The 143,510-nt window shown below is 40.4% G+C and overlaps 8 protein-coding genes across 19 annotated transcripts; 2 read left to right on the forward strand and 6 right to left on the reverse strand.

Moving 5' to 3' along the window:
• Window positions 1-2,654: 2,654 nt before the first annotated feature.
• On the forward strand, window positions 2,655-26,767 carry afap1l1a (actin filament associated protein 1-like 1a). 5 transcript variants are annotated; one of them, XM_027136162.2, is made up of 20 exons: window positions 14,022-14,098; window positions 14,212-14,256; window positions 16,358-16,483; window positions 17,757-17,840; window positions 17,933-18,015; window positions 18,918-19,029; window positions 19,257-19,355; window positions 19,762-19,970; window positions 20,215-20,394; window positions 20,622-20,723; window positions 21,626-21,704; window positions 21,963-22,115; window positions 22,566-22,780; window positions 22,899-23,041; window positions 23,129-23,186; window positions 23,548-23,653; window positions 24,132-24,299; window positions 25,157-25,332; window positions 25,419-25,541; window positions 25,830-26,767. In XM_027136162.2, the coding sequence occupies exons 2-20, from the start codon at window positions 14,223-14,225 to the stop codon at window positions 25,857-25,859; spliced, it is 2,280 nt and encodes a 759-aa protein (XP_026991963.1). In that variant the 5' UTR covers window positions 14,022-14,098; window positions 14,212-14,222; the 3' UTR covers window positions 25,860-26,767. The 5 variants fall into 5 exon arrangements, with proteins under 5 accessions (XP_026991964.1, XP_026991965.1, XP_026991963.1 ...); XM_027136163.2 differs by lacking the exons at window positions 14,022-14,098; window positions 14,212-14,256 and adding an exon at window positions 2,655-2,810; XM_027136164.2 differs by lacking the exons at window positions 14,022-14,098; window positions 14,212-14,256 and adding an exon at window positions 3,170-3,341.
• Window positions 26,768-27,464: 697 nt separating this feature from the next.
• pttg1 (PTTG1 regulator of sister chromatid separation, securin) lies at window positions 27,465-29,571 on the reverse strand. 2 transcript variants are annotated; one of them, XM_027136167.2, is made up of 6 exons: window positions 29,416-29,571; window positions 28,651-28,751; window positions 28,414-28,559; window positions 28,250-28,325; window positions 27,700-27,852; window positions 27,465-27,617 (listed from the first exon to the last, which is right to left on the reverse strand). In XM_027136167.2, exons 2-6 carry the CDS (start codon window positions 28,736-28,738, stop codon window positions 27,535-27,537), a joined length of 546 nt encoding a protein of 181 aa, XP_026991968.1. In that variant the 5' UTR covers window positions 28,739-28,751; window positions 29,416-29,571; the 3' UTR covers window positions 27,465-27,534. The 2 variants fall into 2 exon arrangements, with proteins under 2 accessions (XP_026991968.1, XP_026991969.1); XM_027136168.2 differs by lacking the exon at window positions 29,416-29,571 and adding an exon at window positions 29,222-29,332.
• Window positions 29,572-36,112: 6,541 nt separating this feature from the next.
• On the reverse strand, window positions 36,113-38,106 carry foxi3b (forkhead box I3b). Its single transcript, XM_027136166.2, has 2 exons — window positions 37,309-38,106; window positions 36,113-37,168 (listed from the first exon to the last, which is right to left on the reverse strand). Exons 1-2 carry the CDS (start codon window positions 37,898-37,900, stop codon window positions 36,618-36,620), a joined length of 1,143 nt encoding a protein of 380 aa, XP_026991967.1. The 5' UTR covers window positions 37,901-38,106; the 3' UTR covers window positions 36,113-36,617.
• A 1,361-nt stretch (window positions 38,107-39,467) lies between these two features.
• syce3 (synaptonemal complex central element protein 3) lies at window positions 39,468-42,406 on the forward strand. 4 transcript variants are annotated; one of them, XM_027135310.2, is made up of 5 exons: window positions 39,468-39,627; window positions 39,995-40,094; window positions 40,187-40,358; window positions 40,735-40,846; window positions 41,938-42,406. In XM_027135310.2, the coding sequence occupies exons 2-4, from the start codon at window positions 39,995-39,997 to the stop codon at window positions 40,802-40,804; spliced, it is 342 nt and encodes a 113-aa protein (XP_026991111.1). In that variant the 5' UTR covers window positions 39,468-39,627; the 3' UTR covers window positions 40,805-40,846; window positions 41,938-42,406. The 4 variants fall into 4 exon arrangements, with proteins under 4 accessions (XP_026991111.1, XP_026991114.1, XP_026991112.1 ...); XM_027135313.2 differs by having other exon boundaries at window positions 39,469-39,627; window positions 40,187-40,367; XM_027135311.2 differs by lacking the exon at window positions 39,468-39,627 and adding an exon at window positions 39,662-39,918.
• Window positions 42,407-47,858: 5,452 nt separating this feature from the next.
• Window positions 47,859-49,866, reverse strand: LOC113635592 (protein Wnt-8a). Its single transcript, XM_027135105.2, has 6 exons — window positions 49,580-49,866; window positions 49,448-49,481; window positions 49,116-49,254; window positions 48,890-49,015; window positions 48,599-48,741; window positions 47,859-48,517 (listed from the first exon to the last, which is right to left on the reverse strand). The coding sequence occupies exons 1-6, from the start codon at window positions 49,645-49,647 to the stop codon at window positions 47,960-47,962; spliced, it is 1,068 nt and encodes a 355-aa protein (XP_026990906.1). The 5' UTR covers window positions 49,648-49,866; the 3' UTR covers window positions 47,859-47,959.
• Window positions 49,867-50,000: 134 nt separating this feature from the next.
• Window positions 50,001-54,411, reverse strand: wnt8a (wingless-type MMTV integration site family, member 8a). 4 transcript variants are annotated; one of them, XM_047802695.1, is made up of 6 exons: window positions 53,796-54,411; window positions 51,953-52,059; window positions 51,643-51,815; window positions 51,344-51,469; window positions 51,084-51,226; window positions 50,001-50,893 (listed from the first exon to the last, which is right to left on the reverse strand). In XM_047802695.1, the coding sequence occupies exons 1-6, from the start codon at window positions 53,853-53,855 to the stop codon at window positions 50,330-50,332; spliced, it is 1,173 nt and encodes a 390-aa protein (XP_047658651.1). In that variant the 5' UTR covers window positions 53,856-54,411; the 3' UTR covers window positions 50,001-50,329. The 4 variants fall into 4 exon arrangements, with proteins under 4 accessions (XP_047658651.1, XP_026990904.2, XP_026990902.2 ...); XM_027135103.2 differs by having other exon boundaries at window positions 53,646-54,411; XM_027135101.2 differs by having other exon boundaries at window positions 51,953-52,086; window positions 53,796-54,410.
• Window positions 54,412-56,736: 2,325 nt separating this feature from the next.
• On the reverse strand, window positions 56,737-59,116 carry tmsb2 (thymosin beta 2). Its single transcript, XM_027135106.2, has 3 exons — window positions 58,968-59,116; window positions 58,227-58,331; window positions 56,737-57,759 (listed from the first exon to the last, which is right to left on the reverse strand). The coding sequence occupies exons 2-3, from the start codon at window positions 58,324-58,326 to the stop codon at window positions 57,722-57,724; spliced, it is 138 nt and encodes a 45-aa protein (XP_026990907.1). The 5' UTR covers window positions 58,327-58,331; window positions 58,968-59,116; the 3' UTR covers window positions 56,737-57,721.
• An 8,377-nt stretch (window positions 59,117-67,493) lies between these two features.
• On the reverse strand, window positions 67,494-96,219 carry LOC125139119. The gene is made up of 3 exons (XM_047802067.1): window positions 93,261-96,219; window positions 68,974-69,820; window positions 67,494-68,205 (listed from the first exon to the last, which is right to left on the reverse strand). Exon 1 carries the CDS (start codon window positions 95,028-95,030, stop codon window positions 94,071-94,073), a length of 960 nt encoding a protein of 319 aa, XP_047658023.1. The 5' UTR covers window positions 95,031-96,219; the 3' UTR covers window positions 67,494-68,205; window positions 68,974-69,820; window positions 93,261-94,070.
• Window positions 96,220-143,510: the final 47,291 nt, after the last annotated feature.

Below are 143,510 nucleotides of genomic sequence, written 5' to 3' on the forward strand. Positions count from 1 at the left end.
GTGTTGAGTTGTTTTGTGGAGACAGCAAATTTACACTGTTATACAAGCTGTACACTCTCTACATTACATTGTAGCAAAGTGTCATGTTTTCAGTGTTGTCACATGAAAAGATATAATAAAATATTTACAAAAATGCGAGGGGTCTAGTCAATTCTGTCAGACATTGTATATCTTATTGTTATTACTGAAGTGAATTTCCTCACTGTTAGATCAATAAAGTTTATCTTGTCTTGTCTTGCCTTGTCTTGTCTAGTCTAGTCTAATCTAGTCTTGTCTTGTCTTGTCCTGTCTTGTTTTGTCTTGTCTTATCCCCACTTTCTTTCTCGCCCTAGCTGACAAAAAACCCTTCATCCGTGGCCAACACCTGGCAATGCTACTTCCCCATGGGTCCTGCCTTGCCCCAGCTCCATGGCGTCCCAAGGCCACTTCTTGCTTCTTGGTCCCAAGAAGTCACCATCTCCATTACTGATTCTGTACCCTGCAATGCTATGTTACATTGCTTCACTCTCCCCCCCCCCTCTTTTGTGCACCCAATTGAATAAATAAAGCTTGCATTGGTTTTCCCCATTCAACCTACTTGCAGCTGCAAAGCCCTACAATCCTAATCACATACTAAGCTTTGTATACTGAGCTTGTAACCTAGGCAAGCAATAGACTGGTAGTTAAGAGTAAACATATTTTAAGTTGTCCATTCAGTATAGCTACGAAGAACTACGAGGAAGACCCAAGTATAAAGAAAGAAGTATGCTGTGTCTCTACTCTCTAGTGGGAATACCCACAAGGAGCTGCAAACAAGCATGAATTCAGTTAAATTAACAGGACTGGCAACAAACAATGCATTATATGTTAATGGGGTACAATTAAAAAATGCTTCCCGTCACACTAGCCGTAAGCCCAATTTACATTATTGACGAAAGCACACTCGTTGAAGTAAAAATACAGCAAATAAGATAACACTCAGGTACTTAAAATTCCAGGTTATCAGCTGCTTCTGATATACTGAAACATCCAAAGTGGCTTTAACAACACTATTAGTTAAATTAGGTAAGAGGCTTCTATTGGGTATTTACTGCAGTTAATAATATGTTTCAACTAGCAACAACTTAGTTTTTCATTTCTTAATCAACCATGTCAGAAGATATATTCTGTGGTTGTGGAAATGATGTTAATCTGTTTTAGAAAGGTAAAATTATTGGCCTGCATAAAGCAAAGACAACTGTGGAGATTGCTAAAACTACTAAAATTGGTTTAAGAATTGTTTAATGCATTATAAAAACCTGGAAATATAGTTGTGAACTGAGATAGGAGATAACGTAAAAGTTGGGCACATGAAATTTCATTACAACTGTGTAGTCTTAGAAATTTTGGACTCTGGAGCAATGGGAAAATGTTTGTGTAGTCTAACGAGTCCAAATATATCCTTCAGTATACCCACAGGTTTATACCCACAAATATACCCACAGGTTTTTCCATCAGTGGATTTTTTTTTCTGATACCATGGGCATTGTAATGAGTCTGTCTGTGTTTTGCTTTGTTTCTGTCTGCTGTCATTCCCTGCTGTTAATTGTTGTCCCCGCCCACTCATTTGTTACCATGGACACTAATTGTACTCAATCTCTCCCCCAGGTGTTTTGTCTTTGTCTCTGATTGTCTCCGCTTTGTGATTGGTTCCTATTTACTATATCTACTCTGTTTGTTCACTTCCCGGGTGTTAGTTGTTGGTGGTATGTTGTGTGTTTATGGCTCTGTTCCTGGTCCCTGTTTTGTTCAGTGTTTTGTCTGTTTATCTGTGTGCTTGTTTCTTGTCTTGGATCAATAAAAGTTGGAACTGCATTTGGATCCTCACTCTCCTTTGTCTCATCAAGACAGGCATATTCCAAGATGACAATTCCAGGCTAGCACAAATAGTGAAAACGTGGTATTTGCTAGCAAAAAGTCCAGACCTTGACCCCATTGAGAATCTGTAGAATGTGCTGGAGATGGCTTCACATAACAGTCTGACTCTCACATCAACAATACAAGATCTTGATGTAAAATTAATGCAACTCTGGATGGAAATAAATTGTTGTGACAATTTTAATAAGCTTATTGAAATTATTCTACAGCGAATGCAAGCAGAAATCAAAGCACAATAATGTATTATCAAATAAATTACAACTTAGTAGACATGCTAATAAAAGCATGTTTAGCCAACACCACGAAAAATACAGGATACAAGCTAGGATTTATGCTTTTTGGGGAAAAAAAATAAAGAATTCATTAAGAACAAAAAGTGGAATATAAGAAAAACTATATATCAGCATAAAAATGAATTAATCAATCAATTAATTTTTTTTTATATTTTATTATGAGGTTGATTAAAAAAGTGTATAAAAATATATATTTATTTTATTTATTTATTCATCTCTTACTTATTGCTGCATTTATTTTGGTCTGCTTATATTAGGCATGTCACTAATTAATACCAAGTATCATTTGCAAAATAAATCCTATTGTACAATCCTCTAAATAATTAGATATAAATGTTGTCGCGAGATTTTAAGCCAATTGATGTATATGTAATATAAGTAAAGATGAATAAATACACGTATTAAGAAAACACAGGCGCCAGATGGTATTCAAAACGGCCAAAACTATGCACTAGGACCCAGGAGCCGCGGAGATGGGAAGCTCAAATATTCACAATGGGGATGTTTGGGTTGAAAGCTAGTAATGTTATAGTGACTGTGCGCGTGGAAGAAAATGCACATGTTAGAAAAGTTAAGGATATTTAGATGACGCTCCATACATGGAGGGAAACGATGAGAAAGGTGAGTAGACTGTAGCTATCATAGTTAACCTGCCACACAGAGGGTGATTTGTGGTTGCAATTGCAAAATCGTTTTAACAGGTGGCGTGAGGTCTCAGAAATCCAATTAGAAAGAATATAGCTCATGGATTTATTTAGATGTTGCTGGAGTGTCACCAAACGGTACTGGATTCCGTCTTGTCGAAAACTTTTATTCCGATAAGGAATTAACATTACAAAATACTTTGGAATAGGAAGGTGACCCAGTCTGTGTGATTAGCTTTTTCCCTTCATCTATCAGTTCAGCAGCCAGAGGTGCCAATGCGCATACAGCTGTTTGTGACCCTTAAATAGAGGGCGCGCTCAGGAGCAGTTTCATCCATAGGTACTGCTTCAAGCTCACCTGAGTCAAAACACCTAAAAAAATAAAATTGCCTGGGTGAGTGAGTGGTTAAGTGACTCTAAACTAGGCTGGGATATCCAATACCCTGTTTTATAAATAATGAAAAAAGCTTATCCTCATGAAGCAGGAACTTATAACAAGAAACCAAAGGTTTGTATAATTTTAAAAAATAACAAATTAAGTGCATTATGTTGGTAAATGCTTTCTTGGCACAGTGAATGGGAAATGTTGGTGTTTTGTTTCTGCACAGGAGCAGATAACAAATGTTTTCCTCCTAATCATTTCTGCATAAAGCAACTTGCTCACTTTCACTAAATATACAGTTAGCATAAACAGAGTTTGAGCAAAAAAAGAAAATTCACAGTGTAAACATTGTTTTTTTTTGTGTGCTATTTTTTGCTTTTGCTATTAGTTCCAAAAAGGATATCTGCCTCAGGCTCATTAAAACCAACATATTAAAACTTTGTGGGGGGGTTTTCCAGTGAAAATAAATCAATTTATAAATCAAATTTTTGAACCTGGGACAGAAACCTATACTTCCTTTCATACAATAAATCATATTTTTCTGTCCACTGGCAATTAGACACAATGGAAAACACCCCACACATTAAGACTGAAAAAACTGTCACATTTACTGTAGGTATGTCAAGCAGTCTTTCTCTGGAATTCAGCCTAGCCTAGCTAGTTCATTTTCTTTGATAGAGTGAGTCTGTTTATATGAAGACTAGAGAGAATGAGCAAAAAGTCCCCAAGGGAGCATGCATGTTGTTCCAGCCTTTACTTTTAAACAATCCTGTTGCCACATTGATTATTTTCATGGGAACTGGGGCCTATTTCCCTTTTTTCATTTTTCTTTTAAATAGTCTGAAGAGTTTTGTTAGAACTGCTTGTTTTTGGTTTCAGGTGAATTTGAGTTCAATTTTTTTGTACTATTACTAACAGCAGGGCCAGTGCATATATCTTATCTTGTTTGTTTTACTTTTCTAGTTAGAAACTAAATTAAATGTGAATCATTAAACAACTAGTAGCAAATAACCAAGCAGGATAGATAACAGCATGTGAGGTTCATAATGAGTGGCTTACATGAGTGTATCAGGTTGGCGTAAAGGGGAAAGGCTCTCCCTATGGAGCTATTTAATGTGTAGGATTGTCTTTTTATTTGTAAAAGCAGTTCTGAATCATATTTATTGTTTCCTTGGTCTTTTTTCAGCGTATGGAAGAGCTTATCTGGGTTAAGAAAAAAGATGTTTTCTCTTGTAAATTTCCTAATGACATGTGAATCAAATGTGAAGACTACTGCTTCAGTCTTAAATCTGCTATCTTTTATTTAGCCAGGGAGTGATTAAATGTCTGTTTTATTGAATGTAGCACTAAAAGAAAGTGTGTTTTCTGTATGGAACTAGCTGCAAGACTAGGCATGTCACAATTCTTGCAAGCATGTCAGGTCTGCAGCTCAGCACAAAGTATTCTGCAATAAGGCATTTGGTCTTAATACACTTCAATTAAGATTGATTTGAAAAAGTCAACTGAGGTACAACAAAAGTTGTTTGAACCCTATCATTGGTTGTTTATAAAACTGAGCAGCTTTGTGATATTTTGGGGTGCTATACTGTGATCTTCTATTTTGCTTTTGATAGTTTTGTCTTTTACACATGCCAACTGTGCCAATATGCAAATCCCATACCACATCATCAGTGAGTTCTGATTGTGCTAACATGCCCACACTTAGGTTCTGTCACAGTGATTCTCTGCCCTCTGATACTCTGCAAACCAAGAGCACAGTGGACTACAAGCATCAGCACCTTTTTTAATCAGGTTATACGTTTGCTTCAAGATCTTGTTCAGCCTAACTGGATAATAAAGTCCACAATAGGCCTGCAGCTGCAGGGCGGGTCAGCATATCTCATGTGATTTATCAATACTGTTTCAGACAGGCTGATATGTAAGGCTACACTGAGGAACAATGATTCACTTAAACATCATTTTTGGGTGTATTTGAAGGTGAGGCTAGAGGAAACATGCTGACTTTATAAGTGCCTGGTAACGTTGAGCCTTGTATGAACTACAGAAATGATTTATGAATTTTTCTGTGAAGTGTTTGGCTCATTGCATAGCTGCAGTGGCCTGAACACTTTCTAGACATTTCTTCTCAGCAGAAGCTTCCTCTCTTAGCTGATATATTAGTAGAGGTTAAGGGTCAAGACTGCACCCTAGTGAGGGGAATTCTGCTTTCTCTGACTTTGCTGCACACACACTCCCTTTGAGCTATTTTCTGTATATATTTCCAGACAGAACCTCTAGTCTTTGTGCAGCCACAATGTTAAATGACTCTGCACAGACTTAATACTGTCAGTGGAACACTGAAGTTTTTCACAGTGGAAGAAGCAATGGCCAATATAAGGCATAGTTGCAGAGTGAACTCATAGGGGTTTGGACAATATGAAATATTAATTAGGCTGACTGAATGAAAGCTCTTTTTGTCTAGGGATAGCTGACTCATAGCTGATAGATGGGTCTCTAAATTCTGGAACCTGAAGGCCCCAGTGCCACTAAACTCTGAAAACTTAAAAGCACTAATTCCAGGATCCCTAAATTCTACATTCCTTCATCACCAACTGATATCTCTTAAAATATGTACATACCTAGGCAGGAAAAAAGAAAAAATATGTATATACCAATTTTAATATTTATATTACACACACGCACTGAGTATATATGTACACTGTTCAGGCATAACATTATGAACACCTTTGTAATGTTGTGTTAATCCCCCACTTTTGCTGCGAAAACAGCCCTGACCCATTCAGGCATGGACTCCACTAGACCCCTGAAGGTGTGCTGTGATATCTGGCACCAAGGTGCTAGCAACAGATCCTTTAATTCCTGTAAGTTGTGAGGTGGGGCCTCCATGGATCGGACTTGTTTGTTCTTCATAACCCCACAGATATTCAATTGGATTAAGATCTGGGGAATTTGAAGGCCAATTAAATACCTCAAACTCGTTGTTGTGCTCCTCAAACTATTCCTGAACCATTTTTGTTTTGTGGCAAGGCACATTATCCTGCTGAATGAGGCCATAGCCATCAGGGAATACTGTTTCCATGAAGGAGTGTATGTGGTCTGCAACAACACTTGTGTAGGTGGTATGTGTAAAAGTAACATCCATATGGATGGCAGGACCCAAGGTTTACTAGCAGAACATTGCCCAAAGCATCACACTGCCTTCACTGGCTTGCCTTCTTCCCATAGTGCATCCTGGGTGAGTGATGCAGGTGCACCCAGTTATCCATCATCAGACCAGGCCACCTTTTTCCATTGCTCCGCAGTCTAGTTCTGATACTCACGTGCCCATTGTTGCTGCTTTTGGAGGTGGACAGGGTTCAGCATGGACACCCTGACTGGTCTGCAGCTACACGGCCCCATTCACAACAAACTGTGATGCACTGTGTATTCTGACACCTTTCCATCAGAACCAGCATTAACTTTGTCAGCATTAACTTTGAACTACGGTAACATCTGTTGGATCAGGCCACACGGCACCTTTGCTGCTCACATGCATCACTTTGCATCGCAGGTTTACTTTTTTTTTTACATTTGCTAGATACTGACCACAAAAGACCAGGAAACCCCCAAAAGAGCTGCAGTTTTGTAGATGCTCTGACCCAGCCAGCATAATTTGGCCCTTGGCAAATTTGCGCAAATCCTTACGCTTGCCAATTTTTCCTTCTTTAACTTTGAGGACAAAATGTTCACTTGCTGCCTAATATATTAACAGGTACTGTGATGATGAGATGATCATGTACAGTATACATATTTTAAGATACACTACATCTATAAAGCAATATTCTTTATTTCTGATTGCTGCAGCTCTCCAGATGCATATGACCCATATGTCTTCATCCTTTATTCCTCAGAAAGATTGATAAAACACTTGCTTTTACCAGCTTTTAGATTCTTTCCTGTTATCACTTTATAGCAGCTATGAAAAGCTGTTCCTTCCCCAGCCTCTCTTTAACTTGCTTTTGAAGTTTATTCGACACAAACAAAAAAAAAAAAATTTAAATCCAGAATACAGTGCAGCGGTATATTCACTGCGTAACACTTGATGGAAAGTGTGTGTGAGAATCGTACCACACTTCAATGAAATCATTCTGTGGTGTGGTTTTGATCATTGGCGGCTCTGGATAAAATTGCACATGAACTCTGACCAAGGCAAGGTTTGGGACTGCAAGCATTGTAAAAAATCAACCTCTCTGAAAAGGTGCCTTTTATGATTGTGTCTTACATGAAGTGTTCCTCACTACTGACTGAATAATGAATTGTTAATGCCTCCTATAAGGATTATTTTTCCATTTTCCTTTTTTTGCTTGTATCCTTGTACCCAACCCCCCCAACGATGAAGGAAGAGTAATGTACAATATATCTATACTGTGCAATATAATAACTATTTGTAATCATGGTGCCTCGGGCCATAATGAGAAAGAGGAAAACGATCAAAGCTTCTTGCACCCTGCTAAGCAAAGGATGACTTTTCAAAGCTGATTAATCCTTAAACAGGTAACATGAAGGATCGTGCTCATAATTCTGCCACAGTACATGTATAAATGGGATGAACTTGGTATCTCCAACCACAAGGAGGCCTTCTACTAGCAATAGTAGCCTCAGTAACCATGAAACTGGGCACAGGCTCACACAAAACAGACAGTTGAAAACTGGAAAAATCTCCAGAAAACCTTCAAAATCTTCCTGTTGAGACAGACGTATCAGCTCAGACACTGATACCAAAAGCATGAATTGCAAACAGCAATAAATGCATAATTTCACAAAGTCATCTCATACTGATTTCATGAATATGGCAATGTGTTCACTGTTCTTCAGTGGCCTTCCCAGTCACCAGATATAAATCTGATAGTACACTTTTGTGATGTAAACATTTGAAATGGGAGATTGGCAGCATGAAAGTGCACCTGAAAAATCTGAAAGAATTGTTTGATGCACTCATATCAGCATGGACCAGAATTTCAGTAGAATGTTTCCAGCATCTAGCAGAATCCATGCCATGATGAATTGAGGCTGTTTTGAGAGCAAAAAAAGTCTACCCCGATGGGTATAGAGTTGCTAATAAAGTATTGATGTAATTGTGCCATTTTAGAAAGATTTATGCAGCCATAAAGCAGCCTTGAACGTTAAACTAATTTCAGTCAGGACCACTTCGTAAATGAAGGATGAGTGCATACAGTTGGCGGGATGGTTCTGTTCTGGGAGAATTTTCCAGTGTACTTATCCGTGCGTGCATGGACGGGGCGGGAAGGCCGCAGCTGGGGAATGAAAAGACCCCCCCCCTTTCGCTCAGAATCAGAACCGAAATTGCCTTTTTTTTTTTTTTTTGCGAAGCGGTTAATCGGTGCCGGCGAGAGGTTCTGGCTGGAGGAGTTGGGGCCGGAGGAGGGTGTTGGATCGCAGCAGCGGCATGCATAGGAGCGCTCGCAGGCGAGGAAGAAAATTAAAGGAAGAAAATTACGGAAGTCGTGCCGGATTGGTGCGCCTGTGGACGGCTGATTAGCAGCTGATGCAGCTTACTGCGTGGCCTGCCTGAACTAACGCGATGCTTGATTTCAGTCAGGACCACTTCGTAAATGAAGGATGAGAGCATTTAGTGTTGGCGGGATGGTTAGTGTTGGCGGGAAGTTGGCGGGATGGTTCTGTTCTGGGAGAATTTTCCCGCGCGCCCGTCCGTGCGCATGCATGGACAGGGTGGGGAGGCAGCAGCTGTGGAATGAATAGACCCCCAAAATAAAACCATATGCCAGAGGGGGACCCCCCAACATGACTGATGCGTGGCGTCGGGACAGCAAAACGTGATTGGGCGTATTGGCCGAGCGGGTGGTATGCGGTGTGCGAGGCTGGGTCGGAGGTATGCGTGGGTCGTGGGAAGAGGGAGGACCGGGGGCCCTGCCTCGTGATGGACTAGAGTTGGGGTCCACTAGCTAGTGGAGATGTGGAGGATGCGTCGCGCTGGGCTGGCTTGCAGCGTAATCGCGACAGCTGTTGCTAAAACGCATATGCCCCCACCGCGCGATATGACAACGCATGTTGCATACCCACTAAGCTATAGCGGAGACGGTAGGGGAAGTGTCACCCAGGGCGAGCGTGGCGAGGTTCGTACGAGTTATTGCAACGGGAATACCTTTGAAATGTTTGTCGGATTTTGAGTGTTTTAGGAAAATTGAAAAATAATGTTCGTCTAGGGTGATGTCCGACACCGTGAGGTCGTGGAAGGTGTCGAATTTGTTGTTACGTGTCGTGAATTCACCCACCCTGAGGAAACCGTAGAAGGCGCATAGAAACACCACTTCCAGGAGAAGATCCTGGTAAGGACTGAAGCAACCCTGTCTCAGTCTAGTGACCAGTTTTTTGACGAGAGGGAGGGTGAGAGGGAGACGTTTGTCTGCGCCTTTCGGTGTCTGATGCCGTCGAGGAGCAGGCAGATGGACGGATGCCCCAGCAGACTGCATGCGGACGGGTCCAAGCACCTTAGGTGGAATTGGATGCCTGCGACTTGGCTTTTGATGGAGGAGGGTTGCATTTTTTGTGCTTGGATACATTGCACGGCGTAGGCGCTCAGGATGGCGAGGTTGACAGGCAGAACGGGGGCTGAGAAGGTGGCGTTAAAGCTGGCGAAGCGAAACCACGTGGAGTCGTAGGCTTTTAATGTGGATTCGGCTAAGCTTGATCTCATGTACAGTGAGGCTGCGGAGAGGTATGAATGCAGGGTAGAGCTTAGTTGAGGAAGGTCAGGGCAAATGCTGGGCAGGGCAGGCCTGAAGGAGAGGCATCTGGGCACAGCGCTTGGAACGCGAAGGGGGGGAGACATAGCAGCTGCAGGTGGAAAGAAGGGGGTGCTGGCGGTAGGAGTTGGAAGGGCCATCGCTAGCGTGATGCGGGGGAGGAGGCTTAGGTCTATGCCGGGCTGGTGAGGAGATTGTGGGAGCGCCGGGGGCTGGCGAAGCAGGTGTCATAGATGCGGTGGCCGTAGGGGGAACGGGCGGAGGCAGCTTTTCCAAGGCTTGGATCCTGGCGTCAAGATTGGAGAGGGAAAAATGGATGTTGTGGAGGGCTGTCAGCATGGGATCTTCAGAGATCGGTGGGGTGAAGTCGGGACGAACAGTCCTCTTTTTTGGAGCTGACGGGTATTTTGCGCGCAAGCAGTGCTTTCTTTTTGCGGTGGCCTTCTTGGGGCTGGAGGTAGGGTCGGAGGTACTTCTGGGATATTTTCCAGGAAATACTGGAACAGTTGGCCGTGGTCTAGACTGAGCGGCGCCTGGATATTATGGCTAAACAGGGTCGCAAGGATTCTTTCGACGGGCCATGCCGCGATCGGTGGAGGCGATATGCACGCCAGACGGGGGCTTCTGCGAACTGATGGGCCATGAAGATTTTCCGTAGGGCCCGGGTCTTCTTCGGAGCTTGGATCGGACATATTAAGAGGAGTGGCGCGCTGATAGTAGCTGAAATGTGTACAATAGCGAGCAGCATTGCTAGGTTGGATCGCAGCAGCGGCGATGCATAGGAGTGCTCGCAGGCGAGGATTTAAAGGAAGGAAATGACGGAAGTCGTTGCGCCCTTGGATTGGTGCGCCTGTGGACGGCTGATTAGCAGCTGATGCAGCTTACTGCGTGGCCTGCCTGAACTAACGCGATGCTTGATTGACCTGGAAATATGTACATTTCCTCATGTTTCCATGGACAGGAAGAAAAAGATATGCTGATCCCCTATAATTCAATTACATATAGATTCTTTATGTATTTTTCTGTCTTACATTGTTTTGGGGGAAATATTAGCCCACATTACAACATTGGATTAGTTCATTGATGTTTGAAGGGATTTGTTTATGCACAACTCACCAAGTTCACATCCTAGCATCTCAGCTGGGGTTGGGGTCTGGACAATTTGCTGGTGTGCTTTGGATCATTGTCCATTGTCATTGAGAAATAAATGAATACTTAATACCAGTATACTCTTGAGACAAATGTAAACTGGTATTAAGTATTCATTTATTTCTCAATGAAAGCAAGCCTTCCAATACCTGTGGCTGCAAAAAAGCCCAAAAAGATAATTCCTCCATCAAATAGTGGTGATGTGTTTTTTTGTTTTTTTTTTAATTCAAACTTGGTTCAATTTTGAAAACCTAAGCTCTGAAAGTCTTACTTGTTTAGTATTTAGGGCCAGAGCACCATGCTGGTGCGAAGCCCTATTGTTTTTGCTAGGGTTTATTTATTTATTTATCTATCTATTTATGTATTTATTGCACACATTGGCCAATTGGGGTCCCTTAACATGCTCGAAAGCTCTTGAAATTTGGCACACACGTCAGAGTCGGGCGACACTAGGCTTGGGCAAAGGCTGGAATACGGGCGTGGCAGGGGGGCTCTATAGCACCCCCTGTAATGCAAAAACAAACATTTGTGCACAGATCGGGCAATTATGTACGCACATGTACATAATTGTACCAATGGACCAAAAATGTACCAAAAATGTCTTATTGGGATGACACGTGGTGTGTATGTTCGGCCAAGGATTCCGATCGCATCGATGTGCCTATTGTGAATCTCGGACATAGCGCCACCAACAGGCGCCAGGAAGTGTGTCAGTCACAACAGTTGCATGTGGTGAACTTTTAAATACTCCTCCTAGGACATTCATGCGATTGACACCAAAAGTGGTCAACTTGATGCTGAGACGTTGCATTTGCTAAATTGCGAAGGGATTTTTGATATCTCGAACGGTGCTGCCATGGCGAGGTGACTAAGTTATGGCGAATTCAGAGAAACAGGAAGTGTCTTCTATCTAAGCCAAAAAATGTCTTATTGTGATGACACGCGGTGTGTATGTTCGGCATTCAACCTCAAAAAAAATTCTGAAAAAAATTCTGAAAAGCAAAACCTAAGAATAATATTAAACACAAATGTATCAAAACTCTATAGCCCTACAAATAACTTCTCGGTTCTTAGGGTTTTCTGTGAAAAGCTTATATCTAAATAATAAAGTTTTATTTTTATAATTTCTCTTTGGGAATTACAGCCTGACTATCAGTCTGATGGATGCTGTTGATATAAGCATGATATGAATTCAGTACGAGATATTTTGTGTTGTATAGTTAGTAGGATTATAAAGTTAGATTTACAGTTACAACTTTCACAGTTTCAATTAAATGCTATCAGTCTATCTAGCAAGTTTGGCCATAGTATCAGTCCCATCTAAAAACAGCATTGTAGCTTTATCTGTTACCTGAATGAGTCAGAGTGACATGTTCCTGATAGTTTTGTAAGTAAAATGTGACTAAACGTCCTAGCATCCAGGTTGATGTCACATGATATTGATGGTTATGACTTATTGATGGTGATGCTTTGTTATGTCCATCATATGGAGGCACACATCAGATTAGGGGGCAAAGCAAATATTCTGCAACAGCCAAAACATCTGTTATGCTGCAGCATTCTCGTATTTGATGGGGATCCAAAGTTTATTTTGGAGGGATTTTTCTCATTATTGACTTTGGAGCAATAAAGCAAGGTGTCATCTCAGAAATCTGATGCGCTATGAGGGAAAGCTATGGGGGATTACACAGAGAAACCCAACACTCAGCTTTGAGCCTTCATTTAGTGCTTTTTAATATGGATGGACTGCAGCTGTCGGGTTCATCTCCTGGGCTGGATTGTTTTTGTGATTTCATTACAGTAGGCCTTGTTCTTTTGATGTGACACGTGACATTGTGTGTTTAAGAAAACATCTCTGATGAGGTTATGATGAGGTTATTCAATGTAATGCTGATCAGTGTATATCAGTTGGGGTAAAGTGTAGTGTTCAGTCACCATGCAGCTCTAGTATGATAATAAATGCCAGTTTACATAATATCGAACAATATCTAAAGTGTGTTATATATAATGGACTAATTACAATTCAAAGATTTGTTCATGCTAATTTGTCTTTTTTTGGAAAAGGAATAATTCTCATCTCTAAGAAATTTGCCCTATTAAGTATATTACATTGTAAATAACTATTGTCTTTATAGTCACAAAATTGCTATGGGTGGTAGAATCTACTGTCTGACTGTTATTTGCATTATCTTACAGTGTCTCAAATGTACCTACAACAAGACAGATCTGAACATGCCATCAGGAATATTTAACTGTGTAAAGGGCTGGAAAAGTGTCTGATGTCATGCTTTTAAAGGTAAAGCGATGGAGTCACTGATAGAAAGAGATTATCTGAGAGTGTGCTTGCTAGTGTGTACACATTGTGAGCCACAAGCATGAGTGTGCCCTGAAATATTTGGCATGTCTAATCATGCTAGGTAGTCTTGAGTTTACTCTTTGTAGGCTGGTGGCTCATGCATTACATTCGACTGAGTGCATTGTGGCATGTGTAATCCAATAATAATAATCCCAGACACTAACAACCACCTTGCCCTCTACTCAAAACGTTCAGGGATATAGTGGCATTCTGAATAGGGTATGAAATAAAGACCATTTTAACACATAAATGAAAGTAATTTCTAGCTGATCAGGCATAGCTCAGAACTATTATTTAGTCTTGAGGGGGAGGTGTGCATGTTTACACAAGGTTTGTCTTTGGTTCCTGATCCATTAGGATTGCAAATGGGGGATTGTGTGCCTCCCCTGCCTAAACACACACACACACACACACACACACACACACACACACACACACACACACACACACACACACACACACACACACACACACACACACACACACACACCCTCCCCCTACTGATACATCAGAGCAAATAGGGAGGGTAAATTCCCCTGTTTGCTATCCTCAGACATCTTTGAATCAGAGGAAGAGAGGGAGTGGGAGAGTGGGAGGAACTGTAAGAAAGAAAGGTGATAGCAACACACCTACAATTACTGTCTGACCCTAGTGCAGTTTGCAGTTATTTTGTCTAGTAATATTTAATTTACAGTGTCATTCTGGATGATTGTGTGACTTTCTTCAGTTTGATAGAATATGGTGGGTCTGGCTGCCTCTACAGCAATTAATGGTATGTGTTTCATTATTCCAGTATTAGTATCAATCAATACTAGGACTGATGTACTACATGTTAGGGTCTTGCATGTAACTAAATGTCTTCTAATATAAAGTTGTTTCTACTACTTTTGTGGTTTGTGGCAACCCAGTTTGAGGTGACACTATTTACGCATGTATAAGCAATATAGAATGTTTCACCTAGTTGTTTATTGCATTCTTGGGTTGTTCTCCGTGGTTCTCACTAGCAAGTGAATTGCTATTTCAATTTTGCTGCCTCTGTTTTTTCAGGTGAAAGTTGTTGAACGCAGCTTTTAGAAAGATATGGAATGTGCTCAGGTTCTTCAGCTATTGTACAAGTCTGAGAGTGCCAGAGCACTTGGTCAGTTGTGGGGAAATCACATTTTCCTTCCTGAAACTCTATTCTAAAGTTAATTTTGTCAGTACAGCTTGTATAGGGCAGCTACCAATGTTCTTTGAATGCGAGTGAAAAACGAGTGAACTCAACGACACTGACTAGCAGAGAACATTCTGGATTGTATGAAAGAAAACAGCAAACTCCTGTCCAATCAACAAACTTTGTGAATTATCTGGACTTGATTTGAAGCTTTGGTGTCCATTTCTGTGTTCTCAGTACAGTTTTTGATGTGGTATATTATCAGAGAAGACCACATGTGTAGCTTTTGGGAGGAGAGGGTGCATGCAGTCTTGTGTTTTCTTTGGCCCAGAAAGTGACTCTCCACAGGTGCAGCTGAAGATAAAGTTAAAGCTGAGTTAAAAGAAGAGAAAAGCTCAGTATGTTTGATCTCTCCTACTGAGAAATATAGCTATGAGTATCATATGCATCCACTGCTTTGGTGTTGTTTAAGCTGGTGGTAACTAGCCCCGGAAGATCCTTTTTTATTGAAAATCATAGAATGTCTCTGTAACCAGGTCAACTTTTGCCCTCTGTGAGAATTAACCTGAATATAACCCATTTCAAAAGTCATATCTCCTGGTAGAGTTCATTTTCAGGGCAGTCAAAGTAGACTATTAATTTTGTGAATACAGAGGCCTTAGGCCAACAAGTGGGAATTTGAAGGTTTAAACATTGAAATGCACACTTTCGCATTACATACATCAAGTTGGAGTCTGCCCTGAAGGCAGCTAAAGGGGACGATGGCAGGCAGAGCAGTGTTTTGCAATAGGTGAGGCAACAACAAACAAAGGCTTTCTGTGAGCTATTGTAGTCTATGGACTGTGACAGTTTTAGTGATCATATTTCTAATAAATAAGTTCAGGCAAATGGGTGTGGATGCAGCATAATATGTTTGTGTGGTTTGTAAACTCTTCACCTTTCCCTTGGAGAAAACTGATGTTAGTTCACTGGACTTGAGAGGACTTGTGTTCTGAACTTTACAAATATCTTTTTTTTTTCTGCAAGGCTGGTGTCAGCAGCAAGTAATGTTAGACAGATCAAAAGTGACACTAGGGAAAATAAAAGAATGCTGCCTATCATCATGTTTGTTCTTTCAGTTTTTTAATCAGTTTAATCAGTTCAGTGTGCAGCTGCCTGATGGAAACAGATCAGGCGTCTCTTTCCAATATTCTTCCATTTCTTTATGTCATGCAAGCACTATGACCACCCTTTCAATTCTGAGCTCAGGAGTGGTTTTTTTTTTTTTTTTTTTTTTTTTTTGGGGGGGGGGGGGGGGGGGGGGTCAAAACTTTTGAGAATGACTAGCTTCTTGTGAAAAGTGTTGCCTTTTGCCTCCATGTGGGGAGAGGTTTTTGTTACAAGCAGGAAAAATGTCAATACCATTAAGATCTTGAACAGAGCTTTGGGTTCTAGGTTTGAAGCATGTTGAAAGTTAGGAGCCAAATAACCTTGTGTATACTTTCTAATGACCATATTGAAGTACTCTCTTGGAATATAGAGTTAAGAGTGAACTGTGCATCTTCACCTCACTCCAGCACAGAAAGCACTTAAAAATTAGACAGCCTTTAGTACTGTGAGAGTATATTAAATCTGTCACTGGTGTTCCACAGAGAGCTGTTTTACTTTGGTTTACTGTGGTTATTAAATGTTTGCAGACTAATTAACCCATGACTACTTACTCTGAACTTTGCCCCCTTAGTGATGGAACTCTTGGTGACTGAACTGAATGTGTTGCTCAAGCTGCTAGACCATGAGACCCTGAGCTCTGCTACGGAGGAGAAGAAACGAGCTGTGAAGAACCTCCTAAAACAGCTGAAACCCTCAGGTGGTTATTATTTGTGAATAGAGAACACAACAAAAAGGTTATATTTTTATAAGCAATGACATTAATCTTTCACATTAATAGCTTCTTATATAACAAATTTAAATAAGATTGTAGCCAGCTTATGGCCAGACATACAGTGGGTGAAAGGTCTACATATACCTGTCAAAATGGCAGTTTTTTATTTAAAAATATGAAACCGAGATAATAATGTCTCAACTTTTCCTACATTTATTGTGACATAGAAACTAATAGCTTAGACATAGATGTTTTATTGAGAAAAAGCTACCTACAATAACCTGGCATACACACTTCTTAACTTATACTTACTGTTGGTAAAGAACCTTTTGTTTGTAAAACAGCTTTCGGCCTTTTTGGGTAAGCGTCTACTAGTTTAGCACATCTTTATCTGGTAATTTAATTTCACGCTTACCTTCAAGAATGACCAAGATTTATCAAAACGTGATTTCCTGTGCCCAGGTTTTTGATAGGATTTAAATCTGGGCTCTGACTGGTCCATTCCAAAGATTGACAATCTTCTTCTGAAGACATATATATATTGACTTGGATGTGTGCCTTGAATCAGTCTAAAAGAGGCAGATAGGTGTTGTGTTACAATAGATTGGTGTTTGAGCCATGATTTAACCTATGTTGACTAGAATCGCAGACCCAGTTGAAGGGAAGCAAATCTAAGGAGTTCTTTGGATGATGAGCAGACTGTTTTTTTTTTTTTTGCACAAAACACATCTTTTAGAATTATGCTCAAAGAGAAGACCATAACACATTTCAGCACATTCTATATTGTAATTTAGATGATCTTTGTGTTTGTTTATTTATTTGTTTGTTTGCTTGTTTGTTTGTTTTTTATTTATTTTTTATGAAAAAGTGCTTCTGTGTAGCCACCTCATAGCTACCCAATCTATGTTGAGCTACCCCATATGTTATACTCCGGACATGTAAAGAACACAGAAGAAGTCACATGTATGGAGTGATCATGCAAGAGAGCACTTGCCAGATATTCCTGCAGATCTGTTAATGTTGCCATAGGCCATCTCCCTGGTAAGTTTATATAGATTAAATATGGGAAGGTCAAAAATAAGGGAAGCTCATTCTCTGTAAAATGATCTAAATTATTTTCCATTAAATCAGGATACTGCCCTATTTTAATTATTTAATGTAACTTTTATATAAAAAAAAGGTGCACCCAAAACCTTTAGTTTAGCCTTTGGTTAAGTTAATCATGCTTTTCTTTTGTCTCCTTTTACAATATTTTTAGTCACTGGACCAGAATACATGTACATGAACACCTCTGTCTGCAGAAATGGCACTAGCTTTGTGGAAGCCCTTTTTGAGAACTTTGGTAAATAAAATTTGCATTGATGTGCATTTGACTCAGTATTCACTGTTGATGACATTATTATGCAGTAAAATGTGTACATATTCCTTTAACAGACTGCAAACTTAGTGAGCTGAAAGTAGAAGTAGAAGAACAGAAGAAAGACCCAATCCATTCAAACCAGTCTACATCTAAACCTGTAAGGTGCCACCTTCTTTTTTAAAATTTGCTTCAGCATTTGGCACTCTTCTAGATACAATTTCAGTAATTCACTTCACTAAAAATTATTTTCTTTTTTGCTAAATCTAATTTAAAATAATAATTTAATATTATATATATATATATATATATATATATATATATATATATATATATATATATATATATATATATGTTATATTATTATATATGTTATATATATTATATGTTATGTTATGTTTATTATTATAATATATATATTATTATATATGTTATATATTATATATGTATAATGTTTGTAAAGCTTTATTGTTGATGAAACTCTTTCAATGTTGGAAAAAGGTTTTTAAGACAAACACATGTCTGCTGACCTGCACAATTCAGATTAAAATGAATAAAAATAAATAAAAATTAATTAAAGCATCTCATATCAGTATCATGTTCTGTGGATATTTTGCAGAAATAAAATGTAGCGTGAAAACAATGAAAAGCACCTATTAGGACTTTTGTCATTATGAATTCTGCTGGCCAGCAAAACCTGGTTACCTCAACCAAGAGACTGAGACTTTGCTGTAAATGAAGTTATTATTACATCATAACTTTTTTGTAATTGAAGCAGGTGGTTTACTGAGTATTGTGGGGCTTCTGTGGTATAAAGTGCTTCTGTGTATAAAGGGGATGTGGTAGCCTAGTGGTTAAGGTGTTGGGCTACCAATTGGAAGGTTGTGAGTTCAAATCCCATGTCTACTCGGCTGCCTCTACTGAGCAAGGCCCTTAACCCTCAATTGTTCAGTTGTATAAAAAATTTTGTTAAAATATAAGTTTCTCTGGACAAAGGTGTCTGCTAAATGCTGGAAATGTAAATGCTTTTGGTAGAATGATTGCCCCTTGCTTTTTGACTAGATTACACCCGATTCAGCACCTCCACTACCTACCACACCACCTCCAGAGGACTACTATGAGGAGGCTGTACCTCTTAGTCCTGGTACTGTGCCAGAATACATAACCAGCCGCAGTGAGTTTTGCTTACCCAGAAATATTGCATGAAATTAAATAAACATTATTAGTCATATGGTTTAGGTCATGTAGTTTCTTGAATGCATGAACTAATGGTAAATCTAGGTAGCCATTTGTAATTATATTTATAAAGCAGTGCATATACACCATATACTGGGTTAATACATATTTCATTACCTTTTAAGTGTAACTTTCTTTTTACCACATAACTTCTCTGAAATCTAGGTAGCTCCAGTCCTCCTAACTCTATTGAGGACGGATACTATGAAGACACAGACAACAACTGTCACAATGTCAGCATGAACCGGCAGCGCAAAAACTCATGTAATTGTGGATTACGTGTTGATTCTCAATAAAACACTATCTATAATTATTTAAAACCTATCCCAGTTTTAACATCTAGTGCAGTCTTTAAAGTTGTTTAGTTTTTTAAAAATGAAATTTGCTTTACTGTTTTGTAATGAGTCTATAGACATTAGTGTGTCTTGTACTTTTCTGGTAGCCAGAAAATGTTTACAAGCAATGTTTGAGACAAGCCTCACACAGACTCACTCCCCTACACAGGAATGGCTCAGAAATTAAAACTGAATTTTCTTATTAACTATATTCCCACCAACCTTGTGACTCACTCCAGACATTTTTTCTCACAAGACTACATTTACATTCATAGTTTGGCTCATGTATTTATCAATAATAGTTTGTTTTCTGATTATAAATATTTGATTCCCAGATAATGATTCAGATGCTCTGAGCAGCTCCTATGAGTCATATGATGAAGAGGAGGAGGAAAGAAGTCAGCGTTTAACTCACAAGTGGCCCTCAGAGGAGAACTCCATGGCCCCTGTAAGGGATTGCCGTATATGTGCCTTTTTGCTGAAGAAGAAGCGCTTCGGTCAGTGGGCCAAACAACTAACAGTTATTCGTGAGAACAGACTTCAGGTAGGAAATGCTGAACTTTGCTTTTGTAATACTTTACCTGAAATTCCATTTAGCACTAATGATTACTGATAGCTTATATTGACTATTTTAGGATATTGCAAAGTCAGTCGAGAAACCTAATCCTGTCATCTTTTTTTATGAGCTATTGTAGAATTTTGGCATGGTATTGTGTTTTGCCTTTTGTGCTGCTTTATGTACACTTATTGATTTATTGAACTGTGACATTGCTGGTTTCTCTTTCCAGTGTTACAAAAGCTCCAAAGACCAGTCTCCCTATATGGACCTGCCGCTTAATCTGTGCAATGTCATATATGTGCCTAAGGATGGAAAGAAGAAGAAGCACGAGCTTCGCTTTTCTCTGCCAGGTGGAGAGGCTCTGGTGTTGGCTGTACAAAGCAAAGAACAGGCTGAAAAATGGCTGCGGGTGAGCATGTTTTTCTTCATGTCATTAAAAAATTACTTTTCAGGTCATACAATCAGAACTGTGTTTAACTGTGTATTAATAATACACATACAGCATAATATGCTGAATGCAAGCCAGAAATAATATTGCACAAGAAAGGATTCCTTTGGTGGAGACTCCTCATCTGTAGCCAAATAAATCCATATCCTAAATCTGCTGATGTGCTGCTTCTCTGTTTGGGGATGTAGGTGGTGCATGAAGTAAGCAGTCTGGGGAATACTTTAGACATCTCAGCTTCTCCCATGATCCCAAGAAAAAGGGAAAAAGAGCCAGAAAAAGACTTCTACAAGGTAGGGTTGTAGTACGCTTCAAAAAGCTTTGATTAGGCTTTTGGTGTATACATTGTTTATTCAATTTTTTACCAGTCCTGGCTAGAAACCACACCCAAAGAACAACAATGAAGTCCTAAGAGTTAAAATAAGAGTTATATGTCTTAGTTATGCAATTTCTTCCGAATCATTTTATTGAAACCACCATAAACATTCAAATAACATTCATTCATTCATTCATTTTCTACCGCTTATCCGAACTTCTCGGGTCACGGGGAGCCTGTGCCTTTATCAGGCATCATTGGGCTTCAAGGCAGGATACACCCTGGACGGAGTGCCAGGGCACAATCGAATAACAACCTTTATCTATACGATCTACTCTTGTTTATAGTAGCCTAAACATTTTCTTTGCAAAATTACATCTAATATTCAACATTTTATTGTGTTGAAGAATATGAGAATGTGTGCAGTTAGATCTCTAATGTTAAATTCAATGTTGTGTGTTTGTGTGTAAGGTGACAGTGGCTGGAAGGTTAACTGCTAAGAAGAGTCCATACACTCCAACCATATGCTAGGATTAAGATGTGTCACATTAAGTGTAGTAAATTGTTTTATAGAGGTGAAAAAAACATTTTCCAAAATAGTTAATGCGGGTGGCAGACAGTGTTTATGTCCCTATGTACATGTTTGAGAGTATAGGAAGTCTAAAATGTCAAAGTATGGAAGATAGCGCTATTATTTTGCACCCCAGTTAACAATATCTTTAGCTTTGAGCCATGCATTTTTTTACTGTCTCTCTTTCTCAGTCAAAGACAATTTTTTCTAGACACACTGAGATGAGACATTTGAGTTTGCTTGTGCTTGTTCCTGATGAGTGTGGTTTAACTACTGTGCATTTAACATGACATGATTTTGTCTTTTAGAGATTGTCGGGTGAGAAACATGCTTCAGATTCAGATAGCATCCCTAACGTTGAAGGTCGCCGAGATAGCCGGGAGAATGGTAAGTTGCTCTTTCTTTAAAAACTCTGCAAGTAAATTTTACTTCTATTATTTTCAACTTTTAAATTATACATATACATAGTATGATTAAATAGCTTCTGGTAAAGCTTAGAATGGTATTCATTTACTTGCTTCAATTTGAGAGGTTGCTTCAGATGTATATATAAGAGCTCTGTATAAATGATAAAAATTTTTACAGCATCATTAAATTTACAGCATAAAAAATTCTCTTGCTAACATTATTTTATAATTTATTTAGGCAAGCCCAAGCGGGTTGCTCTGTCAGAATTAACAGGCACGATGAGCAGAGCAGCAGGGCGCAAGATTACTAGGATCATTAGCTTTTCCAAAAGGAAGCCACCTCTGCCTGGAGATTTGCAGTCACCATCACTGGATGACGACCCTCGTTGTGGTAAGAAGACTCAGTTGTTCCTATTACACTATTCCTTGCTGCTGTATTACTGAAATTCCTTCAGTTATAATTCAATTTGTATTTTCAATTATAATTCAGTCACTCCACACTGTGCTTGTCCTTTGATAACTAGGGATAATCTTGTGCATATCAGTGTTATTTTTTAGGACCTATGTGTATATGAGAACACTTTGATCCTGTAAAAATACAAAACCATTCAGCCAAAAGTAAAATAAAACTCCAAAAATACTATATAACAATTAAATGTAGAATGGCAGCAGGTTATTATGCTCATTAAAGTCCTTAGAGAGGACTGACAGTTTTTGAGGGAATAACTGTCATTTAATAAAATTAAATGTTTGGGTAAGCAGAGAATAGAAATGGAGTATAAAACCATTAAGTTGGGTTTGTATACACATCTTTGCTGTATGTATTATGTGTTTCTGGCAGGCTCTCTGAGTGTTTTGGTGAACAAGTGCTGGAAGGAACAGTGGTGCCGTGTAAGATGCGGCTCACTCCACCTTCACCAGGAGAAAGTTGATGCATGGCGGAGTCCACACACCTCTATTATCCTACGTGGCTGTGAAGTGGTGCCAGGCCTTGGGCCCAAGCACCCCTTTGCACTCAGAATACTAAGAGGTGGCACTGAGGTGGCAGTGTTGGAGGTACAGAGAGTTTCTGGAGGCAAATACTTTTATTTGAACCATCTCATATTATCACTTTCTGTCTAGGATTACATTACCAAAGGTTTGAGGTTCATTTGTCAGTTATTTATTGTGTCAGGCAAGCTGCTCAGAAGAACTGGGCCGTTGGCTAGGAGTTCTTCTAGCAGAAAGTGGTTCTGCTGATCCAGAGTGCTTGCATTATGACTATGTGGATGTGGAGACCATCGCCAATATTCGTACAGCTGCCCGTAACTCTTTTCTGTAAGTAACCAAAAAACATCAATGAATCATTGATGAATGGTTTGAAACTGTCATTCACTGAGTGCTTAATTTTTCATTTCTGTTCAGATGGGCTACCTCCACAGAGTCGAGCACTTATGATCAGGTGCCTTATGAAGACACACAGGTGTGTAAAATGTTATATTGAGCATGATTGTAGGCAGAGAATTCTCTTTGATGTGTATGAAACTTTATACCATCCCTCCCTGTCTGCAGCTGACTGAGGTCTCACAGCATAGCTCAGGCATATATATCAAAATATGAAACCAGTTACCTGTTTTTCCAAGAAAAATTTTTAAATTAGATGAATAAGAAAAGAAGAAAAAACACCCATCTTATATTCCCTCAATCTCTCCTGAACATGTGCATGCATGTGATGGCTCCTGAACTTTTCGACAGAAACAGCCACCGTCCTATTTTTCACTACACCAAAGACTGCTCTTAGAATCATAATCATTGACAATTTTCTTTTCTGATTTGTCATACAGCAGGAGAATGAGAGGCTGAAGAATGGATATTTATTAAAGCGCCGGTCTGCTAGTACCGACAGAAGTATGGCCAAGCCACAGATCACCGTTAAGCGTCACGGCTCTAGTGAGTCACACCAACTGTCTATGTGGTGCTCTATTATTTTTATGAAATTTGTGAGTTTACATTCTCAGTGATGGTTTTGTATAGCTGTTATATATTGTATATAATTGCAAATGTTTTTAAAGTACTGGTGTATGTTCCTGGGGGTTTTAGCTCTCTCATGGTCAATAAGGGGTAACAAACTAAAGAGATGGTAAAATGCCTGGACCTAGGGAATTTTAACAAGCATACTCAAAGCTTCTTGTTCTCACCATTTTTCAAAGCAGTCAGAGAGCGTTCCCACACTGTCACTTCAAAAGACCTCTCCAGCATGGCCCAGGCAAATGATGCAACCTGAGATTTATAAGGCACTTGAGTTTGATATATGGCTTTCCCCACCCTGTGTCTTTGCCATTAACACCCTCATCATTGCCACAGCATTGTCACTTTTCCATCCTCCCACACTTGTCTGCAACCTGACATCTGGCCTTTTACCTTTCAGACGCAAATCAGTATGGAAGGTATGGGAAGACACGGGCTGAGGAGGATGCACGCCGCTACCTGAGTGAGAAAGAAGAGTTGGAAAAAGAGAAAGATCACATCAGGAATGCACTCGTGTTGCTGCGAAAGGAAAAACGAGAAGCCAAAGAGAGAATGAAGGTGGCCACAGGTGAAGAAATAATTTAAGGCTTAAGGCTTTACCTCAACAAATCACAACAACAATACATGTGCAACTATTTTATTTGTGGTTTTGTGTAGTTTAATAAAGTGTATAGTTTAATAAAGCGTATAGTTTAATAAAGTAGAGTTTGGGGAATATTACAATTTCAATGGATAGAAACATTCTGAAATTACAGAACCTGTTTATATTTATAAATAAATATGTTTTCTCCTAGAAATGGAATGGAAATTGAATCTGTAGCTCCATCTTCTGGCTGTAGTAAACAGAGTTACGAAGTATACTTGGAAACCAAACAAATAAACTTTTTTAAAGCTTTTACTAGGGTGAAAGTTAACTAAAACTTAAAACTAATTTAACTAACGATCTGAGTATGAGAGTTAGTTAAGCAAGTCGTGGCCTAATGGTTAGAGTCTGACTCGTAATCCTAAAGTTGTGGGTTCGAGTCTCGGGCCGGCCATGACTGAGGTGCACTTGAGCAAGGCACCGAACCCCCCAACTGCTCCCCGGGTGCCACAGCATAAATGGCTGCCCACTGCTCCGGGTGTGTTCACGGTGTGTGTGTGTGTTCACTGCTGTGTGTGTGCACTTTGGATGGGTCAAATGCAGAGAACGAATTCTGAGTATGGGTCACTGTACTTAGCCGTATGTCACGTCACTCACTTAACTAACTAGTTTAACTAAGGCCATCTCATTCTGTTGATATGATTTATGCTGAATTTGAGACATTGTTTTATTACTACTTTTAGTTAATAAGAAAGATAGTGCCACTGTGTGCACATTTCCCATGACTGTTAATGTCTTTTTGCCCTGAAGAATATGTAATAATAATAGTGTATTTGGTATAGATAAACAACGGTTGGTACTTGAGGAATGTGTGGCCCAGCTGGAGGAGAGGTGCCAAATAAAGGAAAGTGAACGTGTTAACTTGGAACTTAAACTCACCCAGGTTAAAGAGAATCTGAGAAATTCTCTTGTTGGTGGAGCTTTAGGAGCACCTGTAATCACCAAACCATTAAGCAAGGTACAAAAACATGTTCGCTGTCTAAACTGCACTACCTTCAGAATTATGTCAAATCTAACTGTTCTAACTGATAATTTTATAAAAAGGCTCCAAGAACTGAGGTACAATACACCGAGTCATTAATTCCTGTCAACTGTGCCTCTGAAATGAGAAAGCGCCCCCTATCCATCTATGCATCTACAAAGGGAAACGTTATGCAGAAAGCCAAGGTAAACCTTTTTTCTGTACCATAATCTATATTACACAAACAATGCAACATGTGCAGCTTGTTGCATCTTTAAAGTGGGATTATATTTACACCCAGATTCAAACTGGATTTTAATACAAATAGTTAATCAGTAGAATCTTATTTTTTTAGAATTCCGAGAAGTGTCCAATATAAATTTGTGTCATCTCATAGATAAATTAAATTCTTGTTATATCTGCAATTTTATTAAAACAGATGCATGCCTCATTACCTTTCTTTATGAGACAAAATTATGTGGCTTTTGTTTCAGGAATGGGAATCTAAAAAAGGGAAGTGCTGAATATTTCCTGGACGTCTTTTTTGTGCACCTGAACACAAAAATCTGCAGCATCCTTTATGTGCATCACTGACAATACAAACATTATCATAGTAGAGAAACAGAAATATATTCCTTTTGAATAAGTTTGTTGCTTCACAGGCTATTTACATTAAATGTTGAATATGAAAGTGGGAGTTGATTGTTTTTAGAAAGTGGTAGTATGGGTGGTATGTTGATTAATGAGCATATTGAAGAAAGCTGTGTAAAATCACATTTTGCAGGATTTTGCATTTACTTAAATTCTCCTTTCAGATGACTGCTGTTTTCATTTATTTTTTGTATTGGTTTTGTAAAAAATAAATGGTGCTAATTATATTGTACCTTAATTTAGGCTGCAACACTAACAAGACGTTTACAGATATTTTCACAATTCTCACTTTGTTTCCAAGACTACAATTTCAACAGGAATAACAATGGCACTTTATGGACTGTGTTCCTTATTCTACTTCCATGTCATTCATAATAAATGCCTCTAAAATACAGGTTCTTTTGGGTGCGATTCCACTGTTTTAATCATGTATGTTTACCCCACAGAGGCAGGTATTAACTACTCATTAATAACAAAGCTGCATTTGTGCCATTATGTCAGTAATGTTATGAAGACTTGTAAATAATGATGAAATTCCTAGTGCTTTATATTCAGTTATAAGAGGATACTGCTGAAGGTCCATACTTTCAGACTGGAGATGAGACTGGAAATTCCTCCATGATTTGCTTATCATTTAAAGCCATATTGAAAGTCTGTGTTTAAGCTTTGTGTTCAACTTATGTACACCACAGTTATGTATATACAATGGATATACAACACCTGTTAAAAGGGCAAGGTTTTTTCGAGCCTCAATGTGAAATTAAAATCATACAAAAAGTTACAATAGCCGGGATGCATTCCTTTGAAAAGCTCATGTTCAAAAGTAGTCTGACACACTTATTCTGATTAACCCCAAATAAAGATAAGGATGTTTCTGCAGGATTGTCTTCACATCAGCTGGCTGCTGAAACCATAGCCTGCAAAAAGCTTACAAAAACATGAATGAGACTTACCTTGTTGAGAATATTAATATTGAACTAAATCAAGAGTATTGTAAATGTGCTGTGTTGTGGGATGTAGTAAGAGAGAGTTTGTGGATGAAGTGATGTGTAAGATGATTGCTGCAAACAGAACATATATTGTGATGCAAGAAAAATTTCAGACATGTTCTGACAAAGTATTCTCATATCATACAGTATAGAGTATAAAGGTTTCCAAAACATTACATTGTACACCTAGGAGGTTTAGGAAAGATGCACCATGCTTATAGACTCTTACCAAAAAGATTGAGTGGCGTAATACAACACTTAATTGTTATACATCATGATTTCACACTGACAATCGGCTTTCCTGTCCACATTTTTTTGCCTTTTTAGCAGTGGTACTGTACGTAGAATTTCAATATCAAATGCAGGTGCCCAAGTCAACTAGAATGTTCTTTACTCAGACCTTAAACTTAGGAAAGACACGATAAAGTGATGCATTTCAGGTATATAATCCAACAAAACTAGAAAAGACAGCAAAGAAACAAACGTCTATATATTTCAAAAAAAGAAAACTTTATTCTAAAAACAAGTTTAGTATAAAAAATGAATAATAATTTTAGCATCATGAGTCACATTCAGGTGGCAAACAAACAGTCAGTTCACTGATGGTTTTTAGAAACACTTCCAGGTCATCTCTGCAGTGAACTATATAAAGAAACATCACTTAGTTTACAAATCATCATAAACGTGTAGTTATTCAGACAAATCTGTTAGCAGGTTAGGATACCTGAAGGCATCTTGAGAGGAGATGGTGGTAAACATGGTTCAATCATACCAAAATCTTCTTCAAGCACATTTAGAGGCCACTGCTGTTTTCCCAATCCAGCCAAAGAAAACTGGCTGAGGCAGACTTCTTCTGGTACAAAGTAGTCTTCAAAATCTGTAGATGGTTCAAGATGGTCATTCATGAGCGTTTATAGGCAATACATTCGGAAATAGTGATTGCATGATGACCTTTAAATCACTTATGTCTTAGGTAACGAATTGCTGCTCATGTATATACACTAACTCGATACAAATCAGTTAACAGTTATTTTAAAGAGAACAGCTTTGCCTGTATTGCAACACTGGTCTGCACATCAATTACCACATTTTACTATGCAAAAATTTACATACTTTAAATAAAATTAGAAATGTTAAAATTGCAGAAATGGATGCACCATTTAGCATCCAATACAACAGGGCTGCTAGTGTATGTTGGTTAAAGGCACTTTGGAGTCATTCATGCTTGTGACTTTAATTAAACTTTTCAAATTTAAATTCTGGAAAAGACCTACCACTCGGGTCATATGGAAAGCACTTCTCAATCTCTGGATAGTCCTCACCAACCACCTGAGAAGCCACTTTACATTGCTATAAACAAAAAGAATAAATAATAAATGGAATTGGTAATCTCTCAGGAACCAATAAATATTAAGTAAATTATATTTTAATAACTAACCTGGGCTGCAAGGGGTTTATTCAGCGCATCACCTTTATGAGAGGTTGCTGGTGTGGATACAATTTTATTAACTGTTCCCAAAGCTTTGCGGCCTGAATGCACAGGCACTCCAAGCCATGTCTTCAGTGGAGTTTTTAGGAGACGCTCTATAAACAAAGATATATAGACTGTTGAATCAACCTTGCCCAAAAGCATGTTTCATCAAAGTCAAGTTAGTGTAAAATTGGTCCAGCTCACCAGGAGCAGACTGAAGCCTCTGGCGTGATTTTATGGATGGAGCGGCGAGCGTGCCGTTTTCTTGATCAAGGTAAACCTTAGTATCCATGGCCTCTGACTCTCTAGAACAGACAAACATTTCCACAGTCCAATACACAGGTTTTCCATCTGGATTGTGGAGTAACCTCCATCATGCATCTGCATGTTTTCCCTGCTTCAACACACATGAGTCACATTCAGCTCATTAAACTTCTTCCCCTGAGTTGAAATAGGTGTGTTGGAGCAGGAAAAAAAATACTTATGATGGATTCTGTGATGGAAGGCGGTACATGACTACATATAAAAGAGTTGTCAGCAAGCAACTAATACGCTAAATGTCTTGAGTCATAAGTCAGAGTCTTAATATCGTTTGTAAGCCGATACATTTCAGAGGATCCGATTAGGACAGATTGATGGTCGCAGTGACACGGGAAGTGACACCGGAAGAAACACAGGATGATGAAGATTCTCTTCGTAAAAAATGTACCCCTAAAACTATTAAAACACATTTTGCAGTTATATTCATTATAGTGACGAAAATTATTAAGCTTACCAAATCCCGAGAAACGGAATCACGAATGGAGAACGAGTTATTAGCGAACATTAGCAATTAGCATAAATGTAAACAAACTCTCTGACTGGCCACCTGACGGTTTATTGCTTACTACAAACTCAACAACCAATTAATTTAGATTTCCACCCAGTAAATTTTTGATTAGTGTGTGACAAATGGGACTGTCAACTTACCAACCAAATAGTTATGTATCGACAGCACTTTGTTTTTGTTCAGTTACTAACGTGTATGTTTTGACTTCAAGTTCCCCGGTTTTAAAAGGCAGCCTGCGATCTGATTGGTTCGAGAGCATTTCGACTTCTTCTGTGGCATGTTTAGTTGTGTTCGTTAGTATGATACTGACACTGTGTGGCCAGAGATGTTACGCCTACGGTAGGGTACATAAATAGTATTTGAAGGCTGACATTGCAGAATGCAGTGCGTTCTTCACACTAGGTATTAATTGCACGTTGTAGATTTCGGTGTCCCATTTTTTTTAAATCAATAAAGAATTGATACCGAATAAAGAATACTAAATAAAGCTATGCATATACAGTTATAGATGGAAGTTGGTCAAAGGTCCAATGTTCCTTATCCAGAATCATTGTAATAATTATTGATTCACAGTATTGATATTATGACAACATTTAGGTCTTGCAGCAATTTTCAGGCCAGAAATTAACTGTACGTTAGGACATTCAGTATTCCTTGGATAATTTTCTGAATTAAAAGTGACTAAATAGAGAATTACAAAAATTATGAAAGAGAGAGAGAGAGAGAGAGAGAGAGAGAGAGAGAGAGAGAGAGAGAGAGAGAGAGAGAGAGAGAGACAAACAGACAGACAGACAAACAGACAGACAGACAGACAGAGGTGTCCCAGAATTCTGGACTCGTGACTCTGAGGGACTATTACCCTCATGCCTATTCCCCTCATTTCTATTCCCCTCAGAGTGTATTTTGTTCAGCAGGCAGCTGGATACCTGCATATTAAATGGCATCAAAATCAAATGCTAGAGGAGAGATGAAGATTGCAAGACAAGAACGATGTGGGATAAAGCATATAAAAACCAAATATGACAACAAAGTCTGTTAGTCTGTTCCCTGGAGACATTGTTCCAGGTCTCAACATAATGACTAATGGGCTAATTTGATTGAATATATGTAAAGCATGCTACATGTTGCCAAGGAAATTCCCGACCGTGCATGCCTAAGTCACAGTCCAGTGAATCTTAACAGTCCTATTCCCCTGCCGTCTCCTCACAAAGTTTACTTTAGGCCCACTTACACTTCAACTTATGAACTACCGGTAGCTTTTGATCCTTCTCAAAATGTAAACACAGGTGAACTGTGTTTAATCTGTGCTTTGAACACAAAAGTAGTACATTTATTTTGTTTATGTATCCCTCACTGCCTAACTCTAATTGCTAATGTGATTTTAACAAAGACTGCAGATTCACTATGAATCTAAGTGCAATAAAAATATGTTTTTAAAATTCTTGTAAATAAGACATTACTGAATAGACTCTAGTCAGGTTCAAATAAAGGAAATAATTATTATTAGAAAAATATGATGCACACACCTAACTAAACTATACCTTATGATATGATTATGATTTTACATGAATATGAAAGCCTAAAAACTTTGAAAACCTTTTACTATTATATTCAAACCAAGAGCTCATTTTAAGACATATACATATATAGGCATATAAGACGTATACTAAGACAGAGTTTGTACCCCATCTGTGTATGTATTTAATCACATCACAGCACATTTTCAACCACAGGGAGGCACAGCAGGGACATTTTTAGTCAATTCTGGAGTTGAGATTTGAAAATAATTTTTATGTCAACACTTAAAAAGTAAATCCTCAGTATATTCACAGTAAGGGAACATAATAGTACATATGAGCACACTTTTGCTGAGCCCATCACAAGGAAATTTACACTGCTCACTCCAAGTGCAAATTTACTGTAACCAACTCCTAAAGTTGTTTTTTGATTATTAAAATAAAAAACTTACTTTGCCACATGCTTTTGTTTGTACCATGTTGACATATCAAATATTTTAGTGAAACAATAGAACAATTCATAGTCTGTTATTGACTCCCATCACTCTTTACCTACATATTCTACACACAGTCAGACTGCTGTGATATCCTGAGATATACAAACAAATTAAATGAGAACAAATTTCCTGCTTTCACATTGGCTTGTTATTTTTGGATAGAAACTTGAATAGGGGATTAAAGGGAAAGTGCATGTGCTAATTTTTATTTATACTTTTGTAAAATTACACTGTTCAGTTAAGCTTGAATTTTGTTCTATGCATCTAAAGATCTTGAGAAAACACCAGGAGTGATTCCAGAAGTTCTGAAGGTTCCCACTTCATATTTTACAAAAAAATTATTTCTCAATGAAATTAGCTGTAGATTTTGGAGATAAGAGCTATGGGGTTCCTGGAAAATATATATTGTTCTATTGTCAATATGATGTTTTCACAATCATCATAATTTGTGTAATATATTCTAGTATACGATTTATATTATTTATTTGTGCTTCTGTATTGTGTTAAACTATAGATTTATAATGATTGTCTTTGTGATTTGACTACAGTTAATTTGGGGCGATATAGTGTTGTATTAAAACCATATTGTCTCTTGTACTTTGGCATATCTTAGTTAGAATCATTTTACGAATATGAATAGTGCAATGAACACATGAGTGAGTGGAGGGGGCAGTGGCTCTGCAGAAACTGAGTGATGGTAAAGTTAAAGTTGTTCAACACTTCCTCACGTAATGTGTCTGAAGCGTGCGCAAGTATTTACAGACAACAGAACACTGGAACTAGAAGCCCTGCCTCTTCCATCATCTCTTCCTGGAGTTCTCAATCTGAGTTTAGTAAACACAACTAAAAGGCCAATACTGTTTTACTCATAACACTGCAGCGTGTGGCCCTGTTTGGTGTTGTTTTGGCAGCATGGCAATTTGGGTTATATTACGGTGATGCAATACAAAACAAAATTTTTATTGCGACTAAAAAATATTTTTTAAAGATTGTTGAAACAACATAAAATGTAGTTGTATTAAATGTAATTAATCAATATCAAGTCAATTTCACTCATGGGTCCCTCTGCTCTCCCAGTTCTCTATCTTGTATTTAACTTGGACCTGTCTGTTTGGAGTTTATAGTGTCAACATGTATGCCTGTGACATGAATGACACTATAACATAACCAAATAAACAGTTTAAAAAAAAAAAAAAAGTCCATGGATATATTGTAGTTAACTTTATGTATATTTGGAGATTTTTCAATCCAACAGAATAGAAGTAGGGGAGACCTCATGGTTGTTTCGTACACTCACTGAAAACAATAGGAACACATGTACACCTATGCATTCATGCAATTTTCTAATCACACAATCATATGCCAGCAGTGCACAGCATAAAATCATGCAGCTACGGGCCATCAGATAAAAAAAAGCAATCTCAGTCATTTTAAACTGCGTCATAACTGTTGGTGTCAAAGGGGATGCTTCAATGAAGAATGACCAAACACCTCAGTACCTCAGATAACCACTCTGTACAATTGAAGTAAACAGAAAAGCATCACAGGATGCACAAAATGTTGAATCATGAAGTGGATGGTTTAGCCGCTTTCAGCCAAGAACAGATGGCTGAGACAGCAGTGGGTAATGGCTCACTAAACCTGACAGTTAAAAATGTAGCCTGGTTTGATGAAGCTTGATCTCTGATGAGGCACATCGATGTTAGGGTGAGAATTTGGTGCCAACAGCATGAATCCATGGACTCAACCTGCCTTGTGTCAACAGTCCAGATGTTTGGGTGTTGTGTAATGATGTGCATAATGTTTTTGGTACAATTTGGACTGGTAAATACAAATCAACCTTAAGTTCTCTAAAATTACATAATTTTGTAGCCACACTGCACTACTAATCAGATCTATGACAGTAAATACTTTTTAGCTACAAAAAATATACTCATGTTACTTGTAAATCATTTATATTAATGTAATCTTCATTTTCTGAATGTACTAATATCTTAGTGCATTTAGTGTGTGTGTGTGTGTGTGTGTGTGTGTGTGTGTGTGTGTGTGTGTGTGTGTGTGTGTGTGTGTGTGAGTTTGTGTGCGTGCGTGTGTGCGTTTATGTGTGTGTGTGTGCATTATTTACAGGCAGCAGGTCTAGTTGGAGATTTATAGATTTAATCATTTTTAGCAATGATTCTCCACCCCTACGGCATCGGAAAGCTCAAAGAATCAAGGAATGAATGCTGGGGCCCTTAATGATATTTTCAAGCATATATAACTCACTTCATTATCATATAGTCTTACAGATTATTTTACAGAGTGAATCTTTGAGCTGTGTTAAAAAGATTGCTTAATAATTGAGACTTAATTGAGATTTAAGCATACATTTTTATGAAATGTCAGCAGGCATTTTTAAGAGTCTAAAGTTCTGAATTATGGCTTGATGGAAGAGCCCAAATTTGTAACAGACAACACAAAGAACAAGAAGCAGAATGATAATATATCCATGTTATAGATTTGTGTTAAACAGTTAAATTTGCATTGTGTGAAAACAGTTTGTGATGGGCTACAGGTTACAACAACATTTTGTAAATTCGTGTCTGACAGTGGTGGTACATTCATATCCATTATCACTTTGGCACCTTAAGTCAAAGAAAGTGCTAAACAACAATTAAGTATCATTGAAGTTGGCAAGTGAAGATAAATCATGTGCCAATGACAGTAGCTCTGCATGTTCAGACAAAAAAACTTCCATTTGAATTGGCACATATTCTTAAGAGGGAACTGTTCTCTTTCCATGTCCTCAAAGCATTTGTTTTTTCATCAAAACAGTGCTTGATGATAACCATCTAATTCTTGCCATTTGCAGCTCTGAGCTAAACAGGAGCCACAAATCAGTCATATTATCAGTCTCCTGCTGTTGTGCTGCTGAGTATCAGGTATGTTATGATCTGTTATGCAAAACAGTTGCTATATGATCTGATGTGATGAGTCTTAGCACAGATCAGTTTCTTGAAGAAACCCTTTTGCATTTGCTGACACCTAATGACTGACAGTCACAGACACCCAAATGATTAGACATTTTATCTGTTAGTAATCTCAACGACTCAGTGAAAGTGAATAATCTAAGCTCTTTGTCATGCATACAGGTTAGAATAATATCTGCTAATCAGTTCTCCCGTATGTGCTCCAGGCCTTTTTTAAAAATACATTCAGGTTCTCTGAGAAGAACGCTCGCTATGATCAACGTATTTACTTTTCCCTTCAGTTGCAAGAGTACTGCCTATGTTTACGGGTAAATAATGTCCTTAAGGCATTATGGAGAAGGATGCAGGTTGTAAACACACCAAACAGGTGAAATTTCTGTAATCTGCCAGATATTCTTATTATTGGTGACTTCACTGCGGTTTCATTTTGCTGACTCTATCAATTGATTTTCTTTTACGTTAAAACAGGGAACATGTAGAATCATGACCACTATTCTATGCCCAGGTATCAGCTTCACCAGAAGGAAGAGTGATATCAAACAGAAAACTGTACTTCATACTTGCAAGTCAGCCCAAAAAAAAAAAAAAAAAACTCTACACTTTATGTTACAGCTTTTACACATTAAATATTGTATGCATTAAAAATTACATTATAAAACATATATCAGGATCATTGTTTGCTTTCATCTTTTTTGCTACAATTGCATAGTAATGAGTCACACTTACCTGCTTTAAAAAGCCTGATTCTTGGTGCCCTGCAAAACCCTATACTATGTAATATATAAAAACTCCTGGTGACTAGTGCCTAGCTACACTGTTTAAGTATAAGATAACTTACTGAAATTATTATAAATTACTTTAAAAAATGCAACAGCACCTGTACCTTTTTATTTTTTTTTAAATAAAGTAAATACCCCAAATTTGTGAGAAACCTATAATTAATACAAAATATGGCCAAAAGTATATATGTGACACCTGAACAATCAAACTTATATTTGCTTGCTGAACATCCAATTGAAGACTGTGTGAAGTCAGGCACTCAGGAAAGGAGGCCTAGTACATATTACATACCTAGTAAATATTAGGAAATTGTGTGTTTTTTTATGTCATGAAATGTGTCACATTACAACAGAAATATAAAGTTGATACTTATTTATTACTATTAACTATTTATTACTGAATATTGACTATTGACAGAAACTTTGAGGTTTAATTAGTAATTTAAACAAATTGTCCATTTAATTAGTAATTTATTATGAATTACTAGATAAATTAGTTTGTGTTTAATTTTATTTTTAATCTGTTAAAGTATGTGATCTTTGGAAGAACATCTGCATTGTTCTTTATAAGAGGACATATACTCCCTTAAAGTATATGGCCTAAAAGATAGATAAATACTTTAAGGGAGTATATGTTTAACATGTAAATATGTAATTATATATGTAATTATAGGTTTCTCACAAATTTGGGGTATTTACTTTATTAAAAATAATAAAAAGGTACAGGTGCTGTTGAATTTTTTAAGTAATTTATAATAATTTCAGTAAGTTATCTAACTGGCAGATTTTTACCACTTGATAGATTGTAATTAAAGTATTTAGTTTTATAAAATTGTTTAGACAAAAGAACATGTCATGATAGCAAATTAACACATTACTGCATTTCACGCAAGTTAAATATGCTTTCCAGTAAGTATACATTTTATAACTAACAATTAAATCAAATAAATAAAATATTTAAAATTTAAAGTCTGGGAAATCAGTTATGTTTATTATTAATAAGCTTAACTAAGTATTAAGTATTGCATAGTTAATGCATTACATTTTTATTTAAAAAAGTAAGAGGAGGCACACATAAAACTCTGTACAGCATTTACTCACACCTTTAGAAGTAAAAAGACATCACAACTTTCCATTAAGCAAACATACATGGCAATGTGTAAAAAAACTGAAAGGATCAAATTACAGGTGTACAATAGAGAATGTTGCACCCCATGCACTTTCTCTAAGTTTACTCTGCTGGATAAGACTTTTTTTAAGCCATGTTCAATTTGAGTACAAATGCTCACAGTTAGTGATATGATCAGCAAAGATTGTTGGATGGAATGGCATAATGTCAGCAACAGACCTCAGACTGAAGCTGCTGGTGGCCTTTGTTAGTATCATGCAGATCATGATGCTGAGTAAGCTGTTCCTGTGGGAATCTGCTGTAATCTCACACTCACGAGGCCATTTCGCCATTCAACCAAAACCAGTCAACTGGTATTAAGTGTATGTGAAGCTTTTTTCTCTCACCAGTCTATTCCTGCAGTTCATTATGCAGATTTTTTTTATTTACTGTTAACTTTTGTCCAGTCCTATCACACCTCTGTGCCCTCTCGGGGATACAGAATGCCAGTTGAGTTCAAGCCAGGATAGAAATGGCCACTGAACTGATTTAGAGCAAGGTTGCTGTAGCCTAAATTGGCATGAGATCCTGAGGGGGAGATGGGAGGAGGTGGTGGGTGAGGAGACACCCACTCAGGGACTGTAGAACTAGGGGAATAGGAGCTGAAGCCTGATGTTTGGGCTGCTCTTTGTGTGCCATCCACTGGCATGCTGAGAGGAATGGAGCGATTAATGGGCTCTCCACCCACCTCCACTGATCCAGCTGATAACCCGGACATTTCTGTCAGAAAGTTGCTCAGGCAAGGGTGGGGACCAATAGCTGGAGCTCTCTCAGGTGAAGCTGAAATGTCAAGCGTTGCATTTTTGGGGCTCCCACTTCCATCTCCTGCCTCTGAGCTACTAGTTCCTCCAGCGTTGCCCTCTCCAACAAGACTGTCAGACTTTCTCTTCCTCTTGCGCCTGAAGTTGCCATTGTCAAACATCTTTTCACAGTTTGGATCAAGGGTCCAGTAATTACCTTTACCTTAAAAGTAAGAGAGAATGATTTGACATTAATTTGTCTGGAATGTGATACCAAGCAAATTACCTTCTAGAAATTCTTAACTGCTGATATTCAAAAGTGTTTAGGAAATTAAAATGAAAAACACACTCAAGAGTTCTTACCAGGATCATCTTCATCCCGAGGAACTTTCTTGAAACAATCATTCAGTGATAGGTTGTGACGAATTGAGTTCTGCCATCCAGCTTTGCTCTTATTGTAGAAAGGAAAATTTTCTGCTACATACTGGTAAATCTGACTCAGAGTAAGGCGCCGGTCTTGGGCCCCATGTATTGCCATTGCAATGAGTGCAGAGTATGAGTAGGGTGGTCTGACCAGCTTTATTAGGTCCTCCTGAGAAGGTATGGAGAACCAACCCAGTTCTCCACTAGCACCCCCAGGACCTCCCTGTCCAAGGTAGGGCCGCTGCATGCCATAGTGCTGTGGCACAAAGGATGGAACAGCAGGACCTGGTGCACCACCCAGATATGCAGAAGCGTTGATCCCAGTACCACTGAACCACAGGTATGGGTTAGAAGATGGAGTTGCATATTCCCCAAGATCATATGAGGAGGGGTTTGCCCTCTGTGGACTTGGCAATGATGGAGGAGGATAGTAATTATCGCTGTAAAGGCTTAGCTCTGGAGGCTCCTGTCCCAAGCTCGGAAACTGTGGACCACATCGAGTTGGAGACTGACCTTGCTCATATGATGTCATGATTATTGCTTCATAGGATTCTCCTATCTGGATTCAAATGGATCAGGTGGCTCCAGATGTTAAACACTGCTTCTTCTATGGTCCAGAAATATGTTCTTTTCTTTTAAAAACAGATTTGTAGTTGAGAGGTCTAATATCGTTCTTCACTCTGACATTGTTTGCCCTTGCACTCTTGTCAGTTCTGTCACCTGTCACACCTGTTTTATTCATGCATACCTGGCACCTCCCATCTTTCTTCTTATTGGTTACTTTCTCTTTCTAGTTATATGACTGTTTTCACTCTTTCGTCAGGCTTTTTGTCAGTTAAAGGACTCATTTAAAGATTTGCAGAATGCTTTTAAACATGCATACATTATTTGTTTTTTAGTGTTTAATAAATACAGTGCTTTATATGCTTTTGGATCCTTCTGATGATTCATGTGTGAGCACTGCTTTGGAAAAATGAAACAAGGAATAAAATAGTATATAACAAGAGAGACAAAGCATGAGAGGAGGAGAAGTAGATACAGACAGACAGACAGACAGACAGATAGATAGATAGATAGATAGATAGATAGATAGATAGATAGATAGATAGATAGATAGATAGATAGATAGATAGATAGATATTAAAAAATTTCTGTTGGAATAATAATTTTAGTATGATCCCACTTTCAATACAAATGAAAAGATTCTATTCATGCAAAAAATGTGAATGCAAACAAATAACACGCATAAATACTTACCTAGCATATTATAGTTTTATTAAAGAGCTGACTAGAATTAAAGAGCTTAGGTTAGCAAAAATATCTGTCTACAGTTTACATGCCAAAGTGTTAACAGATATAGCATTTTCTTTGTGCAATCAAGAAAAAGTACCCACAGTAAGACAAAACACAGCAGGTAAGAGAACGCTTTCAGCTTTTCATTATGTCAGCTTTCTTTTTTTCTTTTTTATAAAGTCTATATAGAATTTCTCTTTTAACATTTGTTTTGGAGGGCAGGCAATGTAGGCTTATCATATAAAAAAACTAGACATTTTGTTGATTTGTATGGGTGGAAAATCCAGCTTGGTGGTAGATCATAAAAAAATTCTATACATTGCATACACATTTAAACACATTAAAGCATATCCCAGCTTAGGAATTTGTGGTCAGAGCACAGGGTATCCCAGTTTGTGAATGCCCGTACTTGACCCTCCAATCAACAACCCAGAGCCTTAGCCATTTAAGTAACCACTGCCCTTATTATGTTTCAGCTATCCTAATCTTTGGCTGAATTAATAAATAAATGTTTGAGATTTTCTGATTGTCTTACTGTTATGTTATGGGCTCTGACTGTGTTTGAGAAAGCCAGTCAGACAGGCACACACCACACCACACACACACACACACACACACACACACACACACACACACACACACACACACACACACACACACACACACACACAGAGTGAAGGCTAATAGTTTATGATTTATGTATACAGTTAATGATTAAAGGAACAACCACTAACTTTTTTTTACCCATTTTCACAAAAAAATATTAATTGACTTACTCCCTTTTTTATTTATTTGTCAGCACATTTATTGTGAACGCAACAGAACATTTCTGCTGTCATCTATGCGCGTGCTTCATGGGGGCTTTGCGTTCCCTCAGTGTATTTAAAAAAAAAAAAAAAACCTTCAGACCTTAGGTTTTTAGAAATCTCGCGTTTCACTTAAACCACCGAAAGTAACTTTAGCAAGGTGATTAACTTATTACTGCGAATTGTATATACTTTTATCTGTACTTAAGCAATGTCGAGACAGATAGCTAACCGGTTAGCTAAATATCGAAAATATCGAATATTAGCAGGTATCGAAGCTAACAATCGAACTGTTTGCGATAACCTATAACGGTTGCTAGGTAGATTTTAGCTAGCAAATACGTAAGTAGTAATCGAGTCGTTCAATTTACCAGACAATTTTAGACTGTTTATTTATTAGGGATAACTCATAGCGACACACAAGCTTCAATTTGGTCCTTGTAAAAAAGATGTACGTATATATGGCTGGATATTGCGTATTCGGTTAGCTCTCCCTAACTTGGTTAGCATGCTATATCGGTTTCTAGATGGCTGACGATGCTAATGCTGGCGAAGATTTTGGTCGTGAAACATTTGAACTCGCTAAAGATTTAGACAGAATGACCGAGCAGATGGAGAACATTTCAGGTAAAACATATACAGCAAATGAGAAGCTGGTAGTGTTTTTTGACAGAAAGATCCTTTCAGCGTAGTAACGGATTTCACTTGTCCGCTCCCAGTGAATCTAACTTGGATGGCGTACGACATGGTGGTACTGAGGACTGACCCTCAGCTCTCAAAGTCCATCAAGAGGCTGGAGAACGAATTTGTCCAGTGTAAAGCTGTTATCTGCGGCTCTGGAGGCAAACTAGTTGACCAATCTACAGTTGCAAACCATAAAACACCCCTTGAGTAGACGATGTTTGTAATATTTTTAAATATTTCGATTTAATCTGCTATTACAATATTGTTAAACACACGCAGGTTTAATTGACAGCTGTCTGTTACTGATATCAATAAAAAAAAAAACAGAATGAAAGAAATAATTTCAGTGTGGTTTATAATTTTGTGGCATAGGTACGTTTTATTTATTTTTTTGCCAAAATAATTGGTTTATAATTATTTTATGGCTTATATACTATAGAACACATATCTATGACAGATATCTCTTGTCAGACTGGGCCAAGTGGAGTTTTATTGTGATAGCGGTGTGAGGGTTGTTTGTTTTTGTGACATTTAAAAACATTTACTAAATATTTGTTCATTTTTTTATTTTTAACTAATCCAGATGGAGAAAATGGAAGTGTCCACAGATATTGTGCTCACTTCAACCAATGCTGATCTGGATGACATACTGATGCAGCTGGATACTATTTCTGAGACTTTGGATCAGTTGGAAGGTATGAAATACAGAAATTCAGTAATTTGCATAATTTGATAACCTGACCCCGAAGAGGGAGCAGCCGAAAGCACAACATCAACAACATTCATAATTTGATAACACGTTAAACACAAATGCAGTTTTTAATGGTGACTAAGCCAAATAACCACCAGACTTATTTAATTGTGGAACTAAATGTGCTAACATTTGATGTTTGTCTAAAATTTATAACAAATGATTTTAATTGAACATTTAAATGTTTCTAGCCTATAGCCAATCTTTATAAACCAATTTTTGAACAAAACTATAATTTAGACCTCATTTATTTTAAACAGAACAGACAGAAAAGTAAACAATATGTTATTTGCATACCATGAAGTCCACAAAGCTCTGGTCTGTTTGTGGTATTTATGTTTAATTGATGCACTCAATATGTAGGAATATTTTTTTTTAACCTTTATCGATGGAACTGTACATAAGTGCCATCTTATAACTAAAATGTGCTAAAATATGTTTTAGTAATGAAACATGAATGTATGTGATGCAGTTTTACACTGACTTTGACAACTGTTGTTCAAACTATCATTGTGTTACAAAAAAAAGCATTGAGTGTGGTAACTTGCAAAAGAGGACACAGCTTCAGTTAAAAAAGCTTGTGGTAAGAAATTGACAGTGTTTACCCTAGGGTTAGTAAATTTTTAGGTGATCAGATACAGCACAGGTCACAGGTTGGCAAACTGCTTTGGGTGCAACTTCTGGAAAAAAGTGCTCAGTCCCTGATTAAAATCTGTTGATGACTATCGGTTGTGAAGTTTAGCTGTGAAAAAGAGGAAAGTTAAATAGGAGGAAAATGTATAAATATGGCACATGACTTAATGGATGAGACTGAAAGCTAAACAACATGCTGCTAAATCCAATGGTTTGCTATTACACAGCACTACAATGTAGATTTTTACACTGTGTACAACTTATTTTACAAATACAAACTTTTTGTTTGCTTTTACCCTACAGTTATTACAGTTAAGTTGAATCAGACACATTGTCGCATTATGAGTGACTAATGTTTTTTTTATTACCTAGTTTGAACTATTTTTCCTTCTTTTCTTACAGTGAAGACTCAGTTGCTGCAGTTTAATTTAACTGTTTGTGTTACACACCCTGATAAGATGGCATGTCTGCTTTCTGGTGTAGAAGACCCAGCAGGGTTAAAATCTCCAGAATTGGTGGAGTAAAGGGGTAATGGTATAAAAGGAAATTAAATGTGCATACAGACTTGTTATATACTATAGTTGGGATATTTTATATGTAAAAGTTGTAATACTATATTGTAATAGTTTTTTCGATATGTTCCATGTACCATGACAAGTTCTTTAAAAAGAATAGTATGTTTGGTTTGACTGTACATCATAATTTGGTAGTGGCTGAAAGCTTTTTGACTGACATTTCTGCTACAGCTGCTTTTATAATAACCATTTTCTTTACAAATAACTGATTTTTGTTAATGTCTCCCTTTATTTTGTTCCATGCATGATTTTGTTGTATTGTTCTGAAGTGTCAATAAATGTATTATTTTACATTATTTTTTTTTTGTCATTTTTTTGGTTGTTAGTAAACCGAAATGATTTTTTTCCAAGCTTGTGACTATTAAATTTGGACAATTAAAATAGGAAACAAACAGAAGTTTTTAAATTTTTAAATTTAATTCAATATTCTCTGTTGTTTTTTAGGGTAGTTGACCATGATAATTGATTTGTAGACAAGGTGAAATGCTTTATCTCTTCTATTAATTAAGCAAAAATACAAATACTAAACATCTCTGAATTTCTTTTAAATATTTTATAGTTGTATTAAATGAGAAAAGATTACAAAATATAAAACATTTTCACTTTGAGTTATGGACTTAAGTCTGCACAAATTCATGAGACCATACTGCCATCTTGTGGTTTTGTAGTTAAGTGTTACACTAATTCCACACCAGGACAATTATTCTTTTTTATGGTGTTATGCTATTTGTTGAACAGTAATATTGACTCGAATTTAAGCTAAGGAATGGTTATGTTGTGAAGTGGAAATTTTTGGATCCAACTGCAAATAGGGTTTTACTGACAAAATAAAACAATAAGGCAAGACAATAACCAGGCAAGGCAAAAATATTTCCTTTGATACGTGTGTTTAAACATAACATGCTCCAACTGGTTTATATTTTACTGGAGGTGCAGATTTTGCTAGTATTTGTTGACATTTACTAATGAAGTGTTCAATGAATGTTTTAGATCTAACAAGTGAATATGTCTGCATGTTGATGGCTCTAAAGCAAATGCTTAAAGTGCCACTTTGTTTATTCTGATGCTGTGCTCAGCCATTTTGATTCAATTTCACTCCTTAAAATTTGGAAGAAACTGGTAGTTGTGAAGTCTACCCCTAAATGGACAAATGAAGGTGGCATTTCAGTGCTTTGTGAGGGTCACTCCAGTACTTTCACAAGTTTTTAGACATTTTTTTACAACTTTTGATGTACGCTTAGGATCGTCATTCTGCTGGAAACCCGAGATGTGAAAGATTGAAAGATTGAAAGATTGATGTGAACTGTCTGGCTGTTGTCTTGACTTGATGCTTCAGTATATGTAAATAATCATTCTTTCTCATGATACCATGTATTTTCTAAAGTGCACTGGTCCCTTTTTTTAGCAAACACCCCCTGCTGCCTCCTCATTGCTATTCAGGTGGGATGGTGTTCTTCAGATCAAAATCCTCACACTTTGTTTTTCATACACTTCATCTCACCGCCAAAACACCATGGCCAAATAGCTAATGAATGGTTTGTCCAACCCATTAGTTATGATCAATGCCTTGGTTGACCAGTTGATATACTTGGTTGATATGCTGAAGTGAGAGTAAAAGAGGCTCTCAGTTTTTTCATGAACACTTTCCATAGGTGGTACATGAAATGGGGGGCCTATAGATGACACAATGTCTTTTGTGGATAGAGAAAATATAAATTAACAGTAATATCAGTTTTACAGTTTTGAAGGTTATGAGGAATGCTGGAAGCAGGTTCAGGCACAGAAACCTGTAGGTGTGGCTTATGGTTACAACAATAACCATATATATGTGTGTATATGTTTCTTGAGTGGGTGGATTTGTGGACCAGGTTTGATAATGAAATGTTTCCCAGCCATGAGGTTTCAAGAAACTTACTGAAGAAAAACGTCTTGGGCACATGTGGAGCATGACAAGTCATTTCTGCATGTCAGCTAACATGGTTTCCAACTAGTTCTTTATTGGCAGGAGCTGAGGGATGAACTTTTTTTAGACATTACATGAAATGTCATGCAACAATGAAGAACAACACATTTGCTATGCAAAAACTATGTGCTGCTCACTCTCAAACACTTTAGAATTCATTAAATTGTGAGATTTTTGCTGGACCGCAAATGCAACTGCTGTAAATAATGCAAAAGGCATTTTTTCTAGAATACAGTTATCAGGACTTATATTAATCAATAGATAAATACTTTTCTTGATGTAAACTTTTGTAAGTGATAATAAATGGAAGGAAGCAATTATCAATTGTCGGCCCGGCCCCGTATAAGCGGTAGAAAATGGATGGATGGATGGATCGCAACAGTATTCAAAAATGTTCAAATAAATAATTTTAAGTAATAATGAAGCAGTGGAAGATAACAGCTGGCAGCACCACTAGCCTGTTCAACTTTGTCTGTGTTATGGGATCTGGGATGGGGTGTTTAAGGGCAGGTCATTTCTTTTCCCAGTACTCAGCAATATTACAGTGGAACACTTAGGAGCCTATTAGAACTTATGGTGCATAGCAAAAAACTTAAATAAATAATTGCTAAAGACAATAAATTAATTCATAAGTTAAGTTTGTTTATGTCAGTCCGGAAGTGGTTCATCTAACTAATGTCAATCTCCAAAAAGTAATTACAATTATAATTAGTCATAAACAAGATGCATCAGTAACCATAACACACTTTTTAACTGGTTTACAGGTACTTTTCTTCTTTTTATGGTGTAACTATAACAAAATTATTTTTCAGTTAAAGCTGAAATGTAAGAATTAATCTTGAAATTTGTAAAAGATCCTGTCAGGAATGTCAGTGGTGGCGAGGATAAACACTAGAAAAGTATGTGAGGACAAATCAAAAACAAAGACACATAGCACAACAAGACAAACAAACCCCTGCTGCAACGCCCCCTGGTGCACCAGCAGGAAATAGTCCAAGCCATCCATGACACATTTGTACAAAACCCGAAAAAACACCTTTTAGCACTACTCTGGTTCAGCTCTTGTATAAGGGTGGATAAGGTTGTGGCACGTACTGAGACATGGCACGTAATGGAAAAAGTTACTGCCCTCTGGGGATGACAAGTCTTTAACACAATATTTATGTACATATATGTTGGACTGTCAAATATCATGTAAATTCATATTTTATAAATAAACTGGTAGCAATGTCTGCAAGTAAAAATTGTGGAAAACAAGAATGTATTACAATTCAATCACTTCAGAATATTTTTCAGTTTTTGTAAGTATTTTTTTTTCTTGGATTTAGTTATTGTATACAGTCAAACATTTGAACAAGCATCCTCCTTTTTTTATTATTGGTTACATCAATATTTTAAAATTACATCAATAATTTTCGATTTAAAATTCCCTTTTCAATTTTAATACTGTGTTTGTGTTAATATACTATGTGCAAGTAATGTATAAAGGAAATATACCATGAATATGGAGGTAAAGATTTAAAAATAAAGTACAGAGGGTTTCAACCTTGAAGAATAGTGTGTATTTGTATACTATAAGATAGTGACACTTCAGCCCTTAATCATTCTAATATTCATGGCCTATATCAAATGAAAATTGGTGAAAATTCCCGGTGGGAACGAAACTATGGGCCAGCTGCTAAGCCCATCCTGTCCTCTCACCAAGGTGAGAGATGTGAGAAGGCTCATCACTCACCTCAAGGCCAGCAGGACTCCCACTGAATAAAACTGCAACTGTAGGGGGTTTTGCACAAGGCTGCTGCATCACTCCTTAGCCACAAAGAGGCCATAAAGAAGGGAGGGAATGTCTTGTCTCATAGATCTGAGGAAAACAACGTGTCAATGATATTACATTATATTGTCATGTACTCAAGTAAATGAAATTATTTAATTTGTCATGTCCATTTAATTTTGTTTTTATTTTCCAAATATTGTGTTTAAGAATATATGTTCTTGTTTATTTTATTCATTTTATTATTATTTTTTTTTTTACATATATTTGATTTGGACTTCCTAAAACAAATACATAATTGCAAAATAATATAAATCTAAACCAACCAAATCCTGAAAAGCTACAGCTTATCTTAACATTGCTTGTATAAAATACAAACTCTCTTGCTTGTTAATCAGTTAATATGAATTTGACTCAGACCTTGCTGACTTGTGGTGAACAATAAATACTGTAGAATAAGGTGTCACTACTTCATTTGAGGGTATGCCTGCCACAGCAGTGGTTTCTGATGAAGCAATGAAGCACTGCGTATCTTTGTCATGCGCATGTGAAGGCCTTAAGCATAAAGGAAATGGGCCTTTTGTGGAATGGAACAAACTGGGCTTACCCTCCATGCTCGTGTTTTGGAGAGGGGGAAAACCAAAGGGCTTTACAGAGATCACAGTCTAATTCTACCCATATGAATGGCCATTGAGAGAAAGGGAGGGGTATTCTGGGTGGCTGTGGCTAACTTGAATAACAACTTGGCACTGTATTTAGAAAGATGGCCATTTTGTTCCTCATTCATTATAGCACAGCAGGACAGCCTGGGAAAACATGGTATCCCTAAAGGCAAAACAGGCAAACCATGAGGAAGAACTATTTGACAACCTGGTAAATTTGTGTGAAAAGAAAGAAGACATTGAATGGAAGAAATTAACTTTGAATTGATTGTTTTTGTCTTTGATTTTAAAACCCCTACAGTGATAAATGATAAGTCAGTGAGAATAAGAGTAGCATCATAAATATGTTTGATTACCTATCAATACTTACTTAATCAAAGGTCAAAAAACCCCAGTTTTATCAGTGTCTCATGAAACTCTGTAGAAGCCTCACTGAAAGTGATTATAAGTGCCTGTATGCTTTAACTTATAGTTAATACCAATAAATCAGTCATTAATGTGCAAAACAATGCCAGCATAAGACCATAATCATTGATGTTTTAGTGATTGCAAATCTTTAATATTAGATCACTGGGCTACCAGTGTTAAAAGGAAACCCAAAACATCCGATCAAATCCCCTTTCCACTGTCTCAGTCTACTCAGGATTCGGACCCCCAGTGATTCCAGCATAGCATCACTTATCTGGTCAGGCAGGTCAGCAGATTTATGGCACATCCCACTGAGCAAAAGAGATTAGTTATGTATTAGTTAGGGGTAAATCCCAAAGAGAAGTTTAATGGAAACCAATGTCATGATTAGTTTGGCTCTTTGTTTTTTTTTATTTCATAGCTCACTTTAAGGCAAAGAGTATTTTTTGTTTCTAAAATATTAACTACCAGTTATAGCACTTTTGCTTTTAGTCACATAAGCCTGTGAAATGTCCACAAACTGATCCATTGCGTTTTTTTAAGGGGGACTATAGACAACGCGCCTTATTGCCTATTCTACAGTGGAATGCATATTGTCCTGAGCTGTCCGCATATCAAAGTAGCCTTACACTAAGTCAACGTAAAAGAACGCCCAGGGCGAAGTGTAAAGTGTGACACGTTAATCTTCTCAAAGTGTGCCGTAGTGTATTACTCACTGAGCCCTCTTGTTGGATTTTTATCCAGAAATTCCTTCTTTACCTTCGTAAATTTGGAAATCTCTGCTTACAGGTATGCTGTTCCTCTTGGGGATGCATTTTCGTACCATGGTTAAAGTGAAGTGCACTTCGTTATAACTTAAATCCGAATATAAATATATTTGATATATAGTCATCCACCTTTAAGAGTAAAACAGAAAATACATTATTTGTTTCATTAATTTATTATAATATTTAAATAGCATTTTATGGTATGTACAAAAGGCAGAAAGAATATTACAGAGAAGTGCAGGGAAGTCTGTGGCAAATGAATTGAAACATTGTCGCATTCATTTTGGTCCTCGAAATCTGCGTCGGTTGTGACCCAGGCCACTTTGTCTCCGTGCACAAACGTACTTTACTATAACCTGCGTACAGTTCTCGCACTTCACCGTGCAACACCAGTGGAACTTGCAGTTGCAGCTGCTCACAGTCTCTGTGCGGATCTCCTCGACGCGCAGACCGCATTCGTGGCACAGTCTTCGACAGCTGTGCTTTTCCCACTGCGACAGATTCTTTCCACTCTGCAAACACTCCCTGCCTTCCGTGCCGTGAAGTCCGAGGCTCAAGTTTTTCGCGCAGTAATCAGGGGAATCCTCTAAATAGATAAGTTCAGAGCGTGCGATACTACTGAACGCGTCCGTAATAGCGCCTCCGCGGTTATCGGCGCTATTCCCTGCACGCATGCGCCGTTTGTCCAGCTCAAGTTTGTGTGCTTGATCGTGCTTTACTTTCAGGTAATTGCCCACCTCACGGAACTCGGCCAGCTGCATCCAGCACGTCTGCATCGCGCAGCTCTCCGACATGCCGTGGCAGCGGCAGATCCTTTTCATAGTCGATTTTACTGCCTGTAACACAGATCTCATTAGCTGTCGGCTGACTATAACAATTAAAATATTTCTAAATATAAATCAAGATTAAAAACGTACCAGACGACCTGCTGCATTGTTATGAAGATTGACAGCAGCACGGGCGTCCTGCCCAGTCTCGAACGCGTCCACATATTGCTTGGAGATCCTCTCTCCGAAATCCACGTTATCACTGCAACCTCCCCAAAGCCAGCCACGGCCCCCTAAGATTAGCCAATACGTGTTTCAGAACCACACACAATTGCCAGATCATTTAATTGATCAAAGTGATAAAAACTACATATATGTAAATGTTGGATTGAACTATTCGTGTAAAATAGTGAATTATGTTATATTTGTAATTATTCTTACCAATTTTACCATTTCTTGAGTTGTCACATCCGCAGTTGTCCAAGTCCCCCAGGCTGCAGTTTCTGGTTAAAGTATACATGACACCAGCTGCGCTTATCGCATGGACAAACGACGTCTCTCTCGTCGCTACAAGAATACACATGAAATCAAGTTAAAGTTATGCCTGGCCTAACGTTAAGTAACACCGATGTATAGGCACAGCCGTTCTCTACATTTTGCATCTTACCACTTCTGAGCCGTCTGTGAGTTGAGAGGTGAAACGTGCTCTCCGGGCAGTTCCACCTGTCCCACGCAAACTGATGCTTGCACTCCTGCATTCCGTTTTGGGCTCCGGCGAGAACACTGCTCGTGTAGCTTAAATAAGCCTGTCGATAAAAGAAAAACAAGACGTCTTTTAAAGGACATGTTATACCAAATATTGCTAATCAAGCGTTGTAGAGAATGTTTTTTTTTTTTTTTTTTGCATAATTGAAAGGACACTTCATCAGTAAAAGTTTGAAGTAAAGCACAACTCTTATTATAGTAAAGAATGACATTAGACATGAGATTTTTACTTACTTTTGGTCCAGTCATGAGCAAATTGTTTACAAGCCTATAAAGGAGAAGAAAGAAGTCAAACATGATGTTAGAAGCATTATTCGCTGTATTACTGCAATAAACTATAACTTAACTAAACCTCTCTGTTCTTACCATGTGTGTCCTAAGAGGGTTTTGTGACAAATAAGGATTATTGATGCCCAGAGAAAGGAGGAAGCCATTTTTTCCCCAAGATCACGTAGTTGCCTGAGTAAATGATGATCTGTTCTATCAGTTGAAACAGGATTTAGAAATTTATACAATCCACATCGTGTCTGATGGGGGTCACCTTTTGTTACAGAATTCCTGACATACTATTGGTCCACAGCTGCCGTCGGAGTGGAGGAAACGCCTCTAGTGAACTTCAAAGGATATCAATATCAACGTGTTTATTTCTCTCTGCGGGCAGCAGTGCATGATAATTGATAGTAATGCATTGATCCAGGGACCCTGAAGAAGGTTTACACCGCGCGCCAATACACTTTTCCTACAGTAAACTTTTTTGTAGGTCAGAGGGGGAAAAAACACACAAACATATGTCCGAAATATTTAATGCTTTCTGAGTTCAAATATGGTACAAACTTAAAGATAAAAGTAAACAAAAACATTTGACCCCAGGTGTAGTAATCACTCAGTCAACTTTGTGTTCGAAATAAGGAACACGTTTTTAAGGTTTAGCAAACAATCTGTGATCTGATATTAAGAATAAAAGTGCACATATAGAACATAAGTACTGAAAATTAATTAGCCAAGGAAAGTGAGTTTTTTTACGAGTTGGGAATATCATTTTCTTGATGTCAGCTTTAAAATAATGTCAATATGTACAAATATACACTTTGGATATTACAGATGGACCAGGGGAGGTTAACTACCTACACGCTGCCTCCTTCGTGAACCGTTACGTAACCGACTGCTCTTATTCCTTTTTGCACAAATGTATTTTTTTACAAATTGTGTGCATTTTTCACACTTCACCGTACAGCACCAGTGGAATTTGCAGTTACAGCTACTCACTATTTCTATCATTTTTTCCTCTACTTTGAGGCCACATTCGTGGCATAGCCTTCTGCAGCTTCGCTTTTCAAACTGCGACAAATTATTGCCACTCTGCAAACACTCCCTGCCTTCAGTTCCGTGCAGTCCGAGGCTCAGGTTTTTCATACAGTAATTTGGGGAGTCCTCCAGGTGTATGAGCTCGCTGCGCGCAATGCTGTTGAACGTGTCTGAGATCGCACCACGGTTCTCGGCGCTGTTCCCAGTGCGCATGCCTCGCTGGTCCAACTCAAGCTTCTGTGCTTGGTCGTATTTGATTTTCAGGTAGTTACCAACGTCCCTGAAGTCAGACAGTTGCATCCAGCACGTCTGAACGCTGCAACTTCCGGACACGCCGTGACACTTGCATGATCTCTTCATCGTCGATTTGATAGCCTGAATGGGCAATATAATATAATATAATATAATATAATATAATATAATATAATATAATATAATATAATATAATCAGGCTCGGTGTCATCGTACGCATTAGAATTGACTAATAAATGTATCATACCTTCTAGTAATGCATAAAAATAAATGGTTATCTTTATTCACAAAAGACAAATATATTTAGACTTACAAGTCTGCCAGCCTCGTTGTTGTGGCGGTTTACGGCAGCACGTGAATCGTGTCCATTTTCCAGCGCATCTACAAACTGCTTAGAAATGTTCTCACCAAAGTGAGCGTTATCACTGCATCCACCCCAAATCCAACCTCGACCTCCTGTAAACACACAAAGCACACGAGAAGCCTTATAAGAATCGTTTCGACTACAAGGCAGGTGTTGCTTTATTATTTTGTATGTTTCCTGCAGTAATATTTGGGCCGTATCAAGCTTACCCATTTTTCCAGTTTTTGAGTCATCACAACCGCAGTTATCAAAGTCTCCCATGCTGCAGTTCTTGGTCAATGTATACATAACTCCAGCAGCACTTATGGCATGTAGAAAAGCTGTTTCTTTGGTAGCTAAATGAAGAAAGAAAGAGAAAGAAAGAAAGAAAGAAAGAAAGAAAGAAAGAAGTTTATTAAAATACGGCACACACACACACACACACACATACATACATACATACATACATACACACACACATATATATATATATATATATATAAAAAATGCCGGTTATTATTGTCCATACCTCTTCGCAATCCTTTATGTGTTGACAGTTGTAATTCGCTCTCAGGACAGTTCCACCTGTCCCATGCAAACTGGTATTTACACTCCTCAATGCCGCGCTGTGCCCCTGCTTGCACACTACTTGCATACACAAGATATGCCTTGGGTCCTGTCATCAGGAAGTTATTCACTGACCTAAATACGCAAAATAGAACAACGATCATTAAACTCGTATTTTCCTGGTAAAGTATAAATACATTTTTTTATTTTTGTACATATTTGTAAATATAATATTAAAATAACATGAATAGGCAGAATTAATATGACTGTACCATGCTGTTGTGGAGAATAATTGGCAGCATACAGACAGGACCAAAGATGCGAGGAGCTGGCAAAAGTCCATTGTTACCAATGCGTCCTCCGATTCTCTTGGGATGCCCTGTTTCAGTGACCAAGGGCTCAAATACTGATGGAGTAATCCAGAAAGAGATAGAAACAATTGACGACGGGCTCGAATGGCCACGGTATTTATACCTTTCGACGAATTCGAATGACAGGCTTTTTCCCAACTTTGACGTTATACTGTGAAATCTAGTGATTCGATGGCGATTTGTTCAGACATAGCAAACAGTAGAGCAGCCGCACTTCAAAGTGACGCTTAATAGCCCCTGATTATATTCTACTTTTACCACGGGGGAATATTTATGCTATGCAGTGTAACTATTACTACTCCTGATACTAACGACAACGATGGTAATGATATTTATTTATTTATTTATTTATTTATTTATTTATTTATTTATTTATTTATTCATTCATTCATTCATTCAAACTTGATAATATCCAATTAAGATGTGTTAAGGTGTAAAATTATCTACACATGAACTGGCATAATGCCTGTTGTCTATTGGAGATGCGTAGTCCACTTAGACAATACACAGGCTTCGGATTTTCCTATTTAGCATTTTCCATTCAAATCATGGGCGAATTCCTTTGCCTTTAAATATTTCTCATCATTCAAACATTTCTGTAATTTTCACAGGTATTTTAGGATTGACTTGGGAATTAAATTCTAAAGATTACAATGAATTTCTGTTAGCTCACGCCTGTGAATAGCATTTAAATGGCTCGTCTATGTCATTTACGAAACGCCAAAAAAAATTCAAAACGGCACGCTAAGGACCACATAAATAACATCAACACTTTGTCACGTGGATGTCAGTAGAATAACTTGGGGACCAGTCTGGTGCGATTCTGAAACACTGATGTTTAGATTTACATTAAATTTATATTTGTATTGACGTTTGTAAGCCCGGAATTTAGTTTTGTATGTTGGACGTGTCTCCTTATTTGCATAGAGCAGATTTTCCACCAAGTACGACTTGTTTTGAAATTTACAAACTCTAAGAGGAGAACCAACGACGAAAATATTGCTACCTAAATAGGTGATAGAGGAATGTGTGCATAGATTAATGGCCAATGGATAACAGCGACAAAATTATTTAGCTTCTAACTACTTTCGATGACTTTTGTAATTATTTCTATATGGAAATGTGACTTCATATCGGCTCTCATGAAAAGATTAATTGCAGAAACCACAAATCATGAGCCAATCAAAATCACTTTAAGAACAGCATTGATTTAATGGTCAGACAATAGATAAGCTCCCGAGCCACTTGGCTCAGCCCGTTTCAAACAATAGTGGGACGCGCAAGTGAGGATAATCCGCACTAATTGGTTATCGGCGACATCAAGCTCTCATAGCGGCTGAAACCCAAACTCCCACACCTACTTGTCAAAAAAACATAAGGACCTGTTAAGCCGTGATCTTTGATGCCATTGCGCTGTAACAAGCAAACACTTTTGCCGACAAGCCATCGTTTTTGAATGGATTTATGGGGCAACAAACTACGATATAACAGTCTAACGCCCGAGGCGTTTTAGATTTATCGATTGACAACTACAGCGATAGCAATGGGAACTAGTCGTGTCTGCTCAACAAAAGTAACGGATGTCTGACCTTACCTTGAGGCAAAAGGTTTCCATTTTGTCTATGCACAGCGAGAACCTCAGGTGCGGTTAATTAAGTGAAAGTGACGGTATTTTGCAATGTGGTACTTCTTTGTAGCTCAACCAAAATGCAACTTGTATAAAATTATCTATATTTGAAACTACCTTCATGTGAGTACCACAGCGAAGCGTCCGTGGGTATTGCCATATTAGTACTTTTAGCATTATGGCATGGTGCAACTTTAATCTTTTCCATTAAGCGCGCTCTCAGGCCAATATTTATGGGAACTTTTAGTCTGATAAGTCGGGTAATAAAACACGATAAACGCAGAGAATTTGGCGCGGGTCTTGAGCCCAGACGACCGAGTGTGTGTTTGAAGGACTGACGCCATGCTCGCTGCGCGTTCATTAAACCATCACACACAGTGCAGGCATCAAAGGCACCCAAGGTGCGATTCCTTACAAGTAATTAGCAAACCTTAAGGTGTGGACTGAAATAAATAAGCAGACTTATGATTGTGTTAATCTATAAGGGGGTTTGTGAGCGAGGCTAAACTAGTAAACTTGTTGCCTTAGACAAATGCACTTTACTTGACTGTCTTTGTAATAACATGAAGCACATTAGAAGTGTTTTTATTTATTTCTTGCCTGCAATGTTCATGGTATAAACCATAACTTGCATTGTTCCACGTATGACTGAAGACTAAATTATCCTCCATCTCCCCACCTTCTGATATATAAAGAAATAACATATTGTTAAACTTCTGGTATGTATTAGAGGATTACAATTTTGTTCTTAAAATCTTAAAATTTCAGTGAGCGTTTCAGTACACAATAGTGGCTTTGATTTTATATATATATATATGAGCTTATTATTATGCATTTATACTTAATAATTTGGCAGGCATTTTTGCAAGATTATCTAAAAGCACAGGTTAATGCTCAAATTAGTTTAATGCACAGATTAATGCACACAAAGAAAAGCCTGTAATTGTTAAAATTCTGTGAGATATGTTTAACATTTAGGAGTTTTAAGTATAGTTTTCCAATAAGGAAATTAATTCCTGTTATTTCTTATGAATTATGAACAGTTAATCCCTCATCAGCCAATTTTATTTTCTTCCTGAAGTTAATGCAACAAAAAAAAGCTACCTGTAAAAAAGGAAAACAACTTTGCATCTTGTAAACATTGTATAATGTTAAAAAGTTAAATATCTTAACGTGACATTCATTAATACATTTAAAATTGGACTCAATGGCAACATGCTGTGGTAAAAGAATTACATTTCCATACAAACTGCAAACTCAGAGAGTATTGGAAATACTACATCTGAAAGAGAGTTTTTCCTTTATTGCTTTGGTATTATGTTAGGAGTTGCAATTATAGTTGGGAGTGAGTCCTTAGGAATGTAACTTTCAAGAATAATGGGACTGAAGATAAAAGATTACACTTCAATATAGCAGCAATTGATTTCTAAGCATTTAATACTTCTCAAAGCTTGATTTGGAATTACGGTTACAGTACCCTGTTCAAGGTTCCTGGTTCGATCCTGGGTTGTCTATATTTACATTTATAGCATTTGGCAGACGCCCTTATCCAGAGCGACGTACAGAAGTGCTTAAATCTCTGTCATTGGATACATTAATGCTGGTTCACTATATGGAGTTTTACATGTTTTCCCTGGCTACTCTAGTTTTTTCTCACCTATAAGAAACCTACCGGTTTGCGCATTGACTATACTAAACTGCTGGGTGCCCTCTGATGGAATGGAATCCCCCCCCCCCCCCCATTTTGCCACTGTGTCCTCATATAAAATCAAATTAAAGGGCAGTTTAATTAGAGGTCTGTTACAATCTAAAACCTTCTAAAGACTTGTACACTCTAAAATCTTCCACATTTATTGCTGACAAAGAAAACTCATTGGCAACAAAGTGGAAACCTCACCAATAAAAAAACTTTCCACTTTAGTCCTCTTTGTTGTGTTGGCAGTGATTTTCAATGCTAAATGATGAAGTTCCTCTCAGATAGATTGGATGCATTTCTCTGTAGATTGATAAACCAAAGGAACACATGCTGCTTCTACGTTTATATGTTACATCATTAATAAAGATTAGCAAGCCCATTCCAGAATCAGTCATGCAAGCCCAAAATATGACACTTTGTCTGTCATGCTTGACCAATGAGATTGTATGCTTTGTATCATGAGCAAATCCACAATTTAGTTATTGCCTATATTAGCTCTTAAATGTATATTAGTCTATAGCGGGCATCACCAAATGGCGGACAGTGGTCCGGATCCGGACCGAGTGACGGGTCTGCCCGGACCCGTTAAAATTCTAATATTATCATATTAAGCATCTCCTTATTATAATCTAATATTATAAGATTATATAAGCTCTTTGATATTAACAAAAAGATAAATCTTTCGTTCATGCACAGTTAATGTAGTTATTACGCCAGGAGTGTCATCAAAAGCCAAGCCAAAAACAGATTGTTTCTGTTCCATACTCCAGAGCAGAAGGTGGCAGTAATGCACCTAATTATGCTGGCAGGACAATTACGATTCAAACTGCTGGCAGGACAGTTACATGCCCAGTTCTCTTACTAGGAACGGAAGATGGAAAGGGAGTAAGGAGAGAGGAAAAAGGGAGCTGCTCAAAGCTCTGCACTTTTCTTTTATTCAGTAAATTCTGCCCTGTTCTATTTTACTTGAAATGTTCTTTTGCCTAACGTTCCTGTGTTATTAATGTAGTTAATGTTTAAAAAAGGGGCAGCTCAAAAGTCTTTTGTTAATTTTTTTTTTAAAGATTAAAATCACTTTTATTTTATTCAAAAGATTCTGAATGTTTTACATTACTTGAAATATAGGCCCTAAGTTCAGGCTGCTCAAAGCTGTGTTTTCACTTTTTATTTATTTTATTCAAAAGAAATTCAGTGTCTGTTGTCTGTTACTTGACATGTAGTAAAGACTACAGTATTGTTTTCCATTCAAGTGCCATACAAGTTCAGACTTTGAAAACACTTGAAATTTAACAATAAATTATATAGAAATGTATGTACGTTATTGATTTTATTAACATGAGGGTACACTATTTTAAGTGACAATATAAGATTCGGACCTTTGCTGGGAGGAAATTTTAGTAACTGGACCTCTTGGAATTTTAATTGAATACCCCTGGTCTATAATATAAAAACTATATTAGTCTATGTTAAAAGTAGATTGTGATACTTTCACCCCTGCTCTGTGGAGGTTGTTGGTGATTTTACTGTTGATTGTTGTTTTAGGGGTTTCCTTCATAACATTCTCACAATGTTTGCCATTAACTTTTTCTGTTTTCATTGACAGACCATATTCTTTATTTTTATTTTGTCATTTAAGTGGCTATGTCCAGTGCTTATGCAGTGGCTCAGAATTTCCGATTTTGTCTTCAAATTTTGTCCCATTGACAGCTCTATGGTCTTTATGTTAACTTGTGCTTTTTATCAACAAATGCAATATTCACAGGCAAAACGGCCCATTGTAATATCTACTGGAAACATGTATTGTACAGTTCATTGTAGATTGTTTGTGTGATGCTTTGGCAATTTATAACACAGCTGCAGCTTACTACTATAATAGCTGTTACACTCAGTATAACGGTTTGTTTTTACTTATTTCCTATCTAGGCAGGCTCTAAGACTAGATGACTAACAAACTCAACCAAAATAGCAAAAAAAGTCATAAAGTGTTGTCATATCACATTTCCAAGTCTATTAGTTCATAAAAAAATTTAAGAACATTACTGACACATTTTACTACTGTGGGTTTTAAGAATTTGTCACCACATATTGCGCTGTGTGAGTTCATATTTTGCCTTTATTTTGTGAACATTTTTTTTAAGAAAGTTGCTATTAATTAAATTTGTTTAAAGATCCATGTTCAAGCACTATCCTGTCACACTTGTTTTTTGAAGGTGACTTTACCATAGTAACCATGCATCACAAGGGGCAGTAATACCCTTAAAATTTAAAAAGAAAACATAAATAGTTAATATTTAATGTGCCATCAAAGGTGCATCTGTTGTGCTTGGCCTTCCTCTTCTCCATCAGGTTAGGGGCTTGTATCTCCTTTTCTCTCCTGTTCAATAGCTGAGAAACAAAGTGAGTTTTGTCTGAATTAGTAAGTACAGTGGCACAGTCCCCATTTTCCATTTTGGTAATGGAACATTATAACAAATAATTATATATTATATAAATATATTTAGGAAATGTGCCAGAGTCTGTGCTGCATTGCTGGGGAAATTTTTTTGGCAGAAGTTGAGCTGTTACCTCTCTACTGACATCTATCTGCTGACATGAGAGTATGTGGTTGAGTGGGCTAGGATGTGCATACAGAGTAGACTTACATTAGAGAAGGAGAGGTGCTTGTATGGAAAAAAAAAAAACATGATGAAAGGGGCAATATTAGAGGTATATTACAACTGAGGAAGCTAACGTGTGGGAAGAGACAGGATGGACAAAACATTGCAGCTGAAGGGAGAATGCTACAGCAGAGCTCCCTACCACACCCCAAAAAGAAAGGACATGCTGTATGGTGTTCTTTGGAATTTACTTACTCTCTTTAGTGGGCAGAGGGTTCTTCTCTTTTGTCTCTGTCTTCTTCAGCTTGGTTTTGTCAAACCTTGCAATCTCTGTGAGATCTGGCTTGTCGGACATGCTAGCTGTCAATAGATTGTCAATAGTAAATTTTACTGGAAATCAAAAAGCTTTTGAATTGTTAATATTTCTAAGTAGTATTTTCTTAATGTTGGTTGGAATTATTCAAGTAAATAATTAAATAATATAGTTTGTGGTTCTGGTCTGTGATAGGTTTCACAATAAACAAAGCTAAGTAAGCTGTGCTGGATTTTGGCTATTGTATGCTATACACATGCATGCCTTCTCACGTATCTAACTCTCTGCCTCTCTCTCTCTTTCTTTCTTTCTTTTTTTTATTTTTTTTTTATTTACATATAACCCATTGTTCTCCATATGTTCTGCTTTATTCATGCCACCAAAAATTCTTATGTAACACCCCTCACTCTTCCCTGCCGAAGTAGTCATTAGTTCTAGTGTGATACATAGCAGAGTCTGTCCTCAGTGCAGAAAGCATAAAACCTGCTCATTGCCTGTCTCTCCTACTCCTGCATCTGCATTCATTCCTCTTTCTCTGCCTCTCATGTCTGCCTTTCAGTCAAATGTAAAATAATTTGCATTTTCCTGGAAAAGCAATCTTGGGTCCCTGATTGTATGCTTTTTTCTTTCTTGCACATTTTCATTTAGATTTATAAGCATTATATAAATACATGGGGCCTTACCGTATGATACAAAAGGGCTGTTTCCAAGCAGGGAAGGAGAGAGAGAGAGCTTGTGTGTGTGTGGGTGTGTGTGAAGGAAGTCTTTGCTGGTGTCTGCATCTCAAACAGGGTGTGGATTTATCAGAGAGAGAGAGGGAGAGAGAAAGAGGGAAAGAAGTAGAATGACTATGACCAGCCCAACCCTTTCTGCTTTTCCTTCCTCTTCTACTTAATATTAAAGTACCATAGGAAATAAAGTTATGATTTTAGAGGTAATTTCAGTAGGACATATTTATTGCAAAGCCTATTACAAAATACGACAGTTTGATAGACATTTAGGCTTTATTTATTTTAATATTTTAAAGTTGAAGTCTTACTGTCTCTAAAAGTCTCTCTTTTTTACTTTGCAAGAATGTTTTATTGTACATTTAAGTTTTATTGTTATATTTTGTAAAGCACTTTGTGATTTTTATCTGTGAAAGGTGCTATATATATATAAACTTTACTTACTTACCAGCAGGAAAAGTATTATGTAATTTTGTGCACTGTGGTGTCTTATATTTACTTATATTTGTGTGCTGTACTGTATATGTGCATGCATTTTGGGGGTCGGCATGCTGGGTGAACGGAACTACGACTATATAAATTGTAAACAAACCCAGAATGTCATGGATGGCTCGGATTATTCCATGCCTGAATACCAGAGGGACTTTCTGGCAGGCATTTTTTTGTCTTGTGCCATGTTTCTTTGATTTTGTTTTATTATCACGTGTTTGTCAAACCCTATACTTCACCTGTGGATTTTATTATACTTTACGTAGACATCGTTTGGCCTGTCTGTGCACGCCGCCATGGATGTCGCTCAGTCCATCTTTCCATGCCACCGTGAACGTTGTTCGGCCCGCCTGACCATGCCGCCGTGTATGTTGCTCGCCCCGTCTGGCCGTGCCACTGTGAACGTAGCGATGTCCATGTGCCTTACCATGTTCCTTGCTCCCTCATGGGACCTCGTCTTTCTCCTTTGCTCTTCCCTGTGTCAGGATCCAGCCCGGACTTTGGCCATGTGCATTTGTTAATGTTCTGTGTTCACGTGTCTGCCCCACCCTTGTCACACCCTCCCCGCCTCTGCACACCTATTCCTTGTGTCTAATTGTCATGTGTATTTAGCTGTGCCTATGGCGGCGCGGAATCCTTGTCATCCCTTGTTGCGTCTTGTGTCGTGTCTTTGTCCCTGTTTTGCTATCACCCATGTGTTTGCCCCACCCTATACTTTACCTGTTCCCACCTCTGCACACCTGTTCCTCATGTCTCCCAATTACCTTCCCTCTTGGTCCTGCATCTTTTTTTTTTTGCTGTGTCCGTGTCATTGCATGCCTAAAGGTTTCTTGGATTTGTTTTTGTTTTATGTGCTTGTTTATTTTGTAGTTCTACAATTTTTTTTCCTTCTTCCCTCATGTTTCCCTGTGTTTGTCCAGTCAAGTTTCTTTCAATGAAACACTTGCTACCTGCCTTCTCTGCATTTGTGTCTGATTTTTCACTCCATGGAGGCACCCTTTTTCTGACACAGAAATTCTTGCATGCTTCTTACTGAGCAAAGACTGTATATTTCTTCTCTTAATAGGACTAGCTACAAAAAAATTCTAATGAATCAGCAGATAGAACCCTTAATTCTTGGTTCAACAAGCAAAGGGGGATAAGGTATGCTCATGTAATTAGTGTGATGGCATCATTTGGCAAATATTCAATTCAATTCAAGTTTATTTGTATAGCGCTTTTTACAATAGACATTGTCTCAAAGCAGCTTTACAGAACATAAACATAGAGCAGAAAGTAAACATAAGGAATGATAAAAGAAATAATGAATAATAAAAGAAAAGGAATAAACAGAATAAAAAAAATTCAAGATTATAATTAGATTTATATAGTTCACAATCTGTATGTATTTATGACCCTATGAGCAAGTCTGATGTGACTCAGGCAGCAGTGGCAAATGAAAAACTCCCTTAAATTGGTAAAGGAAGAAACCTTGAGAGGAACCGGACTCAAGGGGGACCCATCCTCATATGGGTGACACTGGGCATGTGATTGTAATATACAGTCAGATAAATGTTGTATTGGTGTAAGGACCATGGACTTCAGATCTCCTCATCTATCACAGAGTCTAACTGGAGATGTCTCAGGATTCTTAGAGTCGGCCTTGGCTCAGTGGACGTCCAAAGGCTACGTCCCACAGAGGACGTTGGGAGCTGGTACAATGTCTGGATGCCTCGGGATGGGTACAAAGAGGAGAGGGATTAACATATCTGCTATTCATAAAAATGTGCAGGTCTGATGTACTGGTGCATGATATTATAGGATGTATTATGTGTAAGCCTGACTAAGGAGATGAGTTTTTAATCTACATTTAAACTGGGAAAGTGTGTCTGAGCCCCGAACACTATCAGGAAGACTATTCCAAAGTTTGGGAGCTAAATAAGAAAAAAACGCTCTACCACCTTTAGTAGACTTTGATATTCTGGGAACTACCAGAAGTCCTGAGTTTTGTGATCTCAGAGAGCGTGAAGGATTGTAACGTGTTAGAAGACTAGTTAGATACATGGGAGCTAAACTATTAAGAGCCTTGCACGTAAGTAGCAGCAGTTTGTAATGAATTCTAAACTTAACAGGTAGCCAGTGTAGAGATGATAAAATTGGGGTTATATGGTCATACTTTCTTGTCCTAGTGAGAACTCTGGCAGATACATTTTGGACTAACTGTAGACTATTTATTAAAGATGCAGGACAACCACCTAGTAATGCATTACAATAGTCCAGTCTAGAGGTCATGAATGCATGAACTAGCTTCTCAGCATCATAGGCAGACAGGATGTTTCTCAGCTTGGCAATATTTCTAAGGTGGAAGAAGGCTGTTTTGGTAGTATGGGCTCCAGCTTTATGTAACACTTCTTTCAGTAGTTTCGTTGGGATGGGGTCTTTTGAACATGTTGTTGATTTAGCTGTAGTTTTTTTTAAAAGACAAGTTGCTGTCTAATATAACACAGAGGTCTTTCACTGTCGAGCTACTAGTGACAGTACATCCCTCTAAATGGAAGTTAAGTTGTGAGAGTTTCTGTGCACTGGTTTTTGGACCTATAAGTAGTATTTCTGTCTTATCAGAGTTTAACAACAGAAAATTGCAGTTCATCCAGTCTTTTATCTCTCTAAGGCATTGAGTTAATTTGGACACTGTGGCTATTTCATCTGGTTTTGATGAGATATATAACTGTGTGTCGTCAGCATAGCAATGGAAACTAATCCCATGTCTTCTAATAATGTTCCCTAATGGAAGCATGTATATCGAGAAAAGCAGAGGTCCTAGAACTGATACTTGAGGGACCCCATAATTAACTGGTAGTAAACTGGAGGATTCACCATTTAATTCTACAAAATGGTATTGGTCTGACAGGTAGGATCTAAACCAACTTAAAGCCTGTCCATGAATACCTGTGTAATTTTGTAATCAATCTAGAAGTATGTTGTGGTCTATAGTGTCGAATGCAGCACTAAGGTCAAATAGAACTAATAAGGACATACAGTCTTGGTCCGAAGCTAAGAACAAGTCATTTGTAACTTTAACAAGTGCTGTTTCTGTGCTGTGGTGGGGCCTGAAACCTGACTGAATATTGTTCTCCTGTAAGAAGGAGCTCAGTTGAACAGACACAACCTTTTCAAGTATTTTAGACATAAACGGAAGGTGTGAGATAGGTCTGTAATTTGATAGTTCATTTGGATCTAAGTTAGGTTTTTTGATGAGTGGCCTAATAACTGCCAACTTGAAAGACTTCGGGACGTAACCTAAAGATAACGAGGAGTTAATGATATTAAGAAGAGGCTCACCAGCTTTATGTAACACTTCTTTCAGTAGTTTCGTTGGGATGGGGTCTTTTGAACATGTTGTTGATTTAGCTGTAGTAATAAGTTTATATAACTCTTCCTGTCCTGTACTTATAAAGCTCTGTAAAGCCTTAGGTGAGATTGTGTCACTAGTTGCTCTCGTATGTTGAGCGTCACCTATTTTATTCCTGATACTTTCAATTTTATCAGTGAAGAATCTCATAAAATCCTCACTACTAAACTGTGATGGAATAGTGTGTTCAGATTTCTGTTTTTTTGTTAAACAAGCCACTGTGCTAAATAAAAACCTGGTATTGTTCTGGTTATTTTCTATGAGTTTGCTCAGGTGCTCAGCCCTAGCAGCTTTTAGAGCCTGTCTGTAGCTGGACATACCGTCCTTATATGCAATTCTAAAAACCTCTAATTTAGTTTTTCTCCATTTCCGTTCGAGGTTATGGGTTTCTCTCTTGAGGTTGTGCGTATGACTATTATACCACGGTGCAAGTGTTTTATCTCTAACCTTCTGTAATCTAACTGGGGCAACAGTGTCTAATGTGCTAGTGAATATAGCGTCTATGCTGTTAGTCATTACATCTAGGTCGTTTGTGTTTACGGGTACAGTAAGAAGTCCAGACAGATCAGGCAGGTTATTTGTGAATCTGTCTTTAGTGGTCGGAATAATAGTTCTACCGAGTCGATAACGTGGGGAGACATAGTTAGTCTGTTCTACGGGTAGTGTGTACATTATGAGGTGATGGTCTGTGATGTCATCACTTTGGGGAATGATATCTATATCAGTGACATCTATTCTATGTGATATTATTAAATCTAGTGTGTGTTTACGTCGATGAGTTGCTCTAGTGATGTTTTGTTTAAGCCCAAGTAAGTTTAGTAAGTCCATAAATGTGAGTCCTAAAGCGTCGTTTGTGTCGTCAACATGAATGTTAGTCTCCAATTAATGCTTTGTCGAAGTTAACCAGTAGGTCTGAGAGAAAATCTGTGAATTCTCTAAGAAAAACTGTGTAGGGTTTTTTTTTGGAGTGCATGTGCGATAGTGTAACATTAAGGACAAGCACTTCAAAAGAACTAAATCTATGCTGTGTTCTCTGGGTAACAGTAAGGAAATCACTAAAGATAGTGGCAACACCACCTCCACGGACAGTCTGACGAGGCTCCTGCTTATAGATATATCCTGATGGTGTAGACTCGTTTAGACTGATGTATTCATTTGGTTTAATCCAAGTTTCGGTAAGTCAGAGTGCAGTAAGGCTATTTTCTGAGATCAGTTCATTTACAATAAATGCAAGCGATCTAATGTTCAGAAGCCCAAACCTTAAGAACTGTTTTTGTTTGTTTCTTTGGCATTTTTCTGTTCTAATTACAGTAAGATTATTTCGAGAACTCACATATTTACTTTTTGAGCTCACTGCTCGGGGAACAGACACAGTTTCTGTAGGGTGAGCTATGTGTGCATTTTTTGTGTCAATGTGCAATTTAAATTTAAAGAGTAGTTTACCAGTCAGAAGGTGTTCAGCGCCCTGGAGATGTGGTCCGAGAGGATCTCCGCTCCAACTCTGCTGGGGTGCAGGCCATCAGCACGGAATAGCCTAGGACGCTCCCAGAAAACATTCCAATTATCAATAAAGAGTAGTTTCTGAGCCTGACACCATGACTGTAACCATTCGTTTAAAGCGAAAAGTCTACTGAACCTTTCAATTCCTTGCTGGTATGTTGGAAGCGGTCCAGACACGATGATCCTCGCCGTGGGTGCTGTGCTGCGAACCGTCTCCACTAGGGTGTTGAAGTCCCTCTTCAGGATCTCCGACTACCTCAGGCTGGTGTCGTTCGAGCCGACATGAAGAACCACAGCTCTGGTGTTTTTGCTCACGACTCTATGTACCTGTGCAGAGACATCAAGAACACGAGCATCAGGCAAGCAGTGAGTGCGAGCCTTACCTTTAGCCAAAGTAGCACAGACGTGTCGAACGATGGAGTCTCCGATGATCACATTGTCGCAGTCCGTCTTGCGAAGGGGGGCGAAGCGGTTCTGGGTGGGGATCTCGAAGACCGGCGGTGGTGGTTTAGGGGGGCGGTCCTCGGCGCCGGCGTGAACAGCTCCTGGGCAGGCCACTTCATGGGTGTGTTGGGCCTGGACAGAGAAACACACGGGGTAGAGGTGGAGGGAGTGGTAATTACATCCCGGGGGTTTACCTGAGACAGGTGAGCGACCGACTGGGGAGCTTCCAGCGCGGCTTTCCGCTCCCCGCAGCTCGGCCTGCTGCACCTGTAGTTCGCAGATCTGCTTCTCCACAGCCTCCAGCTCCAGTTCTACCGAGTGCAGCTCCAATGCATCCTCACCTGCACTCAAATGCAGAGACGTAACCGACATGATGTTACAGAGCAAGTACAACAGATTGTACTAGTGGTAGCTGAGCTAACAGGCTAGTTGTGCTAGCTGGCTTAACCTATTTATTTATTTATTTATTTATTGTCTATCATTTGCTTCTAAAAGATGAGAATGGATGTGGAGGAGAACAGAGTGGGAGAGAGCCACTGGACTGAGCAGGTCAACTCCCTGCCTCTCACTCCAGTCTGTGAAATGAAAATGTGGAAGATGCGAGAGCTTGTACTAGCGGTAGCCGAGCTAACAGGCTAGTTATGCTAGAAGGCTAGAAGTGGGCGCTGCGAGACAAGTAAATACGATGTCAAGAAGTAAGATGTAAGTAGGTTAAAGTGTACACTCAAGATAACTCGGAATTGAATAAAAAATACTCAGCCAAGCATATAAATTGGAAGATGCGATAGCTCCAAGTCTGCTGCCAATAAGAAAGGCACAATTTATAATTTGCCAATTTATTAAAATGGCTATTCTGTGTATTTTGATTGTGCTTGCATTATAATAAAGTTGTGACTCACTGATGTTCTTGTGTATTTTTCTTGTTCATATTCTTTATTTAGATATGCACTGTTGCAGAAGATTTATTACACTACTTCTCGAAAGTTTAATAAAATTATAGTTATAATGAATCAGCAGTTTTTATACAATCAAAATTGTGAATTCACAATGGAAGTTAAAATAAGCATCCATTTACATTCACCATCCACTTTGTACCTGGTGTGGTCGTCCATGGCTTTAGACTATCCACTTTTTTGTTTTTGTTCATGTTGACATGTTTTCTGCTCACCTGTGTTGTAAAGAGTGATTATTTGAGATACTATAAACTTCCTGTAAGATCAGACCATCCAGGTCATTCTAATATGAGCTCTTTCATCAACAAGGTGTTTCATCATAAAGACCCTTTTAAGTTTTTGTTTTTCACATTATTATAGAGACTGTTGTATGTAAAAATCCAAGGATATAAAATACTCAAACAAGCCCAGCTGTCACTGCCCATGCATGCAACCATGTCAACAAAATCTTAACACATCCACTCTCGCTTCATACTTTAAATTTACATGCATTTTTTACATTTTAATTTACTTTACATTGCCTTAAATTTGCTTATAGTAAAATTGAACCCCTTCTTCCTTTTCATCTTGATCTGACGATCTTTCATATGTTAAGTTAAATGTCATATTCCTCAAAACTATCCTTTACCATGTGATGTTGCTAATTTTCAAAGACTAATGTTAACCACAAAAATGTTCCTTAGAAAACGATGTATCAGAAGTTCCCTTAGGTCCATTTGACCACCAAGTGATTCAGAATACATTGGTTTGTTGATAAGTTGGTTCCTCATGACCATGTGGATGGGGTATAAGTCTTGATAAACAAGGTCAAAAAGTATTTATCTTACCCTCCTTTTCCCGTGATGAGTCTCCCTCTGCATTAACGATTTGAAGTTTTTTTAACACTCCCTCACTCCTGTTTCCTAACTGGTGGACCTGTGGCTAGTGCTGCTTATGTAGTCAAGGGGGTTTCCTGTTATTATTGTATAGTTATGACAATAAAGCAACATCATGCTCCAGCAATGCCAACTGAGGTGGTTGGGCTGTGTCCCAATGTTTCCAGCTGAGAGGATTCCAAAGAAACCACTATGTTAGATACCACCATAAAACGTAATACCAAGCTGCTATAAAACCACATGGTGTAGAACTATGCTTAATGAACTAGATGGAACAAGACTCCCTTGGGGCATGACACAGTTTGCAGCCCAAGTAGAAGATATATGGTGATGTCTCACCAAGACCTTATGTCCTAACAGTTTGTCTGGTCAAAATATTAAATGGGCATTCTCCAAGGGACTAGTTGTTGATGTTTTTGTGGTACATTCAATAAACATTCAGGAATTCACACAATTTGTGCTCCATGAATCAGCAATTCTTAGAGAAGCCAAATGAAGAGAGTGGATATTGTCCTTCTGCAGCGTGAAAAAGTTATTTTAAGACTTTATACAGGCTTTGATAGAATGTTGGCTTCATGCTAGTATTCAACTTTACAGATTACATCAAGAAAAGATTCCTGTCCAGGCCTTCAATGCTCTGTAATAAGGTGCATGTAGCTAGTGCCAGCTAAAGTTTGATGAGCTGTTGATAAGACTTTGTATGATCTGCAGACGAAAGGCCACTGTCCTGCTTTGCAGGTGTATCAGTCCATGTCCACCCTCTTTTATGTGTAGGTACAGCATGATCACACTTGGGCATCCAGTACAGCTTGTCCCAAAAGAACAGCATATATGTCTGCAAGCAGATGTAGATTATAAGTATAAGTGATTAATGTGATTAATTTCCATTTTTCAGGTCTGCCTTTAAACTTCCCTACAGCTTCCTCCCCTAAAACAAACATAAATATTTAAAACCTCTTCTTCCCCAGGACAGACCATTGGGGAGGCTTGGCTTGGCATCTGTATATTCTACAAACAACAGTCCGGTTTACCTTTGCAGAATGCAATGCATTAAAGTCACCTGTACAATGTCAGCTTAGATTGATAGATGAACCCATTCCCATATTTTGGTAAGTGAAGTCTGTGTTAACTTTTTCTTATCTGTGTGACAGCAGAGCACACACCACAACCTTAATACTATCGAGGTTCCAGTTTATTTTTACACTAGACCTCATGAACGGATATTGGCAGGTCACGATGACAAGGCCAAAGTGTTCTGAGCGACATCAACCAGCGAGCCAGCAGAGCCAATCCCTAATTTTTATCCCTGATATATCATCTATTTGGGTCTTTCTTCCTCTTAGAGAGGAACTTCATATATTTTTGATCAATGTTAGTGCGTGAAGTTTAAATATATCAGTCTGTATGGCTTTTAGGGATATAGCTAGTTCTCCACTGTTGTGAGCATTATGTTGACAAAATTACTTTCCATGTACTCCATGTGCCGAAGTCTCACATCCTTTGAAAAGATTGAAATGATGGATTCTTGGTTCTACAATCACCTACAAGAACAGTTTAAAATAAAATCAGTGTTTAATTAGTAAAGGTTGCAATTAGTAAAATAAATCAACATATAAAAAAGGTTGCATGAAGAGAATGGAAGATAAAGTGCGAGGTAACACTAGCAATAAAACAGCAAGATGTATCTGAGTCTAAATGATAACAATATTCAACACATTGGACTCCAGCATAGGGTAGCCCACAGAGCAATAAACCCCCACAATCATTCAATAATTACTTTGCTATATGATAATCACCAATTAACTTTAACCTGCTTGTAGATGACAAAGTCTATTGCTTCCCTGTTGACACTGGTGCTACTTGTTCTTCCATTGCTGTAATAAAATACTGTGGCCCTGTTTCAGCAAAAAAAAAAAAAAAACATGTGCTCCCCATGCTACCTATCAGAAGTGTATGAGTCTAGCTAGGTACTTGCTTTTTTCAACCACAGACCCAGTGTCTGGCCTCATGCAATGACTGAAAGCTTTACAACCTTGAAAAGTGCTGTATAGTCTGATATACATTTTGATGGTTCATGCTCAAACACATCTGACAGGGTGTAGTTATGTGGAAATGGGGTTGTAAAATTGCCTGACAAAGTAGTTGAATCACAATTATTGCCATATACATCTGCACAAGCAGCAGAACATGGCACTTATCTGTGGGAAAAGTAGTATCCATATACACAGACTCCAAATGTACTTATGGCATCAAAGATGCTTTTGCAAAATTATGGAAACAAAGAAATTTCAAAATAGCACATACTGTACCTTCCTGGGTTTTTATCCTGGCACCAGGGAGTAATCAAATTGAAGTGAAGGCATGTAGGTAACTCCAGCAGTTCTTAGAGATCGCCAAGCTACAGCTCCATGGCATGACCTCTGCACCAGCTCTCCTCCTCCCTATGACCCTATACCTGGAACCCTGAAGCCGAGCAAGCTTGTGTCTCATGCAACTCTTCATCTCTGCAAACATCATAAGCCTGCCAGACCCCTTTTGTCAGTTTTTAGTAGAGGTTGATGCATCTGATTGATGAGCTATCTTGTTCCAGAGGAACCACAAGGACAATAAGCCTCATTTTTTTTCTGGTCGCCTCAGCCCCTCCAAACAGAACGATGCTATTAGAGAATGTGAGCTACTGGCCGTCAAACTCACTATGGAAGAGTGGCGTCACTAGTTGGAGGAGGCAGAACAATCATTTCTACCTTGGATTGTATCAGCAGTGTTGAATTTACACTGAATTTACCCTCACAGCTCGATGCACTTAGAAGCATAAGTAAATTTAACTTCAAAGTATGATTGAAATGAAACATATACTGTATAAAAAGAGAGCAGGATGGTGGTGTTGACCAGTAGGCTTCCTCTTCATCTTTGATTTCCCCCATACTCCTATACAGTAGGACCAAGGATAATAGATTTTCCACTGAGATTGAAATCCGCTGCAATCCCATTTCTTTTCATCAATCTTAACGATTTGTCCCTCTGTGATGGGAGGGAATGGATATACATCATAAGGTGTTTGTTGGCCACTCTTAGGTCCTTTAGTTGTCCCTGATAGCCTCTGAGTGCTTCACTTTGATAAGCAAGAGTTCACTGGATTCAATGTAGGTAAATATTCTGTAAGGGAATATAGAAGAAAGCAGCTTGAGAAACTATATGCAGAAATTTAATGAGGGAGATGAGCATACAAATCCAAATATTTAGGCAGAAAGTTGTAGGTAGTGTTCAAAGCAGATATCTACAAATAAGTAAACAGTCCAACCAGGCAAACAATACAAATACACAATATGAAATTGAGAACAAAAAAACAGGCATAATGGGCAAAAATATGAGCATTCAAAGTGAAAATCATGATAAACAATGAAGAATACTTTCTTAGGCATGGTAACTAGAAATTTGTCATGAAGACGCAATGTTATTGTAGTTCCCTTTCGGAACTTGAGCTGCGTCGAAATGCTATGGGAACACCCTCTGCTTGACCGCGCTCTGAACCACGTGTGTAATCTGACCAATAGGCGTTGGGACGTGACGTCATTGGCGGATGACGTCGCGTAAACAGGAAGCTACAAATGGCTGCGAGATGGACAAGATGCTAGCTTCTGCTCGTTCAGGTAAGCGCTGTTTTTCTGATACCGTGTTGCTGATCGAGTGATGGCTGGCAGACAGAATTTCCGTAAATGTGTTTTTCCGTGTCCCCGTTTCATTACCGGGAAGGATTTGGTGTGTTGTTTGCTTGGGAGTGGAGCATGCACAATCGGCTCTCAAGGGAGTCGATTGCTCGCATTGCAGCCGCATGGCTATGCGCACGCTTCGCTCCCGGAGAGCGCTCTTCGAGGAGAGCACTCTCCCTCGCGGCTCCGGTCCCGCTCTTGCCGAGGCAAAGCAGCTCCGGCGCTCATGGGGCTCGCAGGTCGATTTAGCAGCGGGATTGGAGGCGGATGAGTCCTCTCCAGCCTCGTCTGCTGAATCGAGCTCCCGGCTTTCGCGGAGAAGCAGGCCCGTTGGCTGCTTCTTCTCCCGGCTCGAGCAGCGTGGCATTACATGTCTCTCCCTCCGAGGAAGGAGAGCTGATGGATCCTAGCGAGCCCTTGGGCTCCTCACAGCCTGTGCTGTATGAGGAGCTCCTCGAGGTCGAGACACGAGCCGTAGCCAAGCTGGATTTAGATTGGCCGGTGGAGCAGCAGAAGCAACGCACACCCAGTAAGCTGGATGAGCGTTTCCTGCGCCCTGTGTCTCTTCCTCAGCGCCGGAGCCTGCCATTTTTTCCCGATCTGCACGCCGAGGTGTCCAGATCCTGCCACGTGAGGAAGAGATGCTGGCTAGCTATCTCTCCCCTAGCGTAGCATCATCGCTAAAGGCTCCGGTGTTCCCTACTAAGCCACTACATGCTACGCTGGGGTGCTGGGCCGTTGGCTCTGCCACAAGATATGCTCCAGAGCACAGCCCCCTGCCAGCAGGTACCTCCCTCCACTTCCGCCCAAAGTCTCGGTACGGATGGGGGAGACCCGCCGCCTCACAGGAGGTATCAACGGCCGCAGTATGTTGCTCCGGCCGTTCAGGTCATGGAGGCCGGTCTGGCAGCCCTGCCACAGGATGTGCTTCAGGGCGCAGCTTCCCTCCAGCGTTTCGCTCTCCACCTTTCCACCCGAAGGTTCGTTGTGGAGGGGGAGGGTCCGCCGCCTCTCACGAGGTGCCATCAGCTGCAGGGCTTGGCCCCAGCTGCTCTGAGTGGGTCAGAGGCCAGCCCAGAGGGGCTGGTTCCCCTGAGGAACTTTCTGACAGCTTGGGAGGAGCTGCCAGGAGTCTCCCTGTGGGTCCTGCGGATCATAGAGGACGGCTATACAGTTCAGTTTGCGTCCTCTCCTCCCAGTTTCAACGGGATGTGTCCCATCCTGGTGGGACCCGAGCAGGCTCTGGTCCTGGAAAGGGAAGTGTGCACACTCCTGAGGAGAGGAACCATTGAGGTGCTTCCCCCCTCGGTTCGGGAGTCAGGCTTCTACAGCCCGTACTTTGTCGTTCCGAAGAAGGATGGCGGGTTGTGTCCCATTCTAGATCTACGCTCCTTGAACCGCTCTCTCAAGAGGCTCAGATTCAGGATGCTCACCCTCGAGGAGGTCGTGACTCAGATCAGGTCCGGGGACTGGTTCGTCACATTGAATCTGGAAGACGCATACTTTCACGTTTCCATCCTTCCTGCACACAGAAGGTTCCCGAAGGTTTGCTTTCGGGGGCGAAGCTCACCAATATTGGTTCCTCCTGTTCGGCCTAACCTCGTTCAGGAGAGTGCGGTAAGGCCAGCCACTTACTGTGAAGCAGTTCCAAAGGCTGCTAGGGCTCATGGCAGTGGTGTCCAGCGTAATCCCGCTTGGCCTCCTGCACATGAGTCCCCTCCAGTGGTGGCTCCGGGGCAGGGGGTTTTCTCTCAAGGGAAACCCATATCGTTCCATCAAGGTCTCGTGGCGTGCCCTTCGAGCCTTGGAGGTTTGGAAAGACCGAATGTTTCTGTCCCAAGGCCCCATGTTGGGGGCTCCATGTCGTCGTGTGATGCTAACGACGGACGCCTCCCTCATGGGGTGGGGTGCGGTCATGAGTGGCCACTCCGTCCAGGGTCTGTGGAGCGGCCCACGTCTCTCGTGGCACATAAATTGCCTGTAGATGATGGCGGTGTTTTAGGGTTAAAACACTTCCTCCCGGACCTGAGAGATCGCCACATATTGGTCCACTTGGACAATACTGCGGTGGTCTCCTACATCAACCACCAAGGGGGCCTCTGATCTCGCCCTTTGTACAGGCTAGCACGAGCGATCCTCTTGTGGTCTCGGGACAGACTCCTCTCTTTGAGGGCCATTTATATCCTGGGACGGTTGAATGTCAGAGCAGATGCCCTGTCGAGGCAGGGGCCGAGGCCTGGGGAATGGCGTCTCCACTCCGAGGTGGTGGAGTTCATATGGCGGAGGTTCTGCAGAGCCCAGGTGGATCTTTTTGCGACCCCGGGAGACCTCGCACTGTCCCCTCTGGTTCTCCCTCTCTCACCCAGCCCCGTTAGGTCTGGATGCCATGGTCCAGTCGTGGCTGAGGCTATGCCTGTATACCTTTCCCCCAATCGCACTGCTCCCTGGAGTTCTGGAGAGAGTTTGCTGGGTTGGAGTCCGTCTCCTCCTGGTAGCACCCCGATGGCTGGGCAAGCCATGGTTTGCGGATCTGGTGTCCCTACTCGGGGGCCCTCCGCGGGAAATTCCTCCCAGGAGGGATCTCCTCTCACAGGCGGGCGGAACCCTGGTGCACCCCCGCACAGAGCTGTGGAGGCTGTGGCTGTGGCCCCTAAGGGGGCACAGTTCATAGCGGCTGGTCTCACTACCGAGGTAGTAGAGACCCTTCTCCACTCCAGAGCTTCCTCCACGAGCATGTCGTACGCCACACAATGGCGACTGTTTACGTCATGGTGTGAGCACCATGGCCTGGAACCAGTTAACTGCCCGATCGGCTCAGTTCTGGAGTTCTTACAGGAACAGTTTGCCGCTGGGTTAACCCCCTTGACCCTGAAGGGTTACGTGTTTGCAATCGCGGCATTTAGCACCCCGCCGGCGGGGCAGTCGCTGGGTAGGCACCCATTGGTGACACGTTTCCTCCGCGGCACCCGGAGGCTGAGGCCCGGGATGCGACCCAGAGTGCCTGTCTGGGATCTGGCAGTTGTGTTGGCGGCTCTATCGGAGCCCCCCTTCGAGCCATTGACCGAAGTGGCCCTTAGGTTTCTGTCTATTAAGACCACCTTCCTCTTGGCGATTTCCTCCCTGAAGAGGATCGGGGATCTGCAGGCCGTGTCCGTGGCCCCGTCTCGCCTGGAATTTGCCCCTGGCATGGCCAGAGTGTTACTCTATCCGAAACCTGGGTACGTACCGAAGGTGACTTCGGCCCCCTCACGACCTGTCGTGTTGCAGGCATCCTGCCGTGGCGTCTCGGTGCCACACTCCCTGCATCCCTGTGGCGCTTACTGTTACGTCCTTTTCTATTTGTTTTCTGTTTTTGGGTAGGTGTTTGTGTTTCTGTGCAGGATAAACCCTGATTGGTTCCTGAGGGTTACCTGGTGCCATGCCCTGCTGGTCAGCTGACTCCCTCTGGCCTATAAAAGCCTCCACCACCACTTCCTGTTTAGCTTCTTAGGCTCATTTGCTGTAATCACTTGCTTTCTGCTATCTAGTTGTGTGAAATTGCTCTGTGTATTTATATTCTTAGCATTTCCTGTTAATACTGACTCCTGCATGTTCTTTTGACTTTGATTCTGGATTGCCCTTGTTTGGACCTGTTTGCTAAATTGTATATAGTGGTATATAGTATTTCTGGGGAAGTAGGGAGACCGATGCCATTTTGTTTGTACCTTTTTTTGATTGTGTTTATTCTTAGGGAGATAGGGAAGTGATTTGTGTTTTCTTTTTCTTTTATTTAGTAGGGAAGTTAAAGGTTGCAATAAATAGCCGTTTTGTTTGAAGACATGAAGGCTCCTGAAGACATACCCCCATTTGTACACTTGTTTTCCTAGTAAAATATTGTTCTTTCAGTTACCCCTGGTGTCTCGTTCTCGTTCATGTTTCGCCCTCACCCCTAGACGGGGCGTAACATGAAATTGGGCGCTCGTCCTCCCCTGCAATCCTTGTTGTTTGTTTTCTGCTTGTTGTTTGCTGGGGATTTTTTACTTTGTGTGGGAGGTAGTTATGTCATCGGGATTTGAATTGGAGAAATTTGCGATTGCGCCCACGCATGAGCAACTGCTAAAGTGCCGTAAAGATGATTTATTGCTTATTGCCGATTTCTTTGATATTGCTGTTCCTCGTACTGCACTTAAGAGGGACGTTAAAGAGGTGTTGTGCACTGAGCTTGTAAAACAGAAGGTATTACCGGAAGCGGGTGCGGTTTCGGGTGTTGCTTCTCACCTTGAACTCTCTGAAGGTTTGGGTGCTGCGGAAGCAGAGCTCAAATCCGAAGAAGTCATTGGCATAGATCCCATTCCCCCGTCTTTGCCGGATGAGAAGTTGTTGGCGGTCCATCTGAAGGAATTAGACCTGGAACTCTCACGCCAACAATATCAAGGTCAGCTGCTACAGGTCCGAGCACTTGAGCTTGAGACGCAGCGTGACGTTCGTCTGAAAGAGCTCGAGCTCCAGTTAAAGTTTGGCCAGCCCTCAGGTCCATCTCCTGATGACAAGGGGAATATAATTCCTGGGCCAGTGAATAAAATCCTCTCCTCTCCCTGCTGCATCGCATACGGCACTGGTAAGTCCTTCTGATTTCGATGTTGGCAATCAAATCTCGTTAGTTCCGTCGTTCAGAGAAAGTGAAGTCGACATTTACTTTACTGTATTTGAACGCATCGCGACCATATTACAGTGGCCTAGACATATTTGGCCTTTGCTTTTGCAGTGCAAACTGTTAGGAAAAGCACAGGAGGTGTGCTCTGCTCTAACATTAGAACAAAGTTTGGAGTATGACGCGATTAAAGCGGCAGTGTTAGGTGTGTATGAGTTAGTTCCAGAGGCTTATCGTCAGAAATTCAGAAAACATGTAAAAATCCCCAGTCAAACATTTGTTGAATTTGCTCGTGAGAAGAATACTTTGTTTGAGAAATGGTGTAATGTTAGTAAAGTCACAACCTTTGAGCAGTTAAAAGAGTTCATCTTAGTTGAGGAGTTTAAAAACTGTATTTCTGAAAAAATTGTTGTCTATTTGAATGAACAGAAAGTTTCATTTCTTGCTGATGCTGCTGTCTTTGCAGACGAATTTGTGCTCACCCACAAAGTAGCTTTTCCATTAACCCGTTCCTTTTCACGCAATGCAGTAGACCATACTCATAATGTTAGGCATGCACAAAAGGATGAACAATCACTTGACACCACTTTTGCAGCTCGCGAATGTTTTTATTGTCATGAAAAGGGACATGTGATTGCTGTTTGTCCATCATTGCAGCGTAAGAACCAGCGGAAATCTCAGAACATGTCTAAGGGTGTAGTGTCGGAACTCAGAGCCGGTCTCCAAGTCGACACATCACAGGGTGATCTCCACACTTAGACTTTTTGGTTACTAAAGACTGTTTTAGTTAGACTTAACTGTTAACTCTATAATTACTACAGAAATACTGAGAAAACTCCTCAGACCTGGATGAGAATGACTTCTTTATTGTGGTCAATCAGCCAACAAATTCTAAGAGAAATTGCCAAATTAAAAGTAACAAAATTGCCAAATTAAAAGTAACAAAGTTGCCAAATTAAAAGTAACAAATGAAACCCCCCAAAAAGAGCATGTCATGCAAAATCAATCAAGAAAAACAAGAACTCTCGCGACGTCCTTGCAAAAATAAAAACACCCACCTTGACCCGCGGACACGTGCACGCGCCCGCACGCGCGCGCGCCCCCACACGCACACACACACCTTCAACCCCGAAGAACCAAAAAAAAACCTCAGATATCTTCTCAATATATACCCTGGCGCTCCTAGGAGCCCAGGTGCCATATCACCTTATTTACCGGAATCACCTCCTATGTTTTCTAAATACACTGACCCAATTTCGCCTTATTTCCCATTACCTTTCACCCATATGCCCATTTATGGATTTTCCTCCCCTTATTTTTCATGACCTCAGACTAAACACCTGGGCCTTCTTCAGTCTGCACAACAAGTTTATGAGCACCACATGCCCATTTATGGATGTTCCTCCCCTTATTTTTCAGGGCCTAGGTCTGTGGACCACTGTTTTTTTCATTCTACATAACATGTTATTGCTATGGACCAAGGTCTGAGAACCATGGTGTTCTTCATTTTCCATAACAATTTATGAGCTAAGGTCTGGGAACCATGGTCTTTTCCCTTCTACATAACAAGTTGTTATTACAAATGTGCTCAGACTGACTAGGCCTGACAGCCCCGAATCTGGTGCAATAAACATCTTTGGCCTACAACATCACCTACATATGTCTTATGACAGCAATTGTAATATTTTGCAAGGCCTAATACTTTACTTTGGTTATAGTATTGTAAGGAATAATATTTTAATTATTTCTACTAAGATTTTTTTACAATAGTAGCCTTCGTTCGTGTTCCTTCTCCTGAGACACTAAACTCTGTTGACCCAACCTTTGAACCATTTGTTTGTGATGATGCCGTTGCTTAGTCTGATTCTGAGTTTAAACCTGTGCGTATCTTGCGAGATACGGGTGCTGCACAGACTTTCATTTTAGAAAGTGCGTTACCATTTTCTTCTCAGTCCAGTTGTGGGTCTGATGTGTTAGTTCAGGGAATTGAGTTGGAGATAGTGCGAGTTCCTTTACACAGCATTTATTTGCGTTCTGACATTGTGACTGGCCTAGTCAAAGACGCTGTACGTTCTAAATTGCCGGTAAAAGGAATTTCCCTTATTCTTGGAAATGATCTAGCTGGAAGTAAAGTTACTGCTTTACCCGAGGTTACTGATGTACCGTGTGCATCTAGTGAAGATGATGTGTTGGTGCAGGAGTTTCCCAATGTTTTCCAGTCTTGTGTTGTCACTCGTGCACAAGCCCGTAAGTTTGAGGATGAGATTGATCTTTCTAACTCATTTATGGGATCCGAAATGTCTCATACAAAGGCTGAAGTAGGAAAAGAATGTACTTCAGGTGTAATTGTTCAGCCTAGCTTTGATTTTCCTTTCAGTAAGCAACAATTAGTTAGTGCACAAAGAGATGACCAAACACTGTTGACATGTCAGTCCTCTGTGGTAGATAAGTCTGATTTGCCTCGATATGCAATTGCATATTTTCTAGAGGATGGTGTACTCATGTGTAAGTGGAGTCCAGAGAAAATCAAACAGGATTGGAGTTCTGTATTTCAGATTGTTGTTCCACAAACTTACCGTGGGTATGTATTAAGTCTAGCCCATGACCACAAACTTTCAGGACACCTAGGTGTTCGGAAAACCTATAATAAGCTCTTGAAACATTTCTTCTGGCCAGGAATGAAGTCCTCTGTGTCACAGTATTGCCATTCGTGCCATTCATGTCAAATTGCAGGGAAGCCTAATCAGATTGTGCCTCCAGCACCTTTAAAGCCAGTTCTAGTTTTAAACGAACCGTTTGAAAAGCTTGTGATAGACTGTGTAGGACCTTCGCCCAAGACTAAGTCGGGACATATGTATTTGTTAACTATGATGTGCTCTGCCACTAGATTTCCCGAAGCCATCCCATTACGTTCTCTGAAGTCCCCCAACATTGTGAAGGCCCTTGTAAAATTTTGCACCACTTTTGGTCTACCCAAGGTCATTCAGTCTGACCAAGGTACGGATTTTACTTCTCGAGTGTTCCAAAAAGCCATGAACGAACTGAACATTACTCACACTGTGTCTAGTCCATATCATCCTCAATCACAAGGCCTGATTGAACGATTCCACCAAACCTTAAAAACTATGATTCGTACTTATTGTGTGGAACATCAGAGGGATTGGGATGAGCAGGTACCACTTTTGTTGTTTGCAGTTCGTAACACTATGCAAGAGTCTGTAGGTTTCAGTCCAGCTGAATTAGTCTTTGGACATTCCCTCCGTGGACCCTTAAAGTTGCTTCAAGAGCATCTTCTTGCTGATGTCCCCTCTTCTCAGTCTCCTACCCATGTGTTAGATCATGTCATTTCCTTTCGTGAAAGATTGCATTCTGCCTGGAAGTTAGCTCGTCAGTCGTTGGCCTCTTCACAGTCCAAAATGAAAGCTAATTATGACAAAAAACAGTCAAACGTTCATTTGCAGTTGGTGATAAAGTGCTCGTATTGATGCCTTTGCCAGGCTCCTCTCTGCAAGCAAAGTTTCAGGGGCCATATGAAATAGAGGAAAACTAAGTGATCTAGACTATGTTGTACGAACTCCTGAAAGGCACAGAAAGTCCCGTGTTTGCCACATTAACATGTTAAAGTCATATGTTGTCCATTCAGATTTTGAAAATTCTAAATCTTCTCCAACAACTTGCCCCTCTGTAGCAGTTCCTGTGGAAGTTGTTTCATCTGATGATTCTCCCTGTGCAGATGATCTTCGTTTAGGCAGTACTGCCATATCCAGTGGTCGGTTACCAAATTCAGAAACCCTTGTGATTTTAAGTTCAAAACTCTCCCACTTATCTGAGTCATCCCGAAATGAGTTGTTGAAATTAATTGAAAGATTTTCATCACTTTTCTCCGATGTGCCTACTGTTACTTCTGTATTAAAGCATGATATTGATGTTGCTGACCATCGTCCGATCAAACAGAATGCTTATCGAGTAAATCCGGTCAAATGTCAGATAATGAAACAAGAAACCGACTACCTCGTGAGGCATGGTTTAGCCGCGCCTAGTTCTAGTCCCTGGTGCTCACCCTGCTAGTTGGTTCCCAAACCTGATGGCTCCTCACGTTTCTGCACAGACTACAGAAAGGTTAACCAGGTCACCAAAGCGGATTCCTATCCCCTCCCACGAATTGAAGATTGTGTTGACCGAATTGGAAGATCTCAGTTTGTAACTAAATTAGACTTACTAAAGGGTTATTGGCAAGTGCCGCTTACAGAACGTGCCTCCGAAATTTCTGCGTTCGCTACTCCAGATATCTTCTTACAGTATAAGGTGTTAGCTTTTGGTCTTCGGAATGCTCCAGCAACGTTTGATGTGTAAAGTTCTGTCCAATGTGAACAACTGTGAAGCTTATCTCGATGATGATGTGTGTTATTCAGAGACCTGGGAAAGTCATTTGAACACATTAGAAAAGGTGTTCTCTAGATTTAAGGAAGCCAACTTAACTCTCAACCTTGCCAAATGTGAGTTTTGTCATGCTACAGTTACATATCTAGGTAAAGAAGTTGGCCAAGGTACCGTAAGACCAGTAGAAGCCAAAGTTAGTGCCATTGTTAACTTTCCTACACCTCAGACAAAGAGAGAACTCCGGCGCTTTCTAGGCATGGCTGGGTACTAGAGTTTCTGTAGAAAATTTTCTGATGTAGTGAAACCCCTTACTGACAACCTCCGAAAAGCTGCTCCTTTTGTTTGGTCTCCTCCGTGTCAGGTTGCTTTCGATTCTTTAAAGAATTTGTTATGCAGTGCACCAATTTTATCAACTCCTGACTTTTCAAAGCATTTAAACTCGAGGTTGACGCTAGTGGTACTGGTGCAGGTGCTGTACTTCTGCAGGAAGATGAAAATGGAATCGACCACCCCTTGTGTTTCTTTTCAAAAAAATTCAACCGTCATCAATGTAACTACAGTACCATTGAGAAAGAAGCCCTTGCCCTCTTGATAGCTTTGCAGCAATTTGAGGTTTATGTTGGTTCAAGTCCACAACCTGTTGAAGTTTTTACTGATCACAACCCTCTAGTATTTCTGCAAAAATTCTGTAACAAAAAGTCCACGGAGGGAATGTCCAAAGACTAATTCAGCTGGACTGAAACCTACATACTCTTGCATAGTGTTACGAACTGCAAACAACAAAAGTGGTACCTGCTCATCCCAATCCCTCTGATGTTCCACACAATAAGTATGAATCATAGTTTTTAAGGTTTGGTGGAATCGTTCAATCAGGCCTTGTGATTGAGGATGATATGGACTAGACACAGTGTGAGTAATGTTCAGTTCGTTCATGGCTTTTTGGAACACTCGAGAAGTAAAATTCGTACCTTGGTCAGACTGAATGACCTTGGGTAGACCAAAAGTGGTGCAAAATTTTACAAGGGCCTTCACAATGTTGGGGGTCTTCAGAGAACGTAATGGGATGGCTTCGGGAAATCTAGTGGCAGAGCACATCATAGTTAACAAATACATATGTCCCGACTTAGTCTTGGGCAAAGGTCCTACACAGTCTATCACAAGCTTTTCAAACGGTTTGTTTAAAACTAGAACTGGCTTTAAAGGTGCTGGAGGCACAATCTGATTAGGCTTCCCTGCAATTTGACATGAATGGCACGAACGGCAATACTGTGACACAGAGGACTTCATTCCTGGCCAGAAGAAATGTTTCAAGAGGTTATTATAGGTTTTCCGAACACCTAGGTGTCCTGAAAGTTTGTGGTCATGGGCTAGACTTAATACATACCCACGGTAAGTTTGTGGAACAACAATCTGAAATACAGAACTCCAATCCTGTTTTATTTTCTCTGGACTCCACTTACGCATGAGTGCACCATCCTCTAGAAAATATGCAATTGCATATGGAGGCAAATCAGACTTTTAATCAGACTTTTATCTATTACAGAGGATTGACACCTCAACAGTGTTGCATCAGCTTTTTGAGCACTATCTAATTGTTGCTTACTGAAAGGAAAACAAAGCTAGGCTGAACAATCACACCTGAAGAACATTCATTTTCTACTCCAGCCTTCGTATCAGACATTTCTGAACCCATAAATGAGTTAGAAATATCAATCTCATCCTCAAACTTACAGGCTTGTGCACGAGTGACAACCCATGACTGGAAAACATTGGGAAATTCCAGCACTAACACATCATCTTCACTAGATGCACACGGTACTTCAGTAACCTTGGGTAAAGCAGTAACTTTACTTCCAGCTAGATTGTTTCCAAGAATAAGGGAAATTCTTTTTACCGGCAATTTAGAACATACAGCGACTTTGACTAGGCCAGTCACAATGTCAGAACGCAAATAAATGCTGTGTAAAGGAACGCACACTATCTCCAACTCAATTCCCTGAACTAACACATCAGACCCACAACTGGACTGAGAAGAAAATGGTAACGCACTTTCTAAAATGAAAGTCTGTGCGGCACCCGCATCTCGCAAGATACGCACAGGTTTAAACTCAGAATCAGACAAAGCAACGGCACCATCACAAACAAATGGTTTAAAGGTTGGGTCAACAGAGTTTAGTGTCTCAGAAGGAACACAAACGAAGGCTACACCCTTAGACATGTTCTGAGATTTCCGCTGGTTCTTACGCTGCAATGATGGACAAACAGCAATCACATGTCCCTTTTCGTGACAATAAAAACATTCGCGAGCTGCAAAAGTGGTGTCAAGTGATTGTTCATCCTTTTGTGCACGCCTAACATTATGAGTATGGTCTACTGCATTGCGTGAAAAGGAACAGGTTAATGGAAAAGCTACTTTGTGGGTGAGCACAAATTCGTCTGCAAAGACAGCAGCATCAGCAAGAAATGAAACTTTCTGTTCAACAATTTTTTCAGAAATACAGTTTTTAAACTCCTCAACTAAGATTAACTCCTTTAACTGCTCAAAAGTTGTGACTTTACTAGCATTACACCATTTCTCAAACAAAGTAGTCTTCTCACGAGCAAATTCAACAAATGTCTCTCACAGGAGCTAGCATCTTGTCCATCTTGCAGCCATTTGTAGCTTCCTGTTTACGCAACATCATCTGCCGATGACGTCACATCCCAACGCCTATTGGTCAGATTACACACGTAGTTCAGAGCGCGGTCACGCAGAAGGCGTTCCCATAGCATTTCGACGCAGCGTCTCGTTCCTCAGGGAACTAGGGTTACGGTCGTAACCTAGAGACAGGTTTAAGTATATGAGGAAACAGGAAATGAGCCATTCTACATGCATGAATATGTAGAATCTATCAATACAATTTTTATTAACATCCATCCATCCATCCATCCATCCATCCACACTTCCATATCTATACTGCTTATAAAACTGGGTTGCAGGGATCTGTCTATAATTATACAATTTGTGAGAATAAATAAAATCTTACTTACTGTTACTGTGCACCTACAAGAAATATGACAACATTTTGTATGATTTATTATTGTTTTTAATCTACTAAATTAAACAATTTTTTTTTAACTTCCCTACCCTGGTTTTCAGAATACCTAGCCTTGGGAATGACAAACTTCATTATAAAAAAAAAAATAATAAAATTAAAGTCTAAAAAAATAATAAAAAAAAAGTCTGCTTATCAGCCACCATAAACTAATGAAGAAATAATGTCCACTCTGTGCAATTTGGATCGGATTGGTGGTAGGATTGCAGGATAAGATGATCTCTTCTCTCAGAATTTACAAGGATCTTTTGCAGAAGCTTAAATTTTTCCTTGTAGAAGGCAGTTTAATAAGTCATTTTAAAATAGAATTTTGGCAGGAGAGCATGGTAAGAGTTGAGATTTATCTGGAGTAGTTATTTCTTCCTCATTCTCTCTGTTGTTTTTAATTCTCTTTGATTGCTGCTTAACACATCCTATAGCCTGGGAACAGGGCAAGACATCTTCCTTAACTTGAAAGATAGAGGGCAGAGGAGGCCCATGGATGAGGAAAGAGAGGAGAAGAGGTGTCTTTGGCTAATATGAGGGAAATGAATTGGGAGTAGCACTGATATCTACAATTGGAGATGGACAGGTAATGACCAGATCCATAGCATTTTCACCCTTGTGTGTACTGGAGCTTGTAGAAGAGGAGGCTCCCTGAAGACAAAACACAGAGCTTTTTTCTGCAGTCTATACAGGCTCAAGTGGGAGAGATCTTTATTTTTCTCAACACCCACTATGGCAGCTGGATTTTCATAGCAAATATTGCACTACAGTTGCACACATCTGCACTTTATTCATAATAAATATATATATATATATATATATATATATATATATATATATATTCTAGAATTTTCTCCAGGATCAGTATATACGTATATACAGTTGTTTGAAAAAGTGTTGGCCCCCTTCCTGATTTTATTTATTTATTTATTTTTTGGCTTGTTTGTCAAACCTGAATGTTTTAGATCATTAACTAATTTAAATATTAGTCAAAGATCACACAAGTAAACACAATCTGTAGTTCCTGATGCTGGGCTGATGCTATGGGAATGCTTCTGTGAGGAAGTGTCTGAAGCTCTGAAGTGTCTGAAGCTCTGCATGCACACACGCCAATTTAATGGCTCAGGAAGTACACGTGACAAAGTTATTACACACCAGTAAGTCCATATAAGGGCCATGTTCGACCACCATTTTATTCGTGACACACCCAGGATAATTAGGATAATTTAGGAGCAATACTTGGATAAAATGCCATTTGACTGACTAATATTTTCTATGTAATTAGTTGATGGTAGCAAGCACTGTTCCCACGTGTTTCTACAGACTGTGGTGTATGGACTTCCTGGGGAGGAGACACCAGCAGTAAGAGTTCTGCGAGCATTAATTTTTACAGACAAACTTGTTTTTTATTTATTTTTTTATTTTATTAATTAAATTCTGTATAGTTAATACACTTTTATTATTATTATTACTGTGACCTGACTGTTGGAAGTTTGAGGCATGTTTATTATTCTAAATTCTTCTATTTTTCTATTTAACGTGTCATAACTTGGGTTTCCTTCCACATATTTGCCTGAAATTTACCAGGATTGTTCCAAATTATGAACTTTGCAAGTAAAATAATCTATTTTCGTTGAACTATGTGTTTGTAAAATAAATACTTTCCTCCTCAAGTCATCCCGGGTCAATTTGACTCGGCCACATTTAGTGGGGCAATAGGTCACACTTTTGCCCTTTTCAGCGCAATGAACATACATACAGACACAAAAATGCACACATAAAATGTTCACTAACACACACCCAAAACACACACTCACTCACACACACACATGCACACACAAACATACACACAAATTGGGCATTGCATTTCATTAGGCCTCCAGAAAAAAAAAAAGCTACACATTTGTAAATGTAAATATTTCTCACTTTTGATATACGCTTGCCTAGCAGAGGGCAAAATATGATCTACCGAAATTATGCCACACACACACACACACACACACACACACACACACACACACACACACACACACACACACACACGCAAGCATCAATGAACGCTAAATTAAAAAGATTTAAAGTTTTAAACTGAGACTTAAAACCTTCTAAATTTGAGGCCTTCTGAATGTGCAAAGGGAGGCTGTTACACAGTTTTGGGGCGATGGTTGGTGATATAGCTTGGAGCGATGTTGTGAAATGCTTTAAAAACCATCAATAAAATTTTGAAATCAATTCTATATTAGACTGGAAGCCAGTGAAGAGTAGATAATACTGGAGTTATGTGTTCTCTAATTTTTGTTCCAGTTAGAAACCTAACCACCGCATTCTGCACTAATTGCAGACGAGATAGATTGTGTTTGCTTATCCCAACATACAGAGAATTGCAATAGTCCAGTCTTGAGGAGATAAAAGCATGCAGTATGGCCTGTAGGTCTTTAGTATTAAGGATTGGGCATTGCAATTCATTGGGCCTCCAAAAAAACAAAAACAATCATTTGTAAATACTTCACACTTGTTATATGCATTTGTCCAGCTGGGGACAATATCTTCTCTTCTCTTCTTCTTCTACCAACAAGCTTCACACACACACACACACACACACACACACACACACACACACACACACACACACACACACACATTGTGTTTTCATATTCAAATCATATTTGTTTCCTCTCTCTTATTTAGGAATTTAGTTGCATCAGTCAGCTTTGACCTGGGGATGTTTGACATACACCAGCCAGTTGTTATTTTTTTGTTGTTATATTTAATAATTTCTGCTTATTTTATTCAAAAACATGGCATAATTGAGGTTTATTGTTTCTAAATATAATAAGTAGCATAAGAGGTGTAGTAAAGAAAGTTTTATTCACAAGAAATTATGCCATGTTTTTGAGTGCTGTGTGTGTGTGTGTATGTGTGTGTGTGTGTGTGTATGTGTGTGTGTGTAGCCCATTTTTGGGTGATCAGATGGCATCTGGTAGGCAAAATAGACATAACAAGTGTAAAATGTTCACAAATGTAAGCTGATCACACAGAATGGTGATAATTGTATAATTGTTGATTTATAAGCATTCAAGTCAATTAGACCTGGAAAAAACAGGTTTTATTATTTACTGACATTAAAAATGGTTTCAAAACAATCTCCTGGCTTTGAAATATACCAGCCTGTAAATGTGCAGTACCTTTTGTGCTTCTATAGTGCTTCTAAATTTCTGGGGTTTTTTTTTACTAGAAAATGAGGCATTTTTGTATATTAATGAGGTTTATTATACCAAATATTACAAACATTTTTTGTAAACAAGTTAGACCATAAAGGTGGAAAAAAAGGCTATCATATTGTAATGAAGCGTCATAGGGCAGAGGATCCATTTGCGAGCTTTATTAGAACTCTCGTAGTACAACAGGCAAGGGTCAATATCGAGGTCAAGATAACAGGCAGAGGGTCAGGACGGACGACAGGAATACAAAACAAAGTAACAAACCGGGAAAATCACGAGACAGGAAATGCTCAGATTGATAGCCATGGCAAAGTGAGACTTCGCACAGTCAAGTTCAAGTTCGCTTATGTAGGAAATGGGTGATTGGAAACAGGTGGCGGTGTACTCAGTCCAGGTAAGAGGGTTATGGGAAGCTACTAATACTCAGGGGAAGGTTCCCTCTGGTGGCGATCGGAGGACGAGTCAGATGCTTCAACCATGACACATATATACTTCATTTTTTATAAGCAGTCAAAACAGACAAGGTCAACTTGAGCGCTCCTAATTTGCGTAGGAATGCAGACGAGGTCTGCAGAAGGGTTAAAGTAAATTTTTCTGACTGAAGTCAGTGGTGCATTTACTGTGATATTTGATACATTTTCATAGAATGCAAGCATTTTACATGCTGTTATGACGAAATCAGCTCTGTATATTAGACATATTATATATTAGATTTAAAGTTAGCCTAGACATCCTTTACAAAAATAAGAAAATGTGTATTAATAAAACAAAGGACGACATTTTATTTAGATCACCTAAATTGCTTCCACATACTTCCGTGTTTCCCGTGGGCGGGGTTGGATTACCAAAGTAAGTATTGCTGTAGATTCATTATTTTACATTATTTTCAATATTATAATATATACAATATTATACATTATTTTATTCATTTTAAACATGATAACTCATCTAGTTGGGTTAAAATAACCCAGCGTTGGGTTCGTCCCTTTTTGACCCAGCGCTGGATTGCCAAAATAAACCGAATTGGGTTGTTTTTAACCCAGCATTTTTTTTTAGAGTGTACAGTCCACCTCAGGCGTTTCGGGGAGCAGTTGGGTCTGTGCCTGCCCCCTTCCTTGCATGGATCTCACTAGGTTAGCACTTGCCAGTGTGCTGTTTCAGGGCACCCAGGCGGTCTATGCGAGGTTGACACCACTATCAGTTTTGGAACTGCAGGCTCTGAACTGTACTCTAGACTAACAAGTTCAAGATGCTCACGTTCAAGGTTAATGTGTCCCAGATCAGGTCCAAGGACTGGTTTGTGACGATCGACCTCAAAGACGATCATTTTCACATTGTGTTCTTCCTTTTCGACTAGCCCTTTCATGATGCACATTTACAAAGTGCATGGATGCTGCCCTGGCACCTGACAACTGGCTGCCCTGGCACCTGGCTCATTCTGGCCCAGTCGAAGGCTATGGCAGCCAGTCATTAAGATGCTGTGCTTGCCCATATGAGGTCTCTAGGCCTCAGGTTGAACCCAGAAAAGTGTGTGCTTTCTCTTTTTCAGAGAACCACCTTTCTGGGGGTAGTTTGTTACTCCACCACGATGCGGGCATATCTGTCTTCCGCTCAGGTGGCTTCCATCTTGTCAGCAGTGAAAGCTATTCGGTTAGGCCGAGGCCAATTTGTCGCCAGGGCACAGAGGGTGCTCAGCCTCAGGTCAGCCATTCTGGCTCAGGGGTGTGCACTTTCATTCTCGCAGACATTCCCTCAGGGTTATAAGGGTTACGCGCCGTGGGCTTCATACACTTCTTATGTGGAAAAGACCCCGGGTCCTGGATTTGGGTCCCACTCTAGGAGCCCCCTGTTCAAGTTGGTGCAGTAGATTCTGCTCTGGGCAGAGACCAGATTACTTTTGCTGACAGCGCTTTTCATTCCTGTCAAGGCAGGTGCTGAGGCCCGGGGTGTGGCATCTCCACCCCCATGTGGTGGAGCGAATTTGGCAGATTTTCGGCCAGGCAGAAGTGGATCTTTTTGCCTCCAAGCAGTCGACCCACTGTTTGCTGTGGTTTTCCCTCTTTCCCTTTGGGTCTGGATGCCTTGGTATGGATGTGGCTGAGGCTCTGTCTGTATGCATTTCCCCCGGTAGCTCTGCTCCCCCAAGTCCTAGCCAGAATGCAAAACGACCGAGTCAAACTTCTCCTAGTTGCTCCTCTCAAGTTTGGTTCACGAACCTAGTCTCCCTCCTGGATGGCACTGCATGGGAGGTTCCTGTCAGGAAGGATCTCCTCTTTAAGGCATAGGGGCAATCCTACATCCCCGCTCCAAGATGTTCTTTTCTCAGGGCCTGTCCCCATTTACTTAACAGGTGTACATGGTCGCCATTGCTGCAAATCCTGACCCTGTCCTCGGGGCCTCCTTGGGTAGGCACCCTCTGGTCTCTCATTTTCTGCATGGTGTCAGGCAACTGAGGCCTTCCTGTAGACTGCGCCATCCTTCCTGGGACCTCACTGTGGTCCTGGAGTGGGTTCTGAAAGCCCCCTTTGAGCCCATGGAGTCAGCCTCTGAGAAGTTTCTGACCCTGAAGATGGCTCTGCTCCTAGCCTTGGCCTCTCTAAAAAGAGTGGGTGATTTGCAGGCCAACCTGCCTAGAATTTGCCCCTTTCATGTCCAAGGCTATTCTGAACTCCAGGGCAGGATATATCCCTAAGGTGCCCAGGATGGCGGGTTGTCCAGTCATCCTGCAGGCCTACTGTCCCCCGCCCCATGGGTCGTTGGAACAGGAGAGGCTGCATTTGCTCTGCCCAGGCCTTGAGGACTTATGTCCATGGCTCAAGTTTGTGGCCTAATTCCTCTGCCCTTTTCATCTGTTTTGGGGGTTGGAATAAGGTTATCCAGTTTCCAAACTGTGCCTGAAGTATTGGGTAGTGAAGGCCATTACTCAGGCCTGTGAGGCATGCGGTCTTGCCTCACCTCTTGCTCGCCTTGTCCAGTGCCTTAGCCAGGGGTTATCCCCTTGAAGATATTTGTGCTGTTGTGTGTTGGTCCTCTCCACACACCTTTATCAGGTTCTATAACCTAGACTTGGACCCCACTCTGATGTCCTGTTCCCAGTCTGCTCATGCTCTCTGATGGCCTCGGGCTCAGTTATCGACCGTTGTGTGGCAACGTGGGTATTGGCATTCCCATAGCATCAGCCCTGAGGCAGCATCTTCTTCCCTTCTCAGGAAACCAGGTTACATTCGTAACCTGGTGTAGTTTTCAATAAATTGGCAACATCTGTTTTTTTTTGTCTCTTACTCCTTTTTCTTCTTTTGACATTTTGTAACAATTCTAACAACCTAGTTATATTCTACCAGCACAAAATGCAAATACATGGAATGTTTCCCTCGGTCATAAGACTTTGTTCAGGATTGTATATATAGTAGTCCAGTCTTGAAATGACAAGAAACTGAAAAATCACCTAAGCAGCCTGTGTAAATAAAAATGGTTGAATCCTTTTGATGTTGTAGAGAAGAAACCTACACCAGCATGACTCAAAAGAGAGACACAGATAAAATTAAATTCTTTAATTTGCACAGTTTGATAATTCAGGCAGTCTAATAATTAAAAAAACCCAGGCAAGCAGGGCAATGTAGGGTAGACATTAAACAACGTCAGCAGCAGTCCAGTAATCTAAAAAATAGGCAAACAGGGCAATGTAGAGCAGGCAGAAACTGAAAGAAAAAACAGTCTGGTAATCAAAATACCCTAACCCTAACCCTAGGGCAGGCAAAAACAGTCCAAAAATCTAAACCCAGAAACTGGACAGTACAGGGTAGGCAGGAAACAGAAACTAGAAAACCAGGCAGGTTCAAACCAGGCTGAAGTATCATAGGGAAGGCAGAATCACCAGCGAGCATGCTTGAACAGGTTTGTTTCTGGAGATATGGAAGTGAATACGCAGGACTCTGGGGAGCTTGAGTCGGACCACCATTGGGTTGAGCACCTTGGAGATGAGAAATAGCCCAACAAAGCATGGCACAAGCTTCCTGCAGATGAGATCCAGACTGGGGTGCCAGATGGCCCTTGTGAGATTCTCCTTGAAGAATTGAGAAGGCCCATACAAGCTTTTCTCCAGAAATGTCAGCAACTTTTGACCAGGGCAATGGTGGAGGGGACAGAGGCCTCCAGTTCCTGGTTAGAGAAAAGCAGTTCCCACTCATCGACAGCATAGTTCTGCTTGGAGGGGCTGAGACACTGTGTGTAGAAAGTGCAGGGGTGGAGTTTGTTGTCTTTGGGGTATTGAGTCAGAAGCATCCAGGTCAGAAGCATTCGTGTCCACAATAACCCCATGGGCAGGCTCCGGCAGGGTCAGGATCTGAGCAGAGGTAAACAGTTCCTTAAGTCTGATAAAGGCTACTTTCAGCTTTAAGGTGGAGGTGAGCTGATGTACGGGTGTGGAAATGGAACTATAGCTCTGGAAGAACCTCCGATAGATATTGGCATTTCCCAGAAATTGCTGGAGTTGTTTGTGGAACTCTGGACATGGCCAGTCCTTCACAGCCTTTATCCGATCAGGGTCCATCTGTACACTACCAACTGAGATAATGAATCCCAGGAAGTAAGTTCTGGAAACATGAACTCACACTTCTCAGCTTTTAAGAAAAGATGATTCTGGAGAAGGTGCCGGAGCACAGAGCAGACATGGTTGATGTTCCTCCAGGGAGCGGGAAAAGTTTAGGGTGTTGTCGAGATAGATTATTGGCATTAAGCCCACAGTAGTCCATGCATGAATAGAGGGACTTGTCTTTCTTCACTAAAAAGAAAAAAAGGCTCCACTGGGGATGAGGACAGGTGAATCATTCTGGCAGTACGAGACTTCTGGAAGTACTTGCTCATGGCCTTTATCTCGGGAGCTGTCAGGTGGTACAGGTGACCCTGTGGGGGCATGGAACCATGCAGGAGGTCAATAGTGCAATTGAGAGATGATGCAGCGGTAGAGATCCAGCCCTGGCCTTACTGAAGATTTGCCCAGGATCATTGTACCTGTAAAATGGTGGAGACAGAGGAGAGGTCAGTAGGGGGTATATCAGAAACTGGAGCAGGGTCTGGAGAAGTTGAGCTGAGGCAGTGTGTGGAGCAGTGTGTTCCCCAGTTCAGGATTTAGCCACTGGCCCATTCTATGTAAGTCTATGTTTTGCCAGCCAAGGGAAACCAAACATGATGGGGGCCTGAGAGGATGGGATTAGGAGGAACGACAGCCACTCTTGGTGGTTCTCAGCTGCTGAAACTAGCAGAAGCTTAGTGAGAGAGTGAGAGTGACGTGACATACGGCTAAGTATGGTGACCCATACTCAGAATTTGTTCTCTGCGTTTAACCCATCCAAAGTGCACACACACAGCAGTGAACGCACACACACAGTGAACACACACCCTGAGCAGTGGGCAGCCATTTATGCTATGGCGCCCGGGGAGCAGATGAGGGGGGGGGGGGGTTCCGCTGCCTTGCTCAAGGGCACCTCAGTCATGGCCGGCCGAAGACTCGAACCCACAACCTTAGAGGTAGGATTCAGACTCTCTTTAGGCCACGACTTCCCACAAACTAGGTGCGACGAAATGCCCGGTGGAGTACATGGCCATCCAGAGCCTGGACCGGGAGAATGGTTGACAGAGGCTCGTTCTCAACTCCCAACTGAATGAGGAGGAGACTGGAGTGAGTCTGGCTGGGTTCTATGCTGCCAGGAGAGTTGCTGTTTCAGCTCAGGGTGGTGCTCTTCAATATGTCAATCAATTCTGGTGGCCAGGGTGAAGAGATCATTGTTGTGGAAGTTTTGAGGTTTGAGAGAATTAAAGCATAAAATATCACACCGATGGGCATGGGCAAGAGTAAAAAAGGTTTCACAGTTTATTGCGTTCAGCTTTGCAGAAGTACCCAACACTCTACGGGTAAAATCAGAGAAGAAGGGCCCCGATCATTGATAACATCAGGATTTTATAGACAGGAAAAAAAATGAAACAGGACATGTAAAAGCCAAAACATCATCCACCATTGGCTTAGAATCTGCTCATCTTCTGACTAAACTAATCCCACAGGAACAACTAAGGTCTCAAGGGAAAGGTCTGATTAAAAGCAGTTTTAGGAAGAAACAACTGCAATCTCTAGTCACAATAACTACCAGCCATGGGAAATACAGAAGCATAGAAGGACAGATTCATGTGAACATCTCTAAAGTAAAAATTTCCACTACAATTCCCCCCTTTTTTCCCTGTGAAAATACACAAATTTTACTAATCATTAATCTGTAGCAAAATCTAAACTGTAAATGCTAGATATCAGTATTGTTAATCAACTACTTAATCTACAACATTGTTATTCAATTAATCAGCTAGAATATAATCATTAAGCCTTAAGCTAAGCTTAATCATGTACAATCTCACATCATTTTCCCTGTAGGGTTCTCATGAATGCTTCATAAAATAAATGATCTTTAGTGGATAATATGCTGTTTTTGTGGGGACAGGACCTGTACTGTATATAAAAAATATGCAGTTACAGGCAAAGCATTAAGCATTAATCTTGTTGTAACCTCACTATAAGTCACAGTCTCTACTGTCCGTATTCACCTTTGTCTGTTTATGGATCAGTCTGGGCAAATTCAGTGATAGTCATCCATTCAGGGTTATCGTCAATATCGTCTAGTTTCATAAGTTGTTTGGTCGTTAGATTGGACATTATGATGTAATGAACGCATTTGTATATGCAAGGGCCAAACAAACATAATAAGATTAATACCACAATCACTGGGAATATCATTGATAGATAGGGAGTCCACTGTCCAAACAGTGTATACCAAAGTCCCCGACTATTATCTCCATGTTTGTCTCGTTTCATTTGGTTTGCTACTTTGTGCATACCATGCAGTGCATCTGAGATAGACCCATGGTCGTTATCATTTGAGGGAATGAAGGTGCAACATTGATCTCCAATCAGGGCACATACACCTCTCTCTTTAGCTAATAGAATATCTAAGGCCATTCTATTTTGTTTAGCAGTCAATCTAAGGGCTGTGAGTTCCTGTTTAATACCTTCGGTTGCCCGATTAGTGGAGTTAATATAAGTGGCAAGCCGATAATGTGTGACTTCTAGTTGATTCCATACCTGAGTCATCCCATACTGTGGGAAGAAGGAATCAAAGAATTTACTCAGTTTACTTTTCAGTCTATGTTCTGGCAGAGGAAAGTCATTATCAGACACGTCTCTCCTGGGTTGCTTTATTGGTGTGCGTCAGTGAGCTATGACCACACCTGGATACCTAAACCTTGCTAAAGTGCACACTCCTCCCCAGTTACCAGGTAGGGCTAGACACACACTTTTACCACAGACCCAGTACCAGTCATCAGCCCTGAGTAATGTGCCGGTGCCAGATGGATGAATGAGGGAAAACTCTGCCTGTGGGCAGTTCGGTCATCTGAATATGTGTAATATAAATGAGTGCACCTACGGTTGGCGATATTACCTAACGGTATGTTTCCTGTTCCTACAAAACAGTGTGTGTAGTTTAATTTAGGAGGAGGCTGTGCAACAAATGTGTTAACTCTTGTTTGATTTACCTTGAATGTTCATTTCATCACACACATTAGAGTCCGTAGACATACAGTGGTACCAGTTAAATCAGTTCTCCCAGAACCTCCAGCTTTTCCTCCTCAAATCCTTCACCAGTCATCTGGTTTGAGACTGTGCAGATCTGTTTGTGTCACCTTAGGCAGTGCCTCCTTCACCTGCTTATGGATTTGAGACAAAACAGAGGACAGGTTTGCATAATAACACAGCATTTCATCTTCACATTGGCTTGTGGTTAACCTAGGTGTGTGTCCAGGCTCAATTCCTGTATTTGGAGGTCTGCCAAACAGTATCTCAAACGGGCTTAAATTCACTCTCCCTCTAGTTCTTGTTCTCATGTATAATAATACAATGGGCAGGGCCTTTACCCATGATAGACCTGTTTCATCACAGCACTTGGCTAATTTATTCTTTAGAGTACCATTTTCTCGCTCTACTGCCCCTCCGCTGGCAAGGTGGTATGCACAGTGTTGTCTGAGATCTACTGTATACCTAAGTACTCTCCCACCCGTTGAAGTGCTTGGTTTACAAATGGAGTCCCATTGTCACTACTGATTTTCTCAGGGATTCCCCAATGAGGGATAATTTCAGACAAGAGTGCTTTAGCTACTGCTCTTGCATCCTGTTTGGAAGTGGGGAAAGCTTCCACCCACTTAGAGAACATATCCACTATCACCAAACAGTATTTTTTGCCTTCACTGGGTGTCAATTCAATAAAATCCATCGGAAGGGTTCAAATGGTCGCTGTGGCGGAGGGTGGGAGACTTTAACGCCTCAGCCAATGTTGTTTGTCGCACACACTATACATTTCTCACAAAATGAATAGTTTGCAAAGCCCTTAATGTGCCAGTATCTGGAGACACTGTTATACAGTACATCCCCCCTTTTGCCATATGGTCTTGCCCATGCGCCAATTTAGCATAGAACTGAAACAATTTCTTTGGCAAACATGGCTTGTCATCAGGGCCGTACCAAACCCCATCTCTTACCACACCTCCTGCTTTGCTCCATGTGGCTCTTTCTTGGGCTGTAGATTGTGATTGAAGATCTTTGAGATCTGTTGTGGGAGTACATACTTTCAACATACACAAAGTTTCATCATTCTCTGATGAAAGAATCTGTTTCTGCGCAGCTGATTTTGCTGCTGCATCTGCTTGCACATTACCCTGTGAAATGGGGTCATGTTTCCCAGTGTGTGCTTCACACTTAGATATGGCAATAGATTTTGACAACAGGATTGCATCCAGGAGCTCAGAAATAAGGCCATTGTGCATGATTGCTTTACCTGAAGAAGTCAGGAAACCTCTGTTTTTCCACAATGTACCAAAATCATGTACTACCCCAGATGCATATCTACTGTCAGTATAAATGGTGACAGTTTTGTCTTTTGCTAACCTGCATGCTGTTGTTAAAGCAACCAATTCGGCTGCTTGTGCAGTAAGATGCTCTGGTAATGATTCTGCTTTAATCGTTTCATGTTGTGTAACTACTGCATACCCTACGCAGTTGTGGCCTGTTTTCTGATCTCTGAAGGATGATCCATTCACAAAAAACTCAAGATCTGGATTCTGCAATGGTTTCTCCTGCAGATCAGACCTAGGACTGCAAATTTCATTTACAACTGAAACACAATTGTGTGGTTCTCCATCTGCTACTGTGGCGAGAAGAGTTGCAGGGTTTAATTCAGTACAGCATTTTACTTTCACATTTGGCATGTCAAGCAAAATAGTGTGATATCTCAGCCATCGTGCTGCAGACATATGTGCTGTTTCTGTTCAAGAAGAGGAAGTGACACTGCATGTGGGACCAAAAGAGTTAGTTCATTGTATCCCACAATATCTCTTGAACCATTAACTGCTTTCTCAGCTGCTGCTACTGCTCTTAAACACATAGGCAAGCCTGCCACTACTGAATCTAATTTAGCAGAGAAGTAGGCTACTGGTCTCAATTTCCCACCATGATTTTGTAATAGCACTGATGTCATACAACAACTTATTTCATCAACTGTTTGCACAAACAATTTGTTTGGATCTGGAATTTCCAATGTTGGGGTGGTTTGTAAAGCCATTTATAAAATCTACAAAAGCTATTTCTGCCTCTGGTGTCCAAGTCAGTGCACTGTGGGCCTGTAGAAATTTCCCATGAGCAATTGCACTCAAGGGTGCTTCGAGGACTGCATAGTTTGATATGAAAGTTCGACAATAGGAACACATGCCTAGAAATGACATCAGTTGTTTTTTTGTGTTAGGCTTTGGAATGTTTTGTATTGCTGCAACTCTGTTCTGCTCAATAGTTTTGCCTTGTTCTGATATCAGATGCCCCAAGAATTTCACTTGCTGTTTTACAAACTGCAGCTTTGATAAGCTCGCCTTGTGACCTTCCTTCGCTAGTTGACAAAGTAACGCAATAGTGTCTTTTTTCACATTGCTCTTTAGGTGGTGGTGCAATCATGCAATCGTCCATATACTGAATAATTGCTGATCCTGTGGTCAGTGTCAGAGATTCAAGACTGTTTTTAAGAGCTTCATTGTAAATAGTTGTAGATTCACAATATCCCTGACACAATCTGGTAAAAATGTACGGTTTTCCATTGAAAGAAAACGCAAACCAAAACTGGCTGTCTGGATGAACTGGTACACTGAAAAAAGCATTAGCTAAGTCTACCACAGAAAACCACTTGCTTTCTGGTGGAATCTGACACAAGAATGTGTGAGGGTTTGGCACATTCGGAGCTCTTGGAATTACTGCATCATTCACCACTTGCAAATCTTGGACAAAACGTCGCTCCTCTGGTTCTCCCAGAGGCCTGGGTTTTCTCACTGGAAAAATAGGTGTTCCCACTGGGGAGGTTTCACATGGCACGATCACTCCAGCTTCAAGCAGTGAATTAAATACTGGCGTGATACCCTTCCCTGCTGAAAAATCCAGCATAAACCAGCATGAATTCCATGCTGGTCCAGGCTGGTTTTCACTGGTTCATGGTGGTATAGTGCTGGTATAATGCTGGCCAGTGCTGGTATAGCTGGGTGGCCAGCATAGTCATGGTGTTATCAAGCAAAACGGGGCTGGTGTAGCCGATTAACCAGTATGATCTTTCTGGAATGAGCTTTATGGGAACAACCTTTATTTTTTATTTTATGCTTGTCTATGTTTCTATGTAACACATTAATATAAGATTAAAACACAATATATTGGAATATATTTAATTATGTGTGTTATTTCTTTTGCTCCCTCTTTTGAATAAAGAACTGAAATAACAAAGCTCAAAAAGCTTTGAATAACAAAGAATAAAAACATTTAAAAATCGTTCGTTAGGGATTAAAATGTCTCCACAAATTAAATATAGCAATACCAACAAATGGTGACTTCCCGGGCTCCATGAGGGAAGCAGCATATAAATCATACAGAATGATGGTTTTTGAAAGATTTATATATATATATATATATATATATATATATATATATATATATATATATATATATATATATATATATATATAATCCATTTGTCTCAATTAAGAAGTAGTTAAGTTGTTTGATTGTTTTTAGTAAAGCGATAATGTGAAGAGATATTACAGAGCATCAGCGTTGCTGTGCAACCGTTAAAGCAACTATATTCACAAAGGTAAATGTAGTTCCTGCACCAAAAATAAATCTCACAATGTTTTCGACTACATTATATACCTTACAGTGTTTATTGAAATTAGTATAAGTGTTCCAGATCATCATGTTTGTTCATGTATTGTGTGCATGTAGGGTTAGTGACATCATGGGCCTTATCTATGAGTGCTTGATTCACTGAATTCACAGCAGAGGTGCTGAGTTCCCACTCATACACATACAACAGAGGTCTAGGGTCCCACTTAATGCCTTGAAATTCACCTATTTGACTTGTACACACTTTCAATCCGTTTGGGGTGCTTATTAGGTTTATTCCCAATTTGCAGATCAAATCCCTGCCCATCAAATTAATTGGGCAGCATTCAGATAGCAGAAAAGAAAATGTGAATGACTGTTGGTTATTCTCAACACACCTTAAGGGTGCTGTAAATTTTTCTTTCACGATAATCCCAGACGCTCCAGCTGAATTCAGGGATCTACCACTCATTTTTGGTATCTCACTCAACTCATGTAATTTGATCACAGAGATTCCTGCACCAGAATCTACTAAAAACACAATGCCTTTCCCTTCTACATTCAATGTGTGCACTGGCAGGTGCTTGTAGGTATCTAAACTGTATTTTGCATATGTGCCTTGTGGAGTATATTTCTTTTCAAGAAAATCAATATCATTCAATCAGAAGTTAGCTGAAGCATTTCCTCATTGCATAGCATCAAAGATTTTGACTCACCCATCCCTTCAGGACTGACCTCCTCAACCTGAGATGTTGATGGTCATGCAGTTTCCTCATCATGTCTCTTAGGGCATTCCCTTGCCCAGTGATCGATATCGCCCTCTTCCTCGATATGTGGAAGGCCCTCTCCATTGTGTTTGAGATCTCCTCATGGCTTGCATCATTGTCAGCTGAACTTTGTGTGAAATTTGTTTGCTCTTCTCTCTTTTTTTCCTGCTCTTGGTAACTCCACACCAACCCCCCCCCTACTTCTCTCGTGTCAGGGAGGTTCTCATGAGCATGCTCAATGTCCTCTGTACTAACATGGGGTCTCCATCCGGCCCCGTTCCACCATGGGCATTGTAATCACACTCTGAATTTGCTCTTTAACCTCTGGAGTCGAAACTTCTCTGACAGGTTCAGTAGTCTCCTTTTGCTTTTCTTTCTGGCATGTATGATCCGCGATCAGTGGGGAGGGTGGACTCTTCTTCGGCTCCACACAAGCTGGCTCCGGATCCGTGCACACCTGCCTACATGACGCAACCGCTGCCAGACAGAGGAGGCGGTCCATCCAGGTCAGGATTATCTGAAAAAGACTTAAGACACTGGAGACTTTGTGAGCTACTTATTGTACTTTGTGTATTCAATATTGTATAGATACGCTTTTTGGAGTACATTGTGCATTTTAAAACCTTTTTTCAGCCTCTAACTTCCACATCTGAAAAGCTGTCCAGTTTATTTCTACCCCGTTCTTCTTCTTCTTCCCAACATTATCTCTTTCCATTTGGGTCAGGTTGCCTTTCAGCAAATCTAACTGCTTCAAGCTAAAACTGCCGCCGTCTGGGAAGCCACACTCCGTCACCCACCACAACAATTGTGACAGAATATGGACCATAATTACTCACTCTCACTCACTCATTTTCTACCGCTTATCCGAACTACTCGGGTCACGGGGAGCCTGTGCCTATCTCAGGCGTCATCGGGCATCGAGGCGGACCATAATTATTACTCATATAATTCACATTCGGCCCAGTGACACACACTGGGTTTTTATTGAGCTTGCTCTTAGATATACTGTTGCCCCTGACTATCTTAGTTTATTGTTGACAGTCTCTGCACCAGAAAGCCTGCACTATGTGTGTGTCATCTTTTGTTTTGGCCTTTTCTCTTTTTCCCCAACCTGCTTTGTCTACGCCAGAGTCTACGCCAGCTCTTAGCGGTGGGTTTTCTCAAAATCTTGCATAGAAGACAACTTTAACACCTAATCCCAGATTAGTGCCATGCTTTACTTTTTATTCTTAGGCCTTGCACTAGGTGCCTATCCAGGTCACTGACCTGTCGACAGATCCAGGTCTAAATCCTGTCTTTACAGCCCTTTCTACACAGAGACAACCAACAATATTCACTATTCAACATTAATGAATTCAACTATGGTTTTCTCAAAAAAAAAAAAACCCCTTACAACCTTAGCAGATTAAGCAGTGTTCTTTAACACAAATAAAAATAAATTCTCTCACCTTCCATATGTCCAATTTCTTTTGATCCCCCCGTTGAGGTGGCTCACGGTGAACTCCCGAGTCCTCTCACGCTCATAGCCAATTTTGCGGTTCGAGGTGAAGTTTACAGCTTTCAAGGCTCGAGCGCTGCAAGCCTCCCCAGGAATCCCCAAAGTCGACTCTCAAACGCTGAATCCTGCTCGACAACGCCAAACTGTTGTGGAAGTTTTGAGGTTTGAGAGAATTAAAGCATAAAATATCACACCCGATAGGCAGAAAAAAGGTTTCACGGTTTATTGCGTTCAGCTTTGCAGAAGGACCCAACACTCTACGTGTAAAATCAGAGAGATAGGGGCCCGATTACTGATAACATCAGGATTTTATAGACCGGAAAAAATGAAACAGGACATGTAAAAGCCAAAACATCATCCACCATTGGCTTAGAAGCATCGCCTGCTCATCTTCTGACTAAACTAATCCCACGGGAACAACTAAGGTCTCACGGGAAAGGTCTGATTAAAAGCAGTTTTAGGAAGAAACAACTGCAATCTCTAGTCACAATAACTACCAGCCATGGGAAATACAGAAGCATAGAAGGACAGATTCATGTGAACATCTCTAAAGTAAAAAAATTCCACTACATCATCAAACTCAGATGGCAGTTCTCGGCAGTTAGCTCATCCTTCACTTCAGGGGAGAGACCTCAGGTTCCACTCACTGTCAATGGTGTCCGTGTTGAAATCTATGGCAAACTGTGGAACAAATCAGGTTCTTTGAGAGGCCTCAAACTGAGTCTGTGTGGCATTAAGCTTTGGGCTTGTCTAGTCAAAAACCTTACCCAGCTTGCTGGAGAAGGTGTGGAATGAGAAGCAGGCGGCTGTCTGATTTTCACATTCTGTGATGGCCCAGAGCTTGGCTTTTCCAGAAAGCAGGGAGATAACGTAGAGGACTTTAGAATGGTCAGATGGAAAGGACGCCGGCTGGAGCTTGAAGATCTCAGAGCCCTGCATTATAAATGACAGACAGAGTTTTGGTTCAATGGCAAAGTGCTTGGGATGAGGCAGAGGAAAACGCTGAGGTGGCAGCAGGAAAAATGCTGAGGTGACGTACCTGTTCCTGAGTTACAGCAGCTAAGTCCTGGAGATGACTCTCAAGAGTGGCAGAAGTCTGGGACAGAGTGCAAATGCTCTGAGTGTCTGTCTGCTGGGTCCCTGTCTTGGCCAGATGGTACTGTCAGGGGTGGCAGGCGAGGACCTAATTGCAAGACACAGATCAAATTTCAAATTAAATCTTTAATATGAGCTGGCTTAAAATACAGTTCAATAATCCAGGCAGTGCAATAATTGAAAACACAGACAAACACAAAAAAACTGTCCAAAAATCCCAAACTAAAAACTAGGCAGTACAGGGCAGGCAGGAAACTAGCAACTAGAAAACCAGGCAGGGTCAAACCAGGCAGAAGTATTATAGGGCAGGCAGAATCAGGAACCAGGAATGTGCAGAAACGAAACCAAGCAGGGCAGGAACAGGATCAATGGAGGGATGACTTAGCAGGACTGAAAAAAACATCTGGCAAATAACCATGTGCAGGTAGCATCCTTATTTAGTGCCTGGTAACATAAAATGGCCACTGCCCCGGAAGTGAAAATCCAAGATGGCCAGAACATTTAAAAACTTCAACGAATGTCATCGAAACTCAGGAATGCACTGACAGTGTTACATTAGCCTAGGTGAAGATGAGATTGCTTTGTAGGTATATTGCAAGATCCTGATAGTAGGACAGATGAATTTAGAAAAAATGTTAGCGTATAATTCCATTTTCAGTCAAACACCCATACAGTGCTTATATTTGCAGGTCAATAAATGATGCATGAGAGGAGTACCTAAAACATACATTTATACTTTTGGAATGAGTGATTTTTTGTTAAATACATTTTACCATCATTATTGTTCCTTATTCATTATTCATTATTTTTCAGAAATCACACAAAGGTCTTTAACAGTAAAACAGTATGTACATATTTTATTTGCAATATTGAATTTCCTATTGACCTGCATAATTAAGTGCTTAATGGCTGGTAAAGGTTTATTTTTGTTAACAATAAGTACTGAAAACCCAAATGATTGAAAATAAAATAGGTCAGTCTCTTACATTTTCACATAACACACTAAAAAGGATAGACTAAAACACTAAATAAGATGTTGTGATGGTGTGGAATCTACACATTTTTGTATATCATACTGCAATCCACAAGCATTTTTGTACATTACAGCATAATTTTCTGCATATGTTTTCTTGCTTTATAATTCAGAAGTATATAATTTTATGCTTGGAAGCAAACATAAATGGGTGAGAAAGCCTTTCTTTTAACAGCAAAGCATTGTTGTGCATTTTAATGCAGTACTTAAAATGGTATTAAGGTCTAACAGATCTGTGAGCTGTAATGTTTTTTTGGTATTGTTAACAGAGTTCCAAATGACTTTGATCACTCCTGTCAGTAGTCTTTGAAGATAATCTTTCTCCTCGTGGGAGTCAATAACAAGGCCCAAACTCTCCCCATGACCTTAATTCAGAATCCAGACTCCTACCATTAACCTTTGTGCTGTAAATGCTAACTGAGAAAAGTGTTAGGTCAGAATACCTCTGATAAGGTCAGGCAGACATTAAGCCTGATAAAAAAGGCCATGTGTACACCAGTATCTCCCAGAGGTCTTCGTTCCGACCCCATCATTCTATGTCATATTCAGATCAGTTTTTGATGAGTGGGTCTCTCTAACAGCAGCATAAATAATGATGTCATTAAATCTAAGCACCACCTGATGGCAGTACAAGCATGCTTTTTTATTTTTTATTTATTTTACATTCTTCCACTTTCAAATGTGATTTTATTATTATTCATTCATGTAGTGTTGAATGAATGATTGTCTCCAAGTTACAAGAATTGTAACAACCTTAGAATTAATTAAACTGATAATGAATGAAAGCTTAAAACAACCTTTGGTCTTAGTAACCTGAAAGATCATGGAGCTAACTTACTAGGCAATGGCACAAAGAGGCTTTGACGGCAAAACTGATTTAAAAATTTCAAAGTTATATTAACTTTGCTATATATTATCCATAGTTGCTGAAAACAGAACTATTAATATTAATGCACAGCAGATACTACTTAATGATGAATTAATTTCACTGTGTACTGCAATATATGGTTGAAATGACAATTAAAGCTTCTTTACTTGACTTGTAGTCAAGACCACCACTCTAAAAGTACATGATAAGTATAGGAGACGATAAGCCAAGACTTAGGTCAAGACCAACACTAAAAACCATCAAATCTTTTACATCAGATATTTCATTATTGTGCCAATGTTTGAAGAATGAATTATTATTCAACAATTTCATTTATCTGAAAATAAAACACAACTTAAAGATAAATTTTACAATCTCTGAGACCATGTTTAGTGAAACCAGTGCCCAAGATTAAGCCCTATGTGCATTACCTAATGTCTGGCTAAAGGATTACTGATTGTCATTTAAGTCCAATTATTATCATCTTAACCATCAAAATCTCGACTATTGTTTCTGTGACATATGACACACATTCATTTTGTTTATAATTACCAGGAAAAGGGGTTTGAATTGTTCAAAATAGTTTTTGCCCAGTTTTACTGCTGATGGTACTGCATGTGATCTGTCAAACAGCTGTCAAGTTTACATTGAAGATTTAGACAGGTGGTATGCAAGAGATTACATCTTATACAAAAAGGGTAAAATCCCCTTGTTGCCCCCTGTTGATCCTGACATAATCCTTGGTGGCCATTTTTGAAGGCTGCAATGCCTGCTGGGAGTTTGCTACTGCAGCTAAAGTGACATCATAGGGCCAGTTGTTCAAAGGTAAGCTGATCGGATTTTGGTTATCGGAGTGGATCAAATCTTGAAAATGGGTTGTTCAAAAGGGAAAGAAGGAATCTGAAATCCAATTAGATTATGAAATCCAATCATAGTTTTAATCTGGATCAAACCTTCAGTTTGTGTTGTTCAAAACTTGTTAGTAGGATTTGGATAACTTTGATCCAAAAAAAAACAGGAATATCCTGATCCCAAAAGGGGGTAGGTTTTCAAGGTGGATTCCATGAGGAAAATGTAGTAAAACGTTAAAATGGGTCAAATAATACTGTACATTTGTATCATTTAGTGTATATACTTTTATTAAAACAAAACTTCAAAACAAAAATTCAGATCTGCCTCCTAAAAGCAGAGCTTGGAAATGCTGGTCTCTCCTCCTCAGATGAAAAAGAACCCTGAACATTCTTTATTTTGTTACCTATTGGACATTTAGCCATTTTATTTTTTTAAGACGTTTTCAAAATATCCACAATGTACTGTATTTGTTATGTATATTATGTAGTATTATGTATATTTATTTTTTATGACTCAGATGAGGGGTCATAAAAGAAATTATGAATAGAAGTGGATGTTTGTTATTTTTGGGTTTTGTCTTAAAATAAAAAAACTCTTACAGTGACCCCATGTTGGCTCTTCTACCTGTTCTTTACATAGCTGGTAGCACACGTTGTGATATATTGTCCCATTTAGAGCACAGGTAATCCGGATTTGGTAATCTTGAAAACGGTTTATGTGGATCAGGGTGATCCGATCCAATGTTGCTTTGAAAAAACGACGTAAAAGTAAGACGGATTACCTGATCCTGAATAGAAAAAAATGGGATTTCCAAATCCGGATCATTTTGATTCAGATTAAATTTTTTGAACAACTGGCCCAAGGAGATAATAGACAGGTTTGATATTGGCCTAAAGTAGGATAACTGGCAGAGGTTGAGGTCAATCTCTATGGGCCAGTTGTTCAAAAAATTTAAACTGGGCCTGGGCCATCTGCAAGCCACATCCAACCACTCAGATCGGTGAAAAGGGTGAGTGTGGCGGCCCGAGCCCTCCGTCAAAGACTAAGGAGGCTGGACAGTGTGCCAGGCCCAGACTCATCAGACGAGAGGAAACAGGTCCATCATCTTGGCCAGGTGGGCTAAGAAGGAATCAAGATACCCAAGGGCTGGAGTTCATAGGAGAGTCCTTTTCAGGAATGCTTCCCCTAATTCCTGCCTAACCACATCTGGCACTTTGGGGAGCAGTGGGGTCTGTGCCCACTCCTGTTCCTTGCACAGATCTTTACCCTGGGTTAGCATCTGCCAGTGTGCTATTTAAGGGCACCAGGGATATCGGCACGAAGTTAACACCATTCTCAGACAACCGGGCAGTAAAGGGCTTGAACATCATGGGTATTTATACTGTAGTAAAAGTGCTAACCTCCTGTCCTCTGCGGTTTCAGGGTGTGTTGTCCACGATCGTTGCCCATGATCATTTCTCCAAGAGTAACTTCTCTCGTTCATGAGGAAAGTGGCCATAGAACATGTGACCCTCTGAGATAAGGACAGCCTATATTTCGTTGTTCCCAAGAAAGACAGGGGCTGTGTCCGAAGACTAGTTTATTGATAAACCTTAAAGATGCTTATTTTCACATAGGCATTTTGCCAGAGCACAGGAAGTTCCTCAGATTTGCTTTCAGGGGCAAAGCTTATCAGTATTGTGTTCTTACTTTTGGCCTAGCCCAGGGGTCGGCAACCCGCGGCTCCGGAGCTGCAAGTGGCTCTTTCATCCCTCTGCTGCGGCTCCCTGTAGATTTGGAAAATAAAAATTTTATTTAAATTTATTTTATTTTAGTTAGTTAGTTAGTTTAAAAAAAAGTAATTCTAAATTCTAATATTATGATGCTCTTGTAACATTAAAAAAACGTGTTTAATTTTTTTGTCGCTCAAAATATGCGTCATAACTGCCGACTTGTGAAATCCGACACACAGAAGCAGACGCTTGCCTGTCTTCAAAACTTGAGAGCCAAAGAGGACTCAATTAGACATTGAACATTTTATTTGAAAGTAACCTTCAACCCAGCGTCTTTTTACTTAAGGTTATTTCAAACTGTTCAAAATATTTTTGTTTGCCTGCAGAAATAAAATTTCGTTTACTCGGTAGCAGTTCATTGATTTCATAAATGCAACACACTACAGTTTTTTTTCTATACTTTCCATAAAGGTAAAAAATTATATATGCAGTGTTATCTTCATTTTAGATGTCAAATGGGTTTTGTGGCTCCATGTTTTTGTTTTTTTTTTCTGTGGGAAACGGGTCCAAATGACTTTTTGAGTGTTTAAGGTTGCCGACCCCTGGCCTAGCCCTTTCACCATGAACATTTAAAAGTAATCGCTGTGTCTCCAGGGTCTGTGTATTGAATTACCTGAAGGCTATGACAGCCAGTCATCGAGATGCCGCCCTTGCCTATATGAGGTATCTAGGCCTCAGATTGAACCCAGAAAAGTGTGTGCTTTCTTCTTCTTATAGAACCACTTTTCTGAATGTAGTCTGGGACTCCACCATGATGCGGGCATGTCTGTCCCCTTATAAGGTGGCTTCCATCTTGTCAGCAGTGAAAGTGTTTGGCCTCATGCTGGCAGCAGCCAAAGTTATCCATTAGGCCCTTCCAGCTATGGCTCAGGGCTGTGGGCTTTCATCCTCTCAGACATCCCCTCAGGTTCATAAGATTTATGTGTCATGGACTTCATACCCTTATTATGTGGAAAAGACTGCTTTTACATCTTTTGGTGGGGTTAGGATTGCCCCCTGCATCTGAGTGAGGAGATCCTTCCTGACAAGAACCTCCCATGGAGTGCTGTCTAGGAGGGAGACAAGGTCAATGAACTTGAGAGGGCCAACAAGGAGCAACTAGGAAAAGGTTGAGGACTTCGGTTCTTTTCCAACATAACCTTCTTCAACCTTTTCCTAGTTGAACCCAACCTTGTCTCCCTCCTAGATGGCACTCTATGGGGGGTTCCTGTCAGGAAGGGTCTCCTCACAGATGCAGGGGGCAATCCTACCCCCCACCAAAAGACGTAGAAGCTGTGGGTCTGGCCACTGAGGCAAGCTCCTTGTCTGAGTTGAAGGAGACTCTATTGAATGCTAGGGCTCCTTCCACTAGAAAGTTGTATGCTCTGAAGTGGAGGCTTTTTCACTTTGCGATGTTCCTGCAGTCTTGCCCTTCTCAGGTCCCATCTACTTTAAAGGTGTATGTGGTTGCCATCGCTGCGACCCATGAACTTGTCCTCAGGGCCTCCTTGGGTAGGCACCAGAGGGGTCTCTTGCTTTCTGTGCCATGGCAGGTGGCTGAGACCTTCCTGAAGATCGCACCTTCCTTCCTGTGACCCCTCTTTGGCCCTGCAGGGTCTACTGGAAGCTCCCTCTGTGCCCATGGTGTCTGCCTCTGAGAAGTTTCTGTTCCTGTAGCTGGCTTTGCTCTTAGCTTTGGCCTTCTCAAAATAGTGGGAGATTTGCAGGCCTTGTCAATTGCCCCCACCTGCCTAGAATTTGCCTCTAGCATGTCTAAAGCTATCCTGCACCCCAGGTTGGAATAAGTCTCCGAGATGCCCAGGCTGGCGGGTTGTCCAGTCATCCTACGGGCCTATGCCATAAGTCGGCAGAGAAAGGCTGCATTTTTTTGCCTTTGGGGCTTACAGGGGTAATCTGGTCTCCAATGACTGCCTGGCACACTGAGTAGTAAAGGCCATTACACAGGCCTATGAGGCATGCGTTGTTGCCTTGCCTCTCTGCATCAGTGCTCACTTCATTAGGTTTGTCACCTTGTACAATGGATTAGCCAGGAGTGTTCACCTTAAAGATATTTGGGCTGCGGTTGGTCCTCTTTGCACAACTTATCAGATTCTATAACCTGGACCTGGACCCCACGCCAGGATCCCAGGTCCTGCTGGGATATTGATTTTCTGTTCCCAATCTGCTCATGCTCTGTCAAAGCCTCTGAAATGGTCATCAAACGGTGCGTGGTGGCGTGGGTATTGACATTCCCATAGCATCAGTTCACAGGGGAGCAATTCTCCACCTCCACCAAAAGACTTGAAACCTTTTGGTCTGCCCAAGAGGTTCTAACTGAGATTGTGGAAACTTTGTTGAACATTTGCCTCTGGTGTAGGATCAGTGTTGTCAGGATCTAGTTCACTGTGCTGTTGGTACAGTTCTAAAGTTCCTGCAGACACATCTATTTGCGGGCCTATCACCTTCTACATTGAGGCATTTGTAGCAGCCATTGCTGCGAGTCACATACCTGTTCTCTGGTATCTCGATTTCTGAATGGTGCCAGGTGGCTGAGGCTTTCCTGCAGACCATTTCTTCCCTGCTGGGACCTCTCAGGAGTCCTGGAGGGGCTGTTCCAAGCAAGTAGAAGCTAGAGTAATGTGTCGTAGATAACCTTTTATGGTCTGTGTAGCATGCATTGCTTTGCTAATAGATTGGCATGATTTCACACAGCGCTTCAGTCACCACTTCCACAAGGAACATTCCCATAGTGTCAGCTATCTCTTTGCCTTCTCAGAGAACTGGCTTACATACATAACCTGGTGTAGTTTGTTTTGATTGCTTTGTCCTTTGTATTTTTGTTGCAGGTCCACCTGTTTACAGAGACTGGCTTTGCCTTCTCAGGGCTCTTCAATTGACATATGGCCAGGGGCAGAGCCAGGGGGTGGCCAATGGTGGCCGTGGCCACCATGCACGTAATCACGGCCACCCCACTGGCCACCCCGCTTGCAACTGCATTTTTAATAGAAGAAAATGATCTCGCAGAACAGAAACTCAATCACATGTCTACAATCATTGGACCGCGAAACTCTCGTGACACTTACCGGCACTGACAGGCATCGCGAGAGTTTCAAAAAACAGCGCGGTTTTCCACCTATCGTAAAAAGCGGGAGATGAGGAGCAAGTTACAGCACAGCCTCTGTTCCTGGTTCAAAATCGAGTGTGTGAGCAAAACACATCCTATCAGGTGGGTTATAAAATCAAAAAGATGGTTATTTGATTTGTTTAAAGATTTGAGGAGATATGAATTCTGGTTTCAAAGTGAATTTCATAAGTTTTATTTGTTCAAATAGTTTTAAAAAACATGTGGTTGAATTATGACTATACATTTAATGTGAATTTAAATAATTTTTATTTAAATTAATGTAATTAAAATTAAAGTATTGCACGTCATACATCATTGAAATTTTGGCACCTATACTTTTAAAAAAGTATTTTAAGGTTAGATGAGTGTTGTTTGTTTGCATAATGATATTTTCTGTGCCACCCCAGAGTAAGTTCTGGCCAACCCTATGAAAAATCCCTGGCTCCGCCACTGCATATGGCCAACTAAAGTTCATATGCCAGCCTTGACAAGGCCATTGGTATTTACATATCTGGAGTTTTGTTACATTCTTTGCCTCTTAATCTTCCATCTATCTTTCTTTTACCTTTAAAGTTTCATGTAACTTCAAAATGTAATGTCAAAATGTGGAACAATCTTTTTGCTGATAATAATGTGAACTATTAACCAAGACTGTTTTTCACTAACTTATTATATTATTTAGGGATAAATTGCAATGAATTATCTAGCTACAATATATGTAGAGTGTAACTAGGTAGATTACACCTTATTATCCTACCTCCTTTTTAATACAACACAACCATGGTATAAATCAACTGCTCATGGTTTTGTGCAGTAATTGGGAGTGAAGGTGAATACAAAGACAGTCTTCAATTGTCCATTTGGATCCTTACCATGTATTAGCTTTCTGTAAAAATATCTAGGCTAAATCCTGAAACATGAGTATTGTTCACATCACTCTTGTTCCATGATCTGGGTGAAATCTCGGGAAGGACATGTGACTGAGTGATTACGCGCCAGCAAGTCCATATAAGGGCATCTACGTCACACTACTCCAGCTTCTATTTGTCTGAAGGAAGCGCGAGAGGATGCATGGGGCGTGGCCAGCAACGCAGCGTCTCGTTCCCTTGTCAGGGAACCGGATTACATACATAACCTGGTGTAGTTCCCTTTTGAGGGAACTCGAAGCTGCGTCAGTGCTGACGCTATGGGAACGCCAATACCCACGTCGCCACGCACCGGTCGATGACTGTGCCAGAGGCCATGAGAGAGCAGGAGCAGACAAACATCTTCAAAGAGAACACCCCTGGCCAAGGCACTGGATGGGGCAATACCCCTAGCGAAGTTAGCCCTGATGCCGAGAGGTGAGGCAAGACCGCGCACCTCATAGGCCTGAGCTAATGGTCTCCACTTATTCACCCCCCCTTATTCCGGCCCAAGACAGATAAAAAGGGCGGAGGAGTTATTCCACGAGCTAGAGCGGTGGACATAAGTCCTCAAGGCCCTTAGTGGGCAAAGCAAATGCAGCCTCTCCTGTTCCGCTGACTCATGGGGCGGGGGACAGTAGGCCCGCAGTATGACTGGGCAGCCAGCCATCCTGGGCACCATAGGGACACGGGGGGGAGAAAAGAGGCCAAGGTTAGGAGCAGAACCGACTTCAGGGTCAGAAACTTCTCAGAGGCTGACTCCATGGGCTCAAAGGGGGCTTCCAGCAGCCCCTCCAGGACCACAGAGAGGTCCCAGGAGAAAAGGAGCAGTCTGCAGGAAGGCCTCAGCTGCCTGACACCACGCAGGAAGCGAGAGACCAGAGGGTGCCTACCCAAGGAGGCCCCGAGGACAGGTTCGTGGTTGGCAGCAATGGCGGCCATGTACACCTTAACGTAGGTGGGGACAAGCCCCGAAAAAAGAGACTGCAGGAACTCCAGCACTGTACCGACCAGGCAATGAACTGGATTCTGACAGTGTTCATCACACCAGAGGTGAAAAAGCCTCCACTTCAGAGCATATTGCTTCCCAGTGGAGGGAACCATAGCATTCAGTAGAGATTTGGTCACCTTAGATGAGAGGCCCACCTCTAGGAACTGGTCCCCCTCAGGGGCCACTCCCGAAGCTTCCATATCTTGGGACGGGGGTGTAGGATTGCCCCCTGCACCCGAGAGAGGAGATCCTTCCTGACGGGAAACTCCATGGAGTGCCGTTCAGGAGGGAGGACCGTGAACCAACTCAAGAGGGCAAACGAGGCTCAACTAGGAGTAGGTTGACCTGGTCATGGCGCACTCTGGCTAGGGCTTGTGGGAGCAGAGCTACTGGGGGGAAAGGCGCACCGACAGAGCCTTGGCCACGTCCACGTCAATGACGCTCCACCCCATGGGGGTGGAGACATTTATGGCATCTACGCCACTCCCCAGGCCTCAGCACCTGCCTCGAGAGGAAGTCTGCCTCCCTCTTTACATGCCCTGGGATGAAAATTGCTCTCTGCGAAAGGAACCTGGTCTCTAACCCAGCGCAGAATCTGCTGTGCCAACCTAAAACGGGGACACAAATGCAGACCGCCCTGATGATTGATATGGGGAACCACCGCAGTGCTGTCTGTCCGTACTAAGACATGGCAGCCCCTGAGGCATGGAAGAAAGTGTTAGAAACACAGCCCTTGTCTCTAGGCAGTTTATGTGCCATGAGAGATAGGGGCCCTACCATAAACCCTAGGCAGGACAGCCATCCGACGCCGCTCCCCAGCCCGAAAGCGAGGCATCCGTCGAAAGTCCAGAAACCGGGGTCTTTTCCACAAAAGAAGGGTACGAAGCCGACAGCGTGTAACCCTGATAACCCTGAGGGGATGTCTGCGAGGATGAAAGCCCACACCCCTGAGCCAGAGCTGGAATGGCCTCATGTGGAGCAGAACCAAAGGGATAACTTTGGCTGCTGCTGACACGAGTCCGAGCACCCTCTAAACCTCGGCGACAGAGAGGCCTCGGCCTAGCCGAATAGCTTTCACCGCTGACAAGATGGAAGCCACCCGAGTGGGAGACAGATGTGCCCGCATCGTGGTGGAGTCCCAAAATAGCCCCAGAAAGGAGTGAGAGAGTTCCTTTTGGAGTAACGCCCCCTGGTGACTGCCAACAATGGTGGGCAGCACACCCTGGAAGCGCAGAGGACAGGAGGAGACCTGGATCCTGTAGCCTTTTTCTACTGTATCCAGGACCCACTGTGACACCCCTGGCAGAAGTTTCCACGCTGCCTGGGCGTCTGATAGTGGTGTCAACCTCGCAGACGTCCCGGGTGCCCTGAAACTGGCAGGTGCCAACCCAGGGAGAATCATGCAAGGAAGAGGAGCAGGCACAGACCCCACTGCTCCCTGAAATGCCGGAGGTGGCGGGGCAGGCAGTAGGGGAGCCTGAATCTCGCCGACTGGCATTTTACCTCCTGGTGCCTGTTGACGACAGTACTCATTGCATCGCCGAACAAGCCCCGAGGTGACACCGAGGCGTCCAGGAGAGAGGACATATCCTCATCTTTAATATTAGTCAAATTGAGTCACAGGCGCCTCTCCGTGGCAACCAGTGCAGCCATTGCACGGTCTATGGAGCGGGCCGTCTGCTTTGTGGCACGGAGCGCAAAGTCAGTGGCTGGGTGGAGCTCAGATACCACCTGAAGGCAGGTTTCCTCCATGCGTGAAGGTGGCCTGCGGCCTGAAGTCAGAAAACGGTCATCTAGCTTATAACGGACGACACTTACTTCCTCTTCAGGCCAATCTAATTTTAGCTTAGACATAGCGAGTGTAACCGCCTCGAGGAGCTCCTCGAACGCAGCTGATTGTGTCGGCTATTCAGAGGGGGGAAGCCCCTCCCTGCTCACATCGAGCTCCTCAGAGCCCGACGCGGAAAGCCGCATGCTCACTTCCGGGTTGGGAGAAATCGCAGTGCGAGCTCCCGAAACCGAAATCGAGCAAACGGTGTTAGGGGAGAGGGAAAGAGAAAGGGAAAAACCCGTCTCTTGTTCCATATCCGCTAATTCAACCAGCAAAAATACAGCCAGGCGAGAGCAGAGGGAATCCCTCACAATGCACGCAGCCGGCTGTTCAGAGGGGGGGAAGTCCTTCCCTGCCCACATTGAGCTCCTCAGAGCCCGACGCGGAAGCAACATGCTCTCTTCCGGGTTGGGAGAAATCACAGCGCGAGCAAACTGAATTAGGGGAGAGGGAAAGAGAAAGGGAAAAACCCGTCTCTTGCTCCATATCTGCTAACTCAACCTGCGAACCCCGTGATCGAAGCCCCGTACAACGAGGCGCAGCTGAAGCTGAGATTTACAGCCAGGCGGGATCGGAGAGTACGCAGAGGTAATCCCTCACATTGCACGCAACTGGCTCCCTCGAGAGCCGACCGGGCATGCGCCTCTCCCAAACAAACAACGCAAAGAGAGTGCGTGTCGTCCCCTGTGATAAAGCGGGGGCACGGATGCACACATCTCTTAAAATGCTTAGTTTGCAACACATTATTATATCCTCGCCTAGCTTTCCCGAAAATATATATTTTTCTCTCCCTGAACTAGACAGACAGGACAAACAATTGACACACATACACAGAGCGCTTCCTGAAGACAAAGAAGCTGGAGTAGTATGATGTAGATGCCCTTATATGGACTTGCTGGCACATAATCACTCCGTCACGTGTCCTTCCTGAGCCATTAAAATGGCGTGTGTGCACACAGAGCTTCAGACACAACTTCCTCACAGAAGCGTTCCCATAGCGTCAGCACTGATGCAGCGTCGAGTTCCCTCGAAAGGGAACTAAACAATGAACGGTGAAATTTAAACAATGAACGGTTCAGTATGCAGACGACTGACAATTCTTTGTCATGTATATGCGTGAGCAGTTTTCCCTCTCACTCAATCCCCTTTGTCGAGAATGTGACGTCCTATATCAAATTCACATTGATAACTCACACCGTGCATAGGAGAGGTATCGGTGATATGTCTACAAGTGCGCTATAGCTGGCTAGAATGTCTCTGACTTGGAACGAAAGGCCGAGTTCACGTGCTCAGTCTCCCATGCACTATATAACAATAACTGTAAGTCAATGTACACTTGGCTTCAATGCCCTGTGAGATTTACCATAACATACTGTAGACATATACAGGACATGCATAAAAAAAACATTTATTATCAAACAGTGCATAACATCATTATTATAGACTCCATCTTATTGTGATGAAATGAACCAATAGCACTAACAAAAAAAAACAAAAGAAAACAATAATCCTGGGATTTGTTTTAACCTGTTTATCATATCAGAATGTTGCGCACGTGTTGGAGCTCTTTGCAATCCAGTATAGAATGTTTTGTTCTTACTTACAGTTCCTTAGAAAAAACAAAAGTCTTCTGCAGTCAGGGAGGATGAAGCAGGTGGAGTCAGGGGGTTGAGTAGAGAAGAGATAATGTTGTAGAGCTTATGAGGGTCTTACAGTATGATGTGCCGAAGCTTCAAGCTTTACCTTGTAGAAGTAAGTTTTGGCAGAAGTGAACAATAATGTTTGTGGATGACATTGTGATCTGTAGTGAGTGTAGAGAGCAGGTGGAGGAACACCTGAAAAGGTGGAGGTCTGCTCTGGAAAGAAAAGGAATGAAAGTCGGTCGTAGTAATTCAGTTCATTTCAAATTTATTTGTATAGCGCTTTTTACAATTGACATAATCTCAATACAGCTTTACAGAACATAAACATAGAATAAAAGGTTATAATTGTTATGAGAGCCATGAGGGCTCCCTCTGCTGGCCTGCAGAGGATTTGCTGCACTTTATCATCAGGACTCCATTTCCCACAATTCATTGCATCACCAACTCAGCACACCTGTTTCCTGTTTGTAATCACCTGGTCCATTTAAGCTCACTCAGAACTCTCTGATGGCGCAAAGTATTGCTAGCCCTGTCTGCATTCTGAGCGTATTATTTCTGTTCCGTCTATTGCCTTGTTTTGACCTGCCTGTTTATCGTGTTTATGAATGTTTGCTACCTACCCTGACCTACGCCCGGATTATTGACTACTGTTTTTAGATTTCCTTTGATGTTGTTGTTTGCCTGATGTTTGACCCTTGCCTGTTTTGGATATTGCCTAATAAACCAGCATTTGGATCTGACCTGTTCCACATGCGTGACAATAATAAAGAATAATAAAGATTAATATAATACAAAATTCAAGATGACTATTAGATATGTAATTGAATGTGTTTGTATTTATCCCCAATGAGCAAGTCTGAGGTGGCTCAGGCAGCACTATCAGGGAGACTATTCGAAAGTTTGGGAGCTAAATACGAAAACGATCTACTGCCTTTAGTAGCCTTAGATATTCTGGGAACTACCAGAAGTTCTGAGTTTTGTGATCTCAGAGAGCGTGAAGGATTGTAATGTGTTAGAAGACTAGTTATATATTTGGGAGCCAAACCATTAAGAGACTTGAACGTAAGTAGCAGCAGTTTGTAATCAATTATAAACTTAACAGGTAGCCAGTGTAAAGATGATAATTATAGGATTATAAGATCAAAATTTCTTGTCCTGGTAAGAACTCTGGCAACTGCATTTTGGACTAAATGTAGCCTATTTATTAAAGATGCAGGACAACCACCTAGAAATGCATTACAATATTCCATTCTAGATGTCATTAATGCATGAACTAGCTTCTCAGCATCAGATAAAAATACGATGTTTCTTAGCTTGGCAATATTTTTAAGGTGGAAGAAGGCTTTTTTTGTAATATGTGTGATATGATTTGCAAAAGATAATTTGCTGTCTAGTGTAACACCCAGGTTTTTCACTGTAGAGCTAGTAGTTACAGTACATCCCTCTAAATGGAATTTGAAGTGTGAGAGCTTCTTTGTTCTGGATTTTGGATTTAGCTATTTCATCTGGTTTTAGTGAGATATATAACTGGATGTCGCCAGCATAACAGTGGAAACTAATCCAATGCCTATTCCCTAAGGGAAGCATGTACTAGTTAGCAAAGGTCCTAGTTATCGATCAGACAGGTAGGATCTAAACCAACTTAAAGCCTATCCCTGAACACCTGTGTAATTTTGTAAGCGATCTAGGAGAATGCTGTGATCTATAATGTCGAATGCAGCACTGTCAAGTAAAACTAATAGTGACATGCAGTCTTGGTCCCAAGTTAAGAACAAGTCATTTGTAACTTTAACAAGTGCAGTTTCTATGCTTTGATGGAGCCTAAAACCTGACTGAATCTCTTCATACTGTAGATTTTGTTCTAATGTAAGAAGGAGCAACGTCTAGTATTTTAGACATAAAAGAAAGGTGTGAAATAGGTCAGTGATATGATAGTTCATTAGGATCTAAATTAGGTTTCTTAATGAGGGGCCTAGTAACTGCCAAATTAAAAGATTTAGGGATATAACCTAAAGACAGGGAGGAGTTAATAATAGTAAGAAGAGGCTCACCAGCTTTATTATGTAGAGCGAGTCTCCAGCTTTAAGTTCCTGGGAGTTCACATCTCTGAGGATATATCCTGGCAGCAGAACAATTCAGCTCTGGTTAAAAAAGCACAACAATGCCTGTACTTCTTGAGAAGTCTCAAGAAATCTCATCTGTCCCCGAGGATTTTAATGAGTTTCTACCGCTGCACCATCGAAAGCATCCTGACCAATTCCATCACCGTATGGTACGGAGGCTCCACCATGTGTGAACGTAAAGCCCTGCAAAGGGTGGTCAAAACCGCCCAACGCATCACTGGCACCCAACTACCTGCCATTGAACACATTCACCACAGCAGATGTCTGCGCAGAGCTCACAACATTATCAAGGACTCTTCACATCCCAGTCATAAAGTGTTTAACCTCCTTCCATCAGGAAGGAGATACAGGACCAGAACCAGGAGGTTTAGGGACAGTGTTTTTTCCATCCACCATCACACTACTGAACTCTACACTACACCGCTAGATCACTACAAAACAAACACAAAACAAACCACTGTATATAACCTCTGTACAATACATGTACATATTACATAGTTTATCCTTTTTACTCATTACATCTGCCCTTTTTTTATCTATATGTAGCTTTATATCATTACTGTACATTCTGCACAACATTTCACATTCATCTTGCTGCTAAGCTTCAGCTTGCTAACTCCTTAAATGCCATTAATCTTGTAACCTTTGCACATTCCTCTTCAATGCCATAGCCTTAGAACCATTTCTGTAATTCTAACATTTATTTTACTGTATACACTTTCATATATACCACTTGCTGTAAATATGCTAGATATTTATCTGCACTTTTGCACGACTGCTACATTTTGCACTTCTGGTAGATGCCAAAGTGCATTTCATTGCTGTGTACCTGTACTGTGCAATGACAATAAAGATCGATCGATCGATGGATCGATGGATCTATCTATCTATCTATCTATCTATCTATCTATCTATCTATCTATCTATCTATCTATCTATCTATCTATCTATCTGTCTGTCTGTCTGTCTGTCTGTCTGTCTGTCTGTCTATCTTTATGCAACACTTCTTTAGTAATTTAGTAATTTAGTTGGAATGGGATCTAGTAAACAAGTCTATATAACTCATCCTGTCATGTACTTTTAAAGCACTGTAGTTGTGAGTGTAGAGCTTTCGGTGAGACTGGAACATGAGATGATCACCTGGGTTGAATTTTGTTTCTAATGCTTTCAATTTTATCAGTAAAGAATAATAATAATAATAATAATAATAATAATAATAATAATAATAATAATAATAATAATAATAATGGTGCTAAGAACCTGGGATTGCTTTGGTTATTTTCTATAAGTTTGCATAGGTGCTCAGCTCTAGCAGCTTTTAGAGCCTGTTTGTAGCTGTTTATAGCAATTCTAAAAACCTCTAATTTAGTTTTTCTCTATTTTTGCTCGAGTTAATGGGTTGCTCTCTTGAGAATGTGAATATAACTATCATACCATGATGCAGGTGATTTGTCTTTAAAATTCTTTAATCGGATGGGGGCAACAGTGTCTAATGTGATGGTGAAGATAGTGCCTATGCTGTTAGTCATTACATTTAGATCGTTTGTGTTTAAGGGTACAGTAAGAAGTTGAGACAGATCAGGCAGTTTATTCTTGAATCTTTAGTGATCGGAATAATACTTCTACATGCAATAGAAACTACATGCCTTGACGAAGCTAGGAACTAACCCGGTGTCGGTGGACACACTTGAAGTGATTCAAGTTCCTCCAGCCAAACAAGAGTGACTAGATTTTAACCAGAATATTAGCCAGGGACAGATCAACAAACAGTTTTGTGTTTTTATAGACCATAACGCATAAAAGTGCATTAATCGGAACATTAAAGAATGTTCTTTAAAAAAGTAACTAAAAAGTTACTTTTAACAGTAACGCGATACTTTTTGGTGTAAGTAATCAGCAAAGTAATTGAGTTACTTTTTGAATAAAGTAACTAGTAACTAAAACTGGTTACTATATCTTAGTAACTAGGAAAACACTGGTGAAATGACTCCGCAATCTGTTGTGCGTGCCTGTGCCGGATAAGGAAGCGCATTGTTGCTATTATTGGTATGCATCGGGAATTGGTGCTGCACAAAGAACTCTGAAGTGACAGCAGGTAAGCTGAAGCTCTGCTGGCTGAAGAACGATGTGCGTTGTCATGCGTGCTATAATAGTAACTGCTACCAGAGTGAATGAATGTAGCATTCAATGACGCTCTGTAGATCGCACTTTTGGTTTGAGTAGCATATCTTCAATTCATGAGGTGTTTGTGTAGTGGGTTAATATGTCTTTGTATATGTTCATATTTTGATTAACAATAAGGTTTTGTTAATTATTTACTTAAATTTGATTTAAATTTTAATTTGATTTCAGTTTGCCTGGTTTAATTTTGAAATTTATCATTTGGATAGTTTAAATAATTTAAATACTATAAAATATTGCTTAAAATTCATCTGATATAAATGTGTATATAAAAGACTTGTGATCTATATAATTAAATATAGATTGTTTAATTATTAAAATAGCAATTAATTGATAAATATGGTTAAAAGCGCAGGTTATTTCATAGTCTTTGTAGTTAGAATCCAGTCAATTAAACTATACAAATCTGATAAAGCTATTAAATTTTGTTTATTCTACAGTATACGTAAAATGTAAAGTTAATGATATTTGAATGTAATTTATTGTTATTGGGCTGTGTAATATCTACCAGCTTTAACTTAATGTGAGATATTTACCAATTCCTATGTGCAATATAGTAGGCCTGGTAAAATATTAATGGTTTATTAACTTAAGGTACTGATGTTATGTGTAAAAGTTATAATTAAGTCATGTTAAACCTGATAATTTATGCATTTTATTGGGCTTGCTGGTGATTTACACTGTTTGTCTGTTTATGTCTTTAAAGGTTTTTCACCAACATAGTTTAATACTATAACAAATAAATGGATGAAAGAAAGGCCTAATCATTGAGTGGAATCCAATTTAATTCTTCAAATATTGAGACCTATCTTTTTCAAGTGTGGGATAGCACACAGTTAGACAAAACACTTGACAATATCAATATCAGTGACATCTATTCTGTGTGATATTATTAAATCTAGCATATGATTAGATGATGAGTTGCTTTAGTTAGTGATGTTTTGTTTAAGCCCAAATGAGTTTAGTAGGTCCAAAAACATGAGTCCTTATACATCGTTTGTATTGTCAATGTGAATGTTAATGTCTCCTACAATTAATCTAAATTAATGATTAATAAGCTTTATCAAAATTAAACAATAGGCCTGTAAGAAAATCTGCAAATTCTCTAAGAAAATCAGTGTAGGGCCCTGGGGGTCAGGGAGACATCAGGGATTTTTTGTGTGTGCATGTGTGAGAGTACAACATTAAGAACAAGGACTTCAAAGGAATTAAATCTATACCATGTTCTCTGAGTAACACTAAGGAAATCGCTAAAGATAGTGGCAATACCCCGTCCACGACCAGTCTGACAAGGCTCATGCTTATAGATATACTGTATACTGACGGGGTAGATTTATTTAGACCGATTTTTCGGAGTTTAATCCAAGTTTCAGTAAGGTGCAGTAAGGCTATTTTCTGATATGATTTCATTTCAATTCAAGTGCTTTGGTTGAAAGTGATCTAATGTTCAGAAACTGTTTTTGTTTGGCATTTTTCTGGTCTAATTACGGTAAGATTCTTTTGAGATCTTCTCATGCATTTAGATTCAAGATTAGATCAGATTCGTCTTTTATTGTCATTGTGCAAGGTACATGTACAGAGCCAATGAAATGCAGTTAGCATCTAACCAGAAGTGCATAGATAGCGTATTTACAAGTGGCAGTGTAATAAATAAGGGTATGAGGTTATACAGAAGGTGTAGTAATATGTATGGATAAGGGTATATATAGTGTGGTTTTTATATAAGTATGAAGTGGTATGACAGATATAGCTAAATATATAAATATATACACAGAATAAACAGAATAAATATGGATGGACATACAGAAGTGTAACGATGCAAGGATGCATGATTTAAAAAAAAATATTCCTCAATGGTACATGGGAAGTGGTCCAGACACGATGATCCTTGCCTTGGTTGATGTGTTGCAGACTGTCTCCACCAGGGTCTTGAAGTCCCTCTTCAGGATCTCCAACTGCCTCAGGCTTGTATCGTTTGTGCCAGCATGAAGAACAACAGCTTCGGTGTTCTTGCTCAGGATCCCAGGTACCTGTGTAGCGGCATCAAGGACACGAGCACCAGGTAAACAACAAGTGTTCGGCACTGGGTGTGAACAGTACCTTTAGCCATAGTAGCACGAGACTGGCAGAAGATAGAGTCTCCGATGATCACCGGGTCACGTTCCACCTCGTGGAGGGGGGCGAAGCGGTTCCGGGTTGGGATCTCGAAGACCGGTGGTGGTGGAGGGGGAGAGGTCCTCGACCGGGGCCCGGCTCGCATCTTCCGCTGCTGCCGCACCCAGTGTCTGTGGTTCCCTGGCGCCTGAGTGAAGACAGAGTACATGTGTTTGAACAAGAGCGAGGGAAGTTTAACAGTAAGGTGTAATGAAAGCTTGAAGGCTGTAGCATTCATATCCATAAGCAGCGCTCCTGACATACCCCCCACTTTAAGGGTGAGACTGGATTGCCCTCAAATTAGTTATACAAAGAGAAAAATAACAATAATTGGGAGAGGCATGTTTGTGTAATGAACCAACCGTATTTAACCGTATGTCCAAAACTGGGCAAAGTACTTAATTGACCAAAATTCTGGGAGGAAGATGACATTTTACAGGGCCAGGGAAGGAAAGCGTACTCTGCCTGGTTTATCAAGCGGCGTCCTTCACGGGACCATCATGTGGAGTGGCGTCCTCAACTGGCAATACGTGAGTCCTTGAAAAAAATGCACTGAGCATATCCAGCTGGGTCTGTATTTTATAATAAAAGCCCAGAGGCAGTAGTGTTTAGATCCATCAGCAGAGCAGTAATGAGATCTGAAACAGTAATCCAATGCGCAAAAATAATGAAATGAAACACGTGAGTCATGGAGGAGACAATAAGGTGGGCGATGAGAAAACACGTGACAGCCCCCTTCTGGTGGTTTGGCAGGGAACTCAAAGGGAACTTATTCAGTATATGTAATATCAAACAAGTTTACATTTAAATGCTTTATAAAAGTGTTACTTTTCTAATATTCATTAAATAGTGGTTGATTATCAATTTGTACTTTACAGAAAACATGTGTTTAATGTAGCACGTTTATTGGATTAATTATCATTAGTTGACGTACATGCGTGATGACATCATTGCATGCATCACTAGGTGATGCGCCCCGAGATGTGCTTCCTTCTTAGTTAATACACCATCACGGAAGCCATCACTGCAGCACTCTCTGTGTCATTATTTAATTAATTGTGACGGTACTTATTTACAGGTAGTTGCAAATTAAGACACTTTTATGTAAAAACGAACACTATTTAATGCAATATAATTGATTTAAATGTGTTAAACTGTTTATATTACTGTATTGATAGTGTGTGATAAGTTAGTAGGCCTGAGCACATGTTTAGTATGGGTACCTTGCGGTCAACGTGAGAGATGCTATCTGTTATAAATACTTAAAATATTGATGTTATTGAGGGTATAATTATATTGTTATATTGTTTCAGATGATTTGACTGTTTTATTTCAATTTAAGAGGAAGTATTAATATTTTGCATATTTAATGGTTATATGTAAGACGTTTCTGAATATTCCGTTCTTGCAAAGAGTATGTGAAGCGAAGAAAGTGTAAAGTCACTTCTGTTTATATTTCTGATCACTACAGTGAAAAAACAGTGATACCAACATGAATTGATACCGTCATATAATGGGTTTTTGTTATGTATGTGTTATCTTGTTGATTCTTAGTTAATACACCATCACGGAAGCCATCACTGCATCGCTCTCTGTGTCATTATTTAATTAATCCTGACACAGGATTTTTATTTACAGGTACTACAATTACAGGGGATTGATATCAAGAAGGTGCAAAAGTTTAAGTATTTGTGGTCAACCTTCCAGTGCGATGGGGAGTATGGAAAAGAGGTGAAGAGAGAGTGCATGCAGGTTGGAGTGGGTGGAGAAAAGTGTCAGGACTATTGTGTGACAGAAGAGTATCAGCAAGAGTCAAAGGAAAGGTGTACAAGACAGTAGTGGGGCGAGCTATGCTGTATGTGTTAGAGACTGTAGCAGTAAGAAAAAGACATGGCAGAGATAGAGGTAGCACCGATGAGGACGTTGAGGCTCTCTTTAGGAATGACGAGGATAGACAGTATTAGGAATGAGCACATTAGAGGAACAGCTCAGGTTGGCTGTTTTGGGGACAAGGTTAGAGAGGCTAGATTGAGATGATTTGGACATGGGCAGAGGAGGGAATGTGGTTAAATTGGTAAAAGGACATTGGAGATGGAGCTGATGAAGTTAATTGGTGCGGGAGTAGAGGATGTCGAGGATAAAGTTAGGTGGATTTGCTTTGGCCAGAACCTTCCTTCCCTAATTTGCATGCATTCTCTGAATTCCTCTAATTTCCTAATTTTTCTATTATGCCTCATCTGCAGTTTGGTTTCCTATTGTTAAAGTTTCTGAAAATTCGTCTTTATGCCCTTTTAGGTTTTCCTGTTCTAATTTCCCAATATTTAAAACTTTTTTCTGCCAAAAGTAATAAAACAACTGTGCTCTCTTTTGGTGCTACACTTCCTTGACTTTGCACATTCACCTCTGAGCTTGTATTGTGACTCAGTGTCCCTTGGATTACTTTTCTACTCTTCTCATTCTATTTCAAAGAAATAGGTATGTTTATTCTATTTACTCCTCCTGCATTAAGCTTCTTATTTTTGTACTTATTTTTTCTGCATTAATATCCTATCTTGTGGGCGATATTTTCTTGCCTCTATATTTGCTCTGTCTTTTACAGTAAGCACTGCACCTATCCATCCATCTCTCTTTGTGTTTACTGTCCACCTGTCTCTGTGGTGACTCTTCTCTCTCTAGCCTGTATTTTTATCCAGGCTGGCCTGAGCCTTGCACATGTTTATTTAATTCCCTAATGTTCCTTTACTTTTCATGCTTAGTTCATACCACTGTAGTCATGGAGTCTCAGACACCCACATGCTATTGCTGACACAGCTTACATGAGCTGAAATGCTACAGATGTTTCCAACTCTTTAACATGGCAGTTGAGTTCTCCTATTTTCTGTATCAACTTCTTGAATGTCCCTTCAGTCCTCCAGCAATCGTGCGCCGAGCTGTAACTCATAATGACTCTACTCAGACTAAGCCTGAGCTCACTTCCTTCAACTCCAGCCCCCGAAGAACCCAGACACCTCTCCACACATGGAATTACAACCATACTCTTAAATTTTATGAAATCTTACTTGGTGGATTGGTGGACTGGGTATTAATCATTATTGCTAGACCAATTGTTGGAATCTGTGGAATCTGACCTGTGTGTTGGGGACTTCATGTGCATCACATGCACACATGAGACTAATAGGATCTAAATTGGTATAGTAGGAGCAGTGTGGGTCTGGCTGATTCTCTTGCTGCTCTCCTTTTCCAATTTTTAGGATGGCCAGGGTGCACCCAGATCCTCTCTCTGGGGGTGGTGCTACCTTATAGCCATACAACTTTGCGCTCCCCATTTGGCAGAGCTTGTATTGTAGGAAGGTGTTCATGACTCTCTCGACCACTTCCGCAGCCATGTACTTCTTGGTTGGAACCACCACCTTGATGTCCTCAGCAAACTGTCCAACAGGTCTCAGGGGTGGGCTCTGTTGGTTGGAAGACTGGCTGCAGTGCACCATGATTTAAATTTTTAGCATCTCAGCCTCCTCTGAGGTGAGCGCATAAAAAAGCCAGCTGGCAATCCCCTGAAAGAAAGGGTGACAAGGGCAAATAACAATAGGTCTTTGGGGAAAATGTCTATACTGAATTGAGAGAGGTTTTAAAATGGCTGACTTTGGTCATAATTGTGTGTGTATGTACACATTATACATGTACACAATTATACATTATTCACCACTTGGACATATTATCATGGCTGGTAAAACATCTAAAACCCGTGCCACCATGACCCAACAACTGAGGCCTGCTACACAGGTAGTGACTCTGGACCCTAGGGCTCCATCTTCACCCCGCAGGTAATTGATGCAGAGTCGCTGAAGCGAGAACTGCTAAGCTCGTTAAAGCAAGATATTGCTGAGATTTTTAAAACCAAACTTCGAGCGTTGTGACAGTGCACTTTCATAAGAACACTTTAAATTTGTAAATTTACAATTTTTGATCTAATATATGGCACAGTTCATTAATATAAGGATACAAAGTAGTGGCAAAAGTGGCCACAAGAAAGATGGCACCTATGTTGGTCCGCACGGGCATGATGACATAGGCACTAGAGGCGCTTAAAAGAGCCATGGCGGAGATAACGTGGAGAGAGCAGTTCACTGGAAGTCTCCCCTTGACAAAAGCCGTGTTATTGTGTGTCGCGACGGAAAGTCTGTTACATCAGCGAATGGATATTAATTCTATTTAACGAATTCCCTGGTGTATGGAGTATGCCGCTGTTGCTGTATACCCTGGAGTGTTTGCATCGAGAATGATTTAAATCAATGACTCTTGGAAGCTGGTGGAGTTGTGAGTACTAGTAATCCTTAACAATTGCCATTAAACTGGCTTTGACTTTGTTTGAAGGTTACTCCTTCATAATACCCTGGAAGCAATGGATTGAGTGACATTATAGATGAACTGGTGACTTCGACTTTCCCCTATTTTTATTTGAACAATGCTTTGTATGCCAGACTATTTAAACTGTACAGAAGGGCTGAGATGCATACTTTTTGCTGTTGATGATGACGATGTTGTTTATGCTGTTGTTTATTGCTAAATGAATTGTGTTATGTGGTGTGATGAAATTAGTGCACTGTTATTGTGAATATTGCATTATTGTGAAAAGTTTGTGTTTCTTCATATTTCGGGTTACTCTTACATGTGTCCTTTGTTCACTGGACTGGACTGACAATCCTTAATATAATTTGACAGAGTGTTTATATGTCTGGCACCCCAGCATATCTTTAATAGGGACAGTGTTACATAAACATGGCACCCCAGATGGGACCCAATGAAGAGTAAACATGTGCTTTGGAGAAATACCACTTATTTCTCCTTAGAGGAACCACCAACAAATAAAATGGAAGTCCCTTCAACGGAATCTGTTATGGCTGTTAATGAGGATAAAATTCCTCCTGTTCCAAATACAGGGGCAACAAGTTCCACCACACCCACACATTATTCTTTTTTGGATATGGAGTTGACAGAAGATGCTAATTTAATACCTCCACTTCCACCTCCTTCAACAAAGTTATTTGACAATGTGTCTGGAGCACAGCAATATAATCTGGTGGAGTTGATTTAAGAATCAAACAGAAGAATTGAAACAGGCTTTAACCCAACATGTGGATCAGGTATCCGCTCAACAAGGAACAGAATTCAAACAATTGACTGAGCAACAGAGCCATACCATTCGCCATGAATTTCATCAGCTTTTGAACTGGTGATTAAAACATCATCACACTGAGGTTCTGAAGGATTTCAGAACTTGATTCCTATGGGGCGTCAGTGGATCTTATTCAAACAAATGTACAACAGCAAGTGGAAACCTTAATTCAGGAAACGGGCTCTAAAGGCCCTTTACAGACTGAGCTTCATCAGTGCATTCAGCGTGTAGACCAGCTGGCTTTAGATATTGAGAAAGTTAAGCTTTTATCGAGTACAGTCATGGCCAGCGTCTCAGTTCAGACTATTACATCTCATTTCAATGGAACAGAATCTCCAGTCATGTCCTCCAGGTAGCAACATATTCATCCTGTCCTACAAAATAGTCAGACTCCCAATGACTCCTTGTGAAGTAAAAATCTGGGTTCAAATCCAATTAAAATTCAATTTCCCTGTATTGGACGTATAGAAGATAATCCAGATCCTGTATTCTTCCTGGAAAAATGTCAAGATTTTTTGTGGTATATCCGCTTTCTGAAGATGAGATGCTCGCTACTTTGAGAAATGTACTGCACAGCTAGAGATTGGTGGGATGTGGCTCGTTTAGAGACTTTCACTTGGGTGGACTTTGAGCACAAATTTTTAGACGCCTTCCTATCGGAGGATTTTGATGATGAGCTTGCAGAAAGGGTGCGAACACGTGTTCAGAAAGAAGGTGAAAGTATACGTGAGCTTGAAATTGAAGAAAATGAGGTGATTAAAATGATTTTAAAGAACATTAATCGGTTGGCTAGCCAGCTTTGGAGCAATGGAGTGACAACTGTAGATGGCTTAGTACATTTGGGACAACAGTTGGAAAAGGACAGAGAAAATCAACAACTATATGAACAAAGAAACCAACAATACTAGTTCTGGCAGGCCACGTCATCATGCTGTCCATGACGCGTGCCAATCCGGTCACGACATCCATATTACCCAACCATTTAAATTCCCATTCATAGAGCCGTTCTAGCGCTTCGCTGCTGCCGCAATGTAAACTCCCTCCCTGTACCAGTTTATGTCTTAAATCTCCACATATTTCTCTCTCTCTCTCCCTCTTTCTCTAATTAGTTAATTATCTATATATCCATTCATTTATTACTTTCCAAAAACACGTAAGTGAGCATATCAATACTATGCATGCTAGTGGTTCTGTTATATGGGGGATCTATTCTATTTTCTAGTCGCTGCTCTCCCCGCTTTGTCCATGCATGCGCATGGACAGTCACGTGGATTCTTGCCCAGAACAGAACCATAGCGCTAACAATAACTGTATGCATATCATCTAATAATTCCCTTGTGACAAAGTGGTCTCCATCTGTACTGATGATGCTTAAAAACTAGTTTGCACACTTAATCACTGAGTTTGTTTCACTGCAAAATAAGTCTGAGGACCTCAAATCTCGGTCGCAATATACATTCACATATAAGGGTGTGGAAAAAGACTTTGTTTCTGCAGAAGAGGCCAAGAAGTATATAAAAATGATGAGCATTGGGTAGTGTTTTGTTTTTAAGTAATACCGTAAAATCAGGGTGTGTTTTCTCCCTCGTACTGTTATTACATTACAGTAGTAAGAAGTGCCTACTACTAAGTATTAAGGCTCTGTGGGAGTCATCCATCTCTCTACTTCAGGTTAATCTCAGGCTATTCTCCGAGTTGATGTCACCAATGGCATCAATGTTTTTTTTCTCTTGTTTTTGTATAGTTGTCTTCCTTTTGGAGACTTTTTTCTTCTATTCTTTTTCTTTTTTTGGGGGTGTGTATATGTTCATGGGTCTGTATATGTGTGTATGTGTGTGTGTGTGTGTGTATTGGGGGTGTGGGGGGTCCTGGTCATTTGGTACTATTCATGTGTTCTTAAATTGAATTCCGGTAATCCTGGTGTAGGCGCATCTGTTCGTTTAATTAGCTGGAATATACGTGGCATGAGTAGCCCATCTAAACGTGGTAAACTTTTAAGACATTTGAAACGCCTTTTTTGCAGCTTTTTCGCCTACATGACCTACCCAACAAAAAGTGGTACAGCTCCCACATACTTTGACTTTTTACTTCCCACATTCTCATTTGAAAGAAGAGATTCTCTAGTTTCAGAAACTAGTTTCAGATTGATTCTAAGCCTTACTGGCACAAAGTTACAGGGGTTTAAATGCAGGTTTTCATTTCCGCCTGGGTTGTTTACCTGATAAACTGATTAATCTTATTTTTATGGAACATGTTAGGGACCAAATAACAACTGAGAGTCATAGCCACATGTCTTGGCTTTCACCAAAAAAAATTTCAAGTCAAAAGACCCAAAAATGGCTTCAATAAAAATATTTTTCTACGGCCATGGTCGTCTGGTGCAGCGTTTTTGTGTACTTGTTTACTATATAACTTCTATTGTTATATAGCCCGGTGTTGGCTATCTCTCTATCACTCTGGTGTGAAAACAGGCCTGTAACTTGACACCCTGATGTTAATGTTATTTGTTTTTTGTTAGATGTTAATTGTTTGCGCCACCCACTCATTGCTCACCATGGACACTAATTACATTCCATCTCTTCCCCAGGTGTCTTGTCTTTGTCTCTAATCGTCTCTGCTTTGTGATTGGCTCCTGTCTACTATATTTACTCTGTCTGTTCACTTCCCTGTTGTTGGTCATTGTTTGTGTTGGTGTTGGTGTTTGGTTCTCTGTTCTCTGTTCTCTGTTCCCAGTTCTCAGTTCTCTGTTGAGTGTTCTGCCTTGTGTTTGTCTGCCAGTTCTTCGGTGTTTGCTCATTAAACGGATTACTTACTGCATTTGGATCCCTCTCGCCTTTGTCTCCCTGTGTCACATCGTGACAGCTGCAGGCTTCTTGGATAGGGCATGTCTTTCATTCTGACTTTAACTCAAAAATCAAGAGGAGTTGCTATTTTGATCAATAAAAATATTCAGTTTTTTAACACCATGCACCACTATTATATAAATCTGAATTTCCAGCAGATACTACTATTAAGAATCAGTTTTTTGACAACCTTGAAAACCCTACCATTGATTCTGACCATGTACAAGAACTAGATGTCCCACTCTCCCTTGAAGAAATAAAATTCTCAATTAAAGCGATGCAGTCCAATAAAGCCCCGGGACCTGGTGGGTATCCTCTTGAGTTCTTCAAGAAATTTGTTAATAAATTAGCACCTCTACTTTTGTCAGTGTTTAATGAATCCTTGGAAAATAGTTTGCTCCCAACTACTCTGACCCAAGCTTCGATAGCTCTCCTTTTGAAGAGTGACAAAGATCCAACTTTTTGTGGTTCCTTTAGGCCTCTACCTTTGTCGAATGCTGATGTAAAAGTTCTGGCAAAAACTATAGCTCTGCGCCTAGAGAGAGTGTTGCCTAGCATTATGCACTCAGAGTATTTTCCATTGAAACGTGGGACACGTCAGGGCTGCCCTCTCTCTCTATCTTTATTTGCCTTGGCCATTGAACCATTGGCCATTTCATAACGATCCTCTACTTTATTTAAAGGCATCATTAGGAACAGCAAGAGCCATTCACAGACTATCATTGTATGCAGATGATTTGTTGCTTTATTTATCTGACCCTGTGTCTGGTCTGCCTGGTATCCTGTCCACTCTTGATACAATCAGCTCCTTTTCTGGATATAAATGAAATTTTTAGAAGAGTGAATGTTATCCAATCAACACAACTGCTTTGCAACTTAAGCATCTGGACATGCCCTTTAAAATCAGTCCCACTGGATTTAGTTACCTTGGTATTAATGTGACACGTAAATTTTAGTTCTTTTTTTTTTCGCAAACTTTACTCGTAACTAAAATTAAGTCTGACCTTCATAGATGGAATAGTCTGCCTTTGTCTCTGATTGGGAAGATTAATGCTATTAAAATGAATGTTGTGCCTAAATTTCCATTTTTTATTTCTAACAATCCCATTGTTCTTAACAAATGCTTTCATTTGGTATGGGGGATCTCCCAGGGTGTGTAAGTAATTACTCCGGAGATGTAAGTCTAGTGGTGGTATGACACTGCCAAATTTTCAGTATTATTACTGGGCAGCACACATTCATAAGATATGGTGCTGGGATGAGTCACCTCATTTAGCATGGTTTAAGATTGAAGCCCAGTCATATTCTTCCTCATCCTCTATATCTGCTCTTATATACTCTTCTCTTCCAAATGTACCCAGATGTCAAGGACAAATGTGACAGATGCTCTAACTCACAATGTCACCCAAGTCACGTGTTTTTTTTTCTGTCCACGATTATAATTATCGGTCGGGTTATTTCAGTACGATGTCCACTATTCTGGCAGTACATTTGCAACCCTGCCCATTAATTGCTATACTTGGACTTCCAGAAGAAGCTCAATGCCAAAAGAAGTTATTAGCTTTACATCATTGTTGGGCAGACGTCACCTTCTTCTTCAGTGGAAGTCCTCTGTCCCACCATCTCACTCACAATGGCTAACGGATACAGCATTTTTTATTAAGCTTGAGAAAATTAAATATATGATAAGAGGTAATACCTCCAGGTTTTGTAAATTTAAAATTTGTATTAAATCATTTAAAAAGGCCAGGACCCGGGGTGGGTGGCTGGGGGGTGGTTTGTTTTCTTCTTTTTCTTTTTACCTCCTTTCCATTATTTTTATTATTGTTATTGTTGTAATTGTTTTACTTTATTCCTTTTTCATGTAAAACTATAATGGGATTCTGTATTAATTGACTTTGTTTGGTTTCTTCATCTACTGTCATAATGAAGGGTGTTTATGATCATGAAGTTATTAAGCAGTAAACATTATAATTACTATGCAACTAATGCTTAAACTTTATACATAAAAATGTTTACACTTTTTACATTTTTAACTGAAATGTTATCTAACAGCATGCAGTCATGAGGAAACCATATCCAACAAAAAGAAACAGGAAAAAGACACTAAATTGTTTGGCCCACTCTGTTTAATGACGCATTTGAATCTACAGTGGCATCCTGTCAAATCCTGTCAGAATGCAAAAATGTTTTTCAAATCTATTTTCTCTACATATCGTAAAAACTGCTGCATTGGCATATTTCTCCCTGAAAATCCTACATGGTTCATTGGAAATTACATTTGTGACCATGTACTTGATAAAATGCCTGAACAGTGACAACTGAAGAAGAGTTTTTAGAATTTGGATGAATTGTCCTGGATGGATAGAACAAAAGCCTGAATCCAAAATGTCTGATCATTACACCAGGAGATATTATCAGCATCTTTATTATCACCATGCTGTCTTCGACTCTCGGGGGAATTCCTACAAACTACAATCTTTCAATTTTATTTTCAGTCTTTTTAATGGCAAAAGGGGAATCAATGACAGAAGACAGACTAAGCAATAACAATAAAAAGCAAACAGCGGAGAGGAAATAAAGCAATAGAAACATCAGGTGGCCCATACACAGCCCCAAGCTATCTCTAAAGTAACTGATCACCAGCCTACATGTATTGTGAATAATTGAACTCTTTTTTTGATTTTTTTGATTTTTAACAAGTTCCAGCTTGCAATGGCATCAAAAAGAAATGGTCAGTAATGTTTTGAAAGTGAAAAAACAAAAACCATGGCCTAATACCTTACTGGTGGATGAGATTATGCATATCATTTATTTAAGAATTTGCAGTTTGTTGTTTATGTAGTGTTATTACATTTGTCTATCAAAAAGATCCACTCCTCACTCCACTCATGACTCTTTTTTTTACTTTATTTAAATTCTGTTTGACTTCTTTCTACCCATTAAAGTGGTTATGTTTATCAGAATGTCACCTCGCTGGGGGGGAAGTAGCCTGAGCTGGTGCAGGAGGTTGAGAGATACCGACTAGAGATAGTTGGGCTCCACGCACAGCTTGGGCTCTGGAACCCAACTCCTCGAGAGAGGCTGGACTCTCTACTACTCTGGAGTTGCCCGCGGTGAGAGGTGGCGGGCTGGTGTGGGCTTGCTCATAGCCCCCCAGCTCAGCAGCCATGTGTTGGAGTTTACCCCGGTGAACGAGAGGGTCATTTCCCTGCGCCTTCGGGTCGGGGAGAGGTCTCTCACTGTTATTTGTGCTTATGGGCCAAATGGCAGTGTAGAGTACCCGACCTTCTTGGCGTCTCTGGGAGGGGTGCTAGAAAGCGCCCCGACTGGGGACTCCGTCGTTCTACTGGGGGACTTTAACGCTCACGTGGGCAGCGACAGTGACACCTGGAGGGGTGTGATTGGGAGGAACGCCCCCCCCCCGAACTGAACCCGAGTGGTGTTCTGTTATTGGACTTCTGTGCTAGTCACAGTTTGTCCATAACAAACACCATGTTCAAGCATAAATACACATGGCACCAGGACACCCTAGGTCGGAAGTCGATGATCGACTTTGTGGTTGTTTCATCTGACCTCCGGCTGTATGTCTTGGACACTCGGGTAAAGAGAGGGGCGGAGCTGTCAACTGATCACCACCTGGTGGTGAGTTGGGGCCGATGGCAGGGGAGGAAGTTGGACAGACTTGGCAAACCCAAACATACTGTGAGGGTCCGCTGGGAACGTTTGGCAGAGTCTCCTGTCAGAGAGATCTTCAACTCTCACCTCCGGCAGAGCTTCAACCAGATCCCGAGGGAGGTTGGAGACATTGAGTCCGAGTGGACCCGGAGTGTCTGAAACGCAAGTTTCGCGAACTTTGCAGCCCACAAACAAACGTCAAAAGTCAGGAGAAACAATCGAGGCATATGTAAGTGACCTACGACACAAAGCAGAAAGTTGCAGGTTTGGAGATTTACAGGAAGAATTGATAAGAGATCGACTCGTGTGTGGTATACTTAACGATGGCAGACTTCCTGCTGCGATGCAACACAAGGTAAAAGCAGAGTTGGAAAGAATGGTTGCCATGGGTGTAATCACTCCTGTATCTGAGCCAACCGATTGGGTGTCATCTATGGGTGTCATCTACCGATTGGGTGTCATCTCACAAAAATCTCAGATGAAATTAGACTGTGCATTGACCCTAGGGACCTAAACAAGTTCCTAAAACGTCTGCATCACCCTATGCGCACAGTGGAGGAAGTGGCAGCGCAGATGCCAAACTCCACAGTATTCTCTGTGCTTGACACAAAAAGCTCCTTTTGGCAGATTTCGCTGGATCATAAGTCCTCCCTACTGACTACGTTCAGTACTGCTTTTGGAAGATTTCAATTTCTCAGGATGCCCTTTGGCATTAATTCAGCCAGTGAGGTCTTTCAGTGCGCTATGGAACAGATCTTTGCCGGCTACCCGTGCGCGGTCATAGTTGATGATATCATCGTGGGAGGTAACGGTGAGCAGGAACATGATGCAAACCTAAGTAAAGTGTTGGACCGTGCTCGTGAAGTTAACCTGAGACTGAACACTCAGAAATGCAAATTCCGCCTAAGTGAGGTGAGCTATGTCGGTCATGTTTTCACAAGCAAGGGACTACAACCCGACCCAGCAAAAACAAAAGCAATCTCAGAAATGCCGCCACCAGACAATGTTACTGCATTTCAGCGCTCCCCGGGTATGATCAATTACTTAGGAAAATTCATACCGAACCTTAGTGAACTGTCTGCCCCTCTGCACGAGCTGACCTGTAAAAACACAGAGTGGTGTTGGTTTGAACAGCATCAGGATGCTTTTGAAGTTTTGAAGCACAGGATTTCTAGTCCACCTACCTTGAAATACTATGATGTCCTGAAACCTGTCACACTCACCTGTGATGCCTCCCAGTTCGGACTCGGAGCTGCGTGTCTCCAAGATGGTGCTCCTGTCTCATATGCCTCACGTACTCTGACGCAAACAGAAGTACGTAACGCACAGATAGAAAAAGAACTTCTGGCTGTACAACAAATTTAATGACTACATATATGGTAAACAAATTCACATCGAAACAGACCACCAGCCACTGGTTACCATCCTTAAAAAGCCTATCTACACAGCTCCAGCTAGGCTGCAACACATGATGCTAAGATTGCAGAAATACAACTTCACAATCACATACAAGAAAGGGAATATGTTCCTTGCCGACACGTTGTCACGTTCCCCCAGATACTCACCAGACGAACACACTGATGACGGGGCTGACTTTGAAGTTATGTCAGTTCAACAAATCTCGTCTTCCAGACTGAAAGAGTTGCAAACTCATACTGCACAGGATCCAGTCCTTCAAAGTCTCTGCAGTATTATCAAGTCAGGATGGCCCTCTAGCCAATCAAAGCCGCCAGCAGAAATTCGTGAGTATTTTCCCTTTAGGGATGAGCTTACAGTTGATGAAGATGTACTCATGAAGTGACAGAGAACGGTTGTTCCAGAATCACTATGCAGTGAGTATATCACCATTATTCACAGAGGTCATCCAGGCCTTGATGCAACCAAACGCAGGGCACGGGGCATTGTATTCTGGCCTTCTTTGACCAAGGACATTGAAAAGGAGGTACTATCGTGCTCTATCCGTAACAGTATGAAACTCCATCAGCAAAAAGAGCCTCTACACTTACATCACATCCCAGATCTCCCATGGTCAAGTGTGGCTACGGATATCTTTGAGTGGAATGGTCAACACTACCTCGCACTAGTTGACTCGTATTCGGGATGGTTTGAAATCGATCTGCTTCGTGACCTGTCCTCCAGTACAGTAATCACAAAACTCAAAAGGCACTTCTCTGTTCATGGGAGTCCACACAATGTCTTTTCAGACAACGGTACCCAGTTTACAAGCCAACAGTTCAAAGACTTTGCTGCTGCTTGGGATTTTACACATACTACTAGTAGCCCTGAATATCCACAAGCTAACGGGCTAGCTGAGAGGGCAGTGCGGAGTGCAAAACATCTAATGGAGAAATCCAGGAGGGATGGCTCTGATGTGTTTCAAAACTTGCTCAACCTCAGAAATATGTCCACGTGACCACACAGTGGGTTCACCAGCAGAGAGATTAATGTCGAGACAGAAGCACACATCTCTGCCAATCAGCAAGTCCATTCGGGTGCCAGCCTCAAAGAATAACATTGCTGTCAAGAATCAAATCTCAAAAAAAGAGACATTGTCAAAAGACATACTATGACAAGTCCAGCAGACCCCTCCGACCACTCTTACAAGGAGAGGTAGTGAGACTCGCAAAGTCCAAAGGCCATGACCGAATCGGACTCGTCAAACAGCTCTGTGATGAACCACGGTCATATCTTGTGGAAGTTGAAGGAAGAGTATACAGACGAAACCGGAAACATATCCTTCCTGTCGTGGAGCCACCACCACAAAAGTTAGACCACAGCGAAATGTCGCTTCCCTTTGTTCAGATCCCCTCTGCTGAATCTAAGCACAAATTCCCCACTCCAAGTGAGGTCAAAGAACAACCTACCCCACAAGGAATTGAGAAGAAACCACTGAATGAACATTCAACGAAGGTTCTTTCTACAGCTCCATATGTGACCAGAGCAGGTCGCATTTGCAAACCAAACCCAAAGTACTTTGAATAAAAAAAAAAAGTAAATAGAGACAGAAAAGAAAGTTCTATAATTCAGTAACAAAATGTTTGATTTATTAATGTTAATATTATAACTGATGTTAAAATTTGAGTTAACTTCAATATGAGGAATTGTTCATTAAGCAATAACTGTCAAAGTTAAAGAAGGAGGATGTAGAACATAGCAGTGTTCTGTAGCTTTAAATCTGTGCAGACTAAGATCCTAAAGCTTGCTTATACGCATGTGCAGGTTGGTGCTGCGGTGTAAAAGTTTGTGTATTACAGTATATGTTGAACTCTTGCATGTCTCTTAGTAAAGATATTGTTGAAAAAAAGATCTTTGCCTTGCCACTCGTCATTCAACAATCATCATTTTGTGAATGTTGCTCAGTATACCATCAGCAGTTACATTCTGTCTGATCATCTTTCACTTATATCAGTGTTATCCAGGAAAATACTTTGCAGCTTTTATCCCTCATCATTTTACATGCTTTGATGCTAGTGCTAGTAGTAAATATTTGCACATTGCTTCAGGCCTCATTGGGGAAATTTTAAAGTTCATATTGGAACACATTTTGGACGCATGCTACTTCTTGAGAGTCAAAGTACTTCACAAATGTTTAATCACACACTTTCCACCACTGTTGAGATTTCCTTCAATATTATCTGCTACAGCAAATCTATAACATGTACTGTTCATACTGCATCACTGATTGAAGTCACACTTACTGATCCTGATTTAAAAGACAGCCCTTAACATTTTAGCACCCTAATTACCAAAGAGTTTTACTTTTAGGGTTCAATAACATTGCTTCTGCCAGTCCAAATAAAATCCTTTGCACAGCATATATACCTGTATAACTTACTCAGAAATTTTTTTAATCTTTTTAGAACAATGGAAAAACATGCAACTTTTAACTTTTAACTTTTTATTTTAATTTATTTAAATAATTATTTTGTGGAGATAACCATTTAATTTTCTTAATTTTCACTTGGATCACCTGTACACCTACATGTTCATTGGATTATTTAATTAGACAATCATGTGGTGGCAGTGCAATGCATAAAAGTATGCAAATACTTGGCAGCAGTTTCAAGCATCCAAATGGGGAAAATTTTTCGTTGATTGTATTCATGGCATGATTGTTTTTACCGGATGTGCTGATATAACCACTTTCAAACAAGTACCAGGGCAGGCCTGGGCTAAAAATGTAAATCATTTCCAAAAAAAAAAGCCTGAATGCATCTACACATGCAGCATACCAGAAAAACGAGAAGTAACATTGCTCTACAATTACAAACACGATTTTTACCCAAATAAAACACAATTTCAACACCAAGCAGCTAAATGAACAGACAGAAAATAGACATAAACATTGAATAACAAAACTGACCCAAGAATTTGCCCATTACAAGTTACAAACAAAAGCTTGATCCAGAAAGCTGAGATTCTCAGAGTTCACCTCAACCCAAAAGCACATTCAGCTTTGGCATGACGCACAATACTGCATTTACTGTATGGTATGGTGGGGAGATTCCAAAACAAACCCTAAATAGTTATATTTGAATGGAATGAACACCTATAGTGACATAAATCAAATAAATTAAGTTGTATAGTTTGATAGCTGAGAAAACTCTGATACAGAGGTGTACCAACATGAGCCAACATGGCACTGGATAGTGCGCATAAAAACCTATCAATAATACCTCGGATACACAATAGATAAATGAAACTTGAAACTATTAATAGTAAGATAAAATGTGCCAGATAAATAGATAACAGATAAAATAGATATATTGAGTTTTCAGGTTTTCACTGCATGAATTCCAAGATATACAGTATAATCTCTAAGCATAGCATGTTAGCATGTTTGCCTCACACCTCCAGGATTGGGGTTCGACTCCCGCCTCCGCCTTGTGTGTGTGGAGTTTGCACTCCGGGTACTCCGGTTTATCCTGGTTTGAAACCGGGTACTCCGGTTTCCTCCCCCGGTCCAAAAACATGCATGGTAGGTTGATTGGCATCTCTGGGAAATTGTCCGTAGTGTGTGTGTATGCCCTGTGATGGGTTGGCACTCCGTCCAGGGTGTATCGTGATGACCGATGATGCTTGAGATAGGCACAGGCTCCCCGTGACCCGAGAATAGTTCGGATAAGCGGTAGAAAATGAATGAATGAATGAATGATTGAATGAACACTCTCTAAGATTGTAAAATTTTGTATGTATATATATATATATATATATATATATATATATATATATATATATATATATATATATATATATATACATATATATATATATATGTATATATATACACGTATATACATATATATATGTATATGTATATACATATACATATATATATGTATATACGTGTATACATATATATATATATATATATATATATATATATATATATATATATATATATATATATATATATACATATATATATGTATATATAAATACATACACACACATATACACATATTTTTGTCTCACATATGTTATCTTGATTTTGGTACTAAAATAAACCTTGTAGTTTTGAAGACTCATTTTAATTTGAGCATGTCGTTTTCAAGCAAGATGCTCAAAAATAGGCCTAGGGTGGAAGACTTTGAGGAAGATGGGCTATAACAGCAACAGACTAACATATTGCATTTATTTATTTATTTATTTATTTATTTATTTATTTATTTATTTATTTATTTGGTGCCTGTTTTTTATTTGCTCTTTTTGGTTACTATTTTACACTGTCAATTGCATTTATTTCATTCTTTTTTTTCCCTATTGCAGTTAATTGTATTCCTTTTCTAGCAGAGTAACACTCTTCGGAGGGTTTTAATATTCCAATCTGATTGAAGTCAAAAGTATGTAATCATTAATTATGGCAATTTTTCAGCTTGTCCAGTCTGTGAGTTGCAGGATGTTTAGCAATTCTTTCACTGCCATTTAATTTTAATTTTACTTGTGATAAATATATGAATTGGTAAGGGATAGACTTGTGTGTGAAATACTTAACAATGGGATGAGAAAACTCCTATTGCAGGAAATATGCCAAATACATGAACTAACAGGTCAGCACACCATAACATTAGCTGGACCGAAATATAACTTGGCAAATGTGGACAATGTTCAACAAACGATAAAATGGAAGCCGATTTGCACTCCCAAACTCAGGCTAGACAAGTTTGCACCACAGCAAAATAAAAATTTAAGCAATTGTGGAATCAACCACAAGCTAGATGTCCTGCTCCTGGTCAGCAGAATTACAGTTGCAGGGGAGGGAGGGGAGGGGAGGGAAGGGAAGGGGGGAGAGGGAAGGGAAGAGAAGGGGGGAGGGAAGGAAAGGAAAGAGTTGTCTCAGGTCATTAGAAACAAAATTATAGACAAGCATGATAAAGGTAAAAGCTATAAGACCATCTCCAAACAGCTAGATGTTCCTGTGACTACAGTTGCACATATTATTCAGAAATTTAAGATCCATGGGACTGTAGCCAACCTCCCTGGACGTGGCCGCAGGAGGAAAATTGATGACAAATCAAAGAGACGGATAATCCTAATGGTAACAAAAGAGCCCAGAAAGACTTCTAAAGAGATCCAAGGTGAACCTCATGCTCAAGGAACATCTGTCGTTGTTTGTGTAGTGGCAGGTTGTGGCCACCTGATGGGGCCTGGGGTCTAAGAGGTTAGACAACAATTGGAATAGAAGAAATAAAAGTTTATCTGATATTATCCGGTGCGTTGTGTCCTTGAATACCGAGTTAGAGGAACAATACATGGTGTCAGAAATAGCTAACCCACGACAGACAGAGTCTAGTGCCACAGCTGAGAACCTGGAGCGGTTTAATGGTGTGAGTGATAATCTCTGGAGCAAGACAGAGCGAGTCAGCAAGAGCTAGCAACAGGCTAGCGGCAAGACAGAAAACTTTATTACCTCTGTAAATATGCTAGCTGAACATTGCAAATATGGCATCTTACGTGAGGAAATGATCTGGGATAGGATCGTAGTTGGCATACGTGATGCTAAATTGTCTGAGAAACTGCAGCTCAACCCGAATTTGGATTTAGCTACAGCTATAGTTCAAGTGAGGCAGCATGAGGAAGTAAAAAAGCAACAAGCTGTTCTGCGGTCAGCTGATTCGCCAGGACATGTAGATGCACTTTCCCATAATAGTAAGAGACAGGTTCAAAGAAAAAAATCTTTCCAACGTGGAAGCCATTATCAGCCTCGGTCTACCTCAACTAAGTCAAAACAGTGCGGGAAGTGTGGCAAAACTCCAAAACATTCATGGACTGAATGCCCAGCAAAAGACGTTGAGTGTAGAAAATGTCAAAAGAAGGGACACTTTGCGGCTGTGTGCAGATCAGTTCAAAAGCTTGATTCAATTGAAGAGGATGGTGGAGCAGCTTATAATGGGGCTGTTGACTATCCACAGTCATCCACATGGACTGAAATACTTACCATAAACGGTAGCCCATTGCGTTTTAAAGTAGACACGGGTGCGTCTGTGACTGCGATCCCAGAATCAGAATTCACACTGGATAGATATGGCAGACACTCAGCGTCGCGCAGACTGCTACTGGGTCCTGCTGACCAACCTCTGGATGTTAAAGGGCAAGTTTATGCAGTCATTCAGAGAGGGGACAAAAAGATTGAGGAGGAGGTGTTCATTGTGAAAGACTTGACCACACTCTTGTTGGGTCTTCCTGCTATCCGCCGACTACAGATGATCCCCCAGCTCAATAGCATTGATGATGCAGAGACTCACTTTCGCTCAACTTACCCAGATGTATTTAAAGGGCTGGGTAACCTTAAGGGGGAGTACAAAATTAAGCTGAGAGACAATGCGACACCCTATGCCCTCTCTGCGCCGAGACGTGTAGCTATTCCTCTCTGGGCCAAAGTCAAAGAGGAACTAGACAGGATGGAGAAGATGGGAGTCATAGCCCGTGTTGAAGAACCGACAGAATGGTGTGCGGGTATGGTTCTGATAGTGAAGTCGTCAGGGAAAATTCGTATTTGCGTGGACTTAACCCAGCTGAACGAGAGTGTCGTCAGAGAGAGATATATCCTACCGGCAGTGGACGAGACACTGGCCAAGCTGGAAGGAGCCAGAGTTTTTACAAAGCTCGATGCAACATCAGGCTTCTGGCAGGTGCCACTCCACAAAGACTCAATGCTGTTGACCACGTTCATAACTCCAGAGGGGCGCTATTACTTCAAGAGGCTACCTTTCAGTATATCTTCGGCACCCGAACATTTCCAGAAGAGGATCTCTCAGCTGGTTGATGGTGTTGACGGGGTCCTATGCCATGCTGATGATGTCCTTGTTACAGGAAGAGACCGGGCAGAGCATGATGACAGGCTGCACAAGGTGTTACAAAAATTTAGAGAGGCCGGGCTCACGCTGAACGAGAAATGCCAGTTTGCTCTGACAGAAATCCGCTTTCTGGGTCATGTCGTAAATTATCAAGGCATCAGAGCAGACCCTGGTAAAATAAAGGCGATCCTTGACATGCCCGAGCCAAAGGATGTGGCAGATGTTCGCCGTTTCATGGGCATGGTAAACATTGTAGGCAAATTTACGCCACGCCTGCCTGATCTGACAAAGCCCATTCGTGACCTGTTAAGGACAGAGAGCAGCTGGACATGGGGGGCACCTCAACAGAAAGCATTTCTTGAAACAAAAAAAGTATTGGGGTCAGAGACGGTGTTAGCCCAGTACAGCCCAAATCACGAAACCATAGTATCAGCTGATGCCTCTTCATATGGATTAGGGGGTGTCTTGACACAAAAACAGACAGATGGTGAGTGGAGACCTGTTGTTTTCATTTCTAGAAGTCTGACCAAAACTGAATCAAGATATGCTCAAATAGAAAAGGAGGCTTTAGCTGTGACCTGGGCATGTGAGCACTTGCAAGGATACTTAAGTGGACTGGATTTTACCATAAGGACTGACCACAAGCCACTCATAACACTTCTGAAGTCCAGAGCATTGGATGACCTCCCACCAAGAATTATCAGATTCAGACTCAGGCTGCTCAGATTTACTTTCAACATCATCCATGTCCCAGGTAAAAACCTGATAATGGCTGATACCCTGTCCAGAGCACCTCTTCCAGCCACAGCTTCAGAGACAGAGCTAGACTTGGAAAGGGAATGCAAAGCTTATCTGGACAGTGTAGTAGACAGTTTGCCAGCCACACCAACAAAGCTGGAACAGATTAGGAGTGCACAAACTTCAGATGATATCTGCAAACGTCTCAGCCGATACATTGCAAATGGCTGGCCGAAACACAGACGAGATGTGCATGAGCAGCTGCTACCCTACTGGCCCATCGGTCAGCCCTGCACGAAGGAAGAGGACTACTCATGAGAGGAGAGAGACTTATAATCCCTGAATGCATGAGACCTGACATCTTGCAGAGATTGCACCAGGGGCATCAAGGTATCAACAAATGTCAAGCTAGGGCCAGAGAATCGGTCTGGTGGCCAGGTATCACATCTGCAGTAAAGAAAATGGTTGAGCGATGCGAGATTTGTGCAAGTGAAGCTCAAATACCAGCTGAGTCTCTCCTCACGACTGAACTCCCGAGTAGACCATGGCAGAGAGTCGCGGCTGATCTTTTCCAATGGCAGAATGGAACTATTTAGTCATGATAGACTATTTCTCTCGCTATATTGAAGTTTGCTCCCTACAGGGCAGCACATCAGCAAAACAGACCATTGCCAGATTTAAAGCAGCGTTTGCCAGATACGGATGTCCAGAAGTGCTGGTCACGGACAATGGTCCTCAGTTCTCCTGTGATGAATTCGCTCAATTTGCACAGGACTATGACTTTACCCATGTGACAAGCAGTCCATGTTACCCCCGAAGCAATGGGGAGGCGGAACGGGCTGTCAGAACAGTGAAGTCCCTTTTAGCAAAAGAGGGTGATTTCCACAAAGCTCTGCTGGCCTACAGAGCCACTCCATTGGCGCATGGGAGCTCCCCAGCACAACTACTGATGGGGAGGAGAATCAGAACACCGGTTCCAGTGTCACCAGAACAGTTACAACCACAGTGGCCTGATCTTGTCAGATTCAGAGAAAAGGATCTAGCACTGAAACAGCTACAGGAACAAACATTCAATCGCAGACACCGTACTCAATCCCTACCACCTCTCCAGCCGGGACAGCATGTATGGATCAAACCTACAAGCATGAGAGGGACAGTTCTTAATACTGCAACTACACCACGGTCTTATGAGGTAGAGACCCCGGATGGAAGACGGCTGCGGCGCAACCGTTCACACCTCAGGAAAGTTCCGGTGCCTCCTGCACCAGGAGAAGAGATAATGACTAGGTCAAGGAGGCTGTCTAAGGCTCCTGAGAGACTAGACCTTTCAATGTGAAACACATGCATAAACACCACAGAGTAAAAGAAAAAGGAGTCCTAATTTTCGTTGGAAACGTTAAATGTTTATTAGGAAATACATGTTTGATGTGTTGAAGTTTACATTAAGATTAAGTCTTCATAAATGGCTACTGTGAGGTAAAATGTCTTCTGTTAGTTTCTCCAGTTAAACCTTTAATTTAAATAAAGGATTTGAAGTAATCCATAAAGTTATATAATAAGTGAGTTAGATAATGGAGTAGCTATACTGTTAAATGTATGCCACTATTTTAAAGTTATGTTGAAACAAGTATGCTTTGACCTAAAGGGAGGAGATGTAGTGGCAGGTTGTGGCCACCTGATGGGGCCTGGGGTCTAAGAGGTTAGACAACAAGTGGAATAGAAGAAATAAAAGTTTATCTGATATTATCCGGTGCGTTGTGTCCTTGAATACCGAGTTAGAGGAACAATACAGTTTGAGCCAAAGTGGACTACATGGGAGATGACCAAGAAGGACACAAATTGTAAAAAAGGTAGACTGGAATATGCCAAATATGCCAAATTATCCATATACATATCCAATATCCATGTTGACAAGCCACAAAGCTTCTGGGAGAATGTCCTATGGACAGATGAGACAAAAATGGAACTTTTTTGCAAAGACACATCAGCTCTATGTTCACAGACGGAAAAATGAAGCATATCAAGAAAAGAACACTGTCCCTACCGTGAAACATGGAGGAGGCTCTGTTATGTTCTGGGGCTGCTTTGCTGCATCTGGCACAGGGTGTCTTGAATCTGTGCAGGGTACAATGAAATCTGAAGACTATCAAGGGATTCTTCAGAGAAATGTGCTGGCCAGTGTCAGAAAGCTTGGTCTCAGTTGCAGGTCATGGGTCTTGCAACAGGACAAAAACCCAAAACACACAGCTAAAAACACCCAAGAATGGCTAAGAGGAAAACATTGGACTATTCTAAAGTGGCCTTCTATGAGCCCTGACCTCAATCCTATTGAGCATCTTTGGAAGGAGCTGAAACATGATGTCTGGAAAAGACACCCTTCAAACCGGAGCAGTTTGTTCATGAGTGGGCCAAAATACCTGCTGAGAGGTGCAGAAGTCTCATTGACAGTTACAGGAATCATCTGATTGCAGTGATTGCCTCAAAAGGTTGTGCAACAAAATATTAAGTTAGGGGTACCTTAATTTTTGTCTAGGCCTGTTCCAGGATTTTTTTATTTTTTTTAATAATTCCATTGAAGCATGGTTGAAAAGCAATGTCTGAATTTCATTGGTTAACATTTCATAGAATTTTTATTTATTACTGTTGTCAGATTAAAGTTTTTTTCTGTGACCATTGTGAGTTTTTCTTTCATTGACCAAAGGGTACCAACAATTTTGTCCACATGTGTAAAGCTAAAAATTTGATTAAGTTATCTTACAATGTAAGGATCTTTCTTTAAGGAATAACTCACAGTTAAAGAAGGGGGATGTAGAAAATTCTCCTGTATCTCAAAATAAAGGTATATTTGTTAAGCTTAATAACTTAACAAATGATCCATAACTTTAAGTTGTCATAGCCACATAAATTGCATCGTGTGCAAACTATTGCAAACATTGTAAGACAAAAGACAGTGCAAACAGACAATACACAAGACTACAGTACAAATACACAAAATACGAAATAGCACTGACCAGTAGCAATTCTGTATATTACACAATACAATGTGCAAAAATATA

The sequence above is a fragment of the Tachysurus fulvidraco genome, chromosome 17 (genome assembly GCF_022655615.1).
Source record: "Tachysurus fulvidraco isolate hzauxx_2018 chromosome 17, HZAU_PFXX_2.0, whole genome shotgun sequence".
Lineage (NCBI taxonomy): Eukaryota > Metazoa > Chordata > Actinopteri > Siluriformes > Bagridae > Tachysurus > Tachysurus fulvidraco.

Excerpts from the sequence above, each read along its gene's own strand:
- LOC113635592 (XM_027135105.2), bottom strand. The coding sequence starts at position 49,647 with ATGGCTTCCTCCTTTCTCTGGGCATCAATAATCCTTATTTGTCACAAA. Across the intron at positions 49,255-49,447 it reads TGCTCATGACTGGACCAAAA|GCTTATTTAAGCTACACGAG; the intron begins GTAAGTAAAAAT and ends TTTTATCGACAG. Across the intron at positions 48,742-48,889 it reads CTCAAGAAATGGTAAAATTG|GGGGCCGTGGCTGGCTTTGG; the intron begins GTAAGAATAATT and ends GGCTAATCTTAG.
- foxi3b (XM_027136166.2), bottom strand. The coding sequence starts at position 37,900 with ATGACATCATATGAGCAAGGTCAGTCTCCAACTCGATGTGGTCCACAG. Across the intron at positions 37,169-37,308 it reads TCGGGATGAAGATGATCCTG|GTAAAGGTAATTACTGGACC; the intron begins GTAAGAACTCTT and ends CTTACTTTTAAG.
- tmsb2 (XM_027135106.2), bottom strand. The coding sequence starts at position 58,326 with ATGTCCGACAAGCCAGATCTCACAGAGATTGCAAGGTTTGACAAAACC. Across the intron at positions 57,760-58,226 it reads CCCTCTGCCCACTAAAGAGA|CTATTGAACAGGAGAGAAAA; the intron begins GTAAGTAAATTC and ends TTTGTTTCTCAG.
- wnt8a (XM_027135101.2), bottom strand. The coding sequence starts at position 53,855 with ATGCTAAAAGTACTAATATGGCAATACCCACGGACGCTTCGCTGTGGT. Across the intron at positions 51,816-51,952 it reads TTATTCTCCACAACAGCATG|GTCAGTGAATAACTTCCTGA; the intron begins GTACAGTCATAT and ends TTGCGTATTTAG. Across the intron at positions 51,227-51,343 it reads CTCAAAAACTGGAAAAATGG|GAGGTCGAGGTTGGATTTGG; the intron begins GTAAGCTTGATA and ends GTGTGTTTACAG.
- LOC125139119 (XM_047802067.1), bottom strand. The coding sequence starts at position 95,030 with ATGTCTGCAGCACGATGGCTGAGATATCACACTATTTTGCTTGACATG.
- afap1l1a (XM_027136162.2), top strand. The coding sequence starts at position 14,223 with ATGGTGGGTCTGGCTGCCTCTACAGCAATTAATG. Across the intron at positions 20,395-20,621 it reads AGGCTGAAAAATGGCTGCGG|GTGGTGCATGAAGTAAGCAG; the intron begins GTGAGCATGTTT and ends TTGGGGATGTAG. Across the intron at positions 23,654-24,131 it reads CGTTAAGCGTCACGGCTCTA|ACGCAAATCAGTATGGAAGG; the intron begins GTGAGTCACACC and ends TTTACCTTTCAG.
- syce3 (XM_027135310.2), top strand. The coding sequence starts at position 39,995 with ATGGCTGACGATGCTAATGCTGGCGAAGATTTTGGTCGTGAAACATTT. Across the intron at positions 40,095-40,186 it reads GCAGATGGAGAACATTTCAG|TGAATCTAACTTGGATGGCG; the intron begins GTAAAACATATA and ends GTCCGCTCCCAG. Across the intron at positions 40,359-40,734 it reads AACCATAAAACACCCCTTGA|ATGGAGAAAATGGAAGTGTC; the intron begins GTAGACGATGTT and ends TAACTAATCCAG.
- pttg1 (XM_027136167.2), bottom strand. The coding sequence starts at position 28,738 with ATGGATACTAAGGTTTACCTTGATCAAGAAAACGGCACGCTCGCCGCT. Across the intron at positions 28,326-28,413 it reads ATAAACCCCTTGCAGCCCAG|CAATGTAAAGTGGCTTCTCA; the intron begins GTTAGTTATTAA and ends TTTTGTTTATAG. Across the intron at positions 27,618-27,699 it reads TCCTCTCAAGATGCCTTCAG|TTCACTGCAGAGATGACCTG; the intron begins GTATCCTAACCT and ends TTCTTTATATAG.